Raw genomic sequence first — 142,788 nt, forward strand, 5'->3', positions numbered from 1 at the left:
AAAGGAGCCGGGAAGGGGCCGGCGAAACCGGGCGCCGCCGCGGGGCCGGTGGCGGCAGCGGGTGACGGCTGCGTGAGGGTGGCGGTTCGCGCCAAGCCCGGCGCCAGGAGCAGCGGCGTCACAGGTGGGTGCTGCCTGCCCTGCTGAGGCGCGGGAGCCGGCGGGACACGGGGCCGTGGGCAGAGGTGGGCGCGCGGGGCTGAGGTGCTGCGGCCGCCTCGTGTGAGGAGCGCGGCCGGAGCGGGAGAGCTTCGTGTAACGAGTGCGTTAACGAGGTCCGTGGTTTACCGCTGTTCCCTCAGGTGTGCGGGGAAAAGGTCGCTAGAAAACGGAAGTAGTGATTTCACGCTTAGGAGCCCGGAGTGGCTCTTTCACGTTCCCGGTCAGGCTTCGCTAGGTGGTGCAGTGAGCACGGTGTGAGTTCTTACTCCTTTTTGCGATGAGGAGCGCACTCGGTCAGCATCGCAGTCCATGTGTAATGTGCATGCGATTTGTACTTCAAGAGGCTGTGGGTTTTATTTGAACGATAAAAGCGTAATCTAATAAATGCGCCCTCCCTCTACAAATCTGGGCTTCCTCATGTACAAATCAGAGCTGGTTTTTGTTGAAGTGTGTGTATGAAACAAGTTGGGCTGCAGGAGAGTATCCAGGCTCAGGCGGCAATGCAGGGACGCTGTGGGTGATGCCATAGCTCTCTGGGTGGGTTTATCATGGCTTTTGGTGGGGTAACTTGTTTTGTGTGATGCTACACGATGCCAAGCTGGACTACACCTGCATCAGAATGGGGAACAGAGGGGCTTAAAACAGTGCCCTGGTTGTGTGAAAACTGGTACGTAATGGCTGAGCTCTGGTACAGGTCTGAAGTCTTTCTTCTTTGTATCACGTCATCACCTTTGTAGTGGCTAATGTATTTAAGGGAATTTGTGAAGAGTAAAAATGGTATGCTAATCTGTAAATTTATTTGGGTTTAAATTAAAATGCTTTCAAAACCATAAACATATTTAGGAGACAATAGCTAGATGTTTTTAATATTTTGAGCACTGAATTCTTAAATTACTTGTTACAGATGTGACGGCAGAGGCAGTAGGTATAGCTATTGCTGCACCTCCATCAGATGGGGAGGCCAATGCAGAGCTGTGTCGCTACCTCTCGAAGGTGCTAGAAGTGAAGAAGAGTGAAGTTACATTAGAGAAGGTATTTGCTTTCTTTTCTTTCAGTCTTGCCTTGCTGCAATTTAAATTTGATATTTTGAAACTTACTGATCCAGTACAGGAAGCTGCTCTCCAAGTTCAGTGAAAAAGATACTTTAAAAGTGTGTTATTCATTGAGAACAAACCTAATGTAGGAGGGACCACAGCTGATTTGGGATATTTAATCACCATAGTTCTCATTGTGATAGATTTTCCATATCTGTGTAGTTCATGTTTTTTTGTGTTACTTCTAAGATCCTCTTGTTTTCATGTTAAATGCAGTTCACAAAACTTGTGCTTTGCAGAGAATGTGCATTTTATTAATAACTTCTTTAAGTTACTTCTGTATTTGAGTGAAAATGTTATTACAACTGTCACACATAAGCAAGGGCATATGTAAGCACTTGGGTTATAGCTGGGCCTCAAGGGTTTCTTTGTGTCAGAATTTACATGACTTGGCAAGTGAAAGCTCTTTGTTTTATTCATTGCACTGAATAACTAATTTGTTTTATTAATTCATTGTACTTGCAGTCAGTCTTTCCAGCCATATTCATTTATACTTTATGACCATTAGAGCACAATGAAAAATTGTGCTTTTTATTTTTTGTCTGTTGGTTTAAGGTAGTAGTTGAAGTCTGTCAAAAGTAGCTAATAATCTGAGAGGGGTAACTCTGAAGAAAGATCAGAAAGTACACAGTTATCAAATATATGTATATACCCACTTTTTAAAAACAAAAATGCAAATTAGTTGGCATCTTGCTTCTAGATGATACAAGTAAATTACAGAAACTTAGCACTCCTTGCTTTTTGCCTCTAAGAAGAGCATCAATCCAGGGCATGATCTGGGAGCTGTATCCAGTTTTAAAAGGAGAAGATAAGACATTGTTTTCCATCTTCCAAATAATTAGAAAGGCCATCGATGAGTTCTCACTTACTGCTGTTAATTCTGCGTATCCCCACTTTCAGAATTATTTTTAAAGTACCTGGTATGTTGGTGTTACAGTGAGATTTTTTTTTTGCTATGTGTATTTTGCGGTGATTCTCTGAAAGATTTTTTTTTGTATGTGTGTCTAACCCAGGGTGGTAAATCACGTGAAAAAGTGGTGAAGATTGTGGTATCGATGACACCAGATGAGGTTTTAGAAAAACTGAAAAAAGAAGCTTCCAGTTGACCTAAAACAAGAGTGGGAAATGGGAAAATGCATCTTGGTAAATGGACTGACACTATTTCTGATGTAAATCTTGTCCTATTGAGAATGTGGGTAATGACTAGGGAAGAACACTTCTTCCTCCCGCCCCCCCAATACAGCTGCTGCAGTTTTGTGTGGATTTGGTTAGCAAAACTTGTCTTTACTGAGGCTGTTTCTGCTTCTGTTGCTACAGTCTTTTTTTTTTTTTTTTTTTTCCTCTGGAATTTCCTGTTGGAAAGATTTGTCCTCTTTCTGGTTTAGAAAAGTTGTTTCTTAGTGAAGCAAACTTTGGTTAACATAGTGAGAGGCTTGCACTGATAAGCTTCGTGATTTTTCATGAGGATGAGTCTGTCTGATGGTAAAGACCCTAGAGGAATGTTCTCTTCAGTGCCAAGCAGCAAGTACTGGGTGCAGTTTTGCACTACATGTGTGCGCATACATCTAAAACAGATGTATTTGAAGCCAATAAGCTGCTGTTGATCACACAGGTAAGCTAAAAGCAGAATCACCTGAACAACTGAAACCAAACCAGAAGTTTGCAATATGAAAACCTGATGCAGAGCCTGGTAACTGCACACAGGAGGTCACTTTGGAATGGTCTCTAATTAGTTTCCTGAAAAGTAAGAGATACAGTCATGTGTCTTTGCCAAATGTATGTCAAGTGTAATGACTGTTTTTAATAAAAGGAGTGAAAAAATATTATCAAACTCTTTTGTGTGTTTATATTAAAAAAAAAATTATCTCCTCAAAGTTGTTTATTAGAGTCTTATTTTTAAACAGGTTTTTTTTGCAATCAATCTTTGGTTTAAAAATTAGTAGTATTCCAGCTCACAGAGAACTGAGCAGTCATCTGTAGAACAGAACAAGAAGTCTGAAAGAAAATGGGCAACTATATTCCAGTCTTCCTGCTAATGAGAACAACTAAGAAGAAATTTAACTTCTCTCCTTATCATGCTTCAGAGGTCAGAGTAAGCTTTAACTAGTGTTAAAACATAAGTGATATTTGCTTGTTCATCTGCATCACTGCTGATATCTGAAGTTGTCCTATCTACTGTGGTTGTAATTTAAAAATATAAAAATATAATATATAAAGTAAAAAACTTCTCTGAACATTTGATTACTTTCTCCTGGAAAACAATGTGTTATGTATGCGTAAGTTCCAGCTAAATTTCTGTACCAGCTTTTTCATACAGTGCAGGCTTCATAGTTCATTATTTTTTTCTGGACAAAAATCTTTTGCTTCAAGAAATTCTTTTGCTTCCTGTTATCCTAAATATTGCAACAATTGGTTTTAGCCTGGGAGAATTGGTGCTTGCCAAGATGACACCTCCTTCAAGGTGACTCATTTTGAAGATGCTTTGAAAAATATCACCTTCTTGTTTGGAGAACCAAGTCTAAATTGTGAATGCTGTTTGCTTAATGGTCTACATCTGGGCTCTTTATTTTCTCAGGTTTTTGGTCAGCCGCACATTTCCTTGGGTGCCCTTTTTGCTTATCCTCTTTAGTCTGTACAGGCTGGTTTTGTTTTACTGTGCAGTCAGTTTTGGTTCACTGCTCCTTGCTGCTTTGTCTATTCTTGCCCAGCAGAGGGGTACCGTGTCTTACAGAAAAATTAAGGCAAAGCAAGCTAAACTAAGTGCTCATGGATGGGTTGTTGGTTGTTTTTGTTTTTGTTTTGTTTTATTTCCTAAACTTATTTTTAATTCGAGTAGAAAACAGCAATCCAGAGGAATCCCACATTTATAAATTCTATTTTGAGTTGATGCTGCAACAGCCATTATAAAGATTTCAGAATCACAGAATCCTAAGGGTTGGAAGGGACCTCAGAAGATCAGCTAGTCCAACCCTCCTGCAAGAGCAGGGTAACCTAGAGTACATTCTTTGGAAGTCAATACAATGTGTTACATTATTATATACTATATCAAAATAATGTATTACACTTTCCCATGACTTCAGACCCAGATTGAGGGAGGAGCTGTGTAGGCAGGTACAGTCTCTGAAATACATTGGCCCTCAGTGATGGTTACCTACAACAGTAGCCAATTTAATCTTTCAGTTCCCTCTGTTTTTTCACCATGTTCTGCCTAGTCTTTGCTACCTTCTGCTTCACAGGTTTCATCTTTCCTACCCACCTTCAGCTGGCGTTCTGCATCTTTTCTTCCTAATCAGTAAAAGTAACTTGAAGACACATAGGGTGCCTTCAGTGTATTATGCTCTCATTTCTATGTAATGTGGGCCAGGCATATTATATTTATCACTTCTCAATCAGAACTCCAGTACTGTTCAGCTGGGAAGTTTGTTAGACTTTGGGAAAACAGCCACTGTGCCCTTCTCCCTGTTGCACTTCTGTTTTCCATTGCATTTATGAGTGTGTATGTGTGGGGAGGGAGGAGCCATTTGTTTAATACTGACTGTGCTTGGCCAAACCAAGGACTTTTTTTTTTTTTTTGCCACCTGGACTGTACTACAGCATTTAAAACTCACTTTAATTTGTCCAATTCAGTCATCATACACTATTTTTTTCAAAACCTGTTGCAGTTGGCTGGTTTTTAGCTTTGCTTCTTAGGAAGTAGAAATATTCTTGGTGGCATGTACTGAAGTCCTGGTGTCTGTTGCTCAAGGCGTTATTTAGTTGAGGCCACAGTGATTATGTGGAAGAAGCCAAGGTAGATGGAAGCCACAGTAGCCATCAAAGCTAAAGGATGAAAATTAAGTTCTCCTGGCAGTAGTGCCCTGCTTCACTTAAGACTGAATTAGTGCCAGCAGTGTGGCACATAAGGCCTTTACATGCTGGGAACAGAGAATTTGTTTAATATGAGTAAGCAAAGTCATTTTAAAAGGGTAATATAAGTAACACAGGGGTGTTGATATATCTGATACCTGAGAGCCTCTTACATAATTTTTTTTTCATGCAGTCTTCTGATTATATCTGTAATACCTTGGTTGTGGATACATGTATCCCTGTGAAATGCCTGGGAAGCAGGAATTGTTGGTCAGTTGCTGTATATCAGAAGTCAAGTACAGAAGAGTTAAGCAGTTTATGTGACCAAACAAATCAATGCCAAAACTGTGATTTAGGCCTAGCTCTTTCAAATCTTGTATTTAAATCCTAACCTGTCAACCTCTTCATGAGCATAGTGAAATATCTTTCATTCTATTGAGAAAACTGTGTCAGCAAATAGCCCTACCTCTGCAGCAGAGTATGTTTTTAATACAACAGACCTTTGTGATCTTGTAGGAGGCTCATCCAATACTTTCAAAAATACTTCACACCCCCTGTCTCAAAATATAAACTCTTACTTCTAGACCAGTTAAAAAACATTGGGGTGCCCGCTGCTACCCTCCTTTTACTTGTTGGTCCCTGCTTTATCCGTGTGTCAAGCTACATGATTACTCAATTACTTGAAATCCTACTATTGGCTCAAACACTGTCCTCTTTTCCTAATGCATTGTCTGACTGACTTCAGTAAATCTGCCTAATGATGATTTAATATGTTACTGTTTACAGACCTAGGCAGTCAGTGCATTTAATAAAGTTATTTAAACATTAGCAAAGTAGAAGTTACCTGAATAAATTCTATGCCAAGCGGTCTGATAGCATAAAACATTCTTGGTCTTTCATCCACTTGGTTACATTTGTTTTCTAAAGTACAGCTTTGAAAGTAGGTACATGGTTTCACTGCAGTACTGTAACATGCTAATGAAGTATATTGAATTATTCCCACTGAAGCTGGCCTCTTTGCGCTTTTACTTTCAATCCATTCCATTTATCATCTGCAGCATATTCCTATCTCTCCTATTACTCCCAAGTGTTTCTAAATCCCCATTTCTTCAGGTATCATCAGTCTAAATAATCCTGCATAATTGACAACTTTGTCAATAACTGGCAGTGGCAATTTACCAGAAAGCACAGTTTAATACCTTCCTTCTTTCAGCTTTCAGGAAGATAGATACACCTGATCTTTCTGTTCATTACTTCACGTGTCTCACTGTGTTTCCCCCTCATACCGTTTATTTGCATATGTAAAACTTGAACCAGTTGAGCCCCTTTTTAATTTTTTTTACTTCAACCTACTGCATTCCTCTCTTAATGCTTTTAGTCTTCATGTCAGGAGGATGATTCATTGCCATGTATTATAGCGGTGTGCTCCCCTGTCTCCTCCTGGGAACACAGTGCTTTACCTCCACATAAAGATTCTCCTGGTTATTATTCTCTAGGAAGGCTGCTGCACTTGGGGCAAAATACTCTTAATGTAACCAAGGCACAATAAATAGTCAAAAAGCTGCTGAAGAAATTAAGTACTTGCCTGAAAGTAGGAGTCTGATATTTCTCTAAGGTACTGGCAATTCATTTCTTCCTAGCCCTTTACATATTAGCTTTTCAAGTTAGTGAGCCATGAAGAATTTTGCTTTCATTTATAAATGATGCATTTATTTGGTTTTGTATTGTTTCAAGAGGTGGGAAGTTAGTGTGATGAAGCAGTCTACCATACCATCTTACTGCAGCTCAAGGCTCAGTTTTTGGAATGTTTTAAATAACACTTTTGAGTTTCCAAGTCTGAACTAAGGCAGGTAGAAGGGGAAATTCACCAAGTATTAATTTAGCAGTTGGTCACTATAGAAACATGCTGTAATGAGAACAGTTAACCATGGACTTAAAGAGAAAAGAATGTTGGAATGAGCAGCAGAGGGTCAAAGTGTCATTTTGTGCTGCTCAGATAAGAGTTGTCTGCCTTAAAGCAATAACTGGGGTTATAAAATATAATTCTGGGGTGACTGTCATTAAGTTTCCTTTTTCCTCTTACCTAGTAGGTGTGCGGTGCGCATGGGGAGGGCTGCAGCACGTTGTTCCTTTGGCCACCTTTCACTGCTGTGGTGTTTTGCAAACCAGGATGCATTGAGGCATAACTTACAAAAACAATTCAGAGCTCTCAATACATGTTAGGACATACTTGGTGTCCATCTGCCTGAAAGCAGGTTGAATTTTCTAAACCAAATTATTTATATGGAGCCTTTGTTTACTGGTGCTACTTTCAGTAGCTTGTCTTAAAAGGTATGAAGTTTTCTGCTTCTTTTCTGATATTCAGAAGGTCTGTGGGGTTAAATCTGATAGCGATGTTGCTGCACATGTTCAGCTCAAGCTGCCACCTTCATGACATCTCTGGGCCCTGGTTCACGTGCCCCCTTGCTGCCTCTCGCATTCAGTTTTGCTGCTGTTGTTTCAGGTAAGTGCTCTCTAGCAGGACCAGGCTCTATGCAGTTGTTTCTGCTCTTCATTTGTCACATTAGCATTGTTGCTGACACTTTACCTTAGATGCTACTGCTTTTCTTTCTGCTGTTTCTTGGGCCTGACAGCTCTTTGAAGTGTATTCATTGTGTAAGTGGGGGGAGAGAAGGAGGGGAGGACCTTGTGATACAATCTTTGCAATGGGAGGGCAAACCTGTCCCTTTCACAGCTGCAGCAGCTCTATATAGCCTTCTGGTATTTGCCTCCTTTTGTCTTCAGTAAATCTGACAGCAATCAACTAGCACATATGTGAGTTCATGTTCCTGCTATGGGGAAAGATTGCTATTAGCTATTAGGATGCGCTTCTGAAAAGACAATTTTCTTCATGTTCTTATGTGCCTTTTTACTATGAAAGTTCAATCTGGTACTAATCAATCTGATAAGTTTATGGGTTATGGGGAGGATTTTTTCTTTTTGTTTAAAAAACCTGATTAAGCTCATCACTGGCTGAACATAAATGCTAATACATAGAGGGGACCAGCCAGGCAAACTGCACTTGGCTAATTTCACTCTAATGAGAATGCCTCATTCTGCTCAGTTACTTCCTCACTGAGTTCAGGTTCAGCTGCAGACCAAGGAGCCTTTTGTTAAATATTTTTCAAAGATGATCAGCATATAATGATGCTCTCAAACTATATGACTTCCATTTGCTATGATTGCTCTCACATACAGAATCATATGATTTGGTTTGGAAAGGACCTAATGAACATCTAGTTCCAACCACCTTGCCACAGAAAAAATATGGACTCAGTCAGAGATCAGTGTGATCAGACAAAAGCCGTTTATTATAGAGCATCAATCCTTTTTATACAGTTTCTCTGCCTCTGCTTACAATAGCTTGCTGTATTATAATCGGATACATTTATTATAATCGGATACATTTTCTTGTAACACACAGCAACTGCGGTTACATTTATAATAGCTCGATGTATAATATTTGGATACATCTACAATAGCTCGCTGTAGTATAATTAGATACATATTCAATAGCTTGTATTATGATTGGATACATATACAATAGTTTAGTATATTATACTTTGATACATATTCTTGCAGCACACAACAACTAGTAACAATTAATCAAATAAGCGTATGGGAACTTAACCTTTAAAATTTGCTAACAGTCCACTATTTTGTATCTTAGCACATTCCAGTTTCTTCTTATCTTGCTTGCACTGTTACTTTTGCTACTTTACCCACGTTCTCCTTAATCCTCTGTTCATCTCGAGCTCCATGTAGGCACTTGCTGACTTGGGAACGTGGCCATTCTTTGCTAAAAATCCATCCACACCACCTGCCATGGGCAGGGACAACTTCCACTAGACCACGTTGCTCCAAGCCCCATCCAGCGTGGCCTTTAACACTGCCAGAGATGGGGCAGCCACAACTTCTTTTGGCCTCACCACCTTCACAGTATTGACTGGAATAATTTTTTTCTTTGTTTAATACAGTGCCAGGCAATATTTCTGGTGAAATATAAATGTGAAATTAGAGCATCTGAAAACTAATTTGACAATAGCTGTCATTACATTGTGGATGTATGGTAAGACCAATCTTTCAGTGGCCAAATGCCTGTCTCTGTAAAGAGAGGGTGTAAGATCTAAGTAAACACACCTTTCAGTAGTTTGAAAAGCATGTAAATCCTAAATCTGCAAAACTAAGGGAGCCTGTCAGTGGAGGTGTTGTATATGTGTGTTATGTACTTAGAGGAACAAGGACAAAAGGAATGTGTAATACCAGAGCTTGCCATAAGCCCTTCTGCCACCTTTATGGGCTTGCCATTGCAAATCTGAATTTTAAAGTATCCTCTGATCTTGCTGTAAGATAGGTCTCCACAAGAAACAACATTTTCTGCACAACTGTTCATACTATAAGGCTGCAAAGAAAAGTCCCATGAAAGTATGTTATATGGGAAATGGTATTTAATAATATTTCCTATAAAAAATCTTTGCTCAGCTGCATTTGATTCCTCCTTGCATCAGTGAACCTACTTGGTCTTTTCACCTGGGAAAGAGTTTAGTGAAGTGCTCCAAGCTTTACACACTCGGGCTTATAAACTTTAATAAGCAATTTTTGTTAGTTCATTTTCAGGTCTCAGCTACTTCCAGGGTGGGTTTTACGCTTTGTCCTGTGGTTATCCAGTAGAAGGTATCTTGAGTAGACTCTCTGAGAAACAGAACTTGTTTGTTTGATGCTTGGGTTTCCATACAGGATGAACTTTTCCAATCCTAAAATAAAGAAAATAGAATCATAGAGTAGTTAGGGATGGAAAGGACCTTAGGATCACCCAGTTTCAGCCCCCTGCCATGGGCAGGGACACCTCACACTAAACCATCTCACCCAAGGCTTCGCCCAACCTGACCTTGAACACTGCCAGTGATGGAGCATTCACAACCTCCCTGGGCAACCAATTCCAGTGCTTCACCACCCTAACAGGAAAGAATTTCCTTCTTATATCCAATCTAAACTTCCCCTGTTTAAGTTTTAACCCATTACCCCTTGTCCTGTCACTACAGTCCCTAACGAAGAGTCCATCCCCAGCACCCCTATAGGCTCCCTTCAGATACTGGAAGGCTGCTATGAGGTCTCCACGCAGCCTTCTCTTCTCCAGCCTGAACAGCCCCAACTTCCTCAGCCTGTCTTCATACGGGACGTGCTCCAGTCCCCTGATCATCCTCGTGGCCCTCCTCTGAACTTGTTCCAACAGTTCCATGTCCTTTTTATGTTGAGGACACCAGAACTGCACACAATACTCCAAGTGAGGTCTCACAAGAGCAGAGTAGAGGGGCAGGATCACCTTCTTTGACCTGCTGGTCACGCTCCTTTTGATGCAGCCCAGGATATGGTTGGCTTTCTGGGCTGCAAGCACACACTGAAGCCGGCTCATGTTCATTTTCTCATCCACCAACACCCCCAAGTCCTTCTCCACAGGGCTGCTCTGAATCTCTTCTCTGCCCAACCTGTAGCTGTGCCTGGGATTGCTCTGACCCAGGTGTAGGACCTTGCACTTGGCATGGTTAAACCTCATGATGTTGGCATCAGCCCACCTCACAAGTGGCATCAGCCCACCTCAAGGTCCCTCTGGATGGCATTCCTTCCCTCCAGGGTATCAACCGAACCACACAGCTTGGTGTCATCGGCAAACTTGCTGAGGGCGCACTCAATCCCACTGTCCATGTCAGCAACAAAGATGTTGAACAAGACCGGTCCCAACACCGATCCCTGAGGGACACCACTCGTTACTGGTCTCCAGCCGGACATTGAGCCATTGACCGCAACTCTTTGTGTGCGGCCATCCAGCCAGTTCTTTATCCGAGTGGTCCATCCATCAAATTGATGTCTCTCCAATTTAGAGACAAGGATGTCATGAGGGACAGTGTTGAACGCTTTGCACAAGTCCAGGTAGACGACATCAGCTGCTCTACCCCTGTCCATCAGTTCCGTAGCCCCATCATAGAAGGCCACCAAATAGGTCAGGCAGGATTTCCCCTTAGTGAAGCCATGCTGGCTGTCACCAAGCACCTTGTTGATTTTCATGTGCCTTAGCATGCCTTCCAGGAGAATCTGCTCCAAGATTTTGCCAGGCAATAGATAAAAATAAAATATGGGCGAAGAGGAAAGGGAATAATTTACATTGATGCCGTTTATTGGGCTAGGAACTATTTTGCTTAACTTGTTGGAAGTATATTGCTGCTTCTAAACTCTACTGGGGAGAAACATGCACAGAATGGAGGGTGTGAGAGACTAGGTATTTTATAGCACCTGCTCTGCTTAGTTTAGCACTTATGTCAGAAAGGGGAAAAAACCTGTCAGGTTTTCAAAGCCTATAAATCTAATAATCTGCAATATAACTTTCACGGTTATTTTTTACTTGCTATCTCTGAATCTAGGTGGGAAAAAAGATATTACCTATGGTCACCTTAGTGTGAATCCTGAGCCCTTAAATGCTAGTCTGAAATTTTTCAGGAAGGAATGATTCATCCTCTGAAATGATAGATTCATGCGGATGACACTGGTGTGTGATATAGAAGGAGCATCTACTGGTTTTTTGTTTTGTTTTGTTTTTTTTAGAGTTTTGTGGGTTAAGACACAAATTCAGGTGGAAAGGTTGATGAGCTGCTCATAACTACTTCATCTATTCTACCATCCCATCTCATTTTAGTAGATGGATTCTACAAAGGCAGCTACAGTTTGCCAGTGCTTTTTCATTTTGGTGGCTGAACTATTATCCTTCACAGCAAGTCAGGGCTAACACTTTGTAATTGCTGTGAGAGGCTGGCACATCCCCTTGACACCAGAGTCTGCCAACTGCAACTCCTAGGGTCTTGTCTTATCTGCAAAGCTTTGTCCAAAGCATTGTGAAATCTCCCACAGGTTTCCATTAGGCTAAATTGGCAGCTCTGGAAGCCCAGCCTTCAGCTTTTTGCAGCGGGAGGAGCTGCTGCCAGAATTGCTCATTCAGGTTAGTGGGTATGGTGAGAGTTTGCTCTGCAGGGGAAGATAACTGTGGACTGCATTAAAAATTGTCTCAAAATGAGACACTTTCTGTGTCAGAAAAGAAAGCGTTAAGACTCTAATTAGAAGGGAAATTTGAACTCTGAGAAATTCATGCCCATCATTTCTACCTTTCATCTCTGAATTTTAGACCTAATCCCTCTGCTGTATTAATTTCCACTGTTGAGAAAGTGCAAATACCAAAAGGGTATCACTTCAAGGTTTAAGTAAAATCACTCAGGAATGGTAAAATTCTGATTAACTGACTCACTCAATAGTATAGTATGTGAGAGGGTAAATCAAACACTTGTTTTCTTTTGCTTTACTGTCTGTGAACAGCAATGAGCAGAAGAGACACCCTTCGTTGTTTGTTCCAAAATGATGTGCTTTCTCCACAGAGGAGCCTTTGGTCTACTGCTACATGCCTGTTCGGTTTTAGAGGATAAACACAGCCCACAGTTACAGAGGATAAATAAATCTGTGACTTCTTAGTTGCAACAAAAATGTGTGACTGTAGGCAGGTTTGGCAGGAGAAAATAAGCTCTTAAGACTGTTGTGAATGTTGGGTTGGCAGCCAGGGAGATAGCTGTATTTAAAGATTTTAGAGAAGAATTTGTCCTAAACAAAAAGGCTTGAACCCATTCTAGAGACTATGACTGCTGATTATCTCTGTGTCTAGTTTCATGAAGGACAGAATATTTTCCAAAAAAAGAATGTCAGACTTCTAAGTAAATCAGAGCATATGAACCAGGTATAGCAACCTCTGTGGTTTGTCCCTTTCCCCCAGTCTTCCCTGTTTCTAATAACCTACAAATTCTCATTCTAGATTAGATGCAGGTTCTTGGAGATACACACTCCTCTGCTCTTTTGGGAAGCTCAAATTCTCTTGTTGCCATTGTAATACGAATAATAAGAGCAACATAATCAAGGTTGTATTTGTTTTGTGGTTGTTCTGAACACTAGAGACTTACAGTAATTATAGTACCATTAAATAGTAATGGAAGTAGTAGATCATGAGACTTCTGGAAGGAGATGAAAATCTTGCTCGGTTTTCTTCACTACCCAGGTGTTGCATTCCTCTGGTTTTATGGCAAAAAGAGCAACCTAAAATGATTTCCAAACTGCTGGGTGACAAGGGGCCAAAGGTGCCATAGAGAAGACAGGTTTATGTGGGAGAAACTGAAACAAAATTAATTCCTGTTTAAAAATCAGGTTTTTGTAATTTTGGAATTGCACTGCGTCTGCCTGCATTTAGCAGTCAGAGATATTGCATTTAGTGCCCAGAGACAGGAATATAACTATGAAGAAAGCAATTCTTCCATATACCTCACTATGCTTCTCACCATGGGATCTGATTGCTTTATAAATCTATGCAGCCAGTGTTATGACTACACATCAGTTTTTCTTGGAGTGGGCTGATATGAAACCATAACATGACACTGACAGTTTACGTTCCAGCCCTTTGTTTCAGAAAACAATACTCTGTCCCAGTATCATGATTTGTATGAGCCAGTGTAAAGCCGTATTTGTCTCATGTTTTCTTCCATCCTGTGTTCACAGTGTAGAGCTCCTGTTACGTGCTTGAAACTTTGTGTAAGTACAAGGGATAAAAACATTATCCATCCAGAAGCCAGGTAATACTGTTGGCTGCACTAAGACTTAACGTGGCAGGGTCCACAGGGCCAGAGGGGAGTGTGGGGTTTCTCTGTACTTTGCACATGACATAGACCATTGCCTTGCCCTTTCTTTAGGGTGGGGCTTCTTTAGGAGAAAAATCACTTCTTTTGGGTGTTTTAGCCTGCCTGCTCTGTCATGTGGAAGCCACAAGGTCTACACTAAGCCCTGATTATAGTGTCTCTTTGGCTGTTGTAGTGTTTGCAGTATTCATTTGTGAGGGAGAGATGATGTATGACTTTGGTTAATGATCCTTTAATACACAGTGCCTCCAGTCCAAATTGGAAGAGAGCATCTGAAGGGAAGGACAGGCTGTGCATGATAAATACCTTTCCCACCACACAGTTAGAGCCTACTCTAACAAATGTGGAAAAAATGAAATTTAATTTTCCTTCAGCTTTTCAATTTCCTGCTAATAGTTTTCATAGAGGATTTTTTTTTTTTTTGGTCAAAGTCATTATACTTTAAAGCCGTATAAATTTGAAAGCTTTTAGAAGGTTACAAAGGGGAATTAAAATACCCATTTTAATTGTTCCTTAAGCATACTATGTTTGATTTTGTTTTTTTCCGTTACTTCCTCTTGTGTATAGTAAAGTTTCCTGACAAAAAGCCAGTGAAGAGGATTTATAAACTGATTTTAGTATAATCACATTCTGGCCTGTATCAGTATTCAGGATATATTGCTTATTTTAACCTGAAGTGATGTGTTAGTTTGACTTGGAGACAGAGTACGATGTGGACACAAGGTAAATAATTTATTGAATTAAATGAAATCATAGCTACAGATCAGTGATTCTGCTACAGTGTTTTGCTAGTTAAAACAGAAGGCCTTGCTGTTACTGCATGGGAATCTGCAGTTTGTCATCTGCTGGCAGATAATCAGGCTTGTTACCAAACTGCGTACTCTCCAGTTTTGCCTGCAGGCCAGCAATGTCACGGGGACAAGCAGGGCATCATCAGCCTGGAACAACGCAGACCCAGCATGGCACTTCCCCACCCCAGTTGCAATGCAGATGTTACACGCACAAGATCCTTCATGCGTTATAACATTTGTTTAGGTTCTCAGCATGCTGCAGTGGACTGACTGCTCCTATGTATTTATATCTGCTATGCTTGGGGAAAAGAATGTGGTTTATTTAGCAGCTTAATCCATATGAATTCAAATGAATTCCATTTAGACACTCTTTCAAAACCCTGCTCTGATTATACCAAATGAAGCCAACATGCAGATATTTGGTATGGTCTTAACTCAGGATTGGTGTTTTGGTCATCTTGATTTTTGGGAGGCATAAATAACCAAAAATGAACTGACATTCAGTTGTTAAGATTTCCTTTGTGTGTGTGTGTGTGCGCGTTACAATTGTTAGTGTGTTCTAGCAATCCTTAAGGTTTCTATACCAGTAGCAGAAAACACAAAGAGATGGAGGTTTGAGCTGTATCTTGATGGCATGTTTACATGCAGGTTTCTGCCTTTTAAAACACAGTATAGGAGGTGTGATCTAAAGAAACAGAAATTAGGAGTTAAAAGTCATTCATGAGCTGATGTCCTGTAGCACTGTTGTGTGCCATATGCATGTGTAGCAAAAGTGGAGTTGAGCCAAAGAGCAGCTGAGTTTGTGGACGGCTCTGAATCCAAAGTCACGATGGGACCTGCTGGGATGTCTAGGATCCTCCCCCAGAGCATTAATGAGAAATAGATGCCATCTGGAGGGATTTTCTTGCCAAGGTACCAAGATGCCATCTTTGTCTCCCACTTCTCATCAATCGCAAGTAACTTTTAAACAGATTTGTGTTTCACCTTCAGTCAGACGATTTTGTCTTCTTGGCTACTAAGGGCACTGACCTTTCCATAGACTCTTCTAGAAGAATTATTTTTATTTCTTGTAAGGCATATTTGTTGCAGTAGGTGCTCTGTCACTGTTCTCTTTGTTTCCTGCACAAGTACATTCCCTCTTTCATGACAGTTGATTCATCCACTCCTCCCCTTACCACTGAATTTCCTTTCCAATTCCTTTGCTAGCTGCAACAAACCACTTCACAATTAATGTTTTAGAAGCTCAGATGCTTCACTATGTAATTCTAGTATTTTGCATTAAAATTTTTGCATCTACTTGATTGAAAAAAAAAAAGGCAAGCACTATAATACTTGAGGCTGGAATTTTACTCACTCTTGCCATGATTGTATGGTATGTGCATGAATGTTTCTAAAATCTATTAAATATAAACCAATAGTACATTCCAGTCAGTAACCATCACAAGTTTTCTTGATGTGGAATCTAGTTTGCATAGATTGCTCCCTTGTTTTTAATTCACCTCTCTTTAATTCAGTGTTAACTATCAAATTAGACTACCCATGACTCTTAGCTAGGACGAGGCTGTCTTTATGCTACTTAAATTTTTGAAGGGCTTTTCTAGTACACTCACAGGATTTGAGTCACTTACTGTTTAGTGCAGGTCTAGCTTTGAGAGCTTTCTAGGCCACAGAATCCCAGCTGTACATCTCTAAATACTATGCTATATCAGTATGGAGTGACATAAAGGCAATGTTTAAATCAAGCCACTGCCTTCATAGTATCTGTAATGTGTTTCAAGCATGTGGCTTATAAATGTGTAACCTGAGCTTGATCAGAGAAGAATGTGTGTCCACACAGAGCTCTTGCATTAAACTGACGTAAACTCCAGAGGTTTCAAATGCTGTATTTAAATGCTCATGCCATTGAAACCAGTGAAACATTACTCTTAAATGTACTTTCTTTTAGGTCTCAATGGCATTCATGAATCAAGATGGCTTGATGACCCTACTTGATGAAGGGTAAAACTTAAAAACCAGGACTTTGCTATGGAAAAAATAACTTTCTTTTTATTTTGTAAAAAGAGTATGTAATCGTCTGGGGCTGGTTGCACTTGGCAATTATTACTGTTACTTTATTTTTCTTGAGCACATTTTCAATAGAAAATGTATCATTTCAAGGATTTTTTCAGAAACAGACTTCAGACATGACTTTGATCAAAGACCATCCACTTTCTTATCAGCTCTGATCATGATAAACTTGGAATGTGTGGCCAAAAGCTATGTGAAATTTCTTACAGTATGCTTGGGTTTTTAACCTTTACCTTAACAGTGCTGATTATAATCTTAAGTATTTAATTTATGTGGGTATATAAATATCAAATTGTCTTTCCTCACCCTGAACAAGAGCTTTGAAAAAATTTAGTGTCTTAATCATTCTTTTAACATAGAACATGCTTCAGTTTGAAGATGCTGCTTGAATCCTTGAAGATCATTTTTTCTTGGATAAGATTGGTCCTTGGTTATTTTTGTAGTTTTATAACAAATAAGTTCTTTCTTATCTGTTTGAAAGGTGAGTTGAAGCTTTTTCTTTGGTGATCAGGAGCAGCTTTGATACTTGCTTATGATACATCTTTTATTAGTGAAGCAAAGTCAGAATTACACAAATTACAGAAAAAAAAGAAAATAAAAGAAAAAATAAGGCCATCCATACTTGTGTGGAAAAAAAGTCATTCAGCTGTTGAAGTATTATTTGAAATGCAAGCATCTCTGTATTAGGAAGAAGACAACATTCATTTATATTCCTGATAGTCAAAATAACACAAAAGGCATCCATTAGGGATGGTAATATGATTTATCCTGTTGTGTGTTTGTTAGATTAAAACATAGTTATTGGCAACTTTCCTCATCTCTTGCAATAAACCTGCATTTTATCCGGACAGAGTACATAGGGGGTGAGCTGTATAGAAGTAATAGTTTGGCATCACTGTTTTGCATAAGCAAATGAGGAGTGACAACCGCTAAGTGCAGTCTGTGCTTTACTGAACTAAAATATAGGCCATGGGAAACACAAAAATAAATTCCAGCCTATGGGGCCTAATGAAAGATAATCCTAAAAGCAAGATTATTGTGCACCACCACAGTACAGTTGCCATCTACTCTCCTGGCAGTGCTGGAGCCAACGGACTCTGGTTTGATCTCTAGGATTTACCTCCATGTGTCTCAAGCCAGGCTGCGTGCTTCTTGGGTACCTCCAGGGAAACCTGATCTGCACTGTAATCTTGCTGAACTTCTGGTCGTTAGGGTATCAGCGCTGTGCATATTTCAAGCAGCGCTATATAGCTCTCTTACAACACACAGGGACAAGGGCACAGATTATAGTAATTTTTACTGACTGGCAACTGAAAGCAAGGGAGGTGCAGTTCTGTTCAATTGCTCTAAGGTGCTCAGTAGCTGCTGGAAGGAGCAGTCCAGTTTTCCCTTCCTCCTTCCTCCATGTTTCTACCCCCTCCTGTTTGTCAGAGTTAGAGGTGTGACTGCACAAGTTGGACCAGTGAACAACATTAACTCGGAGTGCAGTTCAGAGGCTTTTTCAATTGTTTTCCCCTAAGGAACAGTGGTGGTGGCAGGCAAGGGCAAGCCCAATGCTTAAATTGGATACAAGATGAATTTTTCTTCCAACATCTCAGTATAAAAAGTATCAGAAGCAAATGGGAACATGTTTTTTTCATGAAGCAGAATATTTATTAGCAAATTAATAGTATGAGTTTAAATATATTCAAATATATAACTGCTGCAATATATTCAAATATATTTAAACAGTAGATTAAATATCTTTTTTGTTCTGGAATTTGAATGTTGATTAGATCAGAAATGACACTTGTCTTCCCTGTCTGAATCTTGCTAGAGAGCCTTTTGAAAGTACTTCAGCTTCTAACTAACTTTTCAAAGCATGTCTGCACGTTTCTATTCCCAGCTGCAGCACTAGGATAAAATAGAGGTTGAATAGCAGTGAACGCTTGTAAAACTGCATCTCACAAATCACACTAAGATGATTTTATTTTTCTTACTGCACACTTTCATTTGCCTTCAAGTATCCAGTGGCTGTGCTGTGGTTTGGAAACCTGCAGCATTTTTTAAAATGCTAGTTCAGAAACTGTTATAGAATCTCCTGGCTTTTCTTAGTTGTTTGCCACAGCACCTGTAATTTAGCATGATAATTCTTCAGTATCAATTAACAGTCCATACAAAAGTGCTGCGTGTGTTCAGGAACAGATTTAGAACTGCTGCAAGAGCTGTATTCAGATCTTCCAGGGTGTTCAAACTCTTGGCAATGTGGCAGTCATTTCTTAATACGTAACACCTTTTTTTGTTTTATTCATGAAAATAATGATGTCTGAGCAAATGTCAGATGGAAGAGATCTCTTAAAGCCAGATTCCAGACACTGAATTTAATGTTTACCCTGCAATCTCCAGCATAGTTAAAGCAAACAATTTCTGTAATGTTTGAAGTTGCAAATGTTAAAGCTACCCACCATCAGTTTTGTGATCTGTAACACACTGTAATGCACAAAGCATAACTGCAGGCAATACTTACTGACTTTATTTAGCTGACAGAAACAGTAAACCGGACTTTATCATAAAAATACTTATCCATCTAAGTGGAAACTGCTGGAGGTAATATGTTTTGAATTCTATTTACTTTTCTGTCCATTTCGAGACATGCATTTATTTAGAAATGTATTCCCTCCCCCAAAATTAGAATCTTGCTATAATTATTCCAAGGAAAAGTTTTATAAATAATACTGGTCCTTAAAGTTGAATGGAGAGCTCTAATGGGGAGGCAGAGAGAGTCAAGAATGTAAAGACAGAAAATGGGAAGCTGCGCTGGGCTGTGTCTTTCCTGGTCTCACAGTTGAGAAACTCAGAAATAAGAGTTGAGATCATGAAATGTGTGATTCTAGTTCATGACTTTCTCTTAGGACATCCTAATCTAGCTGCTTCCACAGTTTGACCACAATGGTGTAGATTGGTTTTGCTATTTTCTATAATGCTACAACAGCTAGCATTTTTGGAATGGTTCACTGCACTGTCATGAAGACAGGCTGAGAGAGCTGGGGTTGTTTAGCCTGAAGAAGACATGGCTCTGGGGAGACCTGAAAATAGTCTTCAAGTACTAAAGGGGGCTGACAAGAAATCTGGAGAGGGACTTTTTACAAGGGCAAGTAGTGACAGGACAAGGGGGAATGGCTTTAAACTGAAAGAAGAAATTCTTCACTGTGAGGGTTGTGAGGCACTGGCACAAGTTGCCCAGAGAATCCTGTCCGCCCCATCCCTGGCAGTGTTCAAGGCCAGGCTAGATGGGGCTTGGAGCAACCTGGTCTAGTGGAAGGCGTCCCTGCCCGTGGCAGAGGATTGGAACTAGATGAGCTTTAAGGTCACTTACAAACCCAAACCATTCTATGATTCTTTATTCACTAGCTGAAAGACACTAAAAATAAGAGTTACTGGGCTTGAGGAAAGGCAACAGCTGAGACAGAATATGTTCCTAGTGCCAGGTTTTATTTCAACCCGAGATGCTACTCCAGATGGTAAGGAAGAACAACATCCTGGCACAACCTGACTTTTGTGGCATAGCTGGCAGTGTCAGGCTCCTTGCAGAAAGAGATGCGCTCCCTTCTTGGAGGTGGAAGTCTTGGGATATCTGGCACTTTGCATGATTTTGCGTTAAAAGGAAATTCCACCATACCAACTTGTAGACTCTCCATAGTGCATAGATATGGATTTAATCCCCCAGTGTAACAGCCCTGTTGTATTAATGAGGGTTAAACCAGGTGCATTTCATCCAGAACTCTTTGAAGAAAAACAAACCTCTCGCTAGAAGATTTTTAAGGTTAAACAACTGAATTCAAGAAAAATGCTTCAGGGAGTAGGATATTAAAACACTGTATCAGAGTAAACAATATTATGTGAGAGGCAAAAAGCAGAAATACTTGGCAGGTAGGTGGATGCACATCAGAGTTTTTGTCTCACAGACTATGGGAAATCTGTATACAGTGCGTGTTTCTAAGATCAACAGTAAATGTACCCTTTACCTCTTAAAAGCATCTTATGAGCTGGAAGACTCTGCTTTTGACTTCTCTAATTCTTTGTTTTTAAATCCAGATGCACTAATTTGTGCTCTTTATCACATAATGTCATGACTTTTACAACAGTCAGCATGATGATTCTGTGTTTTTGTACAACAGCTGAAGAAAATGTCAAGTTAAAAGAAATGCACTGCTCTCCTGATGCAAATTAGCCTGTTGTGTACATGGTGAAATAGAGACCTTTGACCCTATTTTAACAGAACATCAGAGAGTGGATTAACACTCCAGACTTCTAATTAATCACAGGGTATCCCATCCTCTTGGTTGTAGCTGAGTGGGCTGTAGTTACAAGAAAACTTACACCAACAGCAGTGCAGTATTAACACTTCTGTGCTGGTACTGCTTCTCATAGGGCAGCCAGCCTAGATGACACTGTAGCAACTCTGTGTTTCAAAATTAGAAATACTCAGAAACATCCTCACATGTGAACTATACCTTTATTGCATGATACTTAAAAAAAAACCACACAAAACTTAAATTCTGAGAACTGCAGAACATTCTGCACTGCTATTTTTCTCATGCAAAAGAAGTACAGAACAGTACCAATTACAGTTCCTTTCTTCTATAACATGCAGTGTTTCACATGAAGTAATCACAATTATCATCAAATTTTACAGGTTTACTGAAATAGGAATTCCAACATTTGTTATGCACATACCAAATTTAAGACCATACAAATTAATCTAAGTCTGATATCACTTCTCAAGTAAAACTTGTACATCACTGACCTACTACAATCAGAAGATACATATTTTAAACTACTTTTTATTCCAACTTTTAGACCATGTTTTAAAAGGAAATCTGCGAATAAATCCAAGCCATTGAGTCAAAGGACACTACACTGACCCCATGAAGTATTTCAATAATAGCACCTCTCTCCTCACTTTTAAGGCATGTGAAATTCAAACCTAACTGAGCTTTTTTCACTATAAAAAGCCAAACTAAGAAATTCTCTCCAGACAAAGACACAAAATGTCACTTTTAAAAAAGAATTATCTTAAGGCAATGTGCCATTGCTACAGGCTGCACGCAAACCACAGCTATTTTCCCCTGGCCTGTTGTGTTTTCTAAAATGAAATAGAGAGAAATCTCGATGGAAGAAAAGAAGTGCACTACTGTGTGTTCAGACAAAAGAATGAGACAGAAAATTAATCTAAGCTCTACAGACTCTAACCAAACTCTGTATAATACGCTTTTTTACTCACAAAAGGTATTCTCTTTTTCAAGTCACACTACAGATAAACAGTGATGGACTGTAATACCAATTCTTGAGTGATCTATAAAACTGTGGGAAAAAAAGAAAACTGTCTAACTTAATTTGTTACATAGCATTACTGGACTTTCAAAGCACAAGTATCATCAGTAGGAATGGTAACGAGACCCTGGGTTGTAGGAGTTGTAGCCATATTGTCCGTAGTGGGAGGAATATGATTGCCCTTGTCTGTGCTGCTGGTAGTTATTACCCCAGCTTCTTTCCGACCTCTGATTAGATCTGTAGTCACCTTGCCAGTTGTATCTATCTCCTCTAAAGTATCTACCATCTTGAAACCTGCAATGAAAAGAAATGTCAAAGAGTCACTTAAATGGTGAGGTTTTTTGAAAAGATGAATGATAATGAACTCTTAAATGTTACAGTTTTCATGTAAACTGTCATGTTACTGTTTATACACTCAATTACTTATCTGTTTCTATGAAAAACTGATGAAAACATATCTAGAGTCATCTGAGACAGTTCATTAATTTCTTACCACTGCTCAGCACTGTGTCTGCTAAGCAATGGATGGACAGTCTGTTTCCTAACACACAGTATTCACAGCCATAAGCTGAACTGCTGGAGCTCTGACTATAGACTCAAACAGATCACATATCTAAGAAAACAACCAGAAGAGACATCCTGCTGCATCAAAGCCAGGTTCAATCTAGTAGCTTCATGGCTGAAAGCTGTGGCAAAACAGGCTTAAGTACAATTTAGCTACCTGACAGCACAGTCCTGGAATTTCCATATTCCCTAAAATACATACAACCACTGCTTCATAGGCTCTTGTAGATCCCCATACTCAAGAGAGTATCTCTTCAGTGGTATTTAGCCATTGTTCAGTCTAAATTTTGGCTTTTCAGCTGTATCTTGATTCTGATCGACACTTGAACTGCCTCACTGTCATCTTCTTTGCTCTTGCACTTGAACTGCCTCACTGTCATCACACCACTGGTGTGGTATAGACAAACACGTCCATGAGGTTTGCTTTGTGACCACAGTGTAGGTGTAAGAGTTCATTAGTTCAAAGAACCACGAATTTCTGAAAGAAAATCCCCTTAAACAATCACTTTTTTTTAAACAAACATATTATATGCTGTAATCGTTGTTTTTCAGTCACACAAAAATTGGATACATCCTGAAGAAGTAATTCAAAATATTTTGCAGTAAGCAGGTAACACTGCATTTGCTAGACAGATCAGACGATGGACTTTACAGTTATATCTACTAGATAAAAGTAGTACAGGCTAATTTAACAAAGTATGGCAAATATTTAGGTTACAAATGAAACATTTTGTGGACACCTAGCAACAGACAATCACTGCTATTAGCCTGCCCCTTCACACATTTTCCTGCTGGCTATTATCCAACAGAAGATAGGCTGCTTAGTTTTGCAGAACTCTCATCTTTCCCCTCTGATGATCAGTAATCCGAGGAAATGAGTTCTGTGGTTCTGGCTCATTCCTTACTAAAAAGTAAATTACTTAATAATTTCATATACAATGCAAAAACTCTATCAATACAGAGAAAATATAAAACCTCATTACTTTTCAGAGAAGACTATTTCTCTTAAAATAGTTACCTATGAAGTAACAAGATTAAATATCTTCCATTAACAGAACAAATTCTTATATTTTTTCTGAAATACACAATCATTTAACTATGTATTTATATAAGATTTAAAAAAAAAAAAAAAAATCAGTACCGATCTCTGTTTCTCTGGTTGCCACCAGATCTGTTTCTCCATTCTTCAACTATAGGAGGGGGATCTGCAGGGCGTTTCAGATACTTTTGGTATTCTTCATCATCTGATGTGAATCGATGAGCAAACATCTCTTCATAATTCACGGGCATGTCAACCAGGGAAGTCATTCTGAAAACTTTAAACATGAACATAGTAAAAGCGGCTTTATCAATGTGTGAAGACTCTTATTGTAATAGCTACCAAAATCCACTAAGGGCAAATGAATGACAGTGAGAAATTACACTCAGATTAACATGGCAGTTAATTTTTGGGCAGACAGCATGCATGACTGACTCCTGAGTCTTGACGATCTAAGACTGTAAATAACTCTGCTGAAAAGGTTATCTCTGATGAAAAGCAATCCCAATACCACATGCAGTCTTTGGACATCTATACTGGATATACAGACACTGATGCGCCTAAGCACTGGGAGTGGTTTTTAGGGACTCCATCCACACAGGAGAAATTCAACTCTGATTAATACCTAATAGTTAGCCATTACACAGCAGCATCTTTGAATCAATTCTGACAGTCCTAGATTAGATGAGCTGTGGTAGAAAGATATAGGACATTTCTGAGAGTTAAGAAGAAAAAAAGTATTTCTTCAGAATGCAATCCCAATCTACTCCTAATCCATTTTTGTCAGGAAAAACATGACTACAATCAACCTGAAAAGTTTGCTAAGGTAGAATATATGCCTCTCTGATGAGATCTGCATTGAAGGCATCAGTTTCCTTATTTACCTGGATATAAGCATTGCCCTTCAGACAAAAGTGCTATCTAGTTGTGTCCACCAGTAAAAGTCTGGCCCTAATAGTAGATGCTGAGAAAGGCTCTATACCTACTGTTTTAACAAGCCCTGGGTAATTTAGAGCAGTTCTTTGTCTCTAGACTTCCAGATTAAGCTCTTCTGCTGTCCCCTGAAGATTTGCAAGCAGGACCTTGCAAATTGGAGGGAAGGAATAAAAAAAGGAAGGAACAGAAGGGGTTTCTTCTAGACCTGAGAGATACAATATATAACCTCAATGACCGAACCCAGGTCTCCTTGCTGTACCCATGAGCAGCTTGAGACTGGGGTAAGTGGGATGTTTATGAGTCAATACCGCACAGTATTCTTTCTGTACGCTGAACTGCCCTTTTGTCAGCTTCAGAAAGCTCAGTGCCCGGTGATCTCCAGAGCCCACCTCCAGCCTTCCCCTTGCACCCAATGACGCAGCATTAACCTTTCTAAAGCAGGTGTAGGAGTTATTCCTGCAGGACGCCCAGTGACTTCATCCTCTTTTTTTTTTTCGCAACGGGCTAGCCTCGTTAGTCTTTACCTCCAAGGAACTCAGGGACTCGCTCTGTCGGGGTGGGAGGATAGTACTGCTCTGAGGACCCACCGCACTGCACTACAGCCTTCTCCAGAGAGCAAGGGGAGCTGCTCTCCTCACGATTAGTAATTTTAATATCGGTGTTCATCCTGCGGGGGCCAGTAACGGGAAATCCGTCACCTTCCTCCGCATAAAGGCAAACAGTGCCCCTAGCAACGGTCAGGGCTCACTCCCCTCCCGGCTGCCCGGGCCGGGGCCCTGTCCCCTCACAACGGCTGGGGCCTCGCTGCAGCTCCAGCGGCTGCGGCCGGAGCCCGCTGCGGGAAGAGCCGAGGGGGAAGCAATGGCTCTCGGATCCCCCCCCACCCTCCTCCCGCACAGCCACCGCCGCTGTCCCCCGCCGCCTTGCCCTCACCCTGCACCGCCAGCCGCCGCGGAACCGCCTTGCAAAGCCCTCCTCTTCCGGGCCGGGCCCCGCCGCTTCCCCCCGCTGCCGGGGCGGTGCCGCCTGCCGGCCGGCGTGCCTCACCGAGTCCTGGTGTTCGGTGGTGGGGCGCCGGCCTGCCAGCGGAGGGGAGTCCTTGGGGTGGAAGGATTGATTCCCCTAAATTAGGCTTTGATACAAACTCCGTTGATATAAACAGCCTTGACATTTATGGGGCGCTTTCCTTGGCTCCTACGCAGGTTTTAAGGAGGTGATACCTGAAATACTTGGATTTTAACAGGAAGGTGAATCTGGAAAGGGTGAAGTGAACGTGGCGCCTACAGCTGTAGCCCTGTGGCTGTTGGTAATGCGGTGTAAGTGTATCTTAATCATAAAAAAGCGTAGCGATGGTTTGACTACTGTGTGAGGAAAGTAGGATGACATGAAGGGGTTTTGGCAGCTAAATAGTTCTGTGTAAACCGAAAGAAATCTGGTTTGATGTCTGCTTCGGCATCACATTTACACTCCCACCTGGTGCTGTAGGTAGTGGCTAAGTCCTGTTACCTTTAATACACGTGAAATTATGCACAAGTGTCAAAATCTGTCGTAAAGGAGGTCCTGTGCAGGTAAAATGGCTTGAGGCAGGGAACTGTGCCTCCCCTCCTGTACTTCTTCGACCCTGGCTGTTATTACTAATTCATGAAGTGCCACAGCAGTTACTAACAGCGCACTGCCCAAAGGATGTGCAGCATGGGGATGCGGTGTTGCCTCTCTCCTCTGAACGACTGGTGGCATCACAGCCTTCCTGTATCAGAAGTGGTGGTGGTGTCCCTGTTCACCTTGTTTCCACAACACTGACGTCTTTGTATTGCTGACTGTTTTCCACAGCTCCTAAACCAGTGAGTTTTAAATGGTCTCTCATGATGTGTGTAAGAAACTGATTTGTTGTAGGACCCTTTCAGAACGCAATGGGTTTTTATAAGCTCTACTAGAGACTCTATGATTCTAGAGACTATCGCTCACAGGCACTAGCCAAACATAGAGACTGATAATTGAGCTCATCACTTGAAACAAGATACCCCAGCAACAGTGACAGCAGCATCCAATTCTCCAAAAATATTAGACCACAGTAAGTGCCTTTTGTTTCATATAAACAGCAGTAATTACAGTCTCCTCTCCTGCATGACCTAGAGCAGGAGTGTATTGTCACTTGCAGAATAGAAATGGTGACCTCAATCTGAACAGCCTAATGCAAATGCCTTAGCCTGAATAGCTAGTTCTAAGCCAAACAAATTGTCACTGAGGCTGAAAAATAATATATTTTAGCTTAAGTTTTCCCCATGTAATCCCTGTTTTACTGACTGCCCTGTTCAAATGGGCAGAAGTAGGTAGGATTTTATTTCTTCCCCAGACATGTTTTGTTTTGACCACTGGATACTGCAGTTTCACGTGTGTGTACAGAGGATTTCATGCATAAAATTAGTCAGATGATCTTTAATAAAAGGGAAATGCTTTTTTTTTCTTTGAGACTGCTGTTTCATGGGTGACATTTTTCATTAAAAGACCAAGCTTAAATTAATATTAAAACTTTTAATTACAGACTCAAGTCAGCCACCCATTTAAGTGTGTACATAATCTAAGCCTATATATAAAAGTTCTGTTGAATGCATGTGCCCCTTGTAAATGCTGTGAGCAGTGTACTCCACAAATTAACAGTTTTGCTAAGGTGCTCTGTTTAGCATATTCCACACAGAAAAACACTTGCAGGGAATGGCTAAATCAGAGTGGCACATAATTGTATATATTATATTTAAATTTATATGGTGCTTGTGCTTTGGATCTTTTTTCTTTATGTCTTTACGCCTGCTATGAATTATAACATCAAGAAGGGTCTAGGTGGCAATATCATAAGATTTCTCATAGATGTTACACTAAAGTTCAAACTGTAAAAAACCCAAAGTGACAGGTGATTTTTAAAGGAACAGGGTCACTGAAAAATTACTACTGTCACCAATCAGGACTTTCAGCACCCAATAAATACCTCACAAAGCACATACCTACATAGTAGGTGCCCAGGTACTTAAAAGGTCTAGCTCCAAGTATTATCAAGACTGAGGACTTTATAATCCACTCTTGCAATCCTTCTGCTCACTTCAAGGCTCTCCAGGTAATTAGTGTGTTAGTTTTGTATAAACACAATCTTGTAATCAGCATCTTTGAAGTCTACTGTAGTGTGATAAAGCCTCAAAGAGTTTGCTTTTTCTTCTGTGGATTTCATTATGTTAAATAACATGCTGTTAGATGAAGTCTTATCTTCTAAATTTGAACTAAGAGTTGTTCCTTTTAGCCTATCAGAAATTAATGAAGCTTTTGTAGAATGGATCTTCCTGCCTGAACAAAGGAATATACACTAAAACTAGAAAAGTCTTGAAACAATGGAAAATGGCAGTTCTTTTTGTAACTATCTAGTTCTGTCACAAGATTTTGTAGGTGATGTTTTACATAAATCCCCAGCTTCTAGACTCCTGTGTTTTCATTATACTCAACTTTCATTTGAAAATTAATTTCTAGCCCTCGCTATTATGGACAATTCTTGAGAAAATAAGTAAGTCTGCTGTACAGGATAACCAGCCTGTACCAAGAAGTGAAAGGAAAACATTATTCAAGATTTCTTTGTTTAAAATCTTTTACTTTTTGCGATTTTCCATTTCCTTCTGACTAGGTTTGTTGCTTTAACTCAGTAGAGGTTGCCAGCTATGGCATTTTTAATGAAAACTCAGCATGTATCTCACTAGCAAGAGAAAAGGAGAACTGATTTTTTGTGTGCATTTCTACATCTTTAAATAGTCAGGTTTCTTTTACTTTATTGTTAATACCTACCTTGAGAAATCAACTAAGGAACTAACATCCCGTGTAATTGCAGCCTGTTTGATCAAGGGAATATTTGTCTATAACCGAATAAACAGAGAAGCCTCCATAGATTGTTATGGATCCTGCTGGGTTTTTTAATAACAAAATAATATATCAGATATTTTAGTGAAAATGTATTTATCTTCAAAACTCTGCCTTTTTTTCCTTAGCCTGATGAATCTGCTGAGTGATTTCCTGCCATCCAGTTCCCTTCTCCACTCATTCTTTTTGCAGTGTCTCAGTTACAGTGTAACTGAAAGCCTGGTTTGTTTGTACAATGAAACCCGATTTCCCCAGATAATTTATTCTAGGAAATGGTGGTGTCTGGCACTGCTAGAGAGAGCAAGACTTTGGGTTCTGGCTAACAGCAGGTACAAAGGGCATGCGTGGCACCCTTGTTACTGATTACACACTAAAGGAAAGTAGTTTCTGTGGGCACAAGAGGCTGTAAGACCGCCAGGGGACATCTAAGTAACTAATGACTGCAAAGTGTTTGTGGGATCACTCATTGCACTGAGAGATAGGTAAGCAGAGATACTTTTCAGCCAATCTGCAGAAATATTTGGAGTTGTGCTCTTTCTCCAGTGCCTCCTGTGCTTGGAAGATCAGTTCTCATCGTGGGTATTATTCCTTTGGCTCGAAGGGATTATTGCCTAGATGAAGCTCACTTCAATAACAGGAAAGACTGAGATATAACAGCTGTTGCTGACAAATGCCTCTGAAGCCCGTTATTCTGTCAGATCTCTGCCTTGGCTTTGCTGTTATATTGTACAATATCGCTGAGCCTCAGAGTGTCTTTCACACACCTCCATATGGTATTGTAAAGTGAAGTCCATAAAGGAACAGACTGCACCGTTTCTACCAGCTTCACTAAACTTAATACAAGAAATGTTTCCTTACCGTAACAATGACCTTTAAATGTTAACTGCCTAAAAAAAATAACATTGTCCTTTTTTTTAAAAGGGGGAAAATGCAGTTCTTGGTGCTTGATTGTGTTACAGAATAACAGTTTTGGTGTTGTGGGGCCCAATTCCTTTGCATTAAGCTTACAACAGTGTAACACTTGATTAAATGGAATTTATTCCCAATTTATTCCACTATGAAAGAAGGCCTTTAATTTTCCTAAGAGCTATTTCTGTTGTCAGTCTTTTAAAACTCACAGTCACATTCAATTATATTTTTAGTGTATTGTTCTTTAAATTAGTGCAGAGATGGTGTTATCTGACTGTCATTTATACATATCTATATACATATATACAAATTAAAAATCACTACATTCTAGCTGCCTTCTTTTATTTTCACCTTTTAAACTGACTAAGCCAGCTGTGCCCTTTGGGGTCTATAAGAATGAATCATTTTTATTATTTTTGCTCTCTTAGACAGTAATTACAGAGTGGTATGCCTTCTCTGGTTTTTAATATTATGGTGCCATTTTAATCTATGGTGCAACACCATTAACTTCAGCAGAGTTACACTAGAAATGAATTCATCCCCAGGAGGCTTTTCCAAATGTTCAGTTCTTTCCTCATGATTACCCAGGGGACCAGAGAAGAAGAAGGCAAGACAGAGGGCCCTTTGATAGGAGAAATGTAGTTCAAAGTGAAGTCTTGTTTCTGCCATTCATGGTGCTCCATATGTTCCTCATTTGGGGTGGAGATGGGTTAGACCCCGTGAGGCACACACGCTGGGGCTGAAGGGCAGGCAGAAGTTTTTACATAGCACATCTGGCGCACAGGTTATGCTCTTTCCCAGATGTAGGTACTGTACAAATGGAAAACAAAGAAGAAAAAAAAGTGGGAGGAATATTCAGATACTTAAAGTGTACTTCTGTGGAACTGCTTAAAAGTCAGAAAATGGAGTAGCCAAACGCTAAGATATCAAACTCATCATAATCATCAGCCTGTCTAAACTCCAACTCAGACGCTTTTTAGATGTCAAGTAATCCTGCAAGTGGGAATGTATGAATCAGTGCTATCACGGATTGCCTATTGTTAAGATAGTTGCAAAATATAAAGGAGATACTTGCAGAAGTTTCTAGGGCTAAGTTTTATTCATTCTGTATGTTCTTTTCTAGTTGGATATTTAATTTCAGTTTGGGCTCATTTCTCATGTCCATATCCAGTCTAAAACATTCAAATCTGTTGCAGTGTGGGTACACCAGCTTGTAAGTTAGAATTTAGTTGCACCTATCTGAGTTCAGAAGGGCAATTTAGAGAATTTTCTAAAAGAGAGGGGTGGGGAGCCAACAGCATGGCTGGTGGGGAGGACCAGACAAGTTCATGGGGATGAAACAGGTCCAAGGCAAGTCTGAAATTCAGTCCATGGGGCGCTGCTCAACACAGATCAACATGGTCCGTGTGCAGGCACAGCACAGCCACAGCACAGCTGCATCTGGAGCCCAGCATAGCCACAACAGCAGGGACCAAGGGACCAAGGCTGAGCTTGCATGAGCCCCTGTGCCTGGGGCAGGGGTGTGCGGGAGGCCCCAGGTCGCTGGTTGTGGCAATCAAAGCTTGTCAGTGCATTCAGGGCCCTGACATGCACATCTGGTAACAATTTCTATTATGTTTAATTCAGAAACTCAGATCCTTGCAAAACCTAGGATCTAGCAGAGGGAAGTGGTTATGCCTGTTTTAGCACACGTCTAGCATTTCTCCCAGGCTGGATAGTTTATGCAGTTTGCCTGCTGCACACCAGTCGGGTGCCTCGGCTACAAAGTCAAACATTCAAACTCTACAGGGGATTCCTGAGTTTCCCATTTAACTCCCGGAGTCTCCCTTCTCTGGATGGTGACATCCTCCAGGCACCGGGGCATTGCTCCTTATGTGGAACTCCCTTGTCCTCTCTGAGGCCCAGGTTTGAAAGCTGACCTTGCCACCAGCCCTGCAGATAGATGGGCCACGCGGCCCCACTCATGCCTGTCCTGCTTCTATGTGTCAAAGCCATGTGTAAGCACATGTTCAGGTTCTGCTAAAGGCAATGAAATACAACAGTATTTCAGTGTTTTGTTCCCCCTGAAGGTTCAGGTCAGTGCAATTGATCTAAGTAGTGCTCCCTCCTTTAGATACGGCTCTCCCCAAACGGCTTTACGAAGAAGCTGTTAGTTATCACAGGAATTTGTCTCTCTTCTTCTCTTTGCACATAAGAATTCTTGAATGTTCTCTGCAGTTCCTCTTAAGGGCCATTAGAGAAAGCAAGGGCTGAAGTATAGGCCAACTTTGTGCTACTTCAACTTTGGAGTGTCCTCTTAATATGGAGTATTTTTAAAAAAATTGTAAATCAGAATTTTCCAGAAATACCAATCTGTATTGAGACCACACTGTGCTAGAGTGAAATGAGGTGTAAGTGAATTAGCTGAGCTGCAGAGGAGCCTGCAGGAATTTACAGAGCTGGCCTGAGAGTCTGCTCCTTGTTCTGACACTGCCTCTGAGTGGTACTGCTGTGCCCTCCCCTGTGCATCCCTGCATTATGCCTCAACCTACACAAAATCTGGAAACTCCTCAGGCAAAGACTATCTTTCCATTTTATGTTTGTGCTGTGCTGGGGCTGATCCTTGTCTGGGGGTCTAGGTCACCACTGCTCCTAGCAGTAATAACTCTCCCTCCTGTTACTAAATTAGGACTGGAGGTCATTCTTTCCAGCATACAAGGGTTCCTAATCTTTCAGGAGACTATGCTGTGGCTGCCTCCCCTCTGTGTCCCCTTCTGCCTCCTCAAGATGTCTGTCTTGGATGTTGAGGACAGCGTCCTTACCTGCCCCAGCACTGCTGGAACTCCTCCATCTTTGCCCCAGACTCCTGTGGCAGTTTCCTGGAACCTTTCCACAGTGCTGCTGTTCCTATGGCCCTGCTTAACCTCCCAATTTTTCTTCACCACCTTCTTGAGCTGTGGCTGTTTCCTTCCCATCCCTGCACCGCCTGCAGAAATCGTGCTCTGGTGGCAACCAGCTGCTTAGCGTGTAAGTGCTCAGCTGAACACTGCTTTCTAATGTTGGTTGGGAACCCGTGCAAAAGAACATGCTGACTCCTCAACCGTCTAAAGTTAAGAAATATAAAACTGTTGTCTTGGAAAATGCAAAGTTCTGATGGAGGATCTTTAAAAACAAGCCCAAAATCTCACAGAGAAATTAAAACCACACAGTAATTTTTGGTGATACTTTGAATATGAGTGTTTCATATTATGCAATGGCTGCTCATTTTAAGAACAATATACAGTTATTTTCTTGGTCTTAAATGCTGGTGTGGGGGTATCACAAACTTCCCAAGTAAAACTTTAATTAAAAAGCAAACGTTAATCTCCACACAGTGGCATCTGCAACAGATTGCGAGATAAGACTTCACCAACCTGAAAAAACTAAGTAAGATTCTAATTAAATCAGGGAAAAAATGATGAACTAGATATATGTTTTATTTAAGGATGGCAGTTATATAAAGTATCAAAGATCTCATAGTTGCTATCTGATGGGAAACGTTGCTGCCAGATCTCACAAACTATTTCAGGGAGAGAAATCCTTGTTCCACTGGTTCCAAGTACTGTTCACTTCCACTTCAGTGGGGTCAGGACTTTGCTGTGTCTCTCTGTTTGACTCGGAAGTCACATCAGTCCTGTTGAAAGCTGCAGATGATCCAGTAATGAAGCAATGTGTCAGCATGATATGAGGAAACGCTGTACTGCAAGTGCTGCCATCTTTCCAGTGAGGCACAAATACAAAGTCCTGACTATTTATGGTTATTAGAGGTCCCAGAGCACCTTTTGAAAAGTAAGGCTCTTAATCCCTGTGTGCTGGCCAAAATCTATTTTCAGCAATGCCACTCCGGCTATCAACATTTCCTGTATTGTTTCAGATGGAGATTGTGTTGGCCATTGCATCCTGTTCCAAACTGCGTGCTGGGTTCCTCTCTGTTTTGGAACAGCTGATATTTTCCAGAAACAACCATGCTGCAGTGGTATGTGAAGTGATCTCTATATATCGTCCCTTGTCTCACAGGAATGGAATGAGGATTAATCGATTATGACCAAATCATGATCCCAGTGAAGTCAAAAGAAGGTTTTTTTCCATTGGCATCATGGGAGCCAGGGTTGGCTTCTGTGTGGGTATTATTGAGATACCTACACATAAAAGCAGCTAAAAATACAAAGCACTACCTTGTGGAAGGTGCCTGTGTAGTTAGAATTCCTTTATCTGGAGAGGAAAATGCATTTTAAAGGCTGTTTCCTCAAGAGTCTAGTTGTCACCACAGGCGTTATTGTGCATGAGGAAATTCGGGTTCATGGAATGTGGCCTTAAGCATGTAATGTTGGTTGGCTAGCATTTGTGGCTTTGCATGTCCTGTGAATTCAAAACATGCTTTATTATACTTTCAGGGCTGGTCTCTGCTCTTTTCCCAGTGCAGCCACCGGTGTGGAATTGTATCTCAAAAAACATGTTCTTAAAACTATGAATAATTCAGCTTTAAATATTGGAAGAAAGTTGAATACTAAGTGACAATAGCTGCACATTATTCTCTATGAGCAGATGTTAATTCTTCTGGGCAAACAGAGGGTCTAAAAAAGAGCAACTCTGGCCAGATTCCTAAGAGACTGCAAAATGTTTCCTGCTTTCATCTTCTGTCATATACCACTTCCAGTGTCACATTTCAAATTGTAAATCAATTTACAAGTTGGACAAGAGATACCAGTGAAAAACATTTTTGCAGGATCATCTAACTTCTTCCATACAAATATAATAATAGTACATCTCTCGTGCAAATATAGGAAAGAGTGGTCACAGGCTATTTTGGGAAAAGCATACTCACCAGCTGGACACAGGGAGAATATTCAGTCAGCCACTGAGGAGCAGAATAACAGTAATCAATATTATTAAAGGTGGGTAGGGATGAAAATCAGCCTATTCCTGCAGGAAAACCACCAAATTAAACTTAGAAAAATATTAGTACATTCACAATGTAAATTGTGCTCTTCTGCAAATTAACAGTAAATGAAAAATAGAGGATATGTGTCATCCATACTTTATAGTGTTGATTTAATTTTCTCAAGTATGTAGAAAAGGTTTTGATGTGCGTATATTAATATTTCCCTATTGACTAAAGATTAATTTAAAATAAAACATAGCTCAAAGCTTTTCTGGAAGTTTTAAGTGTTCTGCACCTTCCACCAAATCCCCTTGAGTTAAACTGAATTCTGTAACTGTGTCCTTGGTGTCATCTCCCATGAGAGTGCACTGTGACCCCTCTCCCTGGCTCCAAAGGCCTAACTGAGCTATGGCTGAAAACATCAGTATGATATTAAATCCTGGCTGCTGCTGCCTGACATCTTGATGGTACTTCTGCAAAGCCCAGGTAAGCACTCTGGATCTAGAGAGTGCTCCTCCAGGTGCTTGATCTGCAAACATGTCCCTGAAATGCTGTTTGGGGGGGGTTGTTTTTTTTTTTTAAATATTTACCAGTGACTAAAAATTTTATTCTTATTTTTCAAAAACCATGGATTTTATACATCCCCAAAAGGACTATGAAATTTCCCGTGAAAAGTGGAATCTGTTTACCAGTAGGTACAAGCGCTTTTATAACTTCTGGTAACTAAAATTACACAAGATTGGATTTAAGAGTCTCGACAGTAAATACTTCCTGAGAAGCCAAATATGGAGCTAAAAATAAACTGATTGTGTTTGTTTAGCTGATTGGTAGGGTTTATGTATTTTGTCATCTAAGTATTCTTGCAGAACAGTTGCAGTAGGTGGAATTAGGAATGTAGAAGCTCCCCTTGAGGTAGTTTTATGAAGGGAAGACATGCAACCCATCTTGCACCCAGTAGGTTCTTTTAAAATGCATTTCCCCATCAAAGGAGTCCTGGCATCTTTGTGAGAGCTGTATTCTTGTTGGGTTTTTTGTCAAATAATTATTTTTTACTTTTCCTGATGTTAATTATTAGTGTAGTAAAAAGAAAACAAATTCTGCATCATTTGTGGCCTTCTGGCTTTGCTGTTATTATTGATTAATTATTGGCATTTAGCAGGACTTAGACATAAGAACTGGTATAAGTCAAGGTTTTTAACTTTACTTGAAAATGATATAATTACATCCAGTAGGGCTGGTGACAAATAGTTTCCTTCACAAGAAAGCTATGGGTGTGAAAGACACCGACAGCTGGGCACTTCTGACTTCCTATCTCTGAGCCAGGCCTGGCTTCCCTGAACTCAAGGGATTTTCCAGAATTGGAGGTGAGAAATCTAGTACTGCAGAGCCACTCATGTCCTTAGGAGCTTCAGTGAGAGCTTTGGGGTGCTCACCACTATACCTCAACCATAAGGTTTTGCAAATAGGCTTGAAATCCCGTGTGGCTTCATTCCCACCTGGCACTCTGTAGTGCTCAGTCCTTGGAGAAATTCATCCAAGTGAGAAATTCATTACTTCTGCCCACAAGGAAACATAGAAGCCTTTATCAAGCCCTTGAGCATTCTTGTAAGTAAATCAGACCTCCAGTGTACCTAGGGAATATCTACCTTTAACAGTAAGGCAATCAAAGAGCTGATTAAGTGCCAAAGTCCATCAATGAGTAAGTCCTAAAGAAACAGAAAGAGTGATGTATTTTGCACCAGTATGAAGTATGAATTCCTAAAAGCATCCTAGGCAAGCAGCTCTGGACAGTTAGAATGCTCTGAAAGGTCTGGCCCCATCCTATCTCCCTCTGCCCTATTTTATATGGGAATACTGGTTTTGGGGAGAATGAAGATGCAGTGGGGAGTTACCCTGGGGAGGAAGCTGAAGGATGGAGAGCTGCCTGCTGGCAAGTCCAGGACTCTGGAGAAGAGCGAAGGGAAGGCAGGGTGTCTTGAAGGAGGACAGGCTGCACTACAGACCCTAGGAACACCCCACATCCCTTTCCCTGGCTTCCACTGCTTTGCCCTCCCTTTCCTCCTGCCATACCTGTCCCTCATCCCTACATGTCCGTGATTACGCTCTGAAATTGCACCCACTGCTAGAGAAAGTCAGGAGTGGGGCAGAAAAATTCGGTTTTGCTTATGCCACTTGAGCTGGCTCCAGTATCACAGGAAGGACTAGTTTTACACACAATACAGGACCACAGCAGAGTCCCAGGCTCAGCAATGTCCCTCAGCCCTGCAATCCCCTTGGAGGCCAGACCCCCTTCCTGCTGCAGGACAGATGGCTGCAGTGAGCCTAGGGGTTTCTTTTCCACCTCCCCTCTTCCCTATCCCCCAGCATGGGCAGCACATCCTCTTTGCCCAGCTCGCTGACCTGCACCAACAGCAGACATTGTTCATGTACCATAGAGCACAACACCACCAGTAGAGCGGGTTGGGCTAATTAACTAGGCAGCATTTAAAATGCCAGCCCGTGGTTGCTTGGAAATGTAAGCCAACTTTGGTATTATTTTCGAGCTTAGATTTTTTTGAATCCAAAATTCCATGTGACGGAAGAGATGGGTATTTAAACAGATGTCTGCAATTTCTTTAAAAAATAGAGATTGAGTTACAGATGGTAGAAAGGGCCTGAGAATTAAAAACTCCTGAGCTACAAGAAAATTTAGATGTTAGCAGAGCGATTTGCTGAAATGAATGGTCCTGCAATTCTGCATGTTTGAAAATAAAGTTTTCACTAAACATGTGAATATCTTTTCCCTTCGGCTTCTCTACTGGTGGCCTTGACTGTCACCACCATCATCACAACCAAGTTGCAATATGAGGGTCCTGTTTCTAACAGGCAAGGCACATAGTTCTTCCCTTTTAGTATCTCCTGTACAGTTTGGCCTGCCAGGAGCAAAAAATTTGATCTGAATTAGTTAAAAAAAACTAATCTCCCCCATCTGCATAACTGGTGCCTGATTGCTCTAACTTCCATTTTATAAATCACAAGTCAATGGCTTTTTGTGATGTAAGCCTGGAAGAAAACCAGAGTCATCATCTGTACTCGCAGATAAAATGGATTTTTTTCTTCTCTTTTTGGGGGGATTTAAAACGAAAATGACAAAAATAAACTTTGAGTGAAAAAGCTGATTAATTCTACAGTGGCATATAGAATCATAGAATCAACTAGGTTGGAAAAGACATTTAAGATCACCTTTAAGATCCAACCATATGAAATGCAAAGGACTATGTATTGGAATGAAAAAACTGAGCACATTTAGTACAATTTTGAGGGGCAATTCAGGATCCAGCTCAACAGCTGGGAGACCTGTGCGTTGCTGTGAGCAGCTTTATGGAGATCTCCACTCATGCATATGTGCTCAAACCCCAGTGGCTTTAGGAGGAAACAAATACATAGACTCAAACACAAGCCGTAAGGAGGCTCCAACACGCAGCACTCCTCACCTGCTCTGCAGAGTCCCAGTCTGCCCATTGCCAAATCAATTTCAGAGAAGAGCAGCAAGACCCACTAGATGCAGAGAAAAGCTGTCACCTGAAGAGTGACCAACTTACTTTACAGTGGAGTGGACACAATCAAAGTGTCTACATGAATGAAAACATTAAGGAGAACTGTGAGTATCTGTTTTCTGTCTTGCCTTGTAAGAAGTATGTCTGTTAAAGGGAGCAAGATTTTCTCCCAGTATGGGGCCACCTTTCCAAATGTTCCAAAGGTTCAGCGAACACCCCTGGGTGTGTCCCAGGCTGGACTTCTAGTACACCAAAGTACAGAGATGCCTAGAGGATGCGTCCCAAATTGTTTATTAATGCTGACAGATGCTCTCTGACTACACCAGTATTATTAGAAATCCATCAGCCTCTTACAATTTTACAGCCTTCAACACTGTGCTAGGTACTCACATTCAAGGCTTGAAAAAGACTGAACAGCAGGTTTTCTGAAATAAAATTATATCTGAAATAAAATAGAGTGGCAAAGACGGCAATAGTGAAAGCCAAACAAAAGAAGAGGACAGAAATGTGGAGAGGGAGGAAGAGACCAGTGAGCTCTTTGCTTTTCAGAGTGCAGACTGAGTACATGCTCCTGATTGCTAGGTTTCTGAAAGGATATTCACCCTGTATCTAGGAATCAAAAAATGATACCTTTAGGAGGCCTGAGGGAATAGGAGAAATTTCTCATCTAAAGAAGTTACATCCATTTACAGAACATGGATATTTTTATTGCTCAGCTTGAATCATACTGAGGGATCCTGTGCCTTCAGTATTTTGAGTCTTCCTAACCGTGCCACAGGAACAAGAGCACACTTGTGAATACTAAATGAGGACTGAATTACCATCATGTACACATCCTGCACCGGAGCCAAATCGGAAGTGAAATATCATGTCACATATGAGAGCTTAAGAACTGATTAATTTTGATAGCATATTTATAGTTCTCATTTATGAGGAACTCAGAATACTTTAAGCAAATTGAATACTGAATTATCCTAAAATACTGTAAATCAATGGGAACTGTACAAGAATCAGGACCCTGTGATGGTGGAGTAGTTCAAGATGGGACTGTCTGTAGAGCAGTCACTTCACTCAGTACTGATAAACAGTTTGTGTGAGATCTGAGCCCTCTTCAGATCCATGGGGCTTTTACCCTTGTCTTAAATTGAGGCCAGGATTTCATCCCCTTTTTGGCAGAGGGCAACAACAGTGTGCCATGCTTCAGAAAGAGGAATATCACATCTCTCTGGAAGAATAGAGGGAATTTTAGGCTGAGGGAGTGCACTTGCAGAAACCCAAACATGAGAAGAAAACTGGGTTAACTTGCTATCTGCCACAACACATGTCTCAGGGTCCTTGAGGAATGGGACCACAACTCTGCCTCTTCTAGAAGATAGTTCTGAAAAGATCATAAGTCAAATGGGAAGACCTTAAAAACAAAAGCCAGCTACAAAATTTTGTATCATGCAAATTCCACAGCCAATTATGCTTCCATAAGCTTAAGCTATTTTTCATAATTGGGGATGAAAATACGCTCTTGAATGCAAGATTGGGAAAGATTAAAACATTAGAAAATTCTAAGGCAACTGCATTTCTAATGTCCAATTTTCATCCTACTGTGACACATGTAGTAAGTCCATTACTCCATTTTGATCCAACTCCATTAGACATTTGTAAGTCACAAGTTCATGAAACAGCTTTCAGATACTCACCAAAATGAGCTCATTAGTTGGAGAGAACTAAGACAAGACTTCTGTAATGAAAGGAGTATGTGATTTAGCAAAATGAAGTAAATGGTATAAAACCAGTGAAATAAAATCACCCCATTTATGGTACAAGTTTTTTCCACTAGATTGCTATTTTTCCCCTTCAGAGAATGCTTCCCCTCGCAGTTTCCCCAAGACAAGAAGAATAGTCACACCAAAGCAATATTCCAGGCTGCAGGCCATCATGAACACAAGAGGATTGTCACCTATGCCTACATGTCACCACCTCCTATCCTGGAGGAAATGGAACCTCACATTTGGCTGGCAGAATGGGGCATGGGAAGACAGCAGTGGTTAGGTAAGGAGTTAAATCTCCTTCATCATCCACATTAACCATCTGCGCATGGTGAGAAGAGCAGATACGTGTGAGCAGTGTCATCTCACAGCCTTTTGAAAATGTCTGTGTAATTCACCCTGCTTTTTTATCCCCTGTGGCATAAACTTTATTTGAGTGTATGGGATTGAAATTCCATTTTGGTGTTCCAGACAACAGGAAATAGTTGTCTGTCAGAGTGGGAGACAGTTTCATTGCGCAGAGCTGGAGGGTGTTATGTTGCTGGTTTGAGGGTTCCCATGAGGTTCCCAGGTAACACTGGGCACACCCCCGATTATGACACACAAAGTTAAAGCAAGCAAACATTGCACCTTCCCCACAACTTCTAAACTTTTTTTGGAAGAAAGGAGAAGTCAACGTGAGATTTTTTAAAAAAGAGATGAAAATAATCACTCTTGATGGCAGCGTATTAATTATAACTTTGTGTGGGAGAAGTTAAAATCCTCTCTTCTGTGTGAATTGGGCATCTTTTACCCACAGAAGTACTGTGTCTGTGTAGCACGGCCCTACAAACACCTGAATGAGCAGGCCCGTGGCGTTCCTATGGACTTGTGTCCTACGTGATGCCTGTCCGGCACCAGTGTCACCCGCGGGGTTAGGCAGCCGTAACAGAGCTGATGAGGGCAATTTTTCCTCCCGAGGGAAGGAATCATCCCTCTGTTTTCGTGGTACCTCTATGGGAAGGGTAGATGGCTGGAACAGATTTGGAGGGGGCTGAGGAGGACCAAAGAGAGTCAGTCCTGGTGCATCAGCACCTTGGGCTGAGTTGGGTGGAGGCTGGGTGAGAGCCCCGCATTCGGGCTCTGGGGCTGAGGCTGCCCGGGCCCGCGGCCCGAACGTGGCTGAAGCGGGGTATCGGACTCTCCGCGGGTACGGGCCGGGCAGGGGCGCGGGGAATGAGGGGGCTGCGTTCAGTCCCGTCGATTCCCTGGGAAAACGGATTCAAAGCGTGGCAAGCCGCGGGCAGAGAACCGCCTGCTCGTGCTCCACGAGTCATCCCCGGCGCAGCGCTGCCCGGGCTCGGAAGGGCATCCCGGGACCCGCTGGCGGATCGCAGCCGTGCCCGCGCCGCTGGGCAACCGCCCCCGGAGCCGCCGGTCTCTGGGTCTGGGCTGCCCCCTCCCGCCGCTGGGGTTTATCGGCAGCGGGCGGGGCCGGCCCCGCAACTTCACCCGAAGTTTTCCCGCGGCCCCGTCCCCCCACGACTGGTCGCGGCCCCGCGCACCGCGGACACGCGATGCTGACGCCCCGCTCCGGGGCTCGAACCCCCGCAGGGCCGCTCTCACCGCCGGCTGCCCGGTCCCGCGTTGGGAAGCGGAGGGGCCCCGGGGGCTAGCCCGCCGCCCCGCCCCGCGCCGCCGCCTCGCAGGGCGGTGGGTGCCGCGGGAGGCTGCTCGGTGCCGCCGCCGCCCGGGAAGGAGGTTATGTAAGGGGGGAGGGAGGCGGCGGGAGGAGGAGCAGGACGCCTCGCCGCCGCCGCCGTGCAGCCGGGCAGCCGCAGCCAGCCGGAGCCGGTGTCGGGGCTGGGGCGGCCGCATGTGCGAAGTGGGGACGCGGCCGCCGCTGGCCGCCGAGCGCGGGGAGCCGCCCGGGGGTGCCGCCGCCGAACGGTGCCGCGACATGGGGTGAGTCCGCAGGGCCCCGGCCACGCGTGGGCGCCGACCCCGAGTGAGCCCCGCGTCCCGCCCCTCACCTCCCCGGCCCCTCCGCAGGTCGCCCGGGTGCGCTCCGCGACCCCGGCGTTTTATAACGTAATTAATCATTTATCACCCGCTCGGAGCGGTGGCGGGGAGGCTCCCGCCCCAGCCACCGGCGGGGGAAAGCCGCTCCCGGCAGGTTACCGGGGGCAAAATCCCCGCTGGAATAAGCGGGGAAGAGCTGGGGGTATCGCGGCCCGAGGAAGGGAGCTGCGGGCCGGGGTCCGGTCCCTCGCCGGGAAGCCGTGGGCTCTGCGCGCCGGGCTGAGCGGCGAGTTCATTGTCAGATGTGTGATGCTCTGGTTCAGCGAGAGCTCTCGGCTGCTGGAGGCTCACAATAAACTTGCCTGAACTGTGCCAGTTGTCCTCTAATTTGCCTAAATGTCCCCCCTTGTCTTTTATTTTAAACATACTAGAAGTCTCTGATCACATGTAATCGCCTCTTGGAGAATTCATCTTGATCCGTCCAAAAATGAATACTGTGTTTTTCCCATCCTTTAACTTTAACTAGAGGACAAAAGCCCAATGCTGGCATTAGAGCAGTTCGTGAACTGAATCTCAGCAAACAGATGTTAACGTTGTGCTTTTGGCTTAAACTATATATAGGATTGAGATCCTCTCGACCAGAATGTCTTGGGGGATTCCAAACCTACACATTTAATTTGCTTTATTTTTATCCTATTATGTTCTCTTACACCTTTCCTCTTCCTCACGGCTCCTCACCCCTCTGTGGCAAGGAATAATCATTCTCCAGTTTCTGAGCTTCCTCATGCACTTCCAACTATGCAAACTCCCACTGTAGATTTGTTTGTTATTGTTAGTGATACAATTCGAGACCATATGGATAAATAATGAATTAAAATACCATGCATGTGTCTGAATTTGATACCCAGGAGTACTGAATGCAAGTACAGAGGCAGAGGGAGAAATAAGATCTAAATGAGTATCTCTCTGTGTATCACTTCAGGATTACAAGGGGCTCATTTGCTTCTTAATTAGGTAAAGTTCCACTGGAAAATAAACCAGAAACTGGCGTGGGGTTTGGAGAAAGAAGCAACAAAACCTTCCTGGAGCAGCACTGCCCTACTGAGTCCAGGGTGGTCAGAAACATCTATCTAGGGGAAACTTGCCTCTGTCACTTACCTGGGCAGCTCTAAAGCAAATATTTGTGTGTTGTCATTTGTAACCATTTCCACGCTGGCAGATCTGTTTAGCTGAAAAGTTTTGCTGTGGCTTGGAGAGAACTGAGTGGACAATTGCAGTGGTCACCCACTCCCTTGTATATGTCAGCCGTAGCTCTGGGCTCGAAGTGCTCTGGCTCTGCATCCAGAGCTGTTCAAGCTGCGAAAGACTTGGAGTCTTTTGAGTGCTCTGATTGTGTGCCCTGTGCGCTCTGTGTCTGTGCTGCTATGTATGCAGTGCTGGGTCATGCAGACTTGTACAGGTAGAGGAGGCACATTCACCAGTCTAGTTCAATATCATGATTTAATGTGTTTCACTTAGGTAAGTTATTTCAGACTCAGCGCGGTGCATGTGAGATCAGTCTCCCAGCATCATTCACTCCCAGGGCTGTGGCGTGGGTTGTACACCCTCATACGCTCTGTACAGAGTGCACACAAGGGCTTTTGTGGGTTTACATTTTGCCAGTGTCTCACGTCATTATCTTGCCATTCATCCTCCTGATACAGAGAACTTGGAAGTACATTTGTGACAGTGCTGTTGCAGCTATGGCTTAGCACGTGTGGCACATGAGAGAGCTCCCCCACGTTTCTCCCTGTTCCATTGCTGCTGTTAAATCCTTCACCTCTGCGGGATTCAGCTTTGCCTTCTGTGAAATGGGCGCTCCTGTCCTCATCTGTCTATGTGAAGCATGTTGTGATCAGAGCACAGAGATTAGTCTGTCTTACTTGGAAGAATATGTTTTGTCCCAGATATTCCAGTGGGATTTGCTTCCTGGGCATATTTTGGTGTCACATAAGGTGACAACGACTGTACTCTTAGCTCTTAAAATGTTTTTTCTTTTCTTTTTTCCCCTTTTCTTTTCCTCTTGGGGGTGACCATTGCTAATGGTTCATTTCAGTGCTGCCTATGGATTTGGCAGTGACTGCTGTGAAACCTGATACAGCTACTTGAGCTCAGCAAAGCTATTTAAATTGCTTATTAGGTGTGAGCTGAGCTATTTAAACTGTTGGTTTAGTTCACCCTACCAGGCTGCAAGGTAGTGTCAAGTTTTAGGAAAGTAATTTACATGTTTAAAAAAAAAGGTAAAGCCTGTCAATTCAGGGACTGTGAAAACAATGTTGTAAAAACCCCAAAACCTGCCAAACAAAAAGTGTCCAGGAAAAAAAACCTGCTTCTGTGCCCATTATCCCTTCTGGCTGAAAACCACTGGGTTTAAGTCAAGCCACTGTTAAGGATCTCACTGGACAAATGTTTACTTTAAAGGGAACAAATAGTCTCCTAAATCAGTCTCCTAAATCACCACTTTCTTCTACCCAGTACATCTGATAACTGCTGTTGCTTCAGTAGTCTCAGAGATTAAACTTTAGCCATTTCAAAACCACGATGTCATGTATTTCCAGCTCTAGAAATCTTTGCCTGAAGTTGCCACCAGATTTGTCTCTGGGTATTGCAAGCCAAGGGCTAATACAACCAATAAAGTGGCTCCCTTGTTTGTGGCTCTGGCTTTAGAGAGCTGTGCCTGCTCATCTAATAGCTGTGATCTGATTCAATTTGACCTCAATTTAAGCAGTCTTAAGCTAACTTTCCAGTTATAAAGATGGTTCAGGTTTAGTTATTAGATGATTTAAGGAGATGTTGGATAGCTGTTTCATATGTGCTTACATTCTTTTACTGGTTCCATTTCTTTAGTATCTTTTTCTTTCCCTCTCTGTATGTTACAAAATATTTCTTGTTATGAGGTGTGTGACAAGTATCCACTTTGGATTAGACCTGTAAATCACTTCACTGCTGCTGAAGCTGTTCTTTATATTATCTGTTGGATTAAAACTCAACTAATTTAAATACTTTCCAGCAATAAAATGGAATTTTAAATCTGTTTTATAAATCATAATCAAAATGAAAATCAAGCCTCTGTGTGTTAGAAATTATTGCAGAAAGCTGTACAACAATGTAGAATTGTGTGCTGCACAAGTTAATGATGAACTAGCTCATAGTACACTTTCCTTTTGGCTGATATGAGATGGCTTCTCTGTGATGCTTCCACAGGGGCTAATGTGGTAAATGAGTCCCATGAAGCTGGGATCCACCCATACCTCCCCCAGGTGGGCTTTGAGCCCACACCTTCCTCCTGGAAGGTGGGAAAATGGGAGTTTCCAAGTCTGTATCAAGCAGTGAAATACCCTTATCTTAAGGAGACTGGCCTCATGAACAGAATCCTTCCCCTCCTGTAATTCTTTCATGAGAAGGTACAGTTGGGGGCCTATATTTCTGAGAGTAGTCATATGTAATGTTTTTATTATGCAGTGACATTTAAGAGCATCAGGAAAGCCTTCCTTGCACTCTTCCCTTCTGCTGTTGGCAATAGTAACGTCCATTGGCCAACATAGGGCTCTATTTGGGGAGTAAAATGCAAGCAAATGGGAGAATGAGGAAAGAAGAAGGTGAAGAAAGCAGAAGACGTAATGAAGTTAGTGTTACAGGAAGACACTAATTTTGGACGGTGTTCAAAGCTGGCCTCTCGTGGTACTAGCAGTACTTTAGATTCCATGGTGATAAGCTTTGCCTAAGAAGCTCTGTAGTGGGGAAGAGTGTGTTGCAGAGGAAATTCACCCTGGCCATCATCCAGCTCCCACTGAAATCCACAGGAGTCTCACACCAGCTCCCTCCAAAGTTTGTCTGAGCCATCTGTCCATGTGGGAGGTGGGCATCCTGGGACCCAAGAGCGGCAGGCAGGTAAGGGCACCTGGGTTTCACTGCAAAGCCAGTGTCCCTCAAAGCAGGGCTGGGGTGAGTGTATGCTCAAACACAGCTGAGTTGGTACTGTGAGCTCAAGGACTCTCTTTTGAGGTTTTGAGGACATCAGCTTTGGTTCAGTTCCTAGCCTAGCTCAGGGGGATAGGTTGCATCAGGCATCATCCAATTGGTGATGGTGTTCCAGGAAAGGGGCTGAGATTTGAGAGATGCCGAGGCTGTTAATCTCATGGGTTTTGAAGCAGCTGGCTGGGGATGCTTGATTCTTCATAGCTTCAGTTCCATATGTAGCTATTCCCATTTTGCAGACTGGATATAAACTACTGCTGTTCTGACTTTGGGTATTCAGTATCTCTAGATACCAGTGTCTGTACAAAATCCAGTGGAAAAGTTGGATCCAGAGAACTCAGGGTTCTGTAACAGTATGTTGGGTTCACTGAAATGGATGAAAAACTCTGCTGACTTCAACAGTATGTATAAAACCTGTAATGTGTAGTCCCTTTCTTACATTTAACATAATTTAAATAAAGACAGAGAGGCAGGGAGCTTGTTGGTGTGGGAGAAAAAAAACAAAACAGAGCGAATAGCTAGATCATCACCAGGATTTGTGTGTGCTTAGGGCTTTGGTGTGGTTGCATTCAGGTGAGTGAACAAACCTGTAATGCGGGAGTGTTTCATCCAAGTCTGCCATCAAGTGAGAGACTTTGTCACCTCTCACACAATTATATGAGGAGCAGATGAGGAGTACAGATAGAGGCACGTAACTGAATTTTGGCAAAGACCTCCTGTGTGAATAAGGTCCAAGGAAAACATGGGATTGGGAGAAATTACTAAACAAGCTAATGAAAGAGTAGCAGAAGGAAATGATGAAGGAATGACTGGTATGAAAGACACAACAGGTTGAGAAAAAAATTCTGGGGTCTGCTGGAGGTAAGTTCAGCAAACGACAACAGGAAATGGTCTGCCAGTTCCACAGCTAGTTTGTGTGCCCTGGTGCAAATTACACCAAAATTTGCTCACATAGCCCATGCTGTATAAAGAGTGGACACAAAGAAAACTTAATGCTAAGAGAGTGATCACAGTCAAGTTGCTTTCAGGTACTTACCTAATTAATTACTACTGTTAATATAATTAGCACTTGAGGAAAAAAATTATAAATAAAATATCCTCCTCAAAGTTGGGATGTCCCTTAAGCCCTTCTCTCTATTTGAAGAGAGGATGGTGAGTAGGTCTCCTGACAACAAAGGCATCATTTGAAATGTTGAGAATTATTTGATGTTTGGTTCCTTTAAACTGAAAGTAGTTTTAACTGGTTCAAGATCTGACAAAGTGTTCAAGCATATTCCCAGCATGCCTGAAACAGGCATAGAAGAGCAATGGTGTTGCTGAGAACCCAAGAGCACGGGCATCAGCCTGGTTTTACATCTAGATTTTCTGCAGTGTTGTGTATTCATGTATTCATTTTATTCATTCATTTGGCTCTATTAATGCAATACTTACAGGAGCCTCACCCATGAATGTATGTTTAAGGACACGTAAGTGTTTTGAATCAGCTGTTGGTTTTCCTGTTAACTTTGTGATAGGGCGTGTGCAGAGTGGGAAGGTCTTCAGTCCCAAAGATTGCTACGCAGGCAAATCTCTGCTTGCTTTCACCTCTGAATGCTGTCCGTTGCTTTTGTGCACTTTGTGCACTGCAAATACAGCATGTGACTTGTTTATACTCTGTTTTGGTCGTGGCTCTTTAGGATGTAAATGTGCTTAGGGGAATATATTTCAACTCTGTTTCTCTGATAATTCAGCTGTACCCTGTAAATAGCTGACAATTCTGTTATTAAATCTCAGAATGTGACAAGGCCACTGCCTTCAAATGAAGACAGGAAGCGTTTAAGCTTGAGTATTACAGAAGCACTTTTAATGGCAAAAGCAATTAGGCAGGGAATAGACTATTAGTATCAGGCAAGGTTACTGCTGCGCCATAGCCACACATCACCCAGCACAGGTTAGAGACAGTGTGAGTAGCGGTTGTGTAATATGTACTAATGCAAAATGTACAAGATGAGATTGGATGATGCAGTTGATCTTTGATTATATTTTTGGTGACACATCCTAGCTGCTCTCTGCCTGTTTGTAAGAGAAATCTGCCCGCTGCTGTTGGCTCAGATGCTCTGTGCTTAGCTCATGTGTGACACGAGTCACTGGCTGCTTACTCCTCATTGACGTAGCAACTATTAGAGGCTGTTGGACCCTCTTGCATCACTTGGAAATGCTTTGTAATGGTAATTTTGCCACTGGGGTAGGGATTAAAATGAAGACAATATTTTAAATAATTGATGCTTGAGGTGTTGTAGGATTTGTTTAAATCAAAAATGGGTCTTGCTGGATGACATCACTGAGCGGGACAGCCTGCTTAATGACTCATAGGGGAGCAGGAGGCTCTGCTGTGTAGGTGTTTGAGGATTTGTGGGCTTCATGGTGAAGGCTGGCAAGACCAGGAGCCTTAGCTGCAAAACAGCTACGGCTTTATCATGAAGAACGAGCAGATTTGAGACAGGGGAAAGAGGGCCTGGCAATGGAGGTGCGAGCAGAAGTGACTGCTGGTAACAGTGCAAAGCTCATTCACTTCAGTGGTAACGCAACCTCCTTTCCTGCCTCCCACACACACTAGTCTCATTTTATTTATTTGACGTAGCTTATCAAAATGCAAGATTGTATGGATTTCTGAAGGGACAAACTGTTTTCTTTCCGTCTGGAAGTTTCACTGCAGCCTGCAGAATTTAGACACACGAACCCTGCTGCAATTCAAAAGGCATTATCTGTAGAAGTTGCACTTTTATGCCAGCACATCAAGGGGCCTGAGCAAGCCTCTGGAGCTGCTAGGTGTTAGTATTTGCATTATAATAATAGAAGTCCTGCAACTGCATTCTTATCAGGCAAAGTTCAGAACATCAGTGCAGCAAGACAGCAAAGGCCTCTATGGAATGCATTTAAAAATACGTAGCCAGCTTGTAAAATACTTTTTCCTAAAACTGCTTCTAGTTGTAGTGAGGATCCTTCCTTATGGGCTGTGAAATGGTGTGTGAGTACCTAGTCTATACATACTTGTTTGTCTCTGCTTAACACTTTGCAGTAGATTCTTCTCAGATATGAAACAGTTATTTCTTGAGGGGAAAAATAGATATGGCTTAAAACTTATATGGCTCTGAAGGGAAATATTAATAATATTAGGTGGAGGTGTGAGCATCTTATTTTCAGTATTCATTACTTATTGTTTCACCCCTGGAAGAAGAACAGGTAGGGTAGCCAGAAATGGGGGTATTCAACAAGGCTTTTCCTTTTGAAAACAGTACTTCAAGATGCACACTCTCTGTCTTTGTATTAATCTTGTTGCAGTGACTGGCTCAAGTTCTTTGCTGTTGGTGAGTTGCTCTGTAACAGCAACACTTTGTTTGTTGCCTTTATTTCATTCCCTGGTCTTATCAGGCTTTTGTATTCCGGCTTCCCACTACAAATCTGTTGCACACGTCTAAAATGTCTCCCTGTAGCTGTTTAAGTGACAACATGTGATCTGTTTTGTGATACTGAAAATTGTCAATGAAAGCAGTTGAAAAAAACCGGAGAAATTCTCTGGGATGAGATGTGCAGAATGTTCCCAGCCAGCACCCAGGGCTGTGCTGGGGCTCTGGGCTGCTGGGAGGGAATGTGGGGAAGAGTCTGACACCTTCTTATTGTTTATTTTGGAGAAGATGATGTGTGAAGAGGAGGTGGGAGCTTTGTGCGGGTGGCTAGTTCAGATGCTGGTGCAAAGATGGCAACAGCATAGTTGTCGCCCTGTCTGCTTTGACATCACTCCGTCTCTAACCAAAGTGTACCTATCCACTGCTCCTCCAGGTAAAGCCACCACCTCTTACACCTTCACATAGCCCAAACTCCTGGTAGCCCCAAAGCTGAAATACTCCTCCCTGACCTGCCAGGAGGTTTCTGCCCAGACAGGGCAGCCCCAGTGTGCTCACAGGCACAGGGTACACCCAAAGGCACAACCACTGCCCTTCAGTATACAAGGAGGAGATAAAAGCATCTTTGGACTCCATTTAGGTGTGTGTGTAATCCAATGATTGTCATAATTAAAGCCCTCTCCTCCAGCTAGGATAGGGAGAGATTCCTTCTGTTATGAAACAATAAAGGAAATTCAGCTGCTTGAAACTTTACAGCACACAGGTGAATGAGAGCTTTCTCTTTTAATGATTATTTTATCTTGTGTTTGACAGCTGTTTGTCACTAATGTAGTCCATTACCAGAGATAGCTAATGTTCTGTTGCCTGTTGTTGATATGGGTGGTCTTCAAAAACTTGTATTTAAGGTATGTTCTAGAAATGTTAACACATAAAAAGCAGTCTGGTTTGGTTTATGGTGCTTTTCAAGATGAACAGAAATTGGCTTGCCTGGGAGTGGGGATTTGATAATTCTCTACAGCCACCCAAATTCAAGAAAATTCAATTAAAAGCTTGAGTCTGTAATCCCAGTTACACTGAAACACAATAGCTGCTGTGCAGGGGTCAGATCCCACATTCCAGAAAGGGAGTTATTTGGGGTGGATGGGGAGGCTGCTTACCTCCTGCCAGGCAGATCCAGAAGTGTGTGAGTCCGTGCTTCCACGAGGAACTTTCCTTTATCCTCTGTCCCTCTTGCACCTTCCTCTGTGCTTTGTATCAGGGTAGTGGGTTTGTGCATAATGTGAAAATCCACTTTGTCTTTTGAGAGATCTGAAGGACAAATTATGTCTTTAAAGTTTCTGTGCGAACCTCAAAGGCGTTCCCTGGGCAGAAAGTTCTGAGTATCTGGTTTTTGAGACCTTCAAAATTGCATGTTATGGAAGATGTATCAGCTTTCAAGGACTTTGTTGTACACAGCCTGATGCTCTCAGCAATCTCTCTTGCTTTGTTTTGCCTCCCCAGACTGGTTTGGCAGAGGGCTGTGGGGTGGGCTTCTTCCTTCAGCTGGACCGAGCTCCTTGTGAAGCCTGCGGTAAACACCTCTCCTGTGGTTGTTGTTACTGGCTTTTCCCTCTACAGACAAGATGTAGTCTGAATTTTTCAGTCTTGGAGAAGTAATCCTGCATATGTATTGTTCAGATCTTTGCACAAACTTCTCTCCATTGAGTTAGAAATTAGCATTTCAAATTCTATGGGGGAGAAGTTGCCAAAGTTTTTATATTTTAAGCTTAGAGTTTGGAACAGAATCAAAATATCTAATCCACTTTACATTCCCTGCTTAGTCTTTCCTCCCTGCTTTATGAATAGGCATCCTTGTCCTTAGGAGGTAAAGCAGTGTTGTGCAACTCCATAAGGCTTCTCCCATGAAATATCAAAGTAACATTGCCCTAATTTGCAGCACACTTTCCAGTAACTGTTAAATTAGCAGGAGTGGCATGAGGTTGTACTGGAAAGAATTTATACTCATCAACTGCTTTGCAGAATGACCTCTGATTTATTGGCCAGAAGAGAAAATAGACACATGACTGCTGGGAATGATTTGGGATGGTTCAGTGCTGCCTGTTATCCCTCAAAAGAATGGCTGATTTACATGAGTTAGAGTGGTCCAGACTTTGTACCTTGAATCTAAGTTACTTCTCCTCCCATTCTTTCCTTTTTTCATATCCTGTTGGCACTCCTCCTTCCCATGTGGTGACTTTGGAGCTGCTGCCTCTCCTTGCAGGTGGACAGCCCAGCCAGTGCCGGGGAAACAGCAGCTCCAAGCCTTGGTTGAAGTGTTGGCTGGGGAGGCACATGGAAAAACACAGGGCTAGTGTGGGTTGTCTAGGGAGAAACAGGCAACTGAAATGCTCTTCTGCTGCCTTTCAGGGGGTAGTAAAACTTCCTAAGGGTAATCTGTGTTTAGAAAGATCTGTAATAGAGGCCTTACAAGTCAAATGAATTTAATTCTTAGGGTGCTAAAGTGTGAATGTGCAAAAAGCATAGTAAGAATTTCTCACCAGTTGGCACCTTCTCCTCAGTGGCTGAGTGAGTACTTGATCCATTCTGCATGCTAACACCAGGCACTAATTTTAGATCACAAAGACTATGACAAGTTCAGTTTCTAGCTGTTGACTTGCTATAATTTACTTATGGCAAATAGGGGAAACTCGTGCATGAACTCTTTTTCTCCCCACAGCTAGGGAGGTCTCGGCTTCTGCTAACTAGGAGTGTCCTACCATGAGAGTGCCCTCAAAACAAATTCCTGCAGGATGCAAGACATGATTTTTTAATCCTATTTTAAAACAAGTGTTCAGATTTTTGTTCAGATAATTAAGCAGAAGGTCATTTAAGTTGTGTACTGTGAGTTATTATTCCAGCATAAAAATCTGTCTAGAATTTACGAGCTGATTTTGCACACATTTGTTTGGCATAAATAGGCAGTAGCTTAGAGCTGGAGAGGATCAGGTCTCCAGCATGTACTCTCCCGTTGTTTTGAAGTGTGAATTCACTGCTGCGTAAATCCCATAAAAGGTTCAAAGCTCCACAGCAAAAGCGTTAGTAAAGGATGCAGCCATAAGCAGGCTGTGTCATTTGGGATGTGTATCAGCCTGACGTGTTATCCATCGGGTGCTTTGTTAGCATTTGGTAAATACGATGAGCTACTGGCTCCATGCTGAAGTGGCACTGCAGAGCTTAGCAATGGTTTATCCGGACTGCAGGGAGCAGGATGAGCCTCTGGTCACCATGCAGCTGGCTTGTTTTGTTTCACAGGATTACTGGGGCATGGTTCTGTCTTCTCCCAGTTGATTCCTCTTCTTCAAGTAGACATCTAACTGCATATTGCGCATGTGTAGTCCTACTCCATGGACCCTACTGCTCGTGGGCCAGGGCTTGGTATGTGGATATCTTTAATAATAGGACAATAACTTCAGTGTGTTTTCAACTCGAGAGTAGAGAAGGATTTAGAATAAAATAGCGGGAAAATAAAGTATATGTATCAGTGCTGCCAGCTCACAGGGCAGCCAGCATATCAAGCAGTAAATAGTGGCAACTAAATAAGGGCAGTGCAGAATAGCTAAAATGAGGCATGTTATCCCCTGGCTATCACAGCAGCACTGTGCTCCAGCTGAGGACCCAGCACACAGCCAGTTTCATCAATAACTGTGTGATAGCCGCAGGACCTTGAGCCCGCACCAAACGGGAATCCTGGGACAGAGCCCAGCCCCAGCGTGCAGGCCCATCCATGCCCATCGTTTTTATCCCAGTTCATGGAAAGAATATTTTATATCATCTCATCTCTTTAAACATTTTGGTAAGTGTTAATATACTTTCAGTGCAGTGGAAATAATCACCATATGGCTGTAAGATTTACCATCTGTCCAGAGATGCTGAAATACAATTAGTCCCTGTAGTCCATTTATCAATCTATAAGTGACAGTGTTCACAGTCCTGGCAACTGTGTCTGCTGACAGAATCAGCACTTGTATAGGCCTACCTGTCTGGCCCTATTATGATCAATATATAAATGAGAGAGAAAAAATCCATTCATTCAGCTGTGTCTTTCGTCCTTGACAGAAAGGGTTAAAAAAAGTCTGTATTGGTGTAAAAGAGACTTGGGAAATGGTATGCCTTGACTTTTGTAGCACTAATTGGATTTTTATGTCCAGGAGACCTTAATTTCATAAGGCAAAGCCAGATTTACTTGCAGTCTTTCAAGAAATAACAGCAGGACAGAGTGTGTGACAGAGGAAAAAAATATTATTAAGTCCTCTCCTGTTGTATTAACTTCCAAAGCACAAAGAAGCTAAATGTTCTAAACATGAGAAATGTGATCATTAGCATCAGGCAGGTAAGAATTCATTTTTCCAGTGTTTCTTGTTTGATTTCATAAAAGGGAGAAGATGGTTTTTCAGCAGAGCGAGTAATTGTTGGGAAAAAAAAGGTCAAGCCCTTTTAATTTTAACATTACAAATGATCTGACAGTATCAGGGGTCTGACTTTGCTCCTGCAAATCCAGGCGCTCGTGGGTATCCCAGCCTGGCCGCTCAGGACTGTTACCTCCTTAAAACTTGTATTAGATTTGTAGTGACCGATGCATGTCCAGAAAATAACTTGTTTGCTTTTACATATTACCGGGACTCATCTTGTATAATAAGTTTATGATGAGAATGTGTGCTATGTTTTGTTTCTTGTACAAATTTTCAGCCAGCCCACACTAATTTTTGAGAGTCTGCTGACAGGAGAATGTCTTTTTCTTTTTTTAATTTATTTTATTTAAAACTATGTATGCATTATAGCCTGTACATACGGAACCTGCATTGCTTGAAAAATGCTGATATCTGAAATTGAATCCTCACATAACCCACACCTCACATAACCCATACCTCACATAACCCACACCTCACATAACCCACAAAGTTTGAGGCATTTGCATGCAGAAATCAGAAGTGCCAAGGGAGCAGGACTGCAGGGATCAAAATAGTTGGCTGTTGAGGTTCAGGAATTTCTGGGGTAAGTTTCTCCCAGTATTACCTGTAAGTATGTGCAGGTTGTAGTATTAGCAAGTTGTAGAGGTTTGTTTTGTTTTTTTACTGCTATGAAGGGGGGGGGGGGGGGGGGAAGGGGGGTGTTGTGACAAGGGGAGTAGTGGGGTTTTTGTTTTGTTCATACTGTGTTTCTCATGAATAACCTGTTAGTTAAGTTTTTCAGACTCAGTAGTTTTTCCCTCTGTAGCTCAGGAGATTACCAGAGGATACTCACTTTTGTGCTGGTGTTGCTGACAGCTTTTTATACCAACAAATAAATGTACATATCTGAGAGCTGTACCGTAAATCTGATGGCAACAGATGGTGTTATATTTTTAAAGATTAAAGTGAATAAACTTCTAAATGCTTGAAATTTCCTATGCATTTTTAACTTGAAGCAAAAGAAATGTGTCATTCCATGATCTTATTGATTGCTAGTAAGTACGTTAGTTTCAAGAACCAAGTCGCAGTTCCTTAGAGAGGTGCTGCTGCTGTGCTAGCAGCAACCAAAGTACTCTGGTTGTTGATTGTCTATTAAAATTGCCAGCAAATAGAAATCTGCTTTTTTCCAGATGGTCTAATTCCAGCTGCACTGGGAGGGGAATGACTGGCTTTAGCTGTGCTTGTTTGTGCCCAGCACCTTGCCCTTTCCCAACTACAGCTGTGGGGTTCCTGGCTGTGAGCATGGGGATGCTCTTGCGCTGGAACCCTCTTTGCTGTTCTCAGTACACTGTCTTTGACTACATTTGGCAGTTTTTGTCTTCTAGATGGTTTGCTGTAGAAGAAGACTGGTAGTAACAAATCTATCTAAACATGGCAGTGCTGTTGCCAGCCCAGTGCTGTTCTCAGCACGGGCAAGTTGATACATGTATGGAAAACCCAGTGTGGGCATTGGTTTGCATCCTTCTAATCCCCTCCAGAGTAAATTGCTTATTCTTTAATTGCTTTTCATTTTTGTGTGCTTAAGTTTCATTAAAGGTATGTATCTTTGTATTAAACGATCTGTTGGCACCCTTTTTAGTGCAGTCTAATAAAGCACTCAGACCTGAGTGTTTTATTAGCCCAGGTGCTCTGACAGCATCTCTGGTCACAGCATGTACCAGCACAGGGTGCACACCGTGCCCTGCCTGTGCTGCCTGCACATGGTGGTGGCCACCCGGTCAAGCAAAGCCGTATCATTTGCTTGTGACGTTATGGTCTGTAGAATTCCTTATTTGATCCTTTAGGCAGTAGATAAAGAGTTATACAACTTGTTCTTTAAACTGAACTGGTTGGCTTTTTTTTCCCTGTAGTAGAAGTAGAAGAAAAGCCTTAGGGGAGAGCATTTGAACAGGGCATGGGAAAGCATATCGATAATTACATGCATGGATTAGTGCGTGAAAGAACTCCCCTCCTAGGATCTGCTTAGTTCTGTGGCTTTTGAAATAATGGAGTGTTTAATCATATTATTTTTCAATAATGAAGTTTTGATTATGCTACTGATTAAAAAAACAACTTTTCAGTTGATTTTTTGTGTAGATAACCTCATCTGCCATGCACATTCTTATAGCATGGGAGGAGCAAAAGTCCTAAACGTAAAGATGCTGCCCTGCTAATGTCAGTGGGTTTTACAAGCACAAACACCCACATGGGTTTTCACATCAATCTTCTGGTTTTAGTTACAATGTATTTTGATGGTGTATCCTCTGACATTTAATCTCTTCATTTTTTAAATAAACACCAAATAGCACACGCAACCTCGGAGTATTCCCGCTTTCTGCCACACTGAACACATAGTACAGGATTAATAATGGTAATGTAGCCTCCACTAAAGGATTTTCTTTGTGGTTACAAATGCAAAGTAAATTACTGTTCTCTTCCAAAATTGTGTCATGTTATTTTTCTCTTCCTTGATCATTTCTCACCAGTGTTAGCTAACAGGTACTCTGTATGCTGTCTGATGTGTGGTGAGGAGGCCCAGGAGTGACTGGGGCTGCTGGCACCTCACTTCCTCTTTTTGGATGGTGCTCGAGTAGTTTCATGCATTTCAGATCTTCACTGGCTCCTTACTTCTCCTTGTAAAACAACACAACCAACTGCCATGGTGTTTTACCTGTGCATGAGAAAATTCATGGTGCCGCAGAGCCGTGGTTTCATTGGGATTTGGTTGGGCTGCTCTGACAGCAGGTGAGCAGAGTGTTTCCCATACATGGGGTACCCGTGGGCTGGCTTATCCCAGCACACACTACTGTAATGAGCTGTTGTGGGGTCCTTCCTGCTCAAGCCTCCCTGTGCTGTGGCAGAGGGTCTCACCAAGAGCTTTCCAGAGCAGTCCCCAACATGTAGAAGGCAAGGGCCGTGTGTGCCAGTGCTTCATCCTTCCCAACACCAGCTGCATGGGGGAAATTTTGGTGCATGCAAGCAGGTCTGTGAGCCAGAGATGGGGAGTAGTAACAAAACCAGTGTCTCCTGGGTTTGTGCCTGGTTGAGGACTGCTGGCACCAGGCAAGGTGCAGAGGCAGGCTGCTCTCCTTCTCCGACAGACTTGCGCTCTCTACTCCCAAGATTTACACTTTCAATTTACAATGGCAGTCTCTCGCTGAAATATTACAATGCAAACATTGTGCCACCAAGGAGGCTGTGCTAAAAGCATTAACTCTACTGGAGCAGGGGGGAGCCCAGCGGATGTGTTTTTTAACCGATCCAGAGAAATAGGGAAGTTGTTTATGTGCTGATGCAGTCTCATTTGTCAACAAGGGTAGGAGAGGTGCTGGGGGTAAACAGAGTCCAAGTTTGAATTTAATCCTATGTAAATGGGAGACTTTGTAAACATTACTGGGGTGCAAATTTATGGATCTTTTTTAAATGTCTGCTAAGGAAAAGTCACTGAAATAATCAGAGTAACACAATCAGTTTCACACATGCCTCAACTTGTTGGGTTTTTTCCTAATAAATAACCTTACCTGTGGAGGATTAGTTCAGGGTCCCCTCAGTTCCTGTCACTTGTCTATCCACAGTGTCTTGAAAGGTTAATGGCCATCTGGAGATAGCCCAAGAATGAAGTGTGAGCTTCTGCACTGCCCACGTTAAGCCTTTCAATTTGTATATTGACTTCATAAAGGCATAATGGTATTGTGAGATCTCACAGATGTTACAATGATTTTCATACCGAGAGCTTTTGTCCTCAAGTTTTATTCTTATGGACTTACTCAGAAATGAGAGTTTAATTAACGTCTGTGCTTTTAACAGAAAAATCCTCTTTAGCTAGCTGGGTTTTTTCTTGATTTTTCTGACTAAGTAACTGGAACTATTATGTTTCCTACAAATGCAAGAGGCACTTTTGCTAATTACATTCCATCGGTTGAAATAATAATGCCTGTAAAAGAAGGGAGCTTGATGGACTTTTTTGCATGAATTTCCTATATTTCTGCAGGTGAAGTGATATCAAATCTACCATAAAGTGGGCACCAGAGAATCATGAATGTGGTTATTTGAACGAGTTGCATGACCTTGCCCTTGATTAGTGCTGCTGCCAGACTCAGCACTTCTTTTCAACCCCATCATGAGATTGGTCTGCTTACAAAATAAGAACTTCAGCAGCTGAAAGGCTGAAAAGAAGGACTTTGAGTAAATTATATTTTAAAAATAGCTGTTTTCTTGTTTTCTTTTTTTTAGGGACAGCGTTTCTTCTGTAATACTGGTCTGGCTTTTTCAGTGGTTGTTCCATGTACTCTGCTATGTACCCATAGTTCCACCCTGGAGCAGAGAACAGGGCTTGGCTAGCAGAGTGCCAACAAATGCAGTTTAAGGGGTGCCTGCAATTATCTTATTTTTTGCAGAGGGAAGAAAGAAGAGCAAAAACCAAGTGCAGTTGTCCCCTGCCAGCCCAGCCTATTGCACTGGACCGGTTCTCCCATCCCTTCTGTACAACAAATATTAAGGTGTCCCTCTTCTCTCTGTGCTCACCCTTCCTGTCTTGTGTTGCTCAGGGTTGATTCTCTAAAAGGTAATTTTAGCTATGGAAATACCTGTGTGAGGAGGACTCTTTGCATTGCAGGACAAACAGGAGCTGCCCAGGTCTGTGGAGCCACCAGTGCTTGACTGCAGGAGGGTGGTTTGCAGGGCTGGCATTCTGTCCCACCTTCCTCCACATTATGTAGGAGCAGTTGTTAAAACCACTGATAACTTCTCTCTGGTCTGTTAATTTTTACGGTAGTCTCTTGTTGAGTGGTGAATATTCAGCTGTTGGTTTAACCTTTTAAATTCATGTAGTCAAAACCTTTGCTAGGTAGAAGCTCTGGTATAAAACAGCCCTGCAATGATGGTGATAGCAAAGCTGCAGAGAGGAAATGAGGCGATTTAATTTTATTTCCAGGCTCGCTACTGGCTCTGTTATCCGTGGATGCCATCTCGCTCCCGATGGCTGTTTCCTCAGGTGTAAAATGGAGCCATTACCCACCTGCTTGCTTCATGCTGTGAGTTTCGCACCCTTGCAAGTTGAAACAGGCTCTTCACTTCTGCTGGTTGTGTACACTGGCACAAGGCGCCACAGCCTGCCTGTCATAGCCGATGAGAGCTGAATGGCCTGGGTTGATTAGCATACCCCAGTTTGGGAAGGGAGCAAGCTGCTGGCTTTTGTAATGGCTGTTTGCTGCTGCCACATCTGTAAACTGTGCAGGTTTAGCATTCCCCTCTCCCCATCAATGTGTATTGCCCTTGCTGACTGGGGCCAGCCTGGTTCCTGACCCCAGCCATGACCCAGGCAGGGATGGGCATAAAGGTTGCAGTATCTCAGGGAGCTGGCCTGAGACGGTGAGTTTGCTTTGTCTGTGGCATGCGTGACTTGTCTTGACTGGAGTGCTTATGGCGAGGCAAGGAGGGGTCCTGCGACTCATCCTCAGTCGTCATCAAGAAGCTAATTCACGTGGTTTTTCACTTCCTGAAAAGATTTGATCCAAGATGGTGCAAGCGTTCAGTATGCAACAGGCTGGAAGACAGCAGATTCTCCCTTTTGCTTTGAGCAAAGATTAATTTCATGTACAAACCGCAGCCGGCGTGCTCATTACCATGTGTGACACCATGAACTGTAACTTCTCCCCACAGCAATTACATCCTTCATCAGAGTAAATCCTTTTCTTGAATTTTGGTGTTTTGGGGAGAGGGATTTTTCAAAAGCTTGAGGTGTGTGTATGAACAAGTGAGTAGTGTTATGGGTAGACAAAACAGTATTTTCATAGGTAATTTTTAGGCATCATTACTTGCCTGTACTCTCATTGAGATGAGTATTTCAGATAGGAGAAAAATCTCCATCCGTGAGCTTGGGGGCCATCATGCAGTAAAATCTAGGCAGGCAAGACAGGAGCCTGGCAGGGCAGCAGCATCCCAAGGGCATGGGGACCCCTGGTGCCAGCTCTGCTTCCGTCTGAAGAGGGGGACGTTTGAGACTTCTGGGGTCTTGGAGGAATGACTGGAGACCTTGCTGCTTTCAAGGGACCAGATATACTTATGCAGTGTTCTTTGGGACTGAAGGTGCAAGTTTGCCTTGCTCATGTGCTCTTAGCCCTTGGAGCTGTGCATGCGTTTTTGAGAAGTCAGAGGCACAGGTAATGCTTGGTGGCTTTGGGAGCTGGTGTCATTACCGTCCTGCTTTCACACTGGAGGTGAGGGTGGCTGTCAGGGACAGTAGAAATGCCATGGTGGGAACAGCGCTTCTCCGGTTAGCAACATTGATTATTTTTTCATTATCATAAATGCACACAAATGGCACTCTAAAACATGTTATATGTGAAGCTATACGTAAAGGATTAGTTCTTTTCATTGCATTGTCAGGCAGTAGTAGCAATGATCAATCCAGATAAGTACTGACACCAAAGTTTTCGTGGTGTGTTTAGCAAATAAAATGTTTTGTGTTGTGACCAGTGATGGGAGGGTGTCACAATGTGGGATTTTCTGTTTGTGCTTACCCTTTCGCTTTCTTGAAAGAGCGTCATTATCTAATACTTGTTACAGCAAATCACTGCAGATCTGCTGACACTGTCAGGTACTATAAACTTCAGCGTGTGCATGATGCTGGCCTGTAGCAGGAAGCATGGCATTCCAAACTCAGAGTGATGCACTTTCTGCAGGCAAGTGCCTCCTCCACCAAATGGCAGCTGTATGAGGACGTGTTCTTTTAAAAGATATGTTTATTCCAATTGGTAAATTAGGCAGTTAATGCAAAGCTGTCTAGTGTTGGTGTGGGGAGAGTACAAATAATCCTGTCCTGAAAACTAGGAATCCTTATCCCAGCAATTATTTTATGTGATCTGTTAATGAAAGTTTTAGCAAAATGTACAAATAGTGGCTTTGCCTCTGGCGAGGTACCAGAGCTCCTGTCACAAATATGTTTGATGTTCCAGATCCTACAGCAAGTAAAGGAGCTGCTTTGTTCTATTTACAGCTTGGTCAGTGCATTTACCAGATGCGCACTGGACACTTTGCACATTTAAAAGTACCTGGGTGCTGATCCCACAGGCACCCAATGAGTCTCTGTGTTGTATTTACTATCAGAAAAGATTGCTCCAATACAGGTGTTCGCATCATCAGTGCCTTGTTTGGAGCCAGCTCTGCACAGCCCCACACATGGCTGGGCCTGGGGCTCTCCTGAATGCTGGCTGGCCACGACTCCATCAGCCACCGATACCCCACAGCCTGTACGATGCTGGCTGCCAGTCAGCAAAGGCTCTTGACAGCTGAAGTGATTTAAATCACTGGTTGTGCTCATGATTCAAATGGTAAACAAGGAACTTTGAATTAAATAATTTGAACTTTTCCTAAGTGAGAGCTCATTCCCTCTGATTAGGAAGAGTAATATAAAACACATGGCTTGCAGCTAGTCATATGCTTGTAACATTTGGCATGGTTGTATATTAACCAGAAAGTGATACTGTATCTCACACAGCTGCGGATGCAGTTGGTTATCTCTAGATAGTCAATAATTTAAAAAGCTTATAAAAGTGCATTTTCTGTCTTGTTCTTTGTTTAATAATGCAGATTTATTAGCTATAATTTAGGTCTCCATTTGCTGCCTTTCAAGCAGCTTTACTCCAAACAGTGGATGTTAACTGTCAAAATGATTTTTAAATGCATTTTTTTTTAATAAGAGTATTTAATCAATCATTAACAACTTTGGTTAAAATTAATGAGATTTTAAACATTCATAAATTCTCTTTGTCTTGTGATTTATGAGTCTGTAGCCTGGCTGGCAGAGCCACCGCTCCCTGCCTCCCCAGGCAAACTGGCAGTCTCGCGTAACGAGCGGCTTACAGGGGCTCAAACCACACAGGATGTGCTGTGGGGATTTCAAGTTAGCATTGCTGTGTTTTTAAGCATAAAATGAAATGATAAAATGAAAAGGAAGGAAAGAAAGCCTGGAAAACAAAGTTAATATTCTATCAGTAAAGTGATTTCTTGAATGTCAGAAGTTGCAAGTGAATAATGCAGAATAATCCTTCTCAATTTGGAGTTCTATGAGGTTGTGTTAAATGCTTTAAAGTGTCTAATTCAGTGTTTCATTTGAAAATTGAGTGCCACAGTTACAGAGTTGCCTCTGTGTGTGCTTCACCGGTGAAAGTAGTTTGGGGTACAATGAAGGAGGATATTCCACTACCCCCATGTGAAAAGCTGCACTGCTGGAGTTGGTCAGTGCTGCTGGCTTTGCTGTCCTTCTGTGATGTGAGGGAAAGCGTGGTGGCACCGGCTCCCAGTGCTGGTAAGTGCCACTCATGGGCCTTGCTGATGGGTTTGGGCTCTTTGGGGTAACAGCTGAGTGCAGACCTGCAAGTGGATTCGGCTGCAGAGCTTCTTTTCTTAGTTATCGCGAGCCAAACTCTGAAATCCTTCCAGGAGGTTGTGTCCTGGGGGTGATTCTGCTCCAGGGGCTCAAAAATCAGTCTTGGGGCTTTGCTGCTTTGTAGCCACATATAGCAGAAAGGTCAAAGGCATACATGGAGAGCAACCAACTGGCCCTTCCAAATTTAGTCTTAATGGAAGGTCAACAGCTCATTTATCTTAAATGAGTTAAAATGCCTAAGTTTACACATCACATTTCCTTTTTCTTAATCATTTATCAACTAGCGCACTGTCACAGTGAGTGATAGAGCTGCTGTTTGCACCCAGGAAGACAAAATGCACTCATTCTTTGGTTTAATAATCATGAGAATTAGAAACATAGTTAGGTTTTGCCTTTACTTTTCAATAAAAGCCCACATGAATAGATAGATGGCTATCTCAAGCCCTGAGCTTCATTATCCATTAATTTATCCACTAGGATGCATGTATACGGCTCCTGTTGGCAACAGTCACTGCTACAAAACTCCTGAAAAACTGGGGATAGTTTTTCACTTCATTCTATTCTTATGTCCAGATTTACTTTATACGCTTACAGCTCCTGCTGCAGAGAGGCCAGGTGTAGTTTCAACAGTGTTTTCTGGTTATTGTTAAAGTTGTTTGTGGAATAGGTTTGTATGGAGGAATCTGCTGAAAGTTTAGACTGCGATATATAGGTCGTATTGCCATTAGCAGAAACTATTAGTATCGAATCTACTAAAAATACAGAGTTAAGTAAAAGGCAAAATAATTCGAGATTTTTCTTCACTCAGGGAAGTACATATTTTTAGAGTAGAAGAGTAAGTGGCTTGGGGGAAAGTGCCCTTCCCTGCATTCCTTATTGCAAACAAACTCTGTGACCTTCGTGGGTGTTACACTGCTAATCCTGTGTAATGGGTGATGGAAATGTTCCTTAAACGTTATGGAGACCTGCTCCTTCTTTCCTCCCAGCTGAGGACAGCATCGATTTTAGCATGTGAAACGAGAATCGGGTTCAGTGAGTTACTGGTAAGGAAGAGCAGAAGCAACTGCTGCTGTTTCACAGCTGTAATGTGACAGTCTCATTGCGGTTTCAGTTTATTTCATTGCAGTATTGTACAGGGTTCGGCACTGCTGTCCATCCAGAAATCGCGTGGCAGCCCCTGGAAAAAAGTACAACTTTGCATATGTCTTGCGAGGAGGAAACCCTTGCTTCATTTTCTCCCTCCTGAGGACTTGCCGGGCTTTGCAAGTTCACTCCGCCTTTCCTGAGCTAATTGTACTCTTAAATCACTTCATCTGTTTGATATTCATAAATTTACTCCCACCGGTGGTTGATCCAGTTTGCACGTGCAGTACCTGGAGTTGTTCTGTTCTGCAGAAGCACAGGTGGATACGCAGGGAGCTGAAGAAATCTTAATAAAAACATAGTTCCAAAACTATGGGACTGAGAATAATAGAAGATTATTATTCATATGAATAGGAAAGAATAGCATATGAGAGCATGAGGTCTCTCTGGCCTTTCACCTGCCTCCTTTCATTTGCTTTGTGCAAAATTCAGCCTGGCAGCCTTTTCAGTTTCCATGTGGTAAACATTTTTGGGCGGTAACTCTATTGTAGTACAGTAGGGTTTGAATCCTGTTATAATTCTGTCAGGAGTAACTATTCATGATACAGTATTTCGCATGTGGTAAGAATATATTGAGCGGTACACTTAATGTAGGCCATTATATACTGTAGCTTTTAGGAACTAAAAGGATAAAAATGTACATAAAAGCACAGTAGAGCTTGATTTGCAGTTCATTTCTACTTCTAAATTTGGATTAAAGATACAGTTGGAAGTGAATTTAGTTTTATGGCCTTTAAGTAAGTCTTAATTCTGATCTTCAACCCAGAAGACTTTATGTGTATCATGTTTTGTTCTTTTGGTCCTGCATCTTCTCTGCTGTGATGTGTGATTTGCATTGTCACACATTGAAGGTAAAACAAAACCCCTCCGCTGTAAGCACAATTTTCTTGATGAGAAAAAGCATTCAAGGAGGATTGGTGTTCAGGAACGGGGTGTCAGGGGCAGTGTATCATCCACTGAGTTGAACTGAAAGGCAATATATATCAACACAGGGTTTTGCTTGTATTTCATTCCCCCCTCACTCACCAGGATGATTGACTGCTTTTGCCTCTGATGAAATTTTCATGTGCATCCACGGAACAGTGGGATACTAAGGATAGAGATTAATATTTCAGTAATTATACTGTGCCTGTAGATTGCTGGAGTCCTTGGTGCAACCACAGAGGAGCCCTGGCTGTAGGTAGTGGTTCACAGGAATGCATGGCGGGAGGAAATCCAGCCAAGGGGGACTTGTTATTGCTTTTGGCACAATATGTGAATGGGGAAAGAAAGAATGCATGTGAGTGTCCTTTCCTGGAAATAAATACTTGGAGGAAAAGGTGGGTACCAAGTTAGTATAACATGGGGAGAAAACAGACAACTGCCTCCTGGGCTACAGCAGTAACTTTAGGGCACTAAGTGTCACTTAGCGATGCCAAGGAGAGCTGCCCATGGCTGGATCATGGCTCAGTGCTCTGCCTTTTCAACTTGGGGGATTGCCAGGTTCTCTCTGTCTTGTGCTTTCAGCGTGTCTGGTCAAGGCTGGGCTTCTGAGACATTTCATCTTCTGCAGACTCATGCATCCGTTTCTCCTGTCCCTCCCTATTCCAGAGAACAGCCTATCTTCACCACCAGAGCCCATGTCTTCCAAATTGACCCCAGCACGAAGAAGAACTGGGTTCCTGCAAGCAAGCAGGCTGTAACTGTTTCCTACTTCTATGACAGCACGAGAAACAGCTATCGGATTATCAGTGTGGATGGAGCCAAGGTAGGAGGCTGATGGTACCCCCATGTGTTTACTGTGCAGAGAGGATTGTGACTGTCAGCCCTGACTGAAGATGGACATGGGTGGGCTACATTAAGCTCTTAAGTTCATAAATACTGATTTTTTTAAATATAACTGTCCTGGTTTCAGGACAATAATCCACAATGGGCATTTGCAGTGAATACTGGAAAAACACAGGGTACCTTAAAAGTGATTTTGCCAAACTTCATTTGTTTTATCTCTGACTAGGTTGACTTCATGATCTTAATGAGCCAAGAGCTTTAAGTGTCCAAACTGAGTCTGTAGCATAGTGTATAAAACCATCACTGTATTAGGTAGATAAGGCTGAGGCCATTTTTGGTGACAAAAAAATGTTCTTTTTAAATGGAATGAGGAAACTGATATGTGCAGACTGGAGCTTTTAATGTAAATGCCAGATGCATACTCACTTTTGCCTGGTTGAACTGTTTACAGGGTAGCACTGAATTTTCTTCAGCTTTTGCACTGGAGTTCATCAGGCTTAGGTGACACATTAGGCAGGAAGATTTCCCCACCACCACTGTTTTTTCTTTCTTCATTTTTCATTACCAGATAGTTCACTGAAGTGTTTCCTGTAAGAATCCTGATCAGTCGGATCGAATCGGTTGCTCAGACAGCAGTTTTTACTACATACCACATTTTAGCCCTCTGATTAGTCTGTCTGAAGTAACTAGTGAGGTGACTGCTTTGTCCTAGCAGACCACAGTCAAAGGTGTAAGTTAAAACATTTTGCTCATGTACAAAAATCATCTGTCATTTCTGCCAAAGCACAAACCACAGGGTAATGAGACAAGTTTACGGCCTGTTTATGTGTGTTCTGTTTGGATGAAGATGTTAAAATATCACTGTCCTGGGAGAGAGATTGCAGAAATCATCCCTTACTAAAGATTTTCTATTTGTCATGCGTGTATCGAATACTTGTTTTTCCAAACATCTCCTGTGCTATATTTTGTTATATATTGGCTTATAAATCAGCCATACTGCCTGCTGAAATTGATGGTAATGTTTCATTGACATGGGTACAGCATTAATATGCCTCCATCAGCACGTTGTTTGTGCTGGTGTGTTCATTTCTGGAAGCACGAGCTGACCGCCCCAGCTGCCTTGGTTTGCCATCAGCACACACAACCCCGGCAACTTCTTGGGCAGAGCTGATGCCCCCCAGAAATTTGCTTACACCCCATGGATGCTCCTGCTCCTGCTTGGGTGAAGCTGGTGCTGGTGGTATTGGGCAAAGCCCAGCCCGCATGACTTCCAAGCCAGAAGTGCTGTACTCGCAGCAGCGGGTTGCTTGATTTGTGGATGTGCATGCATGCATTAAGACCAATTAATGAAGAGAAAGTAATTACTGTGTGTGGCAGGGGGAAGCTGCGGGGGTAGCGTGTGCCCTCAGCCAGAGGCTCTGCCAGAACTGCAAAGGGCGTGCTGAGAACAAGATGGACATCCAAGCTTTGCTTTGTAATCTACCCAAAAGACATTTAGAGGGAACCACGCGCCCACTTTAGCATGTCTTAGAAGAAGGTGAGCTTTCCATGATTAAAATCCTCCCTCAGGGCTTCCCAAGCAAGAATCACTTGCTGGCCACATGAATTATTCCTCTTGTATTGAACCTTTGCTGATTAAGGAACAGGTTGAAAAGAAATGCAGCCTTCACTCTCACCTGTGGAGAGTCCCCCGTTACCCTGCCTGTCCCTTTTAAGAATGCTGATTTGGAAAAAGAAGGGCATTTATACCAAAATAAGTTAAAAGTTGCCTTTCTCCCTCAAACAACTGCTGTTTAGTGTTTTGACCTAGTTTTCCAGCCAAAAATGAAACTGGATAGGACTGTGAGGAAGAATATAGACAGTATCAGTTGGTGGTGTCCTGTTTTCTCTATATCTCACTCATTAGAATAAAGTTTTGCATGTGTTGGCAAAGACCAGATGGATTAGCGTCACAGCGTCCCTGCAGGCAGAAGTTATCTCTTTTTTAAAGATAAAAAAGCTGAAGCTCAAGTAAATTAAGGGAGCCAGCCCTAGAAGGAAGGTGGTGACAAAGGATGTGTATCTCTTACAACTCTCCATCCTTGTCTGAACTGCAGAGAGGCTGTTCTAATACTTTAGTTTAGACAAACACATATGATGCACATTGGCTTGCAGCAGCATCTCACTGAAATCCAGCTTGTAGGAAGATGTTGGATTCATTTTGGGTATTTTTTTTACCAACAGAAGTTATACTATGTCATAACAATAAAAATATTTTAAAGTGATCAAGAATACAGGACCCTTCACTTAAACACTATTACCCAGTTGTCATGAGCTTTATTTACTTCTAGCAGTCAACGTATCTCTGTGGGCTGCGTGTTGAACTGCAAGTATGAGGAGAAGCATGGGGCCGCTGATACCCATTAGTGCTGCTGCCATGCAGAGCCTGGGGCTGGCTGTGTAATGTGAACCTGATGAGTACTTCATTTCCTCCCGAGGCACCACCAACCTGATGGGCTGTGTTTCTCACAGGAGTGGCTTCCTTAGGCTGCTGCTGCCATCCCTGAAGGTCTGCACCCCCCACAGTCCCCTGTCCTTCAGCCCCATCCTCTCTTCCAGCAGGTGTAGCCTTGTCCCCTTCCTCCTGGCAGGTCCTTGTCCCTCTTCCCCAGAGCCCCAGGGCACAGGAGCGTGAGGAGTGCTGCAGGGCAGAGGAGAGCTGGAGGATTTAGGAGTGGGCTGAAGTGAGGGAATAAGGGAACCGCTGAGTCCATATATTTAAAGGTGTGAATATTGGGAACTCATTTTGTGAGGACGGCTGGCAAAGGGGCAGGGGACTTGCTTCGTTTTGCTGCCTTCAGGTCTTTATGCATCTGCCAAGTGATGGGGAAGGACAGAAGGGCCTGGCTGGTATGTGTGGAGGTCGTGTAGATAGACATTGCAACAAAGAGGAAAATGGGACAGAAAGGGAATAGGGTAAAAATGGGCAGCAGAGTGAAGACAAGGGAATGTAACTGTTCCCTTGCAGAGGAATATGCAGGAGGCTCGTGCTGAAAACCAGGAGTCCGATGTGATGGAGGCAGCAGGTGAGAGCGTATGCCTTCCAGGTGCCAGGTTTCTTCCAAATCCTCCCACCCCAATGACAAAAAACCCCATTGAAATTCCTGGGGAGTCAGAGCACTGAGGAGTGGAGACCCTAGATTCAAAGCAGCTTGTACCCCTTTAATTCCTTGTGATTGCTAGAAGAGAATAGGTATCACAATTCTCGCATCTTTGAGAGAAAACAGGGGCTCTGGACAGTAGCTTACAGTTTATAGCAAAAAGTTTCATAGATACCATCCAATTATGCACTGGATGATCTTAACCAACATACCATTACCAAAGAAGGGAATGGATTAGTGTATCTTTTAATTACATTGTAATTGACTTGTATATTGTCAAGAAAGTAATTTCATCATGATGTTTCAAGAAGTTTCTAGCCAGAGGCTGTTTAAACTGCAGCATAATGAATGCTGGAGGAAATTATATAGTGAAATGCAAGGGCACACGCTGATTCAGAGTTAATGAGGCAGCCAAGAGACTTCACCATGTGAAAGTCCCCAGCGTTGTGGGCAAAAGTCAACCCTGTTGAAAAACGATAAAATACAGCGATGGTGCAGGGAGAACATGAACTTGTAAGTGCCTGGTTGCTGTGTACTGGGTGGGGGAAAGCCACACACAACGCTCCTCATTAAAAGTGACCTACATTATTCTGCCTTTCAGAGGTGAAAAGAAAGTTTGAAAGCATGACAATTACTTAGACCAATATCCTCCATCACCCTCTGGAGTAATGGTAGTGCTCTAGTTGGTGGGATTTGTTTATTTTTTATAAATTGGAAATATGTGTTATCCAAACAACATAGACAATGGGGAAAGAAGGAGAAACTTGTTTGTGTACAAAATTTGAGAAGGAAATATAATCCTTCAGAAACAAGCTTCTGTCCTTGTTCTCGTATGTTCAGATGTTATGTTTCTACAGAACCCGTGTCTGCAACGGCACCGTTTTTACCTTTTGAGAAATAAGGTGTTAATAACGAACATAAAGCTATCTTAAAAATTAATAGCCAGCAATAAAGTGTATAGTGAGACATTTAGAGATGGCAGCAGCAAAGTGACACAGCAAGAGCCAGATGCCAGTGCTAAGTTGTCTCTGTGAGATGCTTACACAGATGACTAGAAAAAATTGGAATCAGGGTTTAAAGGATGAATAGATTGCAAGAGTGATTTTGGTAAGTACCTGGTACAGAAACAAAGACTTTGTGTTTCAGAGTTAAAAAATACCTGTCAGCTGACACTCACTCCCAGCAGATAGATCATTTAAAAGTTTATTACCCAGCAATTACCTTGAATACTGAAGATCAGCAGCGAAGTTGGGCATAACTGTGTGAAAGTGTTGAAGAGAGAACCAGAAAAATTGCTGTGCTGGGAAAGCAAAATCAGTGGGTCTATTTCTGAAATAAATTGCAATTAGTAAGAATAAGAATATGGTCCAAATTTTGCCAATCAGTATTCACATAGTGTTCCCCAAAGTGAATACAGTACATTAGAAAGTGCGATGAAGCTGTTTGATTAAGTGGCATATATGCTCTTATAATGGAATCTGTCAGTGACTGTTTCAGCAAGAGTACAGTGTGATTTCCAGGGCAGAGTGAAGCTGGCAGGGACAGAGCCCCAGCAGCATGTGGTAGCAGATATTTAGGGAGCTAAGAAAGGGTGGTGTGTAAATCTGCTAGTGTTTGATGTATTTCTGGCTTTCTGAGTTCTTGTACCAGTCCTAATTGCTACCTAATTTAATAGCTGCCCACCTCTTTGTGACCACGCTTTTTCTTTGTTCTCATGACTGGAGGCAGGAGTCCTCAGCACATGGAGAGGAAATTTAGAGTTCTTTCAGAGCTGTGTTCAGACTCAAAACAAATCATTTTCTTTGCCCGTGGAGATGGAATTATTTTAAGACATAGTTGTTAAAAATAATCCTAGAGTATTTTGCCAAAAGGTGACTCTTAGACTTAAGAAGCTTTCTTTTCACAGCAAAAAATTGCAGGGTACGGTGGCACCAATGAAATTCCTTCATCTGGATAATTCTTTATGTTCTTTGACGTAAATTCGGCCATTAAACCAATAGCAACCCTTTCTCATGAAAACGTATCAAGTAATTTAGATATTACAGAATTTTTGGCCCCGAATTAAAAAAGTCTTCTGTCAATGCATACCTCAGCAGGGGCCTGCGTTGGTGTGTGCCTCTAAGACCTCATGGATCTCATTTGCGATAATGTGTAGCAGAAATGATCACATCACCTTTCCTCTTGGCATTCAGAGTATCAGTGCGTGTTTGCCTGACCTCAGTGCATTAGGTGGAGTGATGTACTGTGTTCTATATTTTTTAAATACCAAAGTTTTTAGCTACTGAAATTTTCAGGTTTAATAAATTTGTAGTGAAATGATCAGAGGATGCGTTACAGCCTTGGGTAGCTAAAGATAAAGGGATGTAAAAGTACAGGAGAAGTCACCTTACAAAGTGGTGTGTTGCCTTTTCTTTCAATGCGATAGAAAAATCGTGAATTCAGTGCTATGATATTGAAAGGTGTGGGTGAGCACGTGTGTGTCTTGTCAAAGGGACAGAGATTCTTTTATTTCCAGTTTTACCTGCCCTAGTTTTATTTATGGCCATCGCTTGTCAGGGGTGCTGTGTGCATCCCAGAGGAGCGTGGTGCTGCTGGGGTCTGAGCCTTCTGTCTTCTGAAATGCCCAGAGGCCCCACTTCTCGCCCTGAAGACCATTTTGCTGACTGCAGGACTGTGATTTCCAGAGAGACCCTAATTGAATTAGCAGAAGATATTTTTTATTCCAGCTTCTCAAGGCTTTTTTCACTGCTGGGTGACTGAGATGTAGATTTCTTTTTCCCAAAAAACTTTTTCTGCCATGTTCTTCTTTTGCCCTTCACGCCGTTTCTTCCAGGCTGCATGGGAAATCTTTTCTGGTTGTCCCAGGAAGAGTGCCAACCATAAAACAGGGCTGTGGAGCGAGCAAGAGCACAGGCGGTGTGTGATACTTGTTACTGTTTGAAGAGCCCTAAAGACATGTCCCAGCCTAAGGGTGATGCCGCATTAGGCTGGTGGAAAGGTAGCCAGGTTTTGACTTATGGAGGTCTGATTGACTGATGCAGTATTCCTGCATCCCTGTCCATAGCTGTCCACAAAAGAAACCTTCATATGCCAGAAGAAAAGGTTTCCGGTACTGGTCTGGCAGATTACTGTAATACAGAAATATGAGCATATTTGGTGGCCTTCATCTTCTGTTTGTCATAGTATGTTAAGTATTTCATGAACTATTTGAGCTGATTTCAACATGATTATTAGCACTGGAGATGATACTGGAGCAACGAAAGAGTAATTCCAACAAATGGAACTAATTAGCCCCCCACATAAAACAAGGAACATCCCTAAAATAAAAAAAAACATGGTATAGAATATAATTTTAATGTATAAGACTGCCTTCCAGTTTGCATAGTTTGTGTGTATCTTACAATAAACATCTCATTGCTTTTATGCTAGTGAGATGGCTATTAAGTAAAAACTATAGTTGTGGGTTTATGATCTTTATATAAACATCACATAATAGATATGTACGTTACTGTTGAGGCAGAGTAGCTATAGTAACATCAGTGTGTGTATACTGTGAATCCATACTAGAGCCTTTAAAATAATTTGACGCTGTTTAATCACTCTCATCAAGTGAGTTTGCTTCGTAAGGCAGCCGCAGTGTGGACTTTTCCCAGTTTGGATTTCCCAGCCCATGATGAAGAACGATGCTTGTCTGCTGGAGGCATGTTCTAGTATCAATTGTGCTAAACAACGTACTTTGTAAAAGATGCCTGAAGAGTCTCTAGCTGCTTTTTGCAGTCTCTTTTGGGCTTGTTGTTGCTGTAAATAATGGAGCTGGATCGAGCTCCTCTCTGAGAGGCAGCTGCTCCTTTCGTAGAGAAGTTCTTCATTTTGTATGATGAGCAGATTTAGAGCAGAACATCTGTCCTGCCCTGAGTCATAGCACACCAGCCTAACCTAAGCTGGAAACAGTCTCTCATTCAGTGAAACAACTTGCAGAAAATAACTAATGTTTTTAATAACTGTTTCCTGATTTCATTTAGAGACGTTGCAAGTTGGGCTGATGCAATTTCCAGACTTTTTAGCATGACTTTGATTGATTCAGGGGAACTCTCAGCGTAAGGGAGACTTGCCATCAGTGGGTGATGCTGGTGCCTCCTAGGCAGAGGTAGTTTCTCCGGTGTGGCTGGGGTACAGGCACTGGGTCAGCAGCAGCCCTGCAACCAGGGTGCGGGTGCAGTGGCAGGAGGGTGTCTGCATGGGGTGGTGAGTCAGCACCTCAGAGGTGTGGGGTGTGCCCAAGGTGTTACCCTCCAAAGGGGGCTGTGGAGACTGAAAACATTCAGCCTGTGGAGTATCAGTGAGAAATGTGGATGTTGGGGTTAATGGAAGTTTAAGCAGGACAGATGCAAACAGAAAATGCAATGCACATTTTAAAACAAGAATCAGTATCTATGTGGGGTGAGCACGGTGAGGTGTGCACTGGATCGTTCTGTTACATAGCCCAGGACTTCACATTCTTCTCAAAGACATCTTTGAAATAAGAGTGAATGGAATTAAGGAAAGTAACTCCCTCACGATCTTTAAATATTTGTGTTGTCTATGCTTGTGGTGTACTCAGCTTGACTAAAGTTACTTGAGGTTTCGTTTCTCTCTAGACATTACAATAAGTTGAGAACACTTTCTTTGGAATTTGGTGATGAAGAAATATACAGCATAGAGGAAAAGCAGAGCTGTCAGCCAAGGATGAGACTACCCTCTTGCATCATCTTTTATTTGCTTAAGGTGATATCAAGTATTCAGAAATACAGGCTGAGGGGAGGTGCAGGATTTAATAGCTGGGAGGACAGTACATTGCCTACAGTTGTCTGCAGGAGAATTTTCAGCAGTTGCCAAGACTGGTTTGGATAGGTATAGCTGGGAACATGGGGTGTGCTTGTGTGGGCAGGTCCTGGAGTGTTCAGATGGTATAAAATCATACTGTTAGGGCTTAACTGTGATGGTAATTTCAGAATTGCTGATACTGGTGGTGATGAGCTGGGAATGCAAGGAAAATTAAAACCATTGACCGGGGGCTGGCTTCAGGTGAAGGAGAGCTTGTCAGAAGGTGAGAAATGGAGCAAAATGAATGTCAGGAAATTTGGTGGGTCCCTTGAGATTGCATCAATCAGCAGTGATGGTCATCTGCTGAGGAGGTGCTCTGGTTTAAAAAGAAGGAAAAAGGTCTAGAGCTGTAGAACTCGTATCACTGAAATGTGTCTGTATTAATCTCTTTCCAAGTTATTAACTTTGAAATGTGAAAAATCCTCTATTCATTGTCTGGATTATTTCTGGAAGTAAATCCTTCAGAAGCTGGTTAGTAAGCTTAGGAGAAAAGATAACAAAATGCTGGCAACAGCTGTATCCTTGACAGAACAGAAGCACATCTGCCACTCTTTGATCCTATCTGGCTCGTTTTTCCGCTTGTATGTACAGCGCATGTGTGTATTGCTGCCTCTGGAAAGACCACACACTATTGAATCCAGGAGATTGCAGAAACTTTCCCAGAAACACAAATTGTCACTCTTAAAAGGAAAAAGGAAAAACTAAGCTCCTTGCTAGAGGATTTCTTAGTGCGCTGCTCACCAGCAAGCAGGGAAACTTTGGTCTCCGTAAATTTCCCCTTTTTAAAACCTCTCCGTAAAATTAATGGGAAAATCTCTGAAAAAGAAAGTATTTCAGCTTGTAACTGCCTCACACAGTTGTTTCTGTCACCAGACTTGAGTACGAATGTGTCATCTGAACATGCCAGGGAGGTTAATTAAGCCATCTGATGTTACTCTAGAGAAACCTGATATCAAGCAAAGGATGCCTGGTTTAGGTCACGGTCCTTGAATTTAGCAAAGCTTTTGAAGAACCTTGAACAAATTTTTGGTGAAAATAATCCATGACTGCAGTTATGTGAAAATCAAGAAAAAACTCAAAGTTTTTAGTAATGTCATTAACACAGGCACAACATGGTGGAGTTTACAGATGCTTTCCCTCATCCTTTTGGTTTCATTAGCTGATAAAAGGAAAACTTGTGGGATGAGACTAAAATAGACATTTATAAGTAGCAAAAGCTTCCATACCTGCCCACCAGACTCCAGAGAGCTCAGTAGTGCTCACGTTGCTTGTGGGTTTTGCATTGTGCTGACTTTTTCTTCCAAAAGAAATCTTAAATGTGCTGAGGAACCTTGTTCCCCGAGGTGAACTGAGCACAGGCTCCATCCCTGTGAGCTTCCCACAGCCTCCCTAGGGTGTTAGGGACTTTTGTTAGGAATCACAATAAATGCAGCACTGGTTAGCTGTTGGTTTCCTATTCTGGGATTTTTAGTCCCTCTTTTTTTAATTTCTGCAACTGAAAGTAATAAAGAATAATTCCTATAAGCTGTGCTTTATGAAACTCTAAGGATTGCTTGTCCACTGAAATAGCTGTATAAGTTATTTGTTCCTTTCTCTCCCCCTGCTGTAGTGCCAGAGGTATCTAATACTTGGAAATCCCTATTCAGAGAGTTAATGTATCAGACATGCTAATCAAGCCATGCCAGATGGAGTTTATAAATAAACTACACTGCATTGTGTATTCTTAACGTTTGAGCATCAAACATAATTCAAGGCAATATTTTCCTAATTTAAAAAAAAACACAAACCACCATATATCACTTCTTTCTTGATTGTGGAGTGAGTAAGATGGGAAATGAAGGACAGTATAAATGACTCAGCCATTAAATATTAGCTGAAGTCCAAAGCTGATTTTCCTTGAGGAATGAACAAGGTGATTACATGATCCCCAGTTAACCTCCACCTAGCTTTATATTCTAACAACAAAACAAGGGATGAGGCATTTTAGAGGATGCAGAAGGGCTGGTATTTTATATTGTCTCACAGATACCTTGTATCTTCAGTTATGTTAGTGTATTGCTCCAAAGTGTTGCTGCTAGACCTGGTTGCCCTTGATTGCCATTGAACAGTGACCACTTTGATGTGCTTTAGAAGACACCAAGTAGATCCTGTCATCTCCTAAGAATAATGTGCCTGCCTTTCTTGGCCATTGCTCATGCCAAGGGACAGTTTTTCCAGATTTTAGAGAGGAAGTGGTCAACTGTCCTGCTGCTGACCACTCCCTGGGGTGTGTAGGTTCTTAAACAGTAGAGGAGTCTTTAATGATTCCAAATGGCCATGCCATTTCTGACCTCTGCAGAGGTACCTTCAGGCTTAAGTGAAGCTGTTGTCATACAGCTTGATGGATGCAGAAAATGATCAGTGCTTAAATAGTTCATATAGGGATGTGGTTATATTCGACACAAAGACTATATGCTTTTATTTAATCTTCCAAAGCATGAACTGTGATATAACTATGGGGTTTTTAGATTGTATGTAATTGCAGGTAATGCAGCCTTGTCCTTAGTCCCAATTTTAGTCACTAGGAAACAATAGTCTCCACTGTATTCTTCTCCCTCTCTCTGCTAAGCTATAAATCTTGTTTTTCATGTGAAAATAACACACAAGCATCTTGGTTTATGTACTTTATAAACCGTTGCATGAAATTCCTGGGTAACAGTTTGTTCCAGCATAAAGGGTTCGAGAATCCTTGCTGTAGATTTTCTTCTTGAAACAGCTGCTGGTGCTTTCAGTCGTGTGGGTGGTGGATGTGTGTGCTGTGCCGAAGAGGAAAAAAAATCTAGTCAGATGTCAAAGCAAAAATAGGAGGTTTTGGAGATTTAGACTGGGTGGGGGAGGTGGGAAGCCAGCTCTGCAGAGATGTTAATTACCTTGGGAAGAAAAAGAGCGCAATGGAGTAGGTGTAGCAGGAGATTTATTTAATAGAATTCACATAATCAAGAACCCACTTCTGTTGCATTTAGACAGGTTCTCAGCGAGGGCTTTACAACAGAATTACTTTACCAGAGGAAAAACAGTTATTAGTGCCCTTATTGGGGGGCCGGGGGAGGCTATTTTTACATCTGTTTTCATGAGAGAGGACAAGAACTGCATGACATTTGTTTGATTTGTTGGCTTTTGGGGTTAAAAATTAACTTCATCATTCATTGAACTGTTCTGGGGGCACAAGGTAATGCAAGATATAAAATCTATGTGCAACTATAGAAATGTCTCGTTTTCCCATAAAGCAAGCAGCAACAGCATGCAAGAGACTTTTTCTTGTAAAAGGTGAGTCTCCTTTCGGTAAAGGGAGCTCAGGTTGGGAAGTAAATGCTTTGGACTGCAGCAACTCCTCTGTGGCTTGCAAGGCATCCTGGCATCTTCCTCTTTGCAGAGTGCGGATGAATCACTGCAGTTCCCCTTCCACTCCCGCCTCCTGCAGAAATACATGATGTAGCTATGGATGCTTCTGGAGTCTTTTGATGGGTGAAATAGCTACTGTCCTGGTAAACTGTGTAGAACAGAAACTCTTGAAAATCACTGGCTGGCTAGGGTTACTAGTACTGTGGGGAAAAAATGATGGATAACCAGCGCAAGAGGCTGGTAATAGATGTCCTCACAGCTATTGCCCACCCTGTGCTTTGTTCCCCCATCACACACAAATGATGGAGTGGAGCAGGAGGAATAGCAAAACGGAGAAATCCAGTGCTCTTCTTGACATATGTTTACAGTGCTCCCAATCTAAACCAGTGCATGCTCTCTGCCTGTCCCACGTAAAGCACCGTATACATGTGAGGTGCAGCAGACAAAGCAAAGCTGGAACAAGACTTGTTGCTACTCTCAGTTTTCATAGGCTTCATTTATTATTTTGTAAGGACCTTCTACAAAGGCTTTTCAGGAAGGGTGGGGAGAAATATTTGATCACATCTGCTGGCCCTGATTTCTAAAACAACTATAATTAATCCTTCTGCATTACAGGTTCAATGTTTTGCCCAAAGGCTGTTCTTTCTTTCATCCCCACGTCCTTACACTGCTGTGAGCATGTCTTTGTGCTGCTCCTGCTTTACTCAGGTGGCTTCAGCAAGGGACTCTCTTTTTTTCCCCTTTAAAAGCACTGTGTTGATTAACAGTGTGCGTGTGTGGTGTGTGTGCCGGCTTTTTAGGACTAGAACTGAAATGATCAGTTCACGATCAGTGGCATACTGGTGAAAAGATGTTTCATCTAAGTCTAGAAGCTCTCAGGGCAGGTAGGAAGGATGATAGAAGGTGCAAAGGATAGTGCAAATTACAGAAATGTAAGTGGGTTAATTCCACAAGGGACTTGCTGAACATTTGGGATAGAGAGAGAATTTCTCTGCAAATCCATCCCTGTCTCCTCATCTTCACATCCAGTGTCACAAGCCCTTCTGATTCATGACTTGATGAGCTGGAAGAACCTGCTGAGCCTGTGATAGCTGCGGCCAGAGGATTAGCAGCTTCTTTCCCTCTTCAGTTCTGTTTTCAGACTGGGATACATCTTTACTGAAGATTAGCAGCCTGGTGGGTTGGGGAAATTAGTTTTTACAAGGGCTGCAAACTGGAAAGCACATACTCAGAGGTGTGAAAATAAGATGGGGAGGTAGTGACTTCTTAATGAGTACATCCCATGGCCTCAGGCCTTGGGGCTTTCCTGAGGTTAGGTGAGGTGAGGTTACTTCAGAATAACAGGTGATGTGAATTTAAAGGGAAAATCCCAGAATAATTCCTAATGTGGCACTCTTGTCCCCAAATAAGGGTCCCTTTTCTGATTTAATTTAATGCAGTTCCAATATATGCAGTTCCAATATATATGGCTAATAATCCATGAGCTATTTCTTGGCTCTTATTTTGGTCTTTCCCCAGGTAGAGAAGCTGGTGACAGAGCTGGCTGAATTGGCTCATGGTCCCCTTCGGTGTCTCATCAGAGGAAGTGTCCTGGCCAGTTCCTGCCAGGGCATTGGCTCTCCTCCCTAGGGCTATGCCAGTGACTCTGCCCAAAGCCCACTGTGATCACTGCTCTCCTCCCTTGGACCTGAGCTTGCTCTCACCTCTGCTTTTCCCTGTTGTGAACCTGGCAAGTCAGGGCCGATGTGACCAGGGCGTGTGCTGTGAGCCAAGCTGGCAGAACCCCGTGTGCTGCTCCAGCTTCACTCCCTCTGTGCTCCTGCCAGCCAACACACGCATTCACCTTATGTTAATGAAACAGTGACTTGGGAAGAGGTCTTTTTAGGAGCTACATTGGCTTTTCCCCTTTAGTGCACCGTTTGATACGGGGAGTGTGAGAAGGAAAACCTTGAAATACCTGAAGCATCCCCCAAAAGGAATGGCAGCTGTATATATGGGCACTGCTCATGTATTGGGAGGAGCATGGGCTGACAATACGTTTTTTTTCCTTCTATGCACTCAGGTTTTCTTGTGACCTCTCCCTGCTTGATTTATTTGGCAGTTTCTCTCCGTGGGAAGGCAGCGGGGTGGGTGTGTTACAGCCTATGAACGTTCTGCTCTACGCCAGCTTATTTGCATTCACTTTTATCTGATGAATATACCCGTTGTGTTTCTAAACGTCTGGAGTAATTTCTGGTTGATGTAGCACTACCTTGTACTGCGAACATTCTTCTGTGCCATCTTCAAATAAAAACTTAGATTTGTCAAGGTTGTTTTTCTCCCAGAGGAAGTGAAATTAGTACGAGGTTTTGTTTGGCTTATGTGGATGTTCCAGGAATGTTTGCCATCTGATCTGCTTGCGTGTGGATGAGAGCAAAGGCAGATATTTATTTTTTTTAAACCGTATGTAGACAGCTGAGTATTATGAATGAGTTTGCTATTCTATAAGGTGCTTACGGTGTTATCTCCTCTTTGCCTTTGTCTTTAGGGAGAACTCTTTAACCACTTCAGGGATTGACTACATTTGATTAGAGAGTAGTTTGCCTTTTGAATCCATTACCCTGGATGAAAGTCTGTAAGTTTATTCCGATTTCTGATGCAGCTGGAATTGCACCATGTGTGTATTATAGGAATGACGTCCAAATGCAAAGCTATTTCATAAAAGCCCATTTGAATTGATAAGTGTCCTTTTCTTACAGAATTATAATACTGGATTGCAGGGATGGAAAAGAGCCTGCAGGCTCATCTTACCCATGGCAGCTTTCAAATAGTGCCCTTTCCCTTCTGCACCCTTCCTCTCAGACCCTTTTTCTTTTGAAACTTGAAAATTCTGGCTCCTCCTTTCATATAAAAAACCAAAATTTTCATAGTTTGGTTGATTTATCCTGTTGTAGTAGCCACAGATTGTTCCCCTGTCTTCTGCCCTGCCTGGAGACCTTATGCCTGGGAGATGAAGAAGTGGTGGGGAGTGCTTTCCTTCTGGTCTCACATAGCCAAGAGTAAGCCAGCTTTGGGAAGGGGATATGCTGGGTTGCCTGACAGGAGGACAGTCAGTCTTGGTTTTCATTGTTCTTTGAAATCATAAAGCCCTTTCTTTCTCCTAAACACAACCAACATGATTGTTCCCTGGCCAATGCGGTGTCTCTGTTCTGAAATAGTGAGCAGCTTTCCATGGGAAATGAATGCACAGACTGATGTTCCCAAAGTTAAGTGTTATGACATCTTCCTGCAAGCGTGATGGGGCAATGAGGTCATGATGGGGAGGAAGACTGGGTAGATAAGTGCAATGTACTCACAGAATCCATCTCCTCTGAACTGCTTCCATGAGCTCTGATTTAATCTGCTAAGCTTTTACTTAGGTTATTACTTCTCTGTAGGAGCATAGTGTTTCTGAAGTGCCTGACTGACAGGGAGATTTAAGGGAAGAAAAGGCAGAGCCAGCTTCCTGGCAGTTTCACTAATTGCAGCTTATTATAAATTTAACAGCTGAACTGTCACTTTCCTGAAGGTGTGTGATCACCACAACCTTCTCTTGGATTCTGCACTGGCTATAGAAAACTTTAACTTCTGAGGTGCTAAGCTACTGTCGTGCATTTCATCACTCAATGAGGTGTTCCTTGGTTTACAATTTGCAGGCTTCATTATTCCTTTTATCACATCTTTGATAATATTGGACTGTGGTCTAAAATATATCTTTGGTGTGTTTCTTCATGTATTCGCATTTACTGAATGATTATTGTGGGAGGTATGGAAGTTTATTCTTCACAGAGTCTGCTTCTAGTGAGTGAAGCTTTTGCCTTTCAATAGAGCAAGTCATTTTATTAGTTTTTTCTCTACAGATGTCTAATTTGATAGGCACAGTAGGGCTGAAATGATACCTTTTTCACTTGAAATTTCTGGATATTTCAGAGCTTCTAAAATAAATCCTGTAACTTGAGAAACCAAACATTTGTAAGTAGTTCATCTGTCTGCGGTAAGGTTTTTAAAGAAGAAATATACATATAGCACTTTCCTTGAAGTTTTTGGAGAGCATCCTGATTTTTTGGGGTTGGTGGTAACTTTTCCTCCTGTTCTGGTTACTCTCTATATCATGCAATCCTTGTATCTTCAGACTTAATTTACACTGTCAAACCCCTACCTCTCTGAAATCAAACTTAGATTTTATTTTGGCTGCATTTCTGTTGTGTGACTTAGCCAGAGGACAGCACATCTGGGCAGCTGTGCTTACACCTTTACCTGTCAACTGGCCATTAAAAAGATGTTTTGACCCTGAAAGCTGATTCTATATGGTGTGTGGTGGCCGGCTGGTTCCAGAGCCACCTTTGCCTTGTTCTTGCCCTGTTTATTCCCATGCAAAACACAATTTCAGTGGTACCAGCCACCTGGCCCTCCTTTGCCTTGATCCTTTGGATGAGACTTTCGGTGGTAGGAAATGGCAGGGCAGGCAGGAAATTGTGTGTTTATTTGGAAGTGATGATGCAAAAAGAAGGAACCTCTGAAGTTGAGGAATGTCTAAGAAAGCAAATAAAAACATCAGCACAAAGGTCTGAAGTTAGCGGGGGACAGTGGCAAGGAAAGCTCTTTCTCTGGTAAATATAATTCACACTTTTTGCTAAATGTAAATGATAGCTTAGGAAAAAACTGCTTGGAATACGTAGTAAATGATGTTGCCAGGATACTTCCTGATCATGTTAATTAAACTGTCCCACAGATTTGGCTTAATTACTGCATAATTTGCATATTGGAAGTGGTGGTACGCATTACTAAAGAAAGCTCATATTCTGTTAGGAGAAAAAAACATTGTACATGAATTAATTTCGAGGGGAAGGAGTTCTAGACTCACATAACGATGTATCTTGAAAATGAAGTTGAGATTTTTGATAATGACCTGACATATATCTCAGCCCTTTTTGCAAGATTACATTTTATGCTTGCTTCTCTAAGTTCCTTAGAGACCTCATCCCAACAGCTTTCCTCTTGTTGGCTATTTCTTTAATTACAAGAACCACTGTTGCTTTCAAGGTTGCTGGTAGTGAAGCAGATTTTAGTTAACTTGTGTAAAGTGACAGAATATTTGTCCTGAGGCCCACATTTATGCTGAATGTTGGTGATGCGCTTCACCACGCTCCCAAGTTAAACTCACTATTAAGCTATCAGTTTCTTCTTATAGAATCACACAATTGTCTTGTGGTTTTGTTGGTTTTAATTTCTGACATGTCTCTGTCATCCTACTTGGAGAGGCCCAAGGCCAAACGGAGAAATGGTGAAATATCACTTCTGTCTTCCAGTCTGAGGGCAGGTGTTGCTGATGGACGCCCTGCTTGGAGGCCTTGAGCTATCCCTGGTGCCTGGTGGGGTGGCAGGAGAAGCCATGTGCCTTTGTAACACTGAAAAAGAGGGGTTTGCATCTGCATTTCTGCCAGGGTAATTTTATAGCTCCTGTCCCTGCTGTTGCTTTGAGTTCAGTAACGTTTCTGCAGGCATGTTTAACTGCAGGACTGTGACAGTGCTTTGGATAAAGAAGGCAAAACATCAAAACTCCTGCATGACATAAAAGATTGAAACTGGTTTGTTTTGGGAAAAAAAATCTTCTGAATACAGCAATTTCCCAATTTAGACTGCTAATTGCTTTGGATGATATTGTTGCTAGGATATGCATTTCCAGTGTGGCTTCTACTTTTTAATGCTTTTTGATGTGTTTTTAAACAGGTGATCATAAACAGCACAATCACACCTAACATGACCTTCACTAAAACGTCACAGAAGTTCGGCCAGTGGGCAGACAGCAGAGCAAATACTGTGTTTGGTTTGGGCTTTCCTTCCGAGCAGCAGCTGACAAAGGTAATGGGATGCACTGAATTTTGGCAAAGGCTGTCTTGTTTCTTATTAATGAAGAACTGCATATATCTATCCCACTCCTACAAGCTGCATGCTTCTGCAAGTCCTCTTCATCCATGCAAGTTGCCTACCTCCTATATTTACCCAATGTCTGTATATGCAGGAGCAGGCAGTATTGCAAACTCTGTAGCCAAAACTACAAATTAAATCTGACCACTGATAATGGTACTAGGAGATGATCTTGACGGTATCTTGCCCAGCATTGCTGAAAGCAGCTGTGTTTTCAGATATTTACAGAAATAACCTGAACTCTATAGTATTTTTTTGACATCTCCCTGGCTTATGTGCTCATTTCAGCTGAAAGTGGCACCAGAAGCAAAGGGAGCCACTGATACGCCAGGACAGTTGGCATTAGGGTTGCCTAATGTGTCTGGGGGGAAAGAGTTGCTGTCTCAGCCTCAGAAATGTACATCTTGATGACGTGCCCCCACTGGTAGCTAACTGAGGTAAAGGAGTTACCAGCCCCCAGGGCTTGCAGGTGCCCTTGTTTTGCAGATACCGCTGCAGTGGTATCTGCAAAACTGCTCTCAGGAGGCTCAGTAAACTGATCTGGCTTAAAATAATACTGCATTTTTGGCATTTCAGCTCAGTGATGTGATTTGCAGCCCTGACTCAAAGCTGCTTTATCACAGACCTGAGGAGGTGGCAGTGAGTCGTGGCAGTGACGGGAGGATGAGCAGCCAGGGAGGTCTGACTCCAGGTTTGCTGGCAAAGCTGCCTCTCAAAGGGCAAACCTGGCCATGGGCTTGGTATTAATGCAACACTTCCCTGGCCCAGGGACTGGCTACAACAGCACACTTGTAAAGTCTAGAGTGCCTCTTGTCATGAATAACCAGCAGTTTAAAATACATCCTCTGTCATTAGATTAGTGCTTTTGCCAAGTGACAAGTAGCTGAGATGTTTGGTCATGTAGTAAAAAAACCCTACTTATCTAACACATAGTTGACACCTGAAGAATGGCTACTTGGCACTGGGTTTTGTCAGTTACCTAAACACTGTGTCCTTGGGCCTGGCACGCAGACTCTCATGTTGTCATCCTCTTGTATGCTTTGATAAGAAGAGAATCAGGATAACAAGATGTTTTTGTAGTGTCTAAAATAGCAAAGGCAGACCATTGCAAAAGGAGGATTTTTTAATCAACTGAATTGCTATAGGAATTTATTTTGCTATTTATAGGAATTTATTTATACTAATTTTATTTTACTATTTTAGTAAATAAGAATTTGTTGGGATTTTGCAATTTCCAGAGAATCGTAATTTTTGCAAGTATTTCTTAAAGCATATTTTGCTTTTCATGATAAATTATTTTTGGATTTGGGATGTCCATAGAGGTGCCATGGCAACAATCTCAGACCACCCAATAAATCACATGCAAAACTGTTCTTTTAAAAATGAGGTGTGGTGCTGGTTATGTTTTATGATGTTTATACAAGTGTAGGGGACTGCTCATATTCTTTGTCAAAGAGGTGTTGGTAGTAACTAATATGTAGTATCGGAATATGGGAGGATTATGGCAGACCTGGGGGAGCAGCTTGTTTTGAGTAACGGATAAGCATGATACAATGCAACCACTGGACACCAAATGAAAGAATTTAGCACCGTTAGATAGTAATTTGTGACTGAAGTCACACATCTGCAACTGTATAGGTGACCACAGGGTGCTGGCTGAGGTTAAACCTACACCACGTGCCGCATGGAGCCAGTGGTGCTGAGGCTGGCTCAGAGGATGAGAGGCATAACGAGGCATAAGAATCATTTGGAGGTCCTTGCACTCCATTCAGAGAGGTTTTACCATATTGTCAAAAAACGTCCTAACATGTGCTCAGAATAAATTTAATGCTATCAGAAAGCATCTCTCTAATGTTCACGTGGCCACACTAGAGCCAAGCTGTAAAACATGCCATGTGGGCACAGGGCCCTTGGCACCAGCTGTGTTTCTCTGTAGATTGGTTTGCACATCTGTTTGCACTGCACGATCTGTTGAAGAGCACATTGCCCACAGTACAGCCTTCTACTTGCAGGGAAAGGTTTCCAAATCAGCAGAAAGACTTTTTCTTGTCAGAATACCAAAGAGGAGCTTAAGGGGAGCACTTCTGAAAATGGCACAAGATGGTCTATCAAAAATAACCTAATAATCTGACAGTTACCTACCTGGAAAATATAAGAAAATCTGTTTTATTGCTACCATGCAAATCAGTGGGACAAAGGTACCTCTTATCACCCATGCTCCTCAGTTTAATTATTGACCCATTAGTAAGAAAGATCAGAGATGGTGAAGAGATTACAGAAGCATAAATGTATTAGGAATAGTGAAATAAAATTTCATTTTATATTGATATCATTATACTTTTATAAAAGAAATTAAAGATTGCCAGTTTTACTGGAAATAATTGAAACATTTAGGAGTTAGAAGGACATGCTAAAACTCCACTAAACCAGAGATCAATAGCCCTGGCTTTAAATAATTAAATAAAGCTGAAATATGTCTGCTGAAAACAATGAATAACAATGAGACAGGAGAGGAGGTTAGCATGCCTAAAAACTTCTGCATGTTTAAGTATATTGGTTGGCCTAATAAAAGATATTGCCTCTTTGTAATGCCTTGCTTCTCTTGAGATACTTAAGCATTAATCCATACCTATAGGGAAAAGCAGTTCAAATTAAACATGAGCCATTAATGAAAATTGCATTCAGTGACCCAGTAACCTAATTACCATTCACATTGATTGGGAGAATCCCAGGGCTTAAAGTTGGTGTCATACTCGGGGTCCTTTTTCCCTCTTGCAGGACTCGCTGACCCTCCTATCCCCCCTTCCCACCCTGTGCCTCTAAAAGGTCTCAAGACATTATCCAGTCATTGCTACAGCCAAATTGAAACAGGAATCAAAGGAGAATTAATGGTGTGCCTGGGTGTGGTGAAAAGGCAGAGCTGGTGCTGTACAGGTAGTGATGTATTTTGCACATGAAGTGGTTAAGTAAAGTTTCTGCTATCATTCAGGATGCTTCAATGCAGACGTGCTACCTGAGGAGCTGTAGGTAGTCAAGGGCACAGGGACAAGGATTTATACAGGTGAGAAACCAGTAAACCCAGACTTTGCACATCAAAAAGCAACTGCACCAGCCTCTGGGAAGCACTGGACTTTATTTCCATCCATGCATGCACATTCTGTGTGCAGTATTTGCTGGCTGCTTTGTTACAGGGGAGAAAGCTCGGAGCAGAGCCTTCCCTTACCCCAGCATGCAGCACAGCCCCTAGGTCCAGCCTGGCTGTGCTAGAGCAAATTACTGGCCACTTTCTGGAGTAAATAGTCTTGTTTGTTGCTTATCTGCCTGGTACTGAGGGCAAACCACAGGCAAAGCGACCTGTGTGTTGTGGGTCACAGCATGGTGGTGCTCCCCAACAGGAACATCGCATCACCCAGCCTTCTGCAAACTGAGAGGGCGATGAAATATTTATGAGACTACTTTGGGTGGGAGCAGCTGTTTCATCTGACACTGGCACAATTTGTCAGTAGGAGACATAAAATATAATGCCAGATCAGGAGCTTAAAATTTATGCATACAAAATAATGCTTTTTAATGTATAAAATGTTAAGAAGGTCTATTTAAATACATATATTTTCCCAGGTTCCAAGCAGGCTGCAGATGTGAACAGCCTTTAAATAATTTGTGCAATGCACAGTAGCATCCTGGAGTCCCCATTAAATTTCACTGGGCAAGGCTCATAATCAAACAGTGTTTATGGGCTGCAGCAGCCTCAGACTAAAAGGCTTCATAAGTGTTGGTAGCAGCAGATCTTTTCCATATTGCAGCTTAGCCTCACTGTTTCCTGTGACATGGGAAGATACATCATATAATTCATGATGAACTATTGGAGTGGTGTTTAGTTGGCATTTCTCCTACTCTGGTCTTTTTCTTCCTAATTTTGGGGAACTTTGTCTGCCTGAGACCAGTGGTGGAGGAAAGGGAAGATGAAGGCAGTAAAGATGAAAGGAGGAATATGACAAGTTTTTTTCAGTTGGTTTGGGGTATGTATAAGTTCATTGCCCCTTGATACCATATTTACCATGATTTCATTTACTAAACAGAAGATTAATTCAGTTATTAACTAGGAATTTCACATATAAAAAGCACTCTCTATTGTTGCAATTGTTTGATAGCTCAAAGTCAACTTGGATCTTGGAAGTGCCACATGGTTTTGTAGTATCAATTATTTGCCAATTATTTATGTTTGGGACAGAAGGAATCAGTTAGTGGAGAGAAAGCATCTCTCTAGTGTCTGCCAGTGATTAGACATTGTGGCTGTGCAGTCACTGTCAGAGACAGCCTCGAGGTCTGGGTAGCTTCAGAAACGCCTCTTCTGCTCCTGTAGCAATTAGCGTTGGTAATGTTCTTTGGGCTGTCACCACTGTGTTGCTGTGCTCAGAAGAGTAATCAAGTGAAAGGCTTTAATTTCATAACAAGTCAAGTGATCTTCAAAGTAGCTTTCAGAAATGGACTGTAAGTAAGATCTAGCAGGTAATAATTAGCTAAGAATGAAAACAAAGCAAAGGCAGTCTTTCACCACCATTTCTGAACAGCTGTCTTTATGTTGGTAGCAACACTAAAAATGAAAGGTAATATTTTAACTCTTAAAGCCAAAGATCTGACACTAAAATGGTGAAAAATTCAGTTATTTTATATTGTTTCTAAAAGCAAATGTGTTAAATACATGTGTTGGTGAACTAGAGACATGACTGAAATCTATTGTGCAATGAGATCATTATTGGTTTTATGTTGAAGATTAGCTTTGTTCAGTCATATGCAATTTTTTATTATGGAAATGTGGAATAATGCCCTTTTCTCCTCCACTCAAATAATTTCTCACAGCAGTCTCCTGTGTGCTTTATGAAGATAGCTGCAAAAATACAATTTGATAGATCACTTCCAATTCTTTCTGTTTTTTCATATTTTGTATAGTCCATGAAGAGCCCTCATAAATTTTTCATGCTTGCCCATAAAGATTTATTGTAAAAGAGAGACTCAGAACAGCCCTTTACTATTTCCAAGAAATCCAAGTGTAGAACTCATCGTTGACACAATATTTTAGAAATAATCAGTTTGTAATAGCTATTTTGTCACAGCAGGAGATACATTTTGTGTAAAGGTGGAGTTAAATCACTTAAGGCAAGAATGTAATGGAGTTGTTCCTAACGATCTTTATAGTGTTACAAAGGTAATCAAGTCATTTGTGTGTGTAGTGACTGCACATGCCATCAGATACCAACCACTGCTACCCAAGAGCACATATGTTGCATATGAAATTTCGGCTGTTGTATAGAAAACAGTTGGATTCCAGAACTCAATCCAGTTCTTGAGCATCGTCACAGGCCATGCTGTACACCCCAAATTTCATCCATGGGGTCTGAGAATGATGTACGTGGGTTTGTTGGAGGTTTCCATTTGTGTGTGTTACACAAAACACAGGTTCCTCCACATATAAATCCAGATTTCTCTTAGACCAGTTGGAGAAGATTTGTTTCACCAGTGTTTATGGTCCCAATATTTTACTGAGAGAGAGCATGCTAAATACCTGCTGTAAATCTGTAAGTCAGAAGGCAAGGTTAGTAAGTGGGTTATGATTCTTCCCATTCCTTGACTATAAAATGTGAATTTTTCATGCATTTATTTACAATTTTGTCATAAATGTTCTGAATTATCTGAGGATATAATGTCAATCCTTTCATCTGCGAAATGCACAATAAAATACAGATATTTATATTTTTACTTTTAACATGTCTTTCTAGCATTTTGAGTTTCTCAAAACCGAGGCAAACAAGACCAAGGTGTTTTAGCAGAAAGACAGTTATCCATTCTCATGCTGGATGCATCTTAATTAAAAAAATAATGTATTACACCTTTTCTTCCATGTTTGCAATCATCCTTTCAAAACTTTAAACACTGCTTGAAGTGTTTAAAACCCTGCGGTCCTGATGGACTGTGATAATACTTGTATTTCAAAAGTGCCAGGCTGGCTTCAGAGCAGATGTCCTATAGCAACTTGTAGAGATTGGGATCGTTACTTTTCATCTTTATCATTCTTTCCCCTGCCTCCCCCAGCTTGATATAACCGCCTTACAGGATGCATTCGGTCCTTTCCCTGAGGTCTTCTACCTTTATTTCATTTTTGCCATGAATAAGAAAATTATACTGGAAAAGCTGTGTTTTCACATGGCCCCATCATCCATTCAGATCTACCTTCTCATTTTTTGTATCTCTTGATAATCCCTTGCTTGCAGCCTGCAGAGGAGCTCATTTGCATTCCTTAATTTAATTGACTTGCTTTTAGGAATAGAAGACATTGATGATTTTTTTTATCCAAACATATGCCTTTTATACTTCCAAATTTAACAGACTGTCAACACCAAGTGAAACGGAGGAGGGGGAGGAAATAAACAAAACCAAATCAAACCAGGAGGCATTAACAGCTCCTTTTTCTCCATGGGTTTTTACCGTGACTGGCCAGAGCTGCAGAGATGTCCCTCTTTTAGAAGCACCCCCATTCCTTTTGAAAGAACCTCCCTGCCAAAGAATTTAAAAGCTTTTTTCTTGCCAAAAACTTTTAAATTATCGAAATTAGTTGCTCACTTTTGGAGATCCATTACCCACATAAACACAGTAATCTGAATTGTTTAATAGATGATAAATCATTTTGAGAAATATCTTTCATGCTTTTTCCAGTTTGCAGAGAAATTCCAAGAAGTAAAAGAAGCTGCCAAATTAGCAAGAGACAGATCTCAAGAGAAAATTGAGACCTCAAGCAATCATTCCCAGGTTTGTAATTTAGCTTTAATGCCTGTACACATACAGGACAAATAATTTAAAGTTAAATTTTCTAAATGGACTATAACCAGCTTCTGGCAGCAAGCGTGAAGTTTATAAAATGGAGATTGCCAAAGGTAATTGTCAGCTGCTGGACATTAGGATTGTCACAGGAATATTTTTCATCCATCCGTGCTCTTTGCCTTCATTAAAATCTAGTTTCTTTCAGCAATTCTTGTGCTGTTATAACTTATTTAATAACAGAGAAAGCCATACATCTTTTGGTTTGTACTGTTACACATAGTTTGGGTCACTGGAAAGTAAGTGAGTGTAGTGCTTCAGCAGACAGTAAATGAGATTGATCGAGATACTTCTTTTTGTCATCTAATCTACTTTTGTAGGAGTTTGGTTTGCCAATGGTGAGACTGACTTTTGTGGCCATAGTGTTTCATTGCCTAGGTGTGACTAATGGAAAGCTGTGGTGTGGGAACAGAGGCAGTGCTTTAGTGAGTAGTTGGAAGAAGCTTGTGTGGCGTATTTGTACAATGCACTTTTCTAGACAGCACATCTTGATACAGCCAAGTGCCTCTTGTCTAGGGAGATATGGGTTTCTTACAAATTGAAGAAATTGGGTGTTGTCCCAATCTGTCTGTATGTTTAACTTTTATTTCATAAACACTGCATTAGGCAAGAATGAATCCTGTTCAGTGGGTGTTCTTGGCCTGGGCTAATGTTTGGAGGAACGTTAGATGAATTTTGATCAGAAAGGAATTCAGATGCGTTATTCACATACAAGAGTGAACTAACCCTTTTTGTTGGGTCCACAAATATTAATCTGAGAGGCTACTTTGAATACTCATTTTTTTAAAGACTTTGGTTATAGCCTTTATGGTTCACCTTGTCCTTAGTTGGTGATCACCGGGCAGTGAATGAATGGTATCTCTATGGAGAAGCAGTGCCTTCGTTTTTTGTTTTTCGTTTGGACTTTGTGTGCTTCCAGATGCACTGTATTGTTTCATTATCTTAAAAAAAAACACCACAAGCCTTGTCATGAAAACACTTAAAAATATTTCAAACACTTTAAACTGCCATTTTGTATTAGCATTATATTTTTTTCATTCTTTTTTTAAACAGACCAGCTTTGCAGCCAAGATGTAAAGGGTATGTGTTTGTTCTGCCAGGAGAGCATCTGCAGCCTAGGTCCCAGCAGGGTGGTGTGGGCACAAGATTACAAAGAAATTGATGTGGTGGGAGATGCAGGGGATACCCGGTATTCATTTGTGTGTTGTGCTGCAGGAATCTGGACGTGAAACACCATCTTCCACTCGAGCATCTAGTGTGAATGGGACAGACGATGAGAAGGCATCACATGGAGGTCCTGCTGAGGCACATCTCAAGTCTGAGAATGATAAATTAAAAATTGCTCTAGCCCAAAGGTGAAGTTCCCTTAATACCTAAATTGCATTGGAATAGCATGCTGTAATTATCTGATGGCTAATGAGATTAACAGAAATTATTCAAATATAATTGCATTAATTTAAAATGATACAACAGAATGGATGAATGAGCAGATTTCAGCAAGTACCTCCCAGTATGCAGTTGAGAGATATTTACCATTTAGTCTTTTCCTGTTCTACTTCGTGATGAAATAAGATATCTTTTACTCTGCTCATGCCAACTCTCAGAACCACCTTCATTTGTGAAGTTTTTGAGCTACAGAAATAACATTAAAACCATGGGGGAGCAATTGCTGCTGATAACATGTGAAACCAATCTCTCTTCCTCTTTGAGTCGGCTATATTTACTTTGATGAAAATAGATATGGATATGTAAAATTATAAAAGGGAATGAACTCAACTGGAAAAGTTGAAGTAAGAAATATAATTTCAGCAGTCTGCTTAGAAGTCTTAGGGGAATGTTTCTAAAGCTGTGGACAGTGCCCCTTGAAGCCACATTTTTTGCTATTTGCTTTGATAAATTAATTTGAAAATGCTGAGAAGAGTAATTTGCAGCCATAGTGGAAACACAGGCATTGGAATATGCAAAGTTACAACATTAAAATAGAATAGTTCTCTACTGGGATCTTGCCTTATCTGCCTCTTGCATGTGAATATATCTGTCAATGGAAATACAATCTATCAGGATCAGGCTACTCTTAAGCTATTTAAATTAAGGCAGCAGCACCGCAAGCAGTATTACCCATATATTATGCATATATGCTATCTGAAGCACACCATCTCTCTTTATTGACATTTCAATAGAGTAACCTATTTCAAATCATAACGTTTGTGCATTCCTCCTGCTGAAGACACCTCCACAGGCAAGTAGCAACTAGAATGGAGGGAGTTTCAAAGCCTTGCTTCCATTCACTCTCTATTCTTGTGCTCTATACTGCAGCTTGGAGCTTTGGGGAATGAGTAGTTTAATTCTTCAGCATTATCTAACACTTTTGTGTTTAAGGCTGAACATTAAAAAAAAAATCACATCTAGATGGTGTCAACCGCTGACATCTTCTGTTCTGAACTACTATATCAGCTGCAAATGTGTAGTTGCTTTGTTGCATGGGTACCACATCCCCAGGCCTGCAGTGCAGAGGTACTTGGTGAGGCACAGCCACATGTCTCTGGAGGTGGGCAGAACGTGTTTGCAATGGTGGAGATCCCAACTGTCAACCCTACAGCCTGCTTCAACAGCAGGACTTTTGCTCCTAACACACCGGTCACTGTTGCTGGAGTTAATAGATCCCTGTGTTTTGGCAGAGACAGTCAAATTAAGGCTTATGTTCTTCTCAGGCAGGCATTACGTACATAGGAATATTCTTGATCTTATAACAAAAAATTATTGGTCAGCTCACACCAGTGGTGGGTGAGTTCGCAGTCAGGTAAAGAATAATGATGCACAGGTTTATCAGGTGAAGCCATCTGATGGTGCCCTGTTTTTCTCAGTTCAACCAACGTGAAGAAGTGGGAGACGGAGCTGCAGACGCTGCGGGAGAGCAACGCCCGGCTGAGCACAGCGCTGCAGGAGTCCGCAGCCAGCATCGAGCACTGGAAGAAGCAGTTCTCAGCCTGCAAGGAGGAAAATGACCAGCTCAGGGGCAAGGTAACAGAGCATACCCACAGGAGAGCCATCTCTTCCAGTTAGCTGATCCTGCTGCTGCTCTTTCTCTTGAATCCCTGCTGCTTTGTGTGTTAGGAGACAGATTTTGTCTCGGAAAGAGAGGTGGGCAGGGGGGGTTTAAGGCAGCTGTTTCCCTCTGCACACAGTGGGCACGGAAGTTCGAAGGGCTGGGGATCAGTGGGAGGACTGGTGCTGCCACGTTGCATGAAGCTCCCTGACTCTGGAGTTCGAAGACTTAGTGTTAGCAGGGGTTGCTGGCCAGGGTGATAGAACAGTAGGGTTTTAAAAGTGAGAATACTATTGCATATCCCTCTCAAAACTCACTTAAATACTGCCAGATGATGAATGAGCAGAAGGCGTGGTTTATGGCCTGGTTGCCCATAGGAAACTAAGCTGGGAACAATACAGTATTAGAAACAAATCCTGACAGTGGGCAGGGGAATGAGGACATCAGTTATGTCTGTGAGCTGGGTCCTCCAGCACTAATGCTGGGCACATCAAGAGGCATCCTGGGGCAACCTTTTTGCAAGGCAGATACTCTCTACCTATTTGCATGTATTTTGGGTGTGCACAGTGATAATTCAGAGTCCAGTCCAGAGCTGTATTAACTGATGTTACATTACAAAATAGTATTAGTTGTTACATGGTTTGCGTTCCTATATCCAGTCTCTTTTGGTCAGGGGAGAAGTGAGAGACTGGAACAGAATGTTGTAAGAAAAGACGATTTATTGCAGTGTAGTTTTTTCGTTTTCTGTACTGTTGCACAGAAAAGTTGTTCTCATTAACATTAGCTGATGAAACATGCCACGTCTCAGTAGCTGTAGCCTACATACGAAAAGATTATCAAAACCCTGCCTTACTACAGCTGCAAAGTCATCATACCAGTGACTAGCCAGGCTGTGCAGCAACGCTGTCTGTGTAATGTTCTGTCTTTCTCTACATGAGAGGTTTTCTGAGCTTTACTCCCAAGTAGGCTCCTTGCTTGGCGCTCGTGCTGCACCACTGCAGTGCCCTGGGAAGTTCCATCTCCTTTATTAATTGGGTCAGAATTTTTTGCATATTGCTCTACCTTCAAATAAAGGAAGTTATAATCCCAAAGCAACATGAAGCTGAGAATTAAAGTGCGTACTTTAATGAGCTGGCCCATCTCCTGAGAGCAAAGCCCAGAGCTGGTAGCAGAACGTATGGAGAGAGCAAAGCACATCTCTGGGCAAGAGAACAAAGCGGCATACGTTGCTCTGGATTGCTTCTCTCCCCAAAGTTTTGATGATGTGTCTGTCCCTTGAACTCCAGCTAGAATAATAAGCAACCCCTGAGGAGGCAAAGCTGGGAGCACCAGAGAGATTTCTTCTCCTTGCTGTGTTAAGAAAGCCCATCCCTTATAGTCTTGTGTTGGTTTCGCAGAAGTGAAATGCAGATTTTATCCCCAGCTCTGCTTATTTTAGCAGCTCAGTGTTTTGTGCATTCCTGAGTACTTATATGAGATACTGTGCACGAGAGAATAAACACAGTCCCGGGGCTTCCTAGTGGAAGCGTAAATTGGCTCTTTTTAAGGAAAGAAGCGATAGTTTGAGTGCAGTGAGTCAAGTGCTATGATTTAGGAAACAGATCCATGACAAATTAAAATTGCCCATGCTTCCCTCTGTTCACTGGAGCAGTGCCCATTTCCATCAGCTGGGTTCTGCCCCAGATTCTCAGAAATCTGAGAAGTTTCACCTAATGTCTGACATTTCTTAAAGATTGAAGAACTGGAGGAACAGTGCAATGAAATAAATAAAGAGAAGGAAAGAAATGCACAGCTGAGTAGACGTCTCCAGGAACTGGAAACAGAACTTCAGGACAAAGAGCTGGTAAGTGCCCTGAACCCAGATATTACATGCTTTAGAGTTTGATTGGGTCTGTCTGCTTCTGACTTGGAATGTAGATTTATGGGCTGGCTCACCTACAGCCAGAAGCAGCCCAATGTCTCCGGGTGTTGCCTGTTCCTAGTTTTTTCGTGTACAGCTCCTTAGCAACAGTTTGATAGAGTCCCTCAGTCTCAGTTTCATGACGTATTTTGTGCTGTGACAGCACGCTTTAATTTGGCAGGGGTTAACAAACATGATACTTTCATATACAACATTTTACCTCTAACAGAAGAGCTCAAGTGGTGATACTTGTTGCCTAAAGCCAGACAGATGTATGCAGAGAACAGTTTTGCCAGTCCCCATCCCAGAATTCACGTAGACATCAGCACCATCATTAAAAATACATCATTTACAAAATCATATGGCATTTGTGTAACAAGTCCTGTTTATTTTCCAGATGGCTGGTAGTCTTCAGCTTTGCCATTTTACAGTGTCCCTCTGATCTCAGGACTAATGCCAAAAGTGAGAAATTCAGATTCACTTGGAGTACCCTGGTTTGTCCTTTTGACATACAGGGTGTCCATTTTTCTAAGGAGAATGATACTGATGGCTTCAAGCCCCTGAACAGTGGTGAAAATAATGGGATCCTTGTTTTTTTCCTTCATTACAGTGACCAAATGCTCTGTGCTAGATGAAGAGAAAAAGCTTCCCAGCAGGTGCAATAAAGTTTGCCATGTGCCATTGCAGCATCTCTGCTGGTGCTCTTAAAAGCAGTGCTGTTAAGGGGTTTTAAGATAGCACAAGGAAATAGTTTAGGGAGATGGATTTTGATGAAGATTATGAATACAATCTTTTTCAGCCCCATATTTCAAAGGAAAATATTGTGCTTTCTTCCCAACCTTTCTGTGGTAATAGCATGTATAATAACCCTTATATTCTGCTAGTGTTTTCTTCAAGGTTCACATTTTTACAGTACCAAATGAACCAGAAAATTGATTGACTTGTGAACATCGTGTACCTATCTTCCATTTACACTGTCAGTATACCGACTTGTTTTCAGCCTGCATACTCACATTAGCAGGTGCTTCATTAGGTCTACACCACCCATATGTAACCTTTTTCATGGTCTGCAATTCAAACCAGCATGAAGCCTGCTCATGGACATTGCCATGCAAGAGGAGCTGCTGATATCCTCTTCGTGTAGGAAATGCAGAGAGAAAAATGTAAAGACATGGGAATCAGGACAGAGCTACCTAGTGGAGTATTTATATTTATATATGTGTATATATATGTGCGTGTATATATATATGTATATATCATGTGCCATATACTATATATAGTGTGTCTATATATACACACAGTAATACACTATATATAGTAAGTATTACAGTATAGTAGTTATATATGTAGTAAGCATATATAGTAGAATATAATTATGTTTTGAGATGTAAGCTCCGTGGCATTATTTGTGAATATACATATGTATGTGCACTGTAGTGGGCACAACTGAAACACAGGAAATTCCAGCTGAATATGAGGAAGAACTTTTTAACTTTGAAGGTGGCAGAGCACTGGAACAGGCTGCCCACAGAGGTTGTGGAGTCTCCTTCCCTGGAGATATTAACAACCTGCCTGGACATGATCCTGTGCAGCCTGCTCCAGATGACCCTGCATTAGCATAGAGGTTGGACTAGACGATCTCCAGAGGTCCCTTCCAACCCCAACCATTCTGTGATTAAATGATGTGTTTTGGAATGCAGACATTCTATTTTGATTATTTTACATCCACATACTTTGCAGAATACAATAGAATATGCAAAACCATTTCATAGTCCCAAATTTCCATTATGTTTTAAATTGAAGCTTGCACTAATGTATTTTTTTTTTCTTTATGCTTTCAAAGGAACTGGAAGAGCTTCGAAAGCAGGGTGAAATTATACCACAGCTAATGTCAGAATGTGAATCTGTATCTCAACAATTACAGGTACAGTTAAGCAATTAAATTAATTTTCAAATAGTTGATACATTTATTTTTTCATAAATATATGCTTTTATCTGTTCAGACCTCAGTGTTTGGAGGCAAAAGAGCTCTAGTTTGTAAAATGTTAATTACATGCAACATATACCATGCCCTTCTCAGCACAGGAGTAAGTAAATAGCTCCATTTCTTTGCCTTGCTGTCTGCAGAAATTGGTTTGCCTGGGATTGTGCTGCCTGTATCTCCTGCGGATTCCAGGCTATCCTGTATCCCATATTTCTGCTGGCCTGGGCTTGTGGAACCGTACCACAGCCATGTGTGTGTGTCGAGCAACACACCAAGACCTGCGGCTAATTGCCGCAGTGGCACCAGGGAAGGCTTTTTGGAAAGAAATGGATGAGCATGGTTGCACATAACCAGGGAAAAGAGTTCACCTGAGGATGCATTTACATGCTGTGTCATTCCTTGCCAGCATCAACTAGCTCACTGTGGCTTTGTTTTGCACAAGTAGCTGGTCTGCCGGGGGGTGCTCAGACAGACTGGAGCTCACTGGGCTGCTGGAGCCCTATCCAGGCAGTGGCTGGGCTTTGGGCGTCACTTGTTAAAGTCAGGGCTTGTGCAAATGCAATAAATCAATACATGAAAGGAGAGCAGATGTAAGCAGTATCTCATCAACGAAGTAAAATCCAATCAAATAAGCCATAATTCTGATAATCTAAAATCATTTAGAAGGCTGCTGAGGAGTGCAGATACTGATATTGTAAAAACACGAATTTCGTTTGGTTCAGGGTGGTAAAGTATGTCATCTGTGGCTTTTGATGAGAATATGTGCTTACATGTATGCAATAGAGAACAATAGGCAGAAGAGCTAATGAGAGGGGAAAATAATTGAATGAACTGCAGCAAGGGAGGTGTTACATGGGGGCCCTGTTCCTTGCACTAGTGCTCACAGGGAGTTGAGCTTTAAAAAACACCAATAAATCCAAAGGTGCTGAATAAAGCAATATTATTCCTCAGACAGTATTTTCTAAGCTTGTTTTCCAGTGTTAAACCACCATAGATAATACTGTATATAATTGGTGGCACAGTGTCTAATCCTGCAACTGTAGCAATGACAGAAATATATGCACAGTGCACGACTTAAATCCAGCTGAATTTTAAGATATCCACCAAGTGACAAAATCTGATGCAAAGCATCTTTTCCAGTTAATATGTGTCCTTTCCTGCGTGGGCTTTCTTTCCTTTTCATCTGACTAGCACACCACTTGCTCTTGTTAATCAGTTTGCAGAAGTCAGAGCAAAACTTTTACAGCCCAGCTGTCATTTATTGCTTTACCCTACTAAATGCTGTTCATCCTTCTTCTCTATGATTCATCTTATTGTCTCTTTTGTCTTTAAGGCTGCTGAGAAAAAGAACAAAGATCTTGAAGAGAAAGTCAGAACGCTAAGGACAGAAGTGGAAGAGAGCAAACATAGGCAGACCAACCTTAAAACTGAATTAAAGAATTTTTTAGATGTACTAGATGGGAAGATAGATGAATTACAAGATTTCCGACAAGGACTGTCTAAACTTGGGGTTGACAATTAGATGGCAATAGAATTTTTTTTGTAATCTAGGGTCTGGATGTTTGATGTTTTGTTGATCCCAAATGTGTGTTTTACAAAATATAACTAGAATGTTCCACTTGTTTGCATTGGTTTTGTACATAGAGGCTGCGAATTTGCTGTGGGGGGTTTGGGATTATTTCTTTCATCTGTTTGTTTATTTTTCAAACCAATCGTGCTGCTCACTGAATTTTGTTGAGATTAGAAACTTCATATATTGCTGCTCTGGTTTCGTGGGGTTGGGAACAGGTAGAGGGTTCCGTCTCAGGAATCTGGAACTAGATCTACCTTAAAATGAATATGCAGTTAGTTGTTGCAGGGAAATTTATATCTTTCTTAAGGGCTGTTGCAACCATAGAAACAGAAAACTAGTCTTTTTCTTGTCCGGACTATCGGCAATCCTACAACATCAACTTTTATTCCTTGGTGGAGCAGACAGAAGATTAGAGATTAGCTGGAACTCCTGCAGTGTGTAAAATGTGCCTGTGATGAGCTTCAGTCAAGTGAATCACTTCACACAGATATCGGTATCTTTAGGGACCATGTCAATCAGGCCTGATTCACCAAAAAATAAATCCAGTGGATATCAGATGAACTCCGATACAGGTTGCATGTGCTTGCCTGGACCCATACAGCACAAAGTCAGTGACATAGAAATGTATTTCAGCTCTTCAAGTCAAGCATCTTACTCCGTAGGTGAGGACAGCTTCTCTTGCTTGGCAAGGCCATCTCTCCTTGGCCTTCAGTTTTGAACCCACATAGTTCCATCATTATGTGCATCTCTGAAAAATGCCCACCTGAGTCTTGGGACCAGATATGTATTTTAGAAAGTGACATGTTGCTGGCTTCCACACAGGGTGCATGCACCTCTGTGCAACTTGATCACTGTTGATTAACTTCTGCAGTAGTGAAGGGGACATTGATCTGAAAAGCAATACAAGGTTTCTTGAAGATGATGCTCAGAAGCACGTTTCTGCCCAGGAGTCTGGCAGGGTCATGACCACGTGAAATCAAAATCCTTTCCAATGATTTCTGCATTCTCACCTTGCGTGTCTTTGACAGTAGGGTGGGAACTGGTCACAAAGGTAGACTGTCCAAAAAAACCCCAACCCAAACAGCAGAAATGCTGTCGTATGCTCAAACCGGTTATTCAGCAGCTCTAAGCATGTGTTGAGAAATGCAAGGTCATACACTGGGCTCCAGTGAGAAGGAAGTCCACTTTGTCACAGACAGGGATGTAAAAATGGCCAGAGAGGAGAATTCAGACCAAGTTTTGTTCTTGCCCCTATGACTGCTTTCAGCTTCTTTCTCTTCTTTCTCCATAACATGGTTTGAGAATCTTTTTACATGGGATCTGAATTAATTCAGGAGAGAACTTTTGTTTATGTGACATTATTATTTGCTTAATTCAGGTGAAAGCTGAGTTAAGCACAGTGTTAGTGCATTCCAGCAGTGATAGCTAAAAAATGGTCATGCTTTACTTAGGGGCTTTTTTGTTTTCTCAGCAGATCACAATTATAAAAGTGACCTTTAAAAGAAAGGTGAGTTATTATGAAACATGCATTGAATATCTTTTACACATGGATATATAATCCCCGTGCTGGAGATAGGTTCTGTCTGCAACTGTCCCTTGAATTTTTATCTGTTACCGTTGCATTACCTTCGATCCCTGGTTTTTAGACTGGACTACTTTGTGCATTTTTGCTTTTACTCCTTTTAAACAATGATGTGAAGCCAGGACCTTGCAGAGGCATTGTGACCTCTTTAAAAAAAAGTGTTGTAGGCTCTTGATATTTAAAAATAAAAATACAAATAAAAACACAAATAAAAACCAGGTCCATAGCATGGAGGCGTGTGAAAATTAGACTTTGCCAGTAGGGAAGAGTCAGCAGTTGCATAGTGTGGGGTTACATCAGACTGCTCAAAACTGAAAATGACATCAGAAACTCTGTGTGGTTGTGCACAAGTAGTCTGCATTTTTAGGCTTTTTATTTTATAGCAAGTCAGATAAACACCATAATTTCACAGGAAGTTAATGGTCCTGCTTCTCCTCTCCTTCCATGCTGCTTTAGAGTTCCTGAACTGCAGCTGATCCCTGCATCACTTGGGAATCACAGGATAACACAACTAAGAGCTGCAGTACAGCCAGTCAGGGGCCTCCTCGTCAACAGTGGTTTATTGCTTTTGCACTGAGGACCCTGCTCCATCTTCTGGCTCCTTTTTCTTGTTGAGCAGTCTTCGTGCTTCCTTCCTGGTTTTAACACAAAATATGATTTTTAACAGGAACCTGGGTAGATGGAGTTAATCTAGATTTTTTTTCTACTTTAGCTGGGTCTATCTCAGATCCAGTTCGTTATGAATGTATTAAGCCACTCTTAAAATGCAAGAAAAGTGTTTCTATGGGACTGCATCGATTTAACAGATGGAGCTTAATGCTGGTGCATTAAACCAGTGCATAGCTCTGACATGGGTGGTTATTTCTGGGTGCTTCGTGCCCACCAGAGGAACGGTGGGGGTGTCCTTAGAGAAATCTCTGCCCTGTCTCTTCTAGTTTTGTCCCAAATGTATGCTTTCCTTATCTGCTACTGCTCTGAAACTGAGTTGTTTGTTAAGGAAACTGAGTTGTTTGTTAAGGAAACCGAGTTGTTTGCTAAGGAAACTGAGTTGTTTGTTAAGGAAACCAAGTTGTTTGTTAAGGATAGAGCTATATGCTGTGAGAAACTCCACCATCCAAGGTCTTGCTATAATTACCTTCTTTCTCTCTTTTTCTTCCCAACAGCAGTAAATTGAGAGCTTCTATGTATAATCACTTTAAAACCTCCCCCAAACTCCATCTCTTTTAACCTTTCTGCCTCTTTCACTGTACTTTTCCAAAGTGTGCTAGGAAGAGGCAGTGGGTGCTCTCAGAAGTGTTTGTTTGGATGCCAGCCTGGCCTCATTCCTGCCCCAGATAGGAGCCCCATGTGCCTGCTGGGTGGGGACCATTGGTCTCGCTGCTTATTCCTTGATGCTCTGTGGTGGCTCAGCAATAACCCCTGCGTGTCATACTGTGACCTCCACTCCTCAGGGACTCATCCCAATGTTGAAATGCCTCCTCCTTCCCAGTGGGAACACCAAGGCAGCCAGCCTTCCCCCACCAAAATGCCTGCACCATCCTACGGATGCATTTATTCCTCTTTTTGTGCTCCCTGGGGATTCAGCCCATCCCCGTGGGCACCCCAAACCAGGAGCTGCACTCAGCTGGCAGCCACCTGCTTAGGGATGGCCCCAAACGCTGCTGGGGCCAAGAAATGCTCATCCCTGTCCAAAAGAGGGCCTACAGAGCATGTTTTTATTTGTTATTAAAATACAGTGCTGGGCAAACCCTGGTTTCCCCATGCCATCAGCAATGAAGTAGGTCATCGCTCCATTTCCATTGAGCCTGAGTGGAGGTGTCTTTATACAAGGTGTATCTCAGCTTGGGCAATCAGTCATGGGTTGTCTTTCTGGACACAGTTTTTTCCCTCTGCGTGGTTGATGGCAGGGTCTATCCTACCTCAGTTACATGGTCTTTTGTTAATAAGGGTCTTGTGCTTGGCACTTCCCATGCTGATACCTGTCAGCTGCAGCACCGCAGATCCCACCTCACTGCCCATCCTGCCTGCCCGGCCCCAGTGCCAGCAACAAGCTGGTGGCTCTAGCAAGAGAAATCTGTGCTGGCCTCTTCTGACACTGAGTTAGAGAGTGTCTTAGTGCCTTCCAGGCTTACCAATGCGATGTTCCTTTGAGCTGGTGTTAGAGCTGCTGAATAATGGTGGGGTGGTGGTTTTTTGGTGGCCAAAAAGAGAAACAAACAGGTCTACTTTGTATTAGCACAAAGCCTAAAAATATTCAGTGACATAAAAATACAGGGACGTAATTGTTTCTAAGGGAAAGAATGTTCTGTTAGATCTGTTATTTCACATTTTGGAAAATGACCTTAGTCTCATCTTTGAATAAATTATTTCCAAATTAAAAACTGAGACATTTTTTCACACCCCAGAATAAAGGAGGTTAACCTTCTGCTCTTTCTCTGCTTGGCTGGATCTTTATTTGCTGATTTTGACTCAACTTCACAAATAGTTTTTTATTTGGTTTAAAAGTGCATTTTCAGCAAAATTAGTACTTTTCAGTGTTCTGTCTACATCTAATTGGTGTCTCCTTTACTGTGTGAGCTCACTGGAAGGAAACTGTCCCTTCTGTAAGAATTCCAGTGCCACCTCTCACTTTCTATATTCTGGCATTCGAAAGATGCCTTTTTAAAGATAGATTTACACTGGGTGCATCTGTGCCCAGAAACAAATGTTATTTAGACAATGCTTGTTTTCTAGACAACACCTGATTTTATTTTAATGTGAGTGATTTAGGGTGAATGCTTTTTAAAGCTGTTCAATGAATTAAGAAGGGCAGGAGTGGCTTTTGCTGTTCCCCCTTGCTCTCCCTGCCACTGCCATTGCTTTGGAGGAGCATCAGCAAAAGCATTTGCGGTGTTAAAGCAGGTGCTTACTCTATGCTCATCCTATGGCTTGTTGGGCTCAGGGACCCCATGTCTCCCTCTCAACAGTTGTCTGTAGGTTTCTGCACTCTATGCTGTGTAACTTTTATTTTTCAAGTGTTCATTTTCTCCCTTATTAGTTTCTTGCCACCTTTGGCTGCTTCATGAATGACAGGAGAAATGACTGGTGGGAGTTTCTCAGCTACAAGACTGCTCTTCGTTACGCTCTTCCGAATGTTTATCTCTGCAAAACCCTTCAAAGCATCAGTGGCTTGTAAGGAATATAGTGCTGTCTTCCTGAGCCTACGGATTAACAGAGATAAAACTGCTATCAGGGTGAAATGCCTGGCTCAGCTCAGCGTGTGAGTGGTGCTGAATCTGAAGGGAAGAGGTATAAGGGAGGGATCAGCAGCAGCATCAGCAAATTTTGACAGTTGTTTCAGCAGAAGCTTCAGTGAAAGATGTGCTCTGCCTACAAGCTGTGGATGTGCCAAAGGTCTAGGATGGCCACGCTGACCTGTCAGCTCACCCATCTTTGTCTGGGCAGTTCTGGGCTTGTCAAGCCTGTCTATCAAAAAGTCCTAGTATATCACAAACGTGGCAGTGTGAGGGATGGAAAGTGAATGCCCACACACAGAGCTGAGCAGCGCGAGAGCATTGCAGCAATGCCCTGGTTTATGGTCAGCCACTTCCAGTCAAAAATAGGAAAAGCTGTTGCCATCCCATGCAGGCTCAGCAGTACCAGGGACCTTGCAGAAGGGCATGTTCACCTTCTGGAGGGCTGCGAGGCAGCAAGGACTCCCAGGCTGGGCTGGTGGGTCACAATTTAGTAACAGTAAGACAGAGCTAACCTAAGGTAATTTTTCTTTCCATGAATCCTGTTTAACAAGCACCAGCGTGTCAAGCAGAGCAATACGTACCCACAAGACATTTAATCCAGACACACCTCCAGATGGAGAGCCCTGGATGGGTGGCAGAGCCTGGCTGGGGATGCTGCGAATGGAATCCTGTGCCTCAGGAGCACAGCAGTACTTTAGGCTCAGTATTAGAATATAAACTTGGCAGTTAAATGAAGTTCACGTGTCTTAAATGCCATTCTCTGCGGTAAATGATAAGGTACCAGAAGTGAAATCCAGAGTCAGGAAGTGAATGATAATGTGACAAAGGTGCTTCTCAAATGAGGGCTCTCAACAGGCTGTGGACAGGGTGGGTCCTGGCTGGGAGAGCTTTGCTTGCGTCCCTGTGGGATGTTGGATGTCTAACCTGATGTCTAACCTGTTTGACTTTCTACTGTGTTTTGTCTTAGCTCTGCTTCTTGTTTCCTTTTTTATTTTCGGTTTTGTTTTGTTTTTTTTTCTTCCTAGAAAGCCTAAACACAGTCTTCGGGTGAAGGTGCCTGTACCTCCAGAAATTTTATATGCACGTTTCAAAATAGATTTCTTTTTCCTTTCTGGTCATTTACTTACCTAGTAATAATGGTACGTACAAGAAAGGCACTTGACAGAAACCTGCCTGCTGTTACATTTTTGTTTGGGTTTGGTTTGGTTTTTAACACTGGTCAGCAATAATTATTTTAGCCATACATTAGCTAAAAAGATTGATAATATAAGACTTGGGAACTCAGCAGTATGGTGTTAACTTGGGTATGTGACGAAGGACCTCTGCTCAATAAAAGAGTATTTTGCAGCATTTAGATGTTTTCATTTAATTGCCTAATAGTGATCATGAACATAATATTCTGTAAAACTCATCATGAATGACAAACAAAGCACATTGTTTTTAACATGAATATATCCCTTGTAGTTGAAAGTTCTGAGAGTGTTTAGTGTGGTCTACTATACCAAAATATTTAGATTATTATGAGATTTTAGTACTAAACATAAACATACACCCTGTTTTTACTGTTTCAAGTAAAGTTTAGTGAATGACTGACAGTTTGTTGATACACAACTGTGGGAAAACACTGCAGTGCTTTAAATGTATATTTTTATTTGGGTTTATTATATTTAGTACATGGTTCAATGAAAACTGAAGTGTTTGCTACAGTTGGATAATTGTAAAAACATTTCTTACCTCGTCATTTTGTCTGCTGTGAAAAAGTAATTTCCTCTTCTTATGTTCTTTTTTTGTTTCAAATTGACCATAGACAGTCAATGTTAACATTTAGACTCCTAGTAGCAGTAAATGCTGGGTTTTATATATATAAAAGGAAAACTTGATTTTTTTCTTTATGAACTTATTATATAACTTTGTGATTTTTATCTGATTTTATTGTAACATAAAGTTGTTTTATGTAAAAATATATAGTTTAAGTAAAATCTGTTGTCTCACTGTCTTCATTGACTTTGGAAAATGGACGTCCTTATGGCTGCAGATCTGCACTCAAGGTAACGCTGTCCTTTGATAAAGCAGCACCTGGTTTTGAGCTATAAATCCTATGGTATAGTGCCTTTGATAATCTCAAAATCTCTTTTTCAGGAGGTGGAGCTTTAAAATGTTTGCCTTGCTTCACTTTATACTGTCAGCACATCCAGGGGACTGCAGGCTTGGGGTGGGTGCATACATCACCAAACTGGAAAAGCAGCATCTAGAAATATTTCGGCCTGAAATTGTGGACTTGCTGCACACTGAGAAAGGTCTGTCACTGGGAGAAAAGCTTTCTGTTGCCTTGCTGGGGGTGCTCAGGACTGAAAACCCTCTTGTGAAACCTGTTACTGACGCAGCAGCCTCTGATGGCAACAAGAGGTGGTATTTTCTCTGGAGGAGCTACCTAGGACTCAGAAGTAACCCTCTTTATTGAAATTAGAGATGTTCTGACACCAGTGTCCTCCATCAGCATAACAGCAGTTAATAGGAGCCCTCTCAGATGGGACTCTTTCCCAAGGTCCAGTGACACAGTCCACACTCAACAGCACATCCCTGGTATGGACTAACACTGAAGTCCACCTACAGACAGCATCATTGTATTTATTGTACAGAAGCAGGGTTTGCTGTCTTTGCACCAAACCAGGCTTCCCCAAAGAAAACAGGAAGGTTTGAAGACTTAAATGGCTGAGGCTCATCTTGCCTTTGTTACTTTGGGCTATAAGGCTGCAAATGTCAGCTTTGGGCTGAGCGAGAAACACGTCTGCCCCTGACCTTCCACAGAGCTCTTCTACCAGGAGCCATCAACAGCTCTGACAAGCAGTTCAGCTTGTTCTGTCAGTCTCTGAATAACCAGTAGCTGTAAAAGCAGCTTACAAGTACTCCAGTAAAATGCAGTAACAGTCTCTCATTCTTAGCAAAAAAAAAAAAGCATTTATCTATTCGGATTTGCATAATTATAAAGCTTAGTATAACAGAAGTACCTGTGTGTACATCCCAGCACCTGCAGTTATCAGGAACAAGCCTCATTCTCCTGTTACCGAGCAAGCTGATGATCCTGCAGTGTGCATTCCCATTCATCAGCATTAGCACCCCTCTCCACTCACGCAAGGGGAAGTGCCTCATGCCACTGGTCACGGGGAGGTATCTGTTCAATACAGACACATCTGTCACTTCTGTAGGCCAATCCCTCATTAAATCCAGGAAGTGTTTTTAGCATTGAGAAAGTCCCTGGCCTGTGTGAGAGGCTGTTCCTCACCAGCTGTTGCAATGCAGGTGACCAGCATTTCCAAAAGAAACAGCCCTGTCCAGGAGCTGCAATGCTGCCAGCAAGGAAATCTGCTGCTGCCTGCCTGTGATCCCTTCATTTTCACATTCACTTCATTCATATCAGAAAGCTCATGGAGCCTCCTCGATGGGGTGTGTACTTCTGCAGTTACCTATTAACCAGTGTTTTACCTGGCTGTGTGATCCTTGTGCTGCCTTGAGACAGCTGATGACAATATGAGCTAAAGCCAGGTGAAGTTAAGTTTAATGGTTAACACCTAAGTGGCTGATCAACCCTATAATATGTATTCATTTTGGTTAGCTTGGATGCCTTCAACAGCATAGGGAAAGCTAGCCCCTAATTTCCTTCCTTTTGGAGGGAAAATCCCACCACGGCAGAGGCCTGTATAAGAGCAGTACAGTGGGTGAGATCCCTGAGCAGGGCCAGGCTGCTCTTTGTGTAACGTGTAGCAAGTGACAGACTTAAATAAAATTCAACATTGTTCTGTCCCACACACTCCAAATGCTTTTAATGTTCCGTGCTTTTCATCTAAAGACATGTCTGCATCAAGGGAAGGAAAGAGGATGTGTTAATTATATATTATTCTTTTCACTGTCTCCCCACTTCCTAGAAGACTTGAGCATTTATGCACAAATCCACTGGTACATACAGAAGCGTGCATACATTTTCTTCTACTTTTTATCTCCTAAAAAGTATCCAAAAGCTTGTAAATAATTTTAATGATTTGCAACATTAAATAGCCTTTACATAATTAGCATTGCCAACAAGAGCAGAACAGCAGCATCAGTGGGCCCAGTGCTGTGGGCTGACATCCTGTGAACAACTGAAATGTGTGTGTTAGACATACAGACACAGCAGTGGCAGCTGAAACAGTAAAGCCAGGCAGTGAGCGTGGCTCTGACTGTAACAGGCAGCAGTGCTGCAGCTGTGCTTCAGCCACCGAACCGACTGGAGCCAAGTACAACCATCCTTCAAAAGTGGAAAACAATGCCCTGCCAGCTTTGGTATCAGCGAGTGACGCTAAAACCAACCATCCGAAGACTCATACAGCAGCTCTGCAAAGGCCGTGGCAGTAACCTGCAGCACGACTTTAGTGTTTCTCATTTAACACACGTCAGAGCAGCGCTGCCATGTACCTGTCCCAGGCTGGGAACATCTGAGACCTGGTGAATGTTAAAAGCTTGGCTAACCTTTGCAAGGCAAACATCTCTGATCTTACCGCAGTAATGCATTGCTGGGAGCGTTTGACAGATCACTGCAGCAGAGTGGTACTTAACTGTGACCTCTAACTGCGACTTCTCAAAGATGGATTTCCGTGCGATGAAATTCCCTTTGGGTCTGAAAACTTCCCTTGCAAACTGAATATATTTGAGTAACTTTGCAGAACCTTTAGATGTTCTCGGAAGTACTGCCAGAAACGAAACGATCCCTAGACAGAAACTGGGGGATTTCATTTGGATTGAAAATAAGGTGTTTGTGTGCCAACGTGGGGCTCAGCTTTAAGGCTGGTACTCCAAGCGTACAGGTACTTGAAGCAGTTAGACACATTTTACTGAATCAATCCTGCTCTAGCAGAGCTTCGAGGACCTACTGTTCTCCACCATAATATGCATCTTTTCATGAACACGTGCCCCTGTGCTGAGGCACAGCAGTGGTTTGTATCCAGGATGCCAGAGCAAAACCCCACGCAGCTTTCCAGGACTATGCTTCCTCTCATGGCTGGATGCTGCAGTTTGAGTGAGAGCTTAAATATCCTGAACATTTCCGGACAATGGTTTGCATTTAATTAGTCAAATTTATGAGCAAATACATCCATTGGTACATGAAGGACTTTGATTTGAGTATTTTTGTTTTTCTTTCATGTCTTCTTCATATACTAATGTACTGGCAGTCTATGAAAAAGAAATCTGTGTCTGCTGTAATCAAGGGAGATTGAGCTCTTGCTTTTCCTCCCAACTTTCCATCATTGAATATGATTTGTTGCATATGCCCTGGATTGTGCTTAATGCATGCTGGCTGGAGGAAATTCAGACGTTCAGGGAATTATAAATAATACCAGCACAGGCAACCTTCTTGCATTATCATGTCACACTGAAGTGTATCAGCTTTCAAAGCTATTTACTTTTAGGCTTTTGTCATTTATTTTGTTTCTACCATTAGCCATGGCTTTCATTTTTCTCTGGATGCAGGTTTGCACTGTTCATTAGCCTGGAGATGAATGATGCAAAATGAATGATCCCGGAGTCCCCTGAAGAACAAAGAACCCAGGGAAGAAACAAAGTATTTATGTCCTGCAAACGCTGCTTTTCTATAGCAATGTTGGGTGCATTTGTAAAGATAATCCCTGGCTCTGAAACCTGAGAAATTGCAGTGATTCACTCTCTCCTTACACTGCGGAGGTGCCATGGTCATTAGCACAGTCATTTCAATGGGAGGGGAATGGCTTTAGAACAGGGATGAGGGAGACACACAAATGCTGTTCAAAAAACACAAGGAAAAGAGGAGCAGATGTGTTGCACTGCAGCCTGGCTCTGCTACCTCACAGCATTTAACATTTTATATGCCTTATTGGTTCAGATGAATGATGACCAGAAGAGTCCTGTGTCCTGGTCCCTCCCCAAGGTGAGTTGCAGCATCTCTTGGCAATCCACAGCTACAGCTGCCCTACTTTTCTGTATCTCCTAACTGGGTACTGGAAATAGAAGTTGAACCCTCTGACCTGCAGAGGTTTTTCAAGAAATTCTGGACAATTTTCTTTAGATGGTTGCTGTAATGGATTTGATTTATACTTTCTAAATAAACTGACATCGCTGATGATAGCTGGCTTCTCTTTGGAAAAGAACCATAAAGACATGGATAGGCTATTACTGATGTACAGACCCGTGTGTTCACATGTGATAAATACATGTCAAAGCCAACACTAGCACTGATGGGAATGTGCAAACAGGGACTGAGAACCACAACATCACAGCAAATTAATTTTGACTCCCTTTGACCTGCAGACTGGCTCATTTTGTGCAAAAAGTGGAGCAATGCTGGCATGCTTTGCTTCACACCAGGCGACTGCAGTGGGGCCCAGTAGGCTCAGCAGACCTGTGTCATGGGAAAACATTGCTTGTCTCTAGATGCCTGCTTCACTTCTCGTCCAGATGTCTCCTTGCCCAGTTTAAAGCTAATTACAGCCATACAGATGACTGCAGCCCTGCTAGACTGCCATTCACATCACCATAGGGAACAGCGCTGCTGCAGCTGGCAGTTATATGGCAGGGATGGAGACTGGTCCACAGAGCCAGCCCCATTTCAGCACGGGGGGACCCTGCCCTTAGGGGAGCAGGCAGAGGCATTGGTGCTCACCGTGAGCAATGCCGGGAGGGAACAGAATTGCCTTGTACACACAGGCTGTGTCCCCCTGGCATGCAGCTCTTTTCCCTGCAGCAGATGTTTCCCCGAGTGTTTTTACACGTGCAAAGTGTTCCTTTCGGCACAGCAGAGGGGATGCACTTCCACCTCACCCCTGGGCCTCCACGCTCCTGCACCTTTCAGCGTTTCTGTTCCCATGCAGGAAGCCTGCCGGCTCGGGAGGCAGGGGACGGAGCTGAGCTCCCTGTGTAGGCTGCAGGAAGCGTGGGCACTTAATCCGATTTCGTTGTCACCTCTGTTTCACAGGCAGAGACTGTGGGACGGGCAGTGACTCGCTGATGAGCGCTGCTGATGAGCACGCTGATTCGAGCGTGTCTCCAGGAGTGGGACACGTTCATTCTGTCACCCCCAGAGTCTGCGCTGCCCACTGCCACGGTGCCGAGAGGCGCAGATAACCACGCCGCTGGTGTCGGAGCCGGCTTTCAACCCCTTCTCCGTGAGAAGAGGATGGAAACTGGGGGTGGAGCAGAGGCTGCCGCTCAAGGACACCCATGGGAGGGTGTTCAGACTATTGCCTTGGGCTAGAAGGGAACTGCAAATGCCTTTATGACAGTAAGAATGATTAACTGACTCTTTCAAGAGGGTATAAACCCAGCCTCGCAGGAGGACATTGAGTTTCTTACCCAAGCTGCAGCCTGGCCAACATTTCCCCTAGACTGTTTGCCCTTTGGCTACAAGCAGGGCAGCATGATGCTGTGGGTCTGGGTGAGTAAGCTCCCTTTCTGTCGGGATGCCCTTGTTCAGGGCTGGCCCTGAGTCTCAGCTACAAGACCCCGCTCATCCACAGCCCAGGGAGGATGCATCTCACCCCATCCTTAGTGCTTTGCTGGGGATCTGGGGCAGGAGGGGGCTCCAGTGAAAGATGAACAACTGTAGTTTAGCTAAATGTTTCCTGAGCAGTTTGTGGCTCACTCTTACTGCACGAGCAATGGCTTGCTAAAGACGGCTTGTTTTACAAAGCATTTTCACAAGTGGCTGAGCTGTTAATGTCACTGCTACCTGAGCAGATTTAATTGTGCTGCTGCTTGCTTTCAGCCTAGCATGACATGCTGAGAATGAAAATCACATACCTTTTTGCCAGGGAAAAAATGCCATGTTCTGGAGCAGGTTTGAGTGCATGTTTCCCACAGGGATTCATTCACATATTGTTCTGAGCTGCTTTGGCTGCCAAGGTTTGCTGTGGCATTTATTAAAAGATGCCTTCAATGCCATTCACCTTTAATCATTGTCCTGGGTTTAATTGAAACAATGTGTCCCTCTTTCCTACCAATATCACGTTATTACGGCGTGTAGCGTGCAGATGTGCTCTCAGATGCAAACAGGAAGTCTTGTAATTAAAACCATGCTTTTCAATCAATTTCATTTTCTCCAAAGGGTGCACAGCCTTATCTACCAACCTCTTATTTGTAGAGGAGGGCTGAAAGAAGAAACATATCCCAGCTTTTTGTTAGTCCTAATGAATGCCTTCATACCAATCCTCTTTGTCCCTCGTGCTCCTGGTGTCCTGGTGCACGTGTGCATCTTTTTATTTTAAGGGATAAAAGAAGGGAATGGAAGAGTAAATGGAAATGTAACCCTATAAAGACCAGTTTAAACCTTGAGTTTTGGTAGAAACAGAAATTCAGTGGTGTTTTCCTCCTGGTTTTAACAGGAAGGCAGAGAAAGCCAAATGCCTGCAGCATTCAGGCACTGCGTGGCTCGCACAGGCAAGCAGACGGCTCATGCAGCACACCAACCTTTTCCAACCATGCATGTTAGCAAACAGCCAAGGAGAAGGATGTTGTTTCAATGGAGATAGGCTTTGGTGTTTACAACACAATTCAATATTAGGTGACATACTCTTATAGCATGATTCTAGCTGTCTGTATAGAGAAATGCCTGCAGTTCCCATGCACTGGTGATGAGTTCCAGGCATCTTCCAGCTTTGGGTTCATTCTCCATCCTTTGTGCAAAGAGCAGTAACTCCATGACCTGCTGATGGGGTGAGTTGTTGCCTGTTGCTGAGAAGCCTGTAGGGGAGAACAGGATATCTGTGTGCAAGCACATTATATAGATCAGCATCAATTTCCAAACTGCATACAATTAATTCAAAGAGGCTCTTTGTACGAGCACGAGTGAAGGGAGATCCTTGCTCAAGTCCCTGTAGGATCAGTCTGGAGCAATTCAGGGTGTTCACACTCAGACCTGATTTGCTTGATTCAATGCCATTTTGCAGAAAAAAGAAAGTCAGTATCCCTCTTGTAAGACAGCCCTGAGCGAGGGGTTAGATATGGAGGAGCTTCATGGATGTTGAAAAGCAGCATGTTGACAGGAATGCTGGCAAATCCATAGCTGCACGAGCATTACCAGCTATAATCATCATGCTCTGTGCACCGGGCAACGCTGCTGTGGCTCCTCTTGTGCTGTGATCAAAGCACCGGGATTTCAAGTGGAATTCTTTAAGTCAGACCAAGTCATCTTTGAATACATTAACTTTAAACCTCCTCAAAGATACCAGCAGCTGCTGTCTGGACTGCCCACATCACAGTGAAGGAGAACACCAGCCACAGCAATACTCATTTACAGACATTGATCTCTTTACCTCATTAGCCAATCTGTGCATTAACTTTCTACAGCCAGACAGCTGTGTTTTCAGTTTAAATAAATCAGTTTCTGTAGCTGGACAGTCAGGGCAGACTATTCCCACAGAGGGATTCATTTGCTAGCCCAGAACGAAACTTCAAGAGGGGCATTAAATGTCAAAAAGCTGTTGAAGCGGTTTATCAGGTTAATACTAATCCAGTGCTGTAGAGCTGGTCATCACGGAGCCAGCCCACCACTCCAGTTTCTCCCATTTTGTCCATCAGCCCTTGCACACTGCTGAAAGCAGCATCACCGAACCTCCCTAGCATGCTGAGGCGCAAAGGCACCCGATGAAGCCTGAGCTCAAATCTAGATTGAGGCCTGTCTCCTCTTGATACTCATAGATGGCTTCTCTTGAGAGCCCCATCAACCTGGAGTAACTCAGCCTCACAGCACCGGGACTATTTCCTACCCACCATTTCCTCCACAGCTCTGCACTGGTGGCACAGGGCAGACCATAGTCAAAGCTAAAATCTGAGGGTGAGTCAGTAAGAGTCTTTTCAGCCTTCCTACATGTGGGCATCTCTCCGAAAACGAGCTGCGGCTGCCCCTACTGAGCAAACTGCGCCTCAAGGCAGTAGGAGGAGCTCGCATGCACCCGCAGGCCACAGGTTGCGGACCTCTCCCTGCAATACCAGCAGCACCCCGGGGTTTATTTATCTAACCTGCTCTTAAAGATTGCCAGTGACAAAAACTCCACCACCTCCCCAGACAGTCTGTCCCTGCACCTTCCTGCTTTGTTAGAAAGGTTTTGCTACTGTTACCCTGAGTCCTTCCAGCTATCATTAAGCCCTTTATCTCCCTGTGAGCACGCAGAACAAATTACTCCCTTCCTCTCTTCAGCAGCCTCTTGTGTTTGAAAGCTGCTCTCTCATCTTCTCTTCCTTAGGTTAATGCCAGTGCTTTTGGTGTTTTCTCTGGCCATGTTTCTGATGTCCAGGAATGCTGGTGCTCCAGCGGCTGCCTCTCACCAGGAGCTGTGCCCTTGAGAAAGACAGGACCCTCATGGCACTGCAGCTGTGCAGGGGCTGCTCTGCGTCCTCGGAGCCAGCTTCCCATTAGGACACATCTCTGCTGAGTAGTATTCTTTACATTTTGGTAGTGAACCAGAGGGTGAATATATCTGATAGAGGTGGAATCTTCCACACCAACCAGAAAATTGCTGCAGCACATTTTCCATGGAGCAGGCCAGGCAGCAAATGAAGTGAGATTCAGAAAATGAGTGGGTTCACACAGTTTCTGAGCAGCCTTTTAAGGACATTTCTCAGCCTGGGATGTAGAAAGCTCTGCTACACACCTGAGATAAGCCCCCAGCAGGGGGGGGTTGCAAAAGAAAATTCTAGGGAAGGAGAACACACTGCCCACTGTCACTGTTACTCAGATGGCCTCTCCTGAATAAAATCTGCTGTTAAACATGAAAGCTGTATGATTAGTTGGAGAAATTGCAGCTCACTTATTCTGTGCATACCTTAACAGCTGCATTTAACTTACCAGCACTGTAGCTGAAAATTCAACCATAACAATAAACAGCAAAGGGCTCTGCCCTGGACTCTGAGCTGCCACTTGGCAAGAGGTACCAGCCATGGGAAGGCAGCTGAGCCTCTGCGCCCTTTTGCTCAGCTTTAAATAACCACAGCACTAAAGAGCACAGTCTGGAAGAGGGCAGCCCTCAGCACCAGCCTTTCTGCCCTGCCTGTGCCTCTGAACACCCCCCTCTGCCCATGGTATTCTTGGGGAAAAGGACTAGATTCTCAAAGGGCCATATTCTGTTTTCTACTTCCAATCTATGGGAAGCATGCATGCTGAAGCCTGAACGTGCAGTGAATTCACCCCTGCTCCTTGCAGGTCAGCACAGACATCACATCAGAAGCTTTAAGAACTGACCTGTGCTGCTGCTGCTGCCTTTGTCTCCATTTGGTTTGATGGCAGTAGACAAGAAAAAGGTCATTTCTTTCTGACTTCCGAACAACAGTAGGTGCTGATACAGTAAAAAATGAACCCCCAGCTGCTGCTTCTCCCATACATATTTATTGTGCTGATTAAACAGATTTGCTATTCTATAGTAAAACAGGGAACTAAAGCACTGGATTTGCAATTTTGTTACCAAATTGCAATTCATAAATATTTGAGAAAATAAGGGCATTTACATATACCATTAGTGAGAAAGCACAGTTGCTGTGTAGCTGTCACTTGCTATCAAAAGCCAGAATACCATGGGCTAAGTGCTTAGTTCACAGCTGCACCCTAAAATGACAGCACACTGAATCCACTCCTTCCATCAGGATGTATTTTTATTAAGGGTCAGTATGAACTCCAAAAGAAACTTTGAATCTTTCTTTATCACTATCCACCCAGAAACAGTCCCTAAATTGAATGTAGCTGAGTCTTAAATAGTCAGGTCACAGGCACAATGCACATACCTGACATTTATAAGGCTATCAGGTAATTTAAATTCATGAGAGTAGCTATAAACATGTATTGAGGTGCTCAGTGGAGAAATGCAGCTCTGTGTTACAGGGTTAGATCCCAGAAAATATTACATACAAGATTTTGGCTCTTTCCTGCCAATGGTTCCTTCTAGATGTAGGAAAAATATCTAGCATTTAAAAATATTCTGTATTTAAGTGTCCAGCTAGAAAGTAAACTTTTCAGTAATTACTACAATAGTATTTATTTCAAACTTAATGCTGAATAGGAAAATTAGTATGATCAACCCTATTCGTAAACACACACCTTATAAGAAAATGATAAATGGAGTATCCATGGAGTTATTTGAGAGTGAGCTGTATTAGACAAACAAAACGTTAAAGAATTTTCTGGACAATGGAGGTAGGAATGAGAGGTTCCAGATTATGCAAGGTTTTCTGGTCTGCCTCTGTCACCACAGATTTGGTTCTGCTTCCACCTGACAAAACAGACTTTCAGTTATCACTCTTTAAACTTCATTGTGATAGCATTACCTATTGTGTAGTAACAATATAAACAATGTACATTTCAATCCAACATTTCAGCTGGTCTTCAGATAGTTGAAGTGAAAACCCTACAAGGTTGAGCCAGAAATACCTATTAATGCAAGCACAATTTGGAGCACGATTTCTCACATAAAAGTAAGAATCTGCAGGTCCTATAGAAATTCAATAGGATTCTTTTACTTTACTAGACATTTTGGACTATGAAAAGAGCACTCACACAACCACACTGTTCTTCCATTTTGAAAGAGACAGTCTTCTACAATGTGCAAAATGAGACACACACTGTTCCAGTCAGTAAGTCTATCTCGCCGAGCTGGCTAGCTGTCCCATTCTCCATTATACTGATCATTGTTTTCTTCTTCTTCAGAATCAGCAGACACTTTCTTAATTCTCTGGATGGCTGCCTTAATGCTTCTCTCAAAATCATTAGGGGGTCCTTTACTGACATCTTTCTCAGTATGTCGATTCACTTTTCTCAGTTTAACTCCCTGCCTTATAGCAGAGAGGATGCTGTCCTTCACAGAGGCATATGGATCTGGCTGTTCCACTTTGCGAAGATGAACTTCACTGCGTTTTAGAGAAGCCAAAACCTCATCCATGGAACCTGCAACAGATAAATTTATTGTTACCAGAAAAAACAAGACAACCACACTTAGAGGTATAAAACCCTACCCAAGTGTTCAGGGTTCTTCCTTTTGTCTTTGCTACAGACAGGAAAAATAGTCTGTTCTGGCACAGACGCTTTCAAGCTTCTGCAGCACCAGGCTCTGGAAGTGCTTTTAAAAAGCAGTTAAAGCTTTTATATCTTGAATTGAGAATCCAATGCCTCTTTAACATTATACAAGGTTGTGCTCTATGGAAGAAATTATACACAAAGGAGGATGCTTCTTTTTTATTACAACTTTATGGGCTTTCAAAAAAAAAAATTCACTGCACCAAAAAGTCTCTTGTATTCTGCATTAGAAACGATCTACCATTCCTCCTAGCTTGCTCAGATGCCTGCTGGGACTGTCAATTGCATTTCTGCTCAGCCAAGAGAAAAATGAAAAGATTTGAGTAGAAGGGCTTGAAACTGCACCACTGAAGTCAGTGGGAGCCAGATCAGACCCTAAGCAGGCAGCCAGGCAGATCTTTTCTGTATAGACTTAAAATATAATTCCCATTTTACAACATGATTTAAATCTCAGGCGTATGTTTCTGAACTTCAGCCCACAAAGGACACCATACTGAGAGCTTCCACTAGTTCTCTTTATACATGCTGTAATTTGCGTTTTACTCCTTCTGTTAGATTCTTTGTTGCTAGCTTCAGACTGCTGGACAGGGAGGAAAGTTTCCCAGGACAGCAGTCGACTCCTACAGCCACAGGTCCAGACCATCTGTGCCTCACAGCTGGAAGTATTCTTGCAATTCACAGTACCTAAGATTATGTGATTAACATCAAGCATTTGAAACGTAAAATTCTGCTAAATCTTGTGGTACCTTCAGAGACTGAAATGTCAGAAAAGATCAAGCAAAGATGCACCAAGCCTTCAAGTAAGAAAGTCTTAAGTCTATTGATCAAATGGGCTGCCTGGTAACAGCCTAGCTAGACTAACAAATTGTAAGAGAGGCTCCCCTTGGAAAGTATGTTAACTCACTACAGACAGTATTTTCAACACCAGAATATTAGAGTCTCCTGGCTTTTCATGTACAAAGACATGAGTAGCTCATGTGTAACTAAAACCAACCCATTTACAAAGCTGTTTCAGTAAGTTCCTGTGGCAGTATTTTATCAATTACTATTACAGCAATTAACAAGCTGGTTTTCTTCATGAAATAGGTGTAAACAACCAAGCAGATCTGTCCAATAAAGACTTCAATAAACTAAAAAGGATTTTTCTTATCCAAAAATAATGAAAGGACATCAACATTATGCTGTGAATGGTAGTAAATAAAGGCTGTTCCAGTAGCAATCAGATTACTCTGGTGTACAACTTCTGTTACTAATCAAAGCTTCTTCAGACTGTCTGTGGTAGAGTTATTCCACAGACCTCTCAGACTGAAGACCTCACACTAGTCCACTGGATGCACAGTAGTTCCTCATGGTAACCTGACTGTGTCTCAGCCCTTCAACTGCTTGTACTTCCAGCTCATACTGAAAAGGCTGAACTTTCCTTGGTGTTTCTGCCTGTGGATTGCCTCTTAACTGAGAGGGTACAAAGACTGCTTAAGACTAATCACAAAACATCTGAAAAGGAAAAGGAAAGTACCACATTTAAAGACATGCTTCATTCTAGCAAAAGCTCCACTGAAAAATGACAATAAAAAATTGCTGCTTCCAACTCAGATCAATCTCCCTGACATAGTCAAAATATCTGCCTGCTTTAGAGATAAAAATAAGCCTGTTCGGATGTAACCACTGCAGCCTTGGCAGGCTGCTGAGCTCTATTCTCATTCAAACTACTGTTTCAATTGCTGAGTTCAGCCTCCACTTACTTACACCTGCATGATCTTGCTAACAAAGGAGAGGTATAACAGAATTTTTGCCCTGGGGATGTTAGTACACCAAAGCTATCCATCTGCCCTTCAAATTCTGGTTGACTTCTGCATTAATTCTCTTAAGAAACCTCCATCTAGAAACCAGACGAATTTTAAGTGGACACAGTCTGTGCATACCTTACAATGCAAACAGCCCAACTGCTAGCTCTGTAGTACATAAATCAAGAACATTCAGGTGTAGCCTTAGTAGAACTACGGATTCGCCTACAGTGATCTTCTCACTGGGCAGGTGATTAATCCTCAACTAAAATACCACCTTCAGTTCACAAGTTGTAAAACTGTGGCAAGAACTAACCTGGTGGTAAAAGTTGCTTCTCACCAAACAACATTAATGAACCCCCTCTCCTTGGAATTTCTTCTGACACCTTCCAACCTCTTACAGCAATGGGATTTTCAGTGTCACGAGAAATTCAGCTCCTGAATCAAGATCTCCACAGAACAAGTACTGCTGTGATTAAGTATGGTTTAAACTAACTTGTAGGGCTGTACTTTATAGGATTACAGCAGAGATGCAAAAGTCCTAAAATACTGACCTGTCCCATTTGACAGCAGTCCCCAAAAAATGCTCCAGTCACACTCCCCGAGTGTCAGGACCCTGTGAAGTGTATCACACAGGATACACAAACCATTGTTACTCATTTAATATCCTGAGTTATAGTCAGTGTTACTGTACATGGTTTCTTAAGACTCAGTTTTCCAAGAGCACAGTCTTGCTTCTCTTAAGCAAGACTGCACACTATTCCTGTCCAGAGCCAGAGGGAAGAAGAACAGAAAAATACAGGAAACGAGATAAAAAATAAAGACACCAGTGTGAGCCTTCTTACCTATGCAATCATTTATAGACCTTCTGGATGAGTCATCCTGTTTGTGCAGTGCAGGGCTTTCTGTGGGGTTATCGGAGCTGAGGGGAAGTGGTTTATCCAGTGTCTTTAACTGAAGAGGTAGGGGGGGAGGGGGGGGAAGATGGCATTGGAAAGGTAAGAGAGGAGGTGAGGGAGGTAGGGGAGGTGGGGGAGGAGGGAGCTCAAGAGGTAAGAGGGGAGGTGGGGGAGAAGGGGGCAAAGGAGGAGGAGGTGGAGGAGGTGGTGGTGATGGTGGTGAGGCTGCAGAGTCCGTCAATCCCTCACTGTGCTTCTGTTCCTCTGTGTCACCATGAATGACAAGAATCTGGACAGGGGTATCTGGTGGAGTATTTTGTTGCAAAGCTTTTGATTCCTGGGCTTCTACTAGCAGTATACTCTTTGGCTGCTCTGGAGCTGCCCTGGCTCTCAGCGAAGGTGGAGGGGACCGTACTGCAACCTGCTGAGTGATGCTTCGTGGCAACTTGGGACTGAGAGGCAGAGGACGAGATGTTTTCAGAACAACATGAGCTGGACACTTCTGTAAAACAAATCATGAGGCAGGAGGTCACATCTCCATTGGACTGGCCAAAACATCAGCCCCTAAAAGAGGCAAAAAGCCATAGAGTACAGACCTGTACCATTCACCTACTGAAGCAGAAAATTCAACCCTGAACAAATTTAAATGAATATCATTGTATTTCTTTCAAAGCCATTTCCTCATGTTCTTTGCAATGGGTTCTGCAACTGGAAACTTATCGTTAGTGGATTTAACCCTCTTGACACATTACATGCAACCCTATTTTAGGCTATCCAAACAGTTGTCTCTGATTTGGACCATGAGCTATAGCTACTTTCCGTTGTCATGTTTTGACACCATTTAGGACTACTGTAGTTTACGGTACTTACCTCCCTGAATGCTTTCAGCCTCTCCAGTGTTTTCTGACGTTCCTGGCTTATCCACGCTTTTTTCTTTTTCTCCTCTTCTTTTTGCTTGTCTCTCTTCTGCATTAAAACACAAGTGAGTCATAGTGTGTGAAAACATGCAACTACCAGGTTCTCCAAGACTGCTATTCAGTACTCACTATCTGTATGCTGTGATGCTGCTGGAAGCGTTTTTTGCTCTCTTCTGCCTGTTGCAACCTCTGCCGATGGTTTGTTTCACACTGATCCTGGTAGAAAACAAGAATTCATGCAACCCTTGGTTAGCTCACTTTTACTGTGCATCATCTATGCCATTAACTCCTGCGTGCAAGCCACTAAACAGTGACCAAGGCTGAGTATTTGTCTCTGCCAAGGATGGCTAAGCTCAACTAGTGGCAGATGTGAGACCCTGAAAGTGAAGTCTGTGGGACTCCTTCATGACTAAAGCCAGTGGATTTTTTTGCTCTCCTAACTAGTGATAGGGTTACTCATACTGCAGAGGAAACATACCCAGATCTGAACCAATCCCTCTGTCTTACACTTAAGCTAAAAACAAGAGAAAAAGATCGGGGGAAGGCAGAAACGAGATCTGAAGAAATTTCACCCAGGTACCAGCTGGAGGGAAGGTGCAAAGACATGAAGAAGGCAGCAAGAGGGAAGTTAGCAGGGCATAACAAAAATGCAAGGCTACTTTCTCAAGGACAAAAGCCAGGGAAGCAGAAGCAAAGGTCTGGGAAGCACAATGAATGCCTAGCAGGGGCTCCTTCTGTTAGTAACAAGTGCTGCAGAGAAGCTGCAGGCTTCAGTATCTTCCCTGGGAGTCGCTAGTTGTCACTGTACAGAGGGGGATTATCCACATGGCTGGGCAAGCATTTGCAAATCATCTGGTATTTGGCTTCAGTGTTATGTAACCAAGAGACAGCAATTAAGTGAATGAAAACAGAAGCAAAGGAAGTGTCTGCCGAGGAAGCAGTTGCAAGCAACAGACAATGATGGCTCACAAAACATTTCCAGTATCATTCCCATTTTGTCCAGGCTAGTGATAAGTAAAAGGCCTGACAGATGGGAGCCTAAGCTCTGCTCCCTACCCCAGCAGGACTGTACAGGTGTAAGGTAAGCTCAGCTCACTGGGAAGGTTAAGAATCAATTGTGATTTCACTTGTGTCTTTTTCATGCTCTACTCTGAATGGGAAACAACGGAAAAAACTGCCCCTTGCACAGAACTGAGAGGCTGGATAGAGAATTACAGCAGTTAAATTTTCCCCTCTCTCCCATTCAAGGGTAAAGTATCTCTGTGTGAGCTGTTTTGTCACTGCAGCTTCCTTCCTTGCAGGCCAGGTTTCCTCCTGTACTGCAGCTGCTTTGTGAAGGCTGCCAGGGCAAAGCTCCAGCTGACTACAGCAGAGCTCTGGTGAGGTTTAGGTGATAAGGGAACCCCTCCTGGGTCACCCCCATGTAAGTTTGTGCTGCCTTAATAAGCTAGAGAGGTACTTGCACCACACAGTGGAGTGTAAAGTTGACTTAAAATCACATGGCCCCTCTCTCTGGACACGTTGACACTGAGTCACTTTGTATGCTCCACCCAAAGTTTCCCTAGTTGCTTCCTGTCCGTGCCTTGTGAGTCAAGATATCAGCTAAAAAAAAAAAATGCACATCTCCAGGACTGCATTTACTTTTTTGTTCCTGAGGTAGGCTCTCCTCGCACAGACAGTCCCACGCTTTGTCTCCAACTGCTTAGTCTTCTGCCTCAGCATCGTCATTTCTGACAAGTTAGCGTAATGTTGTCCCATTGTCTGTTCAATGACCTTGAGCTCCTCAGGATTTTCACATGTATCATAGTAAACAACTTCATCCTGTTTCTCTAAAAAGGCATTTGGCATTTTTTTAAAAACCCCCAAATTGCCACAGTTATTTAAACATTTAAAGAGCTAATGACATTTTAAAAGCCACTGAAGGCAGTGAGTTAGTTTATTAGAACATGTAATGCTCCAGAGCCCAGCTTGGTCTTTCAAAGTCCTACACAAACATGTCATGTTACTCACAGGGGTGCTTTGCAGGATCAAATTTATGCTGTTAGCATTTGTTGTTATTTAGCTTCCTCTTTCAAATGTCTCTCTGTGCTTTAACTCCTACTTTCAGCAACTAGAGTTTTCCTGAAAATTGAAGACTGTTCTGATGAACACTGGGTGACTTATTTTACTATTTACCAGGTTGTAATTACGCAACAAGCAGGAGCAATGTTTACATCACAATGTACACAGTAAGCACCAATAAACATAAACAAGACCGGTGCCTAATTTGATCATAAACATGTTAACAAAGAGACACTGAAACAGGAATACAGGAGTACTCAAGTACCATCTATCGATAACCACCTATTTTTGTCATTGCAGGATGTAATCTTGTAATTTCTACATGTTAAATTATAACAGATTTGTGATGCATTTCAGGACCCATTTCAGCAGGTCATGAGATCCAAAGTTTCTATGCATAGGCAATAAGTTATTCCATATGCTGGACCAGTGCATGCACGTATCACAGTTGCTGTCAGTATTAGTGAACAGTGTAGCTTTTTTTCTTTCAACTTATGTTATCAAACTAGCATCCAATTAGTCAGATGACAAAATATCAGATGGTGCCATGGCATCAGTGGTTCCCAGTGATGCTTTCTACTATTGAGACCTGAGCAACGATAATAAAATGGTTTTGTTTTTTTTTGTTAAATGAGAACAGAGCAGGCTACATCACTCCTGTTTTGAATATGTGCTTAAATATTTGTTTCTTCTTACCTTGAATCTGTCTCCTTAAAGTGTCTGTCTGTACAATAAGCAGCATCTCTTCATGTTTCAATATTTCAAGCTGTACATTATACAATTCCAGCTGTACTTCATAATACTGTACTTCCAGCTCCTCCACTACAGTTAAGTTCTCTTCTTGTTCACTGAGGTTCTCCATCTGTGTTTATAGAAAATAGAAAGCATTAATAACAAAATATACAACATGAAACATGCATGGATGCACAAGTACCTGCACAGAGCCTGGCCTAACTGGCAGCTACTTAGATGCTTTGGTATGGAAAACAGCAGAATGTTAGAAACAGCTTGGAGCAGAAACTCAGAGGAGCAGAAAGTCTTATTTACCTAAACTGTAATTTTATCTTAACTCTACCAGGAAAGACTTCACTATAATCCGCACAAACAATACTGCTCCTGAAAACAATCGTATATGGTACAGCACACTACTCTTGAAAAATAAATATCAGGTCTTCTTAGCAGCAGTTAGATGCCATCAAATCAAGAACATCAGAAGATTAAAATTAAGTATCTTTATTTTGCAGTGTTGTCTGAAAATAATATCTAGTCCTTGTCTCCCTAAAACTAACAATTTTAAATGTTAGTATCACAAACCCTAACATCGCACCTGAACTGTAAAAGCATGTATCTTAACTTCTGCTCAGTGTCCCGAACAGGCAGGAGAAGTTTTAAAAGAAACTGGAGACGTGCATTTTTCCGCAACTTAAAGCCATGTTGAAAAGCTAAGCCGTATCATGGACAAAGACTGAAAGTTTATATCCATGAACATTTTGGTAGATTTTGACCAGCACTTCACACAACAGTGACAGAAAAGACAGCTTCACAAGGTCTTACATTTTTCTGAATGCCAGCTCTCTTGTGTTTCAGGCACAACTCTCTAGCCCTCAGATGCTGAAGAGTTTCTTTAGCTAACATACATTTCAGGTTTTCTAGTCGTGGCAAAGCCGATGCCCAGGTGGCTTTACCAAATCTCTCCTGATCTTGTTCCATCTGTTTGTGCATTCCTGCAGATTAAAACATTGCAGTATCATGAGAAATGCAGTCTACTAATATCCCTTGTGTGTCTCCATTATAGCTACAGTACTTTAAAATGCTGATGCTATTAAACAATTTCTGAAGGTTCTTTAGAAATTTCAAGACTAAAAGGTTATATTTATTTTATATATCTAAGTAAAATACTTGACTATACCATGGCAATACGCAGGGTTACACAGCAATTCGCTCCTTGAGGCCTGCATATCAAGCATTAAATGTGTACATGGTTTTTGTTCAAAGCCTTGCAGCCATAAGTCTCAGGCCTTGATAATATTTGTATGCAAGCCAAATGCAAGTTGTAAACCAAATTGGTTATAAGATACAAATCTTAAGTGAATAAAATGCTTCTTTCTTAAGCTGGACACTTATCCTAACCTCAGGGTCTGCAGCGAGAGACCAACAAATGTGGTAAGAAGAGCTCTCAGTCCCTCAAATCAAGTATTTGCAGAACCTTTTGTGTAAATCACTCAAATTACCTGCCAGAGCCTTTGAAGTTTCCTTGAAGTAGTTCACAGTGATATCTTGAATAGAGCACACAGCATTCTCAGCTCGCTTAGTCCATTCTTCTGCATCTTTCTGCAAAGCTTCTACTCTTCTAGGCCCCAGATTATCATACTGCAAAGATTTCTGCAAGGAGACAAAATTCCGAGTTATCATCCAGTGGTGCAGCATGCAGAGACTTTTCAAACAAGGCAGAGCATAGCGGCAAACACGACCTCTCCCTCACCTGTCACAAAGCAAATCACTACTCATGCCTATGGTATTACCTTGTTCTCATTCTCTCGGCTAACTCAGAACCTTTGCTCACCAATCGTGACTTCACCCTAAACTTTGGATTAATTTATTTCCTAAAAAATGTTTAAACTAACCCTTAAAAATCATCTTCAACACAAGTATTTTTAGTTGTTACTAAAAGTATCTCAAACCCACTCTTCAATGTACAATGTTCTTTTCTGTTTTCCCCCATGTGTTGACAGCACATTGCCCTACCAGGTTCTTCAGTTTGGCAGTTCTTTCACACAGGAAGGGATGTAAAAAAGAAACGTAAGAGTATTTTCAAGCCCACAAAGCACACATGAGCCTAAATACTCCTTATCTTTTTTTTTTTGATAGAGAAACAAACTTTGTATAACCCCTTCCAATCTTCAGTTTTAGTACAGCATATTGGGTATTTTATTTTCATATTTAGACATTCAGTATTCAGGAACCTCTGTCTGAACGTAAAACTGTTCTACTATTTTCAAACACACTAATAGCTCACTTTAACACTCTTTAAGGAAAAAAAACAAAAACAAAAACCAAAACCAAAGTAGATGGCTGTCTTTACCAGGGGCATAATTTTCAGTATGGGCTTCCAGTTTAAGATACACAGAAAAACAAATTAAAGCAGTGACAACTGACATGTTTTAACCTGTACTTCTAGCAGATTATAGCATTAATAGAAAACTGTTTTGTGTGGTAAAGTCTCCTCTGCCTTTTCTTCTACCATCACAATTAATCTGGTGTATGAGCATTGCTGGGGGATGGCATTCTCAGTGCCACAATAAAGGCTACTTAGATCTCTGTAAATTCAGCCTACCAAAGAGAAAACCCCAGAGAGCTGGAGCTTGGGGATTCCTTTTAGCTCCTCAAAACAGAGGTAATGGGGGCACAGGTGGGAAGACAGCTGCAGTTCTATTCAAGCCAGTACCATGGATTCTGAAAATGGTTTTGCCTTGACTCAGAATTTCTCAGTCACTTTTGATGGCTTGCCAGGGGAAAAAAAGGCAGGTACAGACAGAAGTACAGAATGTTAAGTGATTTGAGTCTAAACTGCTCCAAAAGCAGCTGATGCCCTACTATGTAACTTTGCCTTTGGCTCCGTAAAGGCAGACCTACCAGGATTTCCAGCTTGTACAGTGTCGCCAGCTCTCGCATATCTCTGAAGGGCTGCAGTAAATACTGGTAGAACTGTGTTGCCATGGTGACCAAATCCTGATAAGCTTCGTCTTCTTCTTCATAAACCTTCATCAAAGCCACCATTGTGTCAGCACTTTTATGCTGCTGAAGAATCTAACGGGATAAAAGGTAAATCAGTCTCAGCTGCTTTGCGTGCTGACTGCTGACAAGCTCTGGTGGAAAGGCCCTGACATTTGTCATTCAATGAGCAGGGAAGACTTCCCTCTGCACAGGAGCCATACACCAGGCATTCGGCAGCCACCCCTAGCTGGAAATATCTTTTAATATTTCACTGTTAAAGGCACCAACTGCTGCACATTGCACTGGGAGACTCCAAGGAGTAATGTGCCTAGGGCTTCTACCACAGAAATTCCAACAGCTGTGTGCAGATGACTTTGTTGCTGCTTTTTATGAACATGAATGGGAAACTAGGGAAATCTGTGTACTGGAAAGACAAGGAAAGTATTCTTAAACTAGCTCTTGCATTGCTTCCACAATTAGTAAAGGCCTGACAGTATGAAATTAATTTCTGGATCCAGAATTGCTGACTTTGGGCATAGAAAAAAATCAAATTGCCATTTAAAAACAAAAACTCGGAAACTGATTTCTATTCCTGATATACCCTACAGTTAAATTCCTTAAATGCAGTTAAACAAATAGATAATTTAGTTTATTCTAATCTCAGTTGTAGGGATACCACACTTTGTAAGTCTTCCATGGAAGACCTGCCTTCCTGATACACTAGTCCTTATTTAAGGTCTTTATTTGCTTCTGTGACAAAACACAAAGTGGAAAACTTCCCTCAACTGCATTTGTTTATTGGCACCAACTTAAGTGTCAAAAGATTTCCTGACAGCAGCTAGCAGAGATCATGGTGTGCTCTATCTGTCAGGACAGAGTGAGCCAGCTGAGAGAACACCACTAAGTTCCACTGAGGAAAAAAACCTGTTTGCTCACAGCTCTGTAAGGAGGGAAGGGAATAGGGGGTGTTTGGTGCTACAACAATGAGAAAAAGCATTAGAAATGTAAGCTTGACTGTGCTGCAACAGAAAAGCACTCAAGTTAAACCATGTTTGCTCTTGCCAGCTGAGCCTAGGTAAGACAGCAGAAGTAAAGTTCCCAGCTGTGGAGGCATTTTCCCAAGGAAAATCTGTTGAAGACAGCTCAAGAGCATTTCTTACCCATCCTCCCTCCAGGCCTGGGACAGGGGAACAAGGGCATATGAACTGCAACATTTCCAATAATCCCAGAAGTCCCGTGGCCTCTTGGGCTTCCCTAGGAGCTCATGGCAGATCAGACAGTCCTAAATGTGCCTGCAGCAATTTAATAGTCTGCTTTTCTGTCCACAGTATCAAAGCCAAATAGAAACACAATAGTTCACTTCCTGGCTCCCACACTCCAAGCCAGTAGCAAGGGTCATGCTGCTCCTAGAAAATGTTTACAGCAGTTAAGAGGGGAAGTATTAGTGAAATTTCAAAGTCAATTCATGAGACAATTATTCATTACAAGGGGTTGAGGGGAGCATAGCATTTTGTCTGTTTTAGAATATAATCCTTTACACAATCTGACACTTTTCATAGAATTCTGGTTCATCACCAGCCTGACTCCTCTGGTTGATGTAACAGTATTGCACTTGGGTTTTTTACTTTGTCTTTGAACACAAAGTATGTGTTTCAAAAAAAGCATTACACATGCAAAAAAAGTATTTACACAATACTACTCTCCTCCATCTTGTACAAACACCTTTTGCATTCTTCAGAATCAACTTCCTGGCCCAGAGGATGAAGTATCTGAGAATGGCCTGGATACAAAAGGGGAATAAGGATGCTCCAATACTTAAGGCTAGCCTAGCACTGAATGAGGTAGGGTTTATGTCTTGAATCCTGTATAACTTGGTCTAGACTGCAATTAATTTGTGTCCCTGTTAGGCCTGCAAGGGCCATGAACTGTTATAATCAGTTACAGACAGTACAGCTTTTGTATACAAGACTGCATAAAGTTGATGTAAGCTACAGTTGTGGTTTTAAAGTGTCTTTCTGAAACAGTAATGTTGTTACAGCCGTGAAATAGGAAACAGAAGGCTGAAGCCAACTGTCTTTTCTCCAAAGCATGATCATTTTCATAAAATACCTTTTAGCTTACTTTGCCATGAAATAGACTGCAAAGATACTGCAAGAAACTACAGCAGCTACACACTGCTGAGCCTAAAGTATTTGTAAGCTCTCATTTTAACGTATCATTGCCTGAATTGCAAGCATGTTACTAGATACCATCCCTTAAACTTCTGCTTACTACAACAGGGGAAAAAAATGCAGGAACACATCTACAGCAAGAAGCAGCTTACGGCACTAAAGGGAGAAAGGACTGACAGCATTTGATCATACAATCATGACGTCAGAATTTGACACTTAACACAGTTTCTCTAACTACAAAACCTCTGTTTGGCATAGGCCAATGGCCAAGTTTGTTTTTAATAAAAAACTGAGAATCCCCAAGTTAAAGAAACTACTGCAAACAGGCAGTGCAAGACCTTCACAGGTTAGAAGATGAGAGCATGATTGCACTCTCCCTTTCAGTTTCCATCTCACCCATTGCACAACACTGCTGGATATTTTTAGCAAAGTGTTTTTTGCAGGAGCACATGCAGATTAAGTGCCCCAATGTCTTATAGAGGCTGTCCAACGGTGCTGACTTACTCCCCACTTAATAAAGCAACACTCAAAGACTGATGACACTCAGTACCTGAGAAAGTTGACTTGCTGGTTTCCAGACAACATAAAGTGTTTGTGGGCACTACTATAAGCAAGACAACATTAGTGACTTGGTCACCCTTGCTCACATCACCCGAACATGCGACCTGAGTGACTGCAGCTCTTGCAGCAGAGGCTGCCAGACTCACACCTGCAACTCCCAGGTGACAGGCGCTAAAACAGAGCCGCACGTCCGAGCTGTGCTGCAGCACAAAGCAGTCAAGGTGGACCAACACCGAGGGGAAACTCGTCTCTTCCTGCAGCAGAGCAGGGGGTTGCCCTGCAGTACCCGCACCCCGCTGTGCTCCCTCGGGGAGAGCAGGCCCACTCCGGAGATGTCCGCTGACCTGGCAGCGGGGCCTGCCAAGGCCGCTGCCCCGCTCAGGCCTCCCCACCCTCCACCCGGTCCCGGGACCCGTACCCGCCTCAGGGTCTCCTTGGCCCGGGCCAGGTGGCCGCGCAGGGCCTTCGCGCGGAGCTCGTGGAGACTCTCGAAATACTCATCGTCGCGGCGGCGGTCGGCGGCGAAGAGGGTGTCCAGCACCACGCGGCCGCCGCAGAGCTCCAAGGCCCAGCCCAGATAGAGCTCCAGCTCCCGGCACAGTTCCTGCACCTCGGCCTCGCTCGGCACCGTGCCTCCGGGGAACAGCACAGCCCAGAGCCCGCCGGTGGCGACGCCGGGCAGCGTGGACGGCAGCGCGGGGAACGCGGGCTCCAGGCGCGGACAGACGGCCGACAGCTGCTGGTGGACGCCGCGCAGGGCCGGCGCCGAGAAGAGACCGGCCCAGCTCTGCGGCGCCTGAGCCGCCGCCTCCGCCCGGCCGTGGCAGGTCACGGCGAAAGCGCCCTCCACGCTGTTCCAGGCCACGAGGAAGCGGAGCCGCGGCGGCGGCTGGGGCTCGGTGAAGGCGGTGTCCCGCACGGCCACCCACCCCTCCAGGCTGTCGGGCTGCAGCTCCATGATGGCGCACCCACGCAGCCAAACACAAACTGAGAGGCCTTAAAGGCACAGAGCGCACACGGCGAGGGCGCCGGACCCTCATGCTACGTCACCGGAAACTCGCGGGCCCATTGGCGGAGGTGGCCCCGAGGGGCGGGACCAAGGCGTGGCCGGGGCCGGCGGGCTCCCGTGGCTGCCACAGAAGTAAACCCCCGAGAGGGGATGCGGTGTGTGCAATGGCTGCGGGAAGCCCCCGGGTGTGCAAAACCCAGTGGTTTTTGTGAAATAAGCAGTTATTTCCGTGACTAGCGGCGGGCTGGCGCACGGGTACACACAGCCCTGCGGGAAGGAGCACGGGAGTTACCTCACGGGGACCTCACCGGCATTTCAGTGCACCGCAGGGCCTGAGCCCTTGGCTACACTGGCTAAGGCAAAGCCGCCCTGTGTCCCAGCAGTGTTTCTCCCAGCCGTCATTCCCAGGAATTCCCGGTTAAATTTCATAACTTGTTCCCTTCTCTGAGCCCAGTGAATCCTTGCATACCTCCCCCACACTTTGAAATGAGAGTGGCGGGTGGCCCCAGGCCCAGAGGCCCCTAACTGATAATATCTGCAAGTTTAACTACAGCTGACTATACAAGCACAAAGTAGCTATCAGTGGAAAGGCAAAAGAAAACGGCAAATAGCAGATCTTTGTCTTCCTTTGCCTAAGTTTCACCACAGCCAGGTAGGTTTTGTTACTCAGAAGTTATTAACAGAAATGCTTTCACTAAAGTTGCTGTGAAACTTATTCGAGGAACTGAATGCTGATGACCTTCAGCTGAACAATCAGTAAGTGTATAATCAATACAAATGTTGATGGAGAAGCACAGCTGACTTCATTGTCCTAGTAGATTTCCTTTCTAGGCAAAAGCCAGTTACTGTCTTTTAGCAGGATTTGGATTATTTTCCTCTCTCAAAAACTCCTTCTGCTTTATCATCCCACACGATAATGTCATCAATGCATTGCATTGCTCATGTTCCAGTGCAGTGTGGGTCAGTCCACGGCAGATGGTAGGGCTGTGGTTTTGACTTTCAGCCTGGGAACAATGCTGATAACACGAAATGGTCCTTCTATCAGATTGATGTCTCTCCAATTTAGAGACAAGGATGTCATGTGGGACAATGTTGAATGCTTTGCACAAGTCCAGGTAGATGACGTCAACTGCTCTACCCCTGTCCATCATACCTGAAAAATCATGGCAGTCAGGTGAAGTTCCCGACGACTGGAGAAAGGGAAATATAACCCCCACTTTCAAGAAGGGGAAAATGGATAACCCAGGATATTACAGAGCAGTCAGTCTCACCTCTGTGCCTGGCAAAATCTTGGAGCAGATTCTCCTGGAAGGCATGCTAAGGCACATGAAAACCAACAAGGTGCTTGGTGACAGCCAGCATGGCTTCACTAAGGGGAAATCCTGCCTGACCAATTTGGTGGCCTTCTATGATGGGGCTACAGAACTGATGGACAGCGCAGAGTGCGAATGCAGTCCCCCACTACCACAGCGCATGGCCACAAACCACCTTGCAGTCAAATGGTGCTTGTCCTTAAGTCAATTAAGTCCTAAGGTGGTCATACTTACGATACCACCACCTCATGGGCCTCTGAGGGGAGTGGAGAGCAAAGGTGTTTTCATAAAGCCCGTATCTCTTATTCAGACCTTGTGTGCTGAATTTAATTCATAGTAAAAATGTTATATTCTAGCCGTTGGAAGCAAAGCTGACACTGCTAATTTTTCAATAAATGAAGGCTTGCGAGATAATGCAGCTTAACAGCATAAGAGCAAAAATGAGTTCTCAATTGAAAAAGTAATAAAATCTGTCTGGCAGCATAAATGTTAACATTTCAGCAAAGGCTACCTCATTTCTGTGAAAACATTTCTGCTTTGATCTCACAGCTGATGGAGGCACTGTCAGCACTAATGAGATCATGACTACATGGGTAATTAACTTGTATTCCCTTAGCAAAACAGCAAACAATTGCACTGCTAGAAATGTGAGGGAATGACACCAAGTGTAATTGGAAAAAAAGAGGAAAAAGCAGAGCTGTCTCAAGATCCAATAGATGTTTCCCCTTGTGCTGCCCCCTGAGCTCAAGATGTATATAATGCAATGTTCTCAGACATAAAAAGCTCTTGCCAGCAAGGCTGGCTCGGTAGCGTGTTCACAAGCAAAAGGTTATGTATGCTGGACAGCTGTGGGTTTGAGCAGATAGATACATAAAGCTGAAGTGCTACAGTAATCATAATAATCAGTGGTAATGTACAGCCTACTTTTTATCAGGTGAACTGCTGCTGAGCGCAGACTGAAAGGATATATTTATGGGAACACCACCCTAGCTGGGCCATTGGCCACATTATTCCCTATAATAGTTTTCCAGAGGTCTAGCATACACCTACACGATGGGATGTATGTGTATATATATTTATGCAACCCTACAATTTCAGATTTCTTCTAAATTCTGAATTTTAATATTTTTTCTAGACTCTGATCTTGATTAGCAGAGTAAAGCTTTTGCTAATTTAACAGAGGAAATAACTTTGCCATCAATCATTTGCAAAGAACAGAACAGGTCTTTCTATTTAATTGTGCAGCAATGCTGTAGGTGTGCATCCAGCCATTTAAATCAGTTTGTGCAGGAAGCATGTTTAGGGTGGTGAGGCACTGGAATAGGTTGCCCAGGGAGGTTGTGAATGCTCCATCCCTGGCAGTGTTCAAGACCAGGTTGGACGAGGCCTTGGGTGATATGATTTAGCATAAGGTGTCCCTGCCCATGGCAGGGGGGTTGGAACTAGATGATCTTAAGGTCCTTTCCAACCCTAACTAGTCTATGATTCTGTGATTCTATGTATCCCATACACAACACTCTGCATAACACCACAGCTTTGGAAACCACACCTAAAGTCAATGACTGCACTCTGCAGGGTTTATTAATACCATCTCAGAAAGTGAGAGGGTGCTCTGGCCTTAGCAAGAGCTCTCTGTAATTGTTCCAAGTACTTCAGGTCCAGGAATCAATGTTTGGGGCCTTTTCTCAGTGTATGACATTCATGCTGCTGACACTCAAGTAGCACGCTGCTGAAGGACAGCTGGGGCACATCTATATTTGTTCCATTGCTCATTGCTGGCATGTCCCTATCTGAGCAGAGACGGTCTAGGGTTACAGCAATGTCTTCCAACTGCAGTCATATGAAAGTGGCAGCAAATTGATTTCATGTGAATTAATTTTTACTAGGGGAAATAAATGTGAAGTTTGATGCCATCTGAGCTATCAGAAGAATTTATGATGTCTTAAGATAGAAGGCAAGTTTTTAGGTAGTAACATTCTTTGTTGTGTATTTTTGATAACTGATGGTTACTGACTTGAACATTCTTCACTGTAATTGTATCTGTGCTGTAAACTGAGCAATCATCTGAAAATCTTATTTAGGCAGCAGAGTTCCAGATGAGCTTAATTATGCTAATTTTAATTTATGTAATTTAATTTCATTTTAGTGGGAAAATACTTGTTAATTCACTTCTCTAGTTAGTAGTAGCTTCTAAAGCAAGCCTTATTGTTATAATTATGGAGAAAAAAGTTTTCACGGGGGCCAGAGAACATTTCCTGGTATGTGTCAAGACCTTTTCTCTGTTTAATATGTTAGAATTTGCATGATTTATTTATGCCTTTAGCATAAATACTATTTCTGCTTAACTTCAGTGTTTTTGTCTATAGTAAGATATTGCTAGCTGTAGAATCCACACCCATGTCTGCAGTGCCAGAAGACAAACGGAGGACTTCTCTGTGTGTTTTCTTACTGACCGGTAGGCTGGATGGTTTTCAGCCATTGGTATGAAACCAGAGAGTGGGAAGTTTCTTAGCATTTTTCACCAGTTTGAGAAGTTGCTTTCTAATAAGTAACTGACTGTGTTAACTTTGTTAGCTAAGTAATCCTAGCTAAGTAATCAGGAATATTGGTAGCGTACTGATGACATTATTTTGATAGCAAGTACTCAGAACTATAAAGACCATAAAAGGTAGTTTGAAAGCAAAGCTTATGTAAAAGCTTCTGCAGAAGCTCTGATAACCTTGATTTCTGGCTGACCTTTTGGATTTTTTTTCTGTGAGAAAGTGTTTTTAAAGCTTTCATATACTTCACTTAACTAGGACTAGATGTAACTAGAGATACATTAATATTCAGCTGAAATCTTGCCATGAACTCTTTTGCCTGTAGTAGTAAGCTGCTGGTGAAATTGACCTGACTAGTTTTGTGGTATGATTTTGTTTGTGCTGGTGAACAGTGGAGGGCTGCAGGGACTTCACAGCTCTGACTGAGAACTGCCTCTGTACTCGTATTATTTCATGTGCTGTTGTTAATATAGGCTGGGTGGAAAGAGTGGGGTTGGGGCATTAAAATTGCCTTGCACCTTTAAGGTTCATGCATGTACATCTACTTTATCATATACCTTTGCATTTTGCATCCATGTGCTTTTCACACCTCCCACATTGCACAGAATGGACAAAGTGTGCAAGCTCCAGGTCAGAACAGACTTCTCTCAGTTCAGGGGTCAGTGACCCGCCTTGCTTCCACGTTACTGTATGCTTTATCATGGAGATCATCACTGATCTTTTTTCTGAGCTTCATTTATGTTAAAACATATATTTTCACAGCACCTGAGAACCCCCAAAAGGCAGTATTTTTCCTTGGTTTATAGAAAGGACCAATACCTGGACTGATAGTAATGTTAAAAGAAACCTCAGGTTTCAATATGGCAACTTGAAAAATCCAGAACAGGATTTTTCAGTACATTTCCTAGTGTGTTATGTGGCATCAGTGGTCACAAGAGAGGATATCCTGCAGTATTGCCTAACTAATGGTTCAGAAGGAGCGCTTCAGAGTATCTGAAGGGTGGGCAGACTTCAAACCAGGCCATCTCCAATTGTACAGAATAGCGCTAAATGCACTTGAAGCACAGTTTCACTGTTGAGCCAAGAACAAGAGTACCCCACAGTTTGGAAATCGGACATCAGGGTCACAGATGAGCCACTCAGAAAACACAGGATGCATTCTAGAGAGAGCTCTCTGCTTGGCTTTGCATGGAGGTGAGAAAAAACAAGCTACCTGTGGCTTCCCTTCAGAAGCTTCACTTAGTACATAAAGCTGCTGGATTTGGTCTTTCCCATGTCTACCTCCAGGCCCTGAGTAGTCCTCACCAAACTTATTCCATCCTTATATTTTTAAGCAAGAAAATCTCATGCTTGATATCTGAGTATGTAGCTAAGGATCTTTCTTATCTTTTACAGGATTGAGACTTGTCACCTCACAAGCCTCACTGAGGATACCAATGTCATCCAGATCTGACAGCAGAAGAGAGTATGAAACTAGTGACCAGTTGACTGGCTGTTCAACAGTCCCAGAGTCTAGTGAGATTGAGCCTGGAGGCTTGATATTTTATCACATGGATCTGTATGGCTCAAAGGAGAGGTTTGATATCTTTCCTGAAGAGCTATCTGCTCAAGGAGAAAGATCTCTGGGGGATACGAGAAGGGAATCTGCACTGAGTAGTGAAAAATTTCAGCAGTCGCAAGAAGCTGGATATGACTTGGAAAAGGAGGTTGCAGAATTGGCTAAAATGTACGGACTTGATGAGGATAGAGAAAAAGAGCTTGAGCTTCTTGGAGGACGTCCGGAGATGGCGGAGAGCAGATGGCCATCTGCTCACACAGAAAAAGCAAGATCACAAGGCTCTGTGTATAATACATCAAAAAGCAGCTCTTCAGTGAAAGATCAAAGTCAAAGCACAAAGCAACGGGGACTTCCTGGCAAGGCTTCTCAAGATGAAGATGAGAGCAAAGCCAGAGCAGAAGATGAGGCCGAGAGCCCCATACGGTCCGGAGAGGGGCTTAGCACCAGTGGCATTTCAGATGAGTGGAACAGTCAGGCTGTCAGTGAGGAGGAGGAATCAGGGGATGTTTTTTGTTCTACCTGCAAGATACCAATCCGAGCTTTTGACAAACTGTTTGGTGAGCACAAGGATCACGAGGTGACTAAGCTCCCCAATGCCATGGAAAGCGAAAAGGTAAGAGTAATACAAGTGTACTGCAGTGCCTCTGTAACAGTGTTCAGACATACTAAGAATCATGCTGGGTGTTTTGGTAGGAGGAGATTCATAAAAACATGTGCAAGTTGGAAGAGCAGATTGCTCAGACGGAAAACTTTGCCAGTCACTTGGAGGAAATCTTCATCACTGTAGAGGTAAGTTGTATTTTCTCGAGCTAACAGTGGTACTGGGTTTAAAAATGTTTTGACAGTCGTAGTGTTAAGTTGTTAATGAGGTGAGTAGTTGAACTAACAGAGCACAGAGTTACCTTGGGGTATGCCTAGGCTGAGGTACTTACGAAAATTCATCCTAATGAATTTTTTAACTGGGCTGGTGAAACCATACTTAGCATTTGCACAGACACTTGCATTCAGAAATAAAGGGACCCCTGCTCAGGTTAACTTAGTTTTAAATGGCCAAGGACCTGTGATCCAGCTAGTCCATCCACAGCCTACCCCTTGCATTCAGTTAGTTTTATTTACAGATGCCAGGTATAGGCAAACCCTTGGAGCACCTGCACTGATCTACAACATGGCAGGGGTTGTGCTCCTGCTCAGTTGATGTCAACTTGGCACCAGGGGAAGGGTCCCAGGTGGCAGCAAGTCAAACAAGCAGTAACTCAAGGCACCTACTGTCTTTTCTCTGCCACATGTGGCACAGGACATTGGTGTCTGAGCAGTAGGCAGCTGCTGGCAATAAAGCTTTGCCTGCTCCTTAAATCTTTCTTCCTAATGCTTTCTCCAGCAGCATTAGCTGCTCAGCTCCCTCAGTGAGAATCCAGGGATTTCTCATGGAAGGATGTGCTTGACTGTGTTGGTGGAAATACTTGGGAGATATGGCAAGGATATATCTGTGGTTGTGCTCCCTTGGGCTTAGGTTGAAGACAGTTGCCTTGCCTCATTTTTTAATTATCATTTCTGATGCTGTTATGCTTGGAACCAAATCCAACACCCTCTTGTGCCTCAGTGGGGGGGGGTGAATGATTAGAATAAACCCCTAAAAATGCAAATTAGTCAAATTACAGCTTCTGTGCACTGGCATTACCTTCCTGACAAGGAGGATTTTAGGCAGACCTGAGTAAGTTTTTTCCCAGGCCTGACACCAATGAACAAACCCCCAAATGTCTTTCAGGAAAACTTTGGGAGGCAGGAGGAGAACTTTGAGGTGCATTACAATGATGCAGTGCAAGTGCTTGCTCAGAAGTATGAAGAACAGTTGGAAGCACTGGGGGAAGAAAAGAGGCAGAAGCTGGAAGCATTATATGGGCAGCTGGTCAGTTGTGGGGAACATCTTGACACCTGCAAGGAGCTGACAGACATAACCCAGGAGCTTTACTTGGAAAACGACAAAGCCAATTTTATGAAGGTAAAGAACTTTAACTGGCAAGGCTAATTGCTAATTGCTCTTTGCTGTTTGCAAGTAGTCCCCAGCTGCAAAGACACAAGTGGCTTTATTGCTGAAGGGCATTTGGGGTGCCTGATACATGGTGCTGTCATTGCTCCAGGTGCTTGGTATTATGGCATTGACTTAGTGGGGCAACACAATGGGACCAAAATGCAGAAGCAGCAGCAGGAGTTTGTAATGTGGATGCTCAATGATTTGTGAGCTTCACTGGGGTTCAGAGAGAAGATATCTCACTAAAAAGCTTATCTCAGGATACTCTGGAGGCATTTAGTGTTCATTGCCTCCTGCAGGCTTAGCTCTCTTGCTCTATTCTAGGCTCACAGCAGGCAGGCTGATGCAACCACTTTAGAAGATGTTTCTTTTTCTTGCTCATTTTGTTGGAAAGTTCAGTTGAACAGGAGGCTTCGAACTAAACACATAAGGAGCTCCTGCAAAGTGATGGGTGAATCTCACTGTTGAGGAGGTTCAAGAAGTTATTTTCCTTTAGCAGGTAGAAAAATAATTGGGGAAAAAGGAAAAAAAAAAGAGTTTTCACTGCTTGATGAGTGATTGCTCTAATCTGAGCTGTCCTGTGACTCAGGTGGGTGGGAGTTTTTCTGTAGCACAGCCACAATAACTTCTGAACCAGACAGTAAAACCAGTCTTCTACCACCTCCAGTCTGCTCTAGCAGATCAGCTTGCTGTGTCACTCCATCCTGCTGAGTTCTTCATAGGAGCTGACTTTTCCCATTCCTCTGCATCTTCGGAATAACCTTTTCTCCTTATTTTCTCCTTAGCTCATAAACAGTTTAACATCACCCCTAGGAACCATTATTCCCCAAGTAGTGAATAGTTCTTGGTCATGAGCTCTCAGCTGCTTAGGTTTCTCCAGGGATGATACATCTGTCTTCCAGTAACAGTCACTGCTCAGATGCAGATAACTAAATTATTTTCCCCAGCTGTTGGTTTTGTTTGTGAAGGGTCTGTTGGCACTTTGGACAACTGAGGAAGGATGCAGCTCAGATGGGTAGACACTGGTCACTGCCTGATACTGCACGTTATCTTACTGTAAATTCAGCCAAGATCTGTCCATGGGAATGGACAATTAGGCACAGCTTTGTTCTCAGAGCTGGGTGAGAGCCAGTTAATTCACTCTGAGGGCAGCATTTTGGACAATTCATGTAAGACAGATCAACAGCATGATGTAGTTTGACTCTGGACTAATGCAAGAAATGTATCTTTTCTATCTTTAACACATTCTCTTTCTTTTTTCTACAGGCAGCAATAACCATGGTTGACAGGTAGTATCACAGTCTGGGATTTTATGTCACATTTCTTCCTGCTAATGGGACCTGTTATTGGAGACACTTGCATGTTCTGGACTCTGTTCAGGCACACAAATGTTACTTAAGCTACTAGAGCTATTGAAATCTTTAGTATTTCTGGTTTAAACTGCAGCAGGAAAAGTTGCTTTAAGAAGCTTAACACTCAAAAATAGTTTCAAGCTAATTTGAAAAAAAAAAAACAAAAAACAAAACTCAAAGAGAGAGTTAGGGCATGAATAAATCACTGTTTTTAGCTTAGTCATGAGGAACTAATTTCAGTGGCTGCAACTGCTAAAGATCTTGAAAGAAATGCTCTGGATACAAATCTGACTAAAACTGAGCTCCCTAAATAGATTAGTAACAGGCTTATTTACGCATTAATATAGAGGGATAGAAAGTCAAGCTGTGGGAGCTCAAAAGAGATACTGGAAGATCTTGGAGCAATTGGAAGAAGTCTTAAGCACACTAAATCAAGTGAACAAATATACATTTAAATTGACTTTCATCATTTATGGAAACACAGAGAAAAGATAGCCCTTTGTTTCAAATTTACAACACCTCGAATCGAGAGATCCTGAATTAATAATGGTGTTGTAAATTCAAAATAATGAAAGTCATGGAGCTAATGACTTGCTTCCCATAGAGGGGTGCTGGGGAAGTCTCGCTTGGTGGGAGCACAAAGGCCATGGGAGACTGAGCTTTGTACAACTATGACAACATGATTTTAAGGAAATAGTTAATTTAGAGGTTGCTGTTCTCCTCTTACCAATAGGCATCATAGAAGGGTATCTCCAACCCTACATATTAGACATATTTTTTCCCTTACAATTGCAGGCTGGAAGAATTCTTAAAAAAAGAAGTGGATTTAGAGCTTTCAACAGTGCCAGACTTTGAAGAGCGGGTCATGGATTTCTCTGAAGTTGAGCAACTAATGAACTCCATTAATATTATTCCAGGTACTCTTTCAGCTGATCATTATTTCAGACCTATTTACATTTAATTAAGAATATATATTAAACAGAATTCCATTACTTATTTGAAAAGAGAACTGCAAAAGCTGAATTAGTATCTGTTTTTCCCTGAAGATTTGTTTGTTTATATATAGAGAGACACTGGAACCTATTTTTGGGTTCACCACTCCCCCCAGTTTGTTTTCAATATAAAATTACCAAAACTGCCAAGTTTGGCCTTCCCTGCTTTTGCTGGATGATTTCCTAGAAGACTCACAAAGACTACCCCCTTCTGTTGAGGAGTGTTGAGGCATGCTTTGTTGCTGATAACTTGTCTTAACTTGTAGTTGCTTGAATAAAGTGTAGGACACCAGACTGCTTTAAATAACCTGCACAGCTTCTCTAGATAGCCAGATTTCAGTGGCTTGTTCCTCTGCTATTTAACAAACTTTTTTCCTGTTATCCACAGGAAACAGAGCAAAATCCAAACATATTTCTAATAACTAAAAAGTAAAAATATGAAAGATTTTAGATCTTTTCTAGCACACCACAAGTGGTCAGAAACTACAATATGCAACTTTTATGCCGTTACATTGTGTTTTCTTAAAGTAAAATAGCATTTGCTACTTCGTTGCTTGTGCTGATGACCCCTTGTTACACAGCTTTTCCCTCATCTTTCCTCCAGAGGCTCCTCAGCCCCTGGGCTGGTGCACAGCAGTGCTGTGCACGTCAGATGTTGCTCTGCAGCATACAGCAGTATTCAGAGGCAGGGGAGGTCAAGAGAAGGATTTGGCTGAGGCTTATGTATTTTATTGTTTTGATTTGAAACAAGACTAATCCATACACCAGTGACCTGATTATTATCTACAAGTATTTACAGGGTCAACTCCTCACTTTTCTCCATGTGGGAGCAATATGACCCTATTCAATGCCTAGGCTTTGTGCAGACAGCTTTGTGAGAGGAGAGGTATTTGCCTGTGAACAGATTACGCTTATACATTCAAAACCTGGCCTGTTTTCCCCTCTGCAGCTCCTTGTGCCCCTGTGATCAATCCCCAGGCTCCCAATGCAGCAACTGGCACCTCACTAAGAGTTTGCTGGAGCCTCTTCTCAGATGACACTGTCGAGGGCTACCAACTGAGCTATAAAACAGTGAACAATGAGAGGCGCAGTGACGAACAACCAGGTAAGGAGGCCTGGACCCAAAGGGACATCTCAGCTCTCCACTGGCAAAATCAGCTGGTTCCAAAGTGCCTCTGGACTTGCTGTGGCAACTGGTACACTTTCTGTTCACCCTCTCCAACACCAAACCTGTCATATCTGTCAGCATGTTTCCTCCTTCTGGCTCTAGCACTCTTTCCCTGCCAGGTTTGCCGTGGTGCCAGCTGCAGCAGGACCCAGTACAGGAACAAAGACACAATGGGGCAGCAGCTGGAATAGCAAGAGGGGGAAGGGAACAGTGGGTAGAGCCAGTCTCAACAGTAGTATTTCCTTTCCTGGAGGGTGGGCAGTGTGTTAGACACATATGTGCTGCATATGTGCACAGTATTTTTAGAGAGCAAATCATCATATTATCAGCATGTCACTGAAACCCCCACACTCATTCTACAGTTTATCTCAGTGCTAATAATAGGCTGTAACTCCCCATCACCCACACACAGAGAAAAAGAACCACAGACCATCCTAAAATGCCCCACTTTTTGTTGTGACAAAAATGCCTTTGCTAATAATAATCTTGCAGACTGAAAACACCCAGTCACTTCAGCAAAAGTGGAAGCCAGCTGAGTGCCAAATGGCCAGTTCAGAAAGAAAATCTCATTAATGCATATAAATATCTCAAAGTTGGGTGCCAATAAGATGGTGCCAGGCTCTTCAGTGGTGACCAGAGACAGGATGAGGAGCATAAACTAAAACACAAGAAGTGTCTTCTCAACATAAGGAAGAACTTCTTTATGTTGAGGGTGGCAGAGCACTGGAACAGGCTGCCCAGGGGGCCATGGAGCCTCCCTCTCTGGAGACATTCAAACCCCATCTGGATGTGTTCCTCTGTAACCTGTTCTGGGTGGCCCTGCCTTGGCAGGGGGGTGTGACTGGATATCTCCAGAGGTCCCTTCCTAATGATTCTGTGAAAAGCAGAACCTGTTCAAATTTATGATGAAGAATGAGAGATTAGTAGTGAAATAATTTCAGCTCTTGTCCCACTGCTGGGATGGGATGGGATGAGCTGAGCTGACCAGAGCAGACCAGACAGCATCCCTGGAGTAGGAACATGCAAGGTCTTTTTAGAAGAAGATCCAGTGGCAGGTGGGTGACCTTTCTCTCTGGGTTTTCTTGAGTTTTCCTCTCTGAGTGATGTGACTCCTTCAGAAGCTGCTGTGTTATCTGATTTATTCCTCCTTAGGGGAAGGCATGGTGAAGCAGCCTGACAGCTAATCGAAGGGTATGGAGCACAAGGAGCTTTCTTGAACTCAGCAGACAAAACAATGCACCTCAACTCCATTATTTGAGGCAGCTTTGGGAAGGAGTGGGTAACTCTGTAAAAGCACTGTAAACGTGGTGTTTTTTCTCATTTCAGAGCATACGCTGAAAGTCAAAGAAACATACTGCACCATTACGAACCTGCTGCCAAATACACAGTATGAATTTTGGGTCAGTGCTTTAAATGCCTCTGGTATCAGTCCACCAAGTGAGAGAACAGTTTATGTAACAGGTAAAAATACTTTATTCATACTGTTATGCAACCTTCATAGCGAAACTCACAGTCATCTCTGAATTTTATGCCAGTAATTCTTTCTCGGCACTTTGTTTCTTCTGATGCAAGTCTATTGACTGCATGGGAATTTCCTACTTTGATTTTAGAGCCTATCAGGCCTATTGTCCCTGTTTTAGAATTGAAGAAACAGAAGCACAAAATAACTTATTTAAATACAAGCATGTAGAAGAGCTGGAAATAAGGCTCAAGTCTCCCAGTTCTGCCAGGTGAACGCCAGCTCTCCTTTTCTTGGCCTGTAGATGTTTTGTGGATTCACCTGCTATGCTGCCCTTTGTAACTGCAGTTCAGTCAAGCACATTTTGTGAAATCCTGACAGAGAGAGGTCACAGTGAGACCTTCAAGGACCCATTCCAGATGTCTTTGACATCTTGGAGAAGAGAGGCACCCTTATGACAGAGATAAAAGCAATCATAGAAAGAAAATGATTCTGTAATCAGGCTTGATCTATGTTACTTCTCCAATTAATTCACTTTGGGACCTTTATAGTCCAAATTAACTCTTTAAATAGTACTGTTATTGCCCTGCCTGCTGTTTATTGTCCATTGGAGAAACAGATTTCTAACTGTATTAGTTAGTATTAGTTCACAACTTTGTTCTCTTTTAAGTTGTCAAAGCATGTTTGTTGCAAACATCTTCAAGCAACAGTTTAGAATTGTTCTTTTGACTACTTTTTAGCTCCTTCACCACCTACCATAAAGAGTAAAAAGATTCGAAGTTGTGAAAACGCAGCACTGGTATGCTGGGAATCTGGAGACATTAACCCTGTTGATTCCTACACAGTTGAATTGTCCAAGCTGGCAGATGAGGAAAACGGTGATACTATTACTGAGTGAGTCACTATTCTATCTAGTCAATGACCTGGAGAGATTAAACCATTTCAAGTCATGTGGCATCAGATAGTATTAAGAAAGGATCCACAATCCTTTGATGAATCTACCTTTACAAACATTCCTCTTAGTAAAACTAATTGTGTAAATGTAAATTACTGTACGGGGAATGGGAAAAGGGCAGAAGCAAATGTAAAAACCTGTACAGTCTGTCACAGGCTATCTGATTCTCCCAATACTGACAACTGTACAAGGTAAAGTGTTGTTGATGGGTTACAAGAGAAGCTGATGGTGTACTTTTTCTTTGTTGTTCAGAAAAATAGCCTCAAAGGCCCAACTTTGTTCTCTACCCTCTCATTTTCCATGGATTTATTTTCTGTAGATCAGTTGTGGGGATTCCTAACTGCGAAGTCCTAATTCACCTCCAGCCAACACAAAGCTATCACATCTGTGTTAGAGCCCTAAACCTGGGTGGTTCCAGTGAAAGAAGTGACCCTGTCCTGATACATACCACAGGTACTGTACAGCGCAGGACAACTCCAGAAGCCTGTTGTAGCATCTGTTACCTCAACACAAAGATTCCTGCTGGCTTCAATGGCCTCTGGATCAGGTCCTAATGTCTTACATCTAACTACATATCTGATAAACTTTTAGGAAAGCAAAAATCCCTCTTTTTGTAACAATAAGTGCATTGCTTTGGCTCTGTAATTTAAAATTATTTCTGTCCAGTATATTTGATACTTGAAATTCTAAACATTTTAAATGATACTGAATTCTAAACATTTTAAAAGACAGCATCAACGCAACATCCCAAAGATGTTGCCAGCTTGCTAAATACTGAGCCACCATTGAAGAAAGTTTTAGAGCAGTTTTACTTCAGAGGTTACCTTATCACGATCCTGCTGTTGGAAAGCATGGCAGACACAGTCAGCATTTTCTAGTGTCATTTAGATATGCAGAATCTTCCTCTGTATCTATTAACATCTTCAGTATGGCTAGAGAAGCTATGAAGACTGTTCCCCTTTATTCACTAGGAAAAAGGTAGTCCAGCT

General features: G+C 42.4%; 5 protein-coding genes and 1 long non-coding RNA gene across 10 annotated transcripts in view; 3 read left to right on the top strand and 3 right to left on the bottom strand.

Annotated features, from left to right (window-relative positions):
- Window positions 1-2,499, top strand: part of CUNH15orf40 (chromosome unknown C15orf40 homolog) — a 2,719-nt gene extending 220 nt beyond the window's left edge. For both annotated transcript variants that reach the window (XM_057413177.1, XM_057413260.1), the window contains exons 2-4: window positions 1-124; window positions 1,067-1,194; window positions 2,270-2,499. The exon at window positions 1-124 is cut by the window's left edge and continues 3 nt beyond it. In XM_057413177.1, the coding sequence (XP_057269160.1) occupies window positions 1-124; window positions 1,067-1,194; window positions 2,270-2,362 (345 nt within the window). In that variant the 3' untranslated portion in view covers window positions 2,363-2,499. The remainder of the gene's footprint in view (window positions 125-1,066; window positions 1,195-2,269) is intronic.
- Window positions 2,500-21,192: 18,693 nt separating this feature from the next.
- Window positions 21,193-25,605, bottom strand: RAMAC (RNA guanine-7 methyltransferase activating subunit). Of its 2 annotated transcripts, XM_057431986.1 has the most exons (3): window positions 25,502-25,605; window positions 23,735-23,909; window positions 21,193-22,323 (listed from the first exon to the last, which is right to left on the bottom strand). In XM_057431986.1, the coding sequence occupies exons 2-3, from the start codon at window positions 23,899-23,901 to the stop codon at window positions 22,134-22,136; spliced, it is 357 nt and encodes a 118-aa protein (XP_057287969.1). In that variant the 5' UTR covers window positions 23,902-23,909; window positions 25,502-25,605; the 3' UTR covers window positions 21,193-22,133. The 2 variants fall into 2 exon arrangements, with proteins under 2 accessions (XP_057287969.1, XP_057287887.1); XM_057431904.1 differs by lacking the exon at window positions 25,502-25,605 and having other exon boundaries at window positions 23,735-23,919.
- A 4,214-nt stretch (window positions 25,606-29,819) lies between these two features.
- Window positions 29,820-40,722, bottom strand: LOC130611381 (uncharacterized). Its single transcript, XR_008975233.1, has 4 exons — window positions 39,808-40,722; window positions 34,215-34,312; window positions 32,173-33,033; window positions 29,820-30,181 (listed from the first exon to the last, which is right to left on the bottom strand). It is a non-coding gene; the product is annotated as an uncharacterized LOC130611381 (long non-coding RNA).
- Window positions 40,723-41,238: 516 nt separating this feature from the next.
- Window positions 41,239-101,451, top strand: HOMER2 (homer scaffold protein 2). The gene is made up of 10 exons (XM_057432925.1): window positions 41,239-41,511; window positions 64,557-64,713; window positions 81,866-81,997; window positions 88,775-88,867; window positions 90,152-90,291; window positions 91,801-91,957; window positions 93,715-93,825; window positions 95,726-95,806; window positions 97,200-100,026; window positions 100,103-101,451. Exons 1-9 carry the CDS (start codon window positions 41,423-41,425, stop codon window positions 97,386-97,388), a joined length of 1,149 nt encoding a protein of 382 aa, XP_057288908.1. The 5' UTR covers window positions 41,239-41,422; the 3' UTR covers window positions 97,389-100,026; window positions 100,103-101,451.
- Window positions 101,452-114,380: 12,929 nt separating this feature from the next.
- Window positions 114,381-128,411, bottom strand: WHAMM (WASP homolog associated with actin, golgi membranes and microtubules). Its single transcript, XM_057432487.1, has 10 exons — window positions 127,843-128,411; window positions 124,612-124,785; window positions 123,210-123,360; window positions 122,533-122,702; window positions 121,675-121,840; window positions 120,559-120,746; window positions 119,047-119,133; window positions 118,871-118,966; window positions 117,947-118,502; window positions 114,381-115,188 (listed from the first exon to the last, which is right to left on the bottom strand). Exons 1-10 carry the CDS (start codon window positions 128,380-128,382, stop codon window positions 114,902-114,904), a joined length of 2,415 nt encoding a protein of 804 aa, XP_057288470.1. The 5' UTR covers window positions 128,383-128,411; the 3' UTR covers window positions 114,381-114,901.
- Window positions 128,412-131,533: 3,122 nt separating this feature from the next.
- The window catches only part of FSD2 (fibronectin type III and SPRY domain containing 2), an 18,239-nt gene continuing 6,984 nt past the window's right edge, over window positions 131,534-142,788 (top strand). The window contains exons 1-10 of one of the 3 annotated variants that reach the window (XM_057432624.1): window positions 131,534-132,004; window positions 133,682-134,457; window positions 134,538-134,633; window positions 135,610-135,843; window positions 137,140-137,162; window positions 138,021-138,142; window positions 139,167-139,322; window positions 140,712-140,846; window positions 141,585-141,738; window positions 142,119-142,252. In XM_057432624.1, the coding sequence (XP_057288607.1) occupies window positions 133,723-134,457; window positions 134,538-134,633; window positions 135,610-135,843; window positions 137,140-137,162; window positions 138,021-138,142; window positions 139,167-139,322; window positions 140,712-140,846; window positions 141,585-141,738; window positions 142,119-142,252 (1,789 nt within the window). In that variant the 5' untranslated portion in view covers window positions 131,534-132,004; window positions 133,682-133,722. The remainder of the gene's footprint in view (window positions 132,005-133,681; window positions 134,458-134,537; window positions 134,634-135,609; window positions 135,844-137,139; window positions 137,163-138,020; window positions 138,143-139,166; window positions 139,323-140,711; window positions 140,847-141,584; window positions 141,739-142,118; window positions 142,253-142,788) is intronic. The other 2 variants (XM_057432707.1, XM_057432796.1) reach the window with 2 other exon arrangements.

Source organism: Pezoporus wallicus, unplaced genomic scaffold, assembly GCF_028554395.1.
Source record: "Pezoporus wallicus isolate ANWC-B61680 ecotype Strahan unplaced genomic scaffold, APGP_CSIRO_Pwel_v1 contig_3952, whole genome shotgun sequence".
Lineage (NCBI taxonomy): Eukaryota > Metazoa > Chordata > Aves > Psittaciformes > Psittacidae > Pezoporus > Pezoporus wallicus.

What these genes read in the sequence shown, in the direction of transcription:
- RAMAC (XM_057431904.1), bottom strand. Translation starts at nt 23,919, where the DNA reads ATGTTTAAAGTTTTCAGAATGACTTCCCTGGTTGACATGCCCGTGAAT. An exon ending in AACCAGAGAAACAGAGATCG is followed by an intron (nt 22,324 to 23,734) that starts GTACTGATTTTT and finishes TTTTCATTGCAG; the next exon opens with GTTTCAAGATGGTAGATACT.
- WHAMM (XM_057432487.1), bottom strand. Translation starts at nt 128,382, where the DNA reads ATGGAGCTGCAGCCCGACAGCCTGGAGGGGTGGGTGGCCGTGCGGGAC. An exon ending in TGTACAAGCTGGAAATCCTG is followed by an intron (nt 123,361 to 124,611) that starts GTAGGTCTGCCT and finishes GTCTCCTTGCAG; the next exon opens with AAATCTTTGCAGTATGATAA. An exon ending in TTTAAGGAGACAGATTCAAG is followed by an intron (nt 120,747 to 121,674) that starts GTAAGAAGAAAC and finishes ATGCCTTTTTAG; the next exon opens with AGAAACAGGATGAAGTTGTT.
- HOMER2 (XM_057432925.1), top strand. Translation starts at nt 41,423, where the DNA reads ATGTGCGAAGTGGGGACGCGGCCGCCGCTGGCCGCCGAGCGCGGGGAG. An exon ending in GAACGGTGCCGCGACATGGG is followed by an intron (nt 41,512 to 64,556) that starts GTGAGTCCGCAG and finishes TCCCTATTCCAG; the next exon opens with AGAACAGCCTATCTTCACCA. An exon ending in ATGACCAGCTCAGGGGCAAG is followed by an intron (nt 91,958 to 93,714) that starts GTAACAGAGCAT and finishes CATTTCTTAAAG; the next exon opens with ATTGAAGAACTGGAGGAACA.